Consider the following 119,361-nt stretch of genomic DNA (forward strand, 5'->3'; position numbering starts at 1 on the left):
CTGAGTCTCTATTTCTGATGTAATCTTATAAATCTCCGCAATGGAAGATAATAAAAGTATATATTTCATTTTCATAAGAAACATATATATTTTTAGTATATGAAATAAGAAACCCAGTTACTATTTACGTCAGTATATTGAACAAATGATGGGTAGCACACATATATGGACGTAACAAGATCTCTATGTGCAAACACGGACTTCCACGTGACGATACAACGAAACTCGTCCCCATGAAGAGTAAATATATGTAGACTTACTTCCGTTCTTCTGGCTCGCTAACAGTATTTGTTAGGGGGCACCTCACTGTGCTTGCACTATTGTCCAGTGTTCTATCTGGGCAGTTATGGTAACAACAGGCTGGCAGCAGAGGGTTAAATCCGTTTGCTGTTGGCTAGCTGTATCTGTCAAGTCCACTCACTATGGGTTGTACTACAGCGATCAACCAATAACCAACGATAAACTGAACCTATTAACAGTCTATAATAAAATCACATGCCTTCATATCACGCTAAGAGGCCACGGATGTAACACAGTGTCTGAATCTAACAGCTAAATGGTAAGTAATTGTTTCATCGGCATTCTAGAAGTTGGTGAGTCAATAACTAAGACTGTGGTGTAGTAAGCAGCAGGTTAACATTAACATATTGTTGTTAATGTTAATCTACTGCTTGCTACAACATGCAATGCATACACCTCTCATCACCTGGTTGTAATCACTTTTAACTTGATCGAAACATCGATCAGTGCAATATACATGAAGTTGATATCCATAAAGACACATATTTCGTTATTTTAAGTAAAGTATTGTTTAAAAACGTCAAACAAATTCGTTACTGGGTCTGTGTTTCTGCTGGTGGACTCAAGCCCCTGAGTTTCATTGTAAGCTCTTTAGTACTTATATATCGCTTCAAGAGAAATGTTTGGACTTAGACATGTAAATGCAATACAAACATATTTTTTGTTTTACTTCTTTATCTATAAGGAACAGAATCTCTTCACTAATGCACAGCAGATTTAATTCACAATAAATCTACATGTATATGTTTAAGTGTCAAAAAATAAGTAAATGTGCAATCGTGTCACTGGATATTCTGATATATATATTTTTACACAGAGAAAACTCATTTTACAAAATTGTTAATATGCAAGCTCCTGATTACCTGATAGATTTACTTCATCCTTTTACTGAAACCATTTCCGGATACAACTTGCGTAACAAATCAGATTTGGCTGTACCTAAATTTCGCACCTCAATTCTCCAAAAGTCATTTATTTATGATTCTGCAAATTTATGGAATGCTCTCTCCTCTACAACAAAATATCTTTAGACATGTGCATAAATACATTGTACGAAGTAAGCGCTTCGATTAATGAATAATATGTCTTAATATTAGTATGTCCATTCATTACGTCAATTCATTATTGTTCATGTTTCTGTTAATTGGTTTACGGTCAAATGGACAGGACGTCGACCTTTTTACTTAACTGAACCGTGACATTTCACCCAAGGGTCGACGTCCTGTGCAGACACCGTTTCTGATGGGAGCGGGCGGTAATAAATTACATAACTTGTGCCCAATCCGTTTCAAAATTGAATAAAACATGTTAAAACAATATTTTTTATCATTTCTTTACGGGCGCCTTCGTACTTTGCACCAAACACACTCTCCCGTTTTCTATGCGAATTGTGTGAACAGCGAACAGCTGGTGGCATCCCTGAAAGAGTTGAACTTTACGGAGAAATATTTCTCTATTATTTTCTGTTTGGTTATATGGAAGACTGGTTATAGCTGTTTGAGATGTACATCAGATTGCTATTCCCTTAATGAATAGATATATATGTGCTAGACAAAATTAGGTATATTTAAATAACAATATATTATGGAGCTAGTGTTTACAAGTGTTTACGGTATTAACGGTATTAACTGAGTGAGAAGACAGTATAACTAGTGAAAGTGACCTCATCATAAATGGGAGGATTGCACATGTAAGTAGATATACTACAGATGTGACAAATATATGATATATTGCATTATTTGACTTGTTAAGACTGCACGTTTACCTGGTATCTTATCAGAATTTACAGGCACCGGAGAGACACAGACATGCACACACAGAGACACACACACAGACACACACACGCACGCACGCACACACCTAGAAAGTATGTACTCAGTAAGTACGATGGGAATACTGGGCTTACAGACTTCTGTCAGGCACGGTTAAGCAATCCAGGAACTGGCATCCAATAATATACTTTCATGTCACTCTGATTATCAGATGTTTCAGAGAACCTTGTTGTCAGCTGGCCGACTTCTGTCAGGGACGGTCAAGCAATCCCCGAGCCCCCGTGCCTTCTGCACCACCCCAAGGACAGCCGCCTTCAACCAACCCCTTTCCCCTGATGTTCTTCCCCGACCAGCTGGTGTCTGTACGATGATGAGACTCCCGTCACAAGAAACCACTAAGGGTAAAAAGCTGAGATGCATCAAACACTTTATTCACTTGGCTACCCCCACGATAATGAACACCAACAATGTAATTGTATTAGATATTCAGAAAGAGCAAATACATTATTCTTCTATGTTATTGTGATGATGCGTAGTAAAATACGATGACAAATATAACCAACATTATTTGGTAAGGTTTAACCACACAGTATAGTGAGTGAGTGAGTTTAGTTTTAGTTTAGCGCTATTCCAGCAATGCCACAGTGGGGGACACAAGAAATGGGTTCACATATTGTACCCATAATATGGGGAATCGAACTCGGGTCTTCGGCGTGACGAGCGAACGAATTAACCACTCGGCTACTCAATCGCCCCCACACAGTAGAACAAAATGCTTACATTACTTAGGTATACTAGGTCTCGGTGACCAGCTTAGTCATATTGATTGTAAAATATAATTTGTACACGATTCTTTACAGAAATACTTTTATTGCAAACCGTCGCAATAGTTTAGCTACGCAGTCATATCATATATTTTGGACCTGATTGTAAGGACAGACCAACCGCTCTTTACGAGGTATAACATGTGTCATCAACTTGTTCGTTGTTTTTTGTTGACAGGTTTAGATGTAGGTTTCATTGGTGTCCCCTTTGATCTCGGGGTTGGGTACCGGAATGGTGCCAGGATGGGGCCGAGGTTTGTGAGAGTTGAGTCGGCCTACCTTAAATCACTCAATGCAAGCACAGGTGAGAATAACGGTGTAACACTATCATTAGTCAGACACAGTTCAAAAGTTCCAGGTCGGATGATTTTAACACGTCTGCATGTTTTTTCATCAGACAAAATCAAAGATTTTAATGATGTTTGCCTTTGTTGTTTTTCGCAATTTTCGCTCAACATTTATTGTAGTTTCCACAAATGCACGATGTGGTAACCTCTTCACAACAGATAAATGTAAACACATGACGTTAAGCTAATATCAGTAATAATATACAGTTGAGATTTATACCCGTAAACGTCGATGAACCATGGGTTAAAAACGTTGCAAAAATAATTTTACCGTTGAATGACTCATTGCACCTGATTTCCGGCAAAATAACCTGTCAATCTAAACGTAATACGACACCGAGGTTTGATGGTATTGGAAACTGTTCCTTAGTATCCAAACGTTATTACTTCAATATTCCTACTGTCTCGTGGATACAGGGAATGTTCATCCTAGGTTCTGCAAAGGTCGAACCATACTTCTCCCAAAACCATTTTCCGTTCCTTTAGACAGTAATGTAACTGGCGAAAAGTCATGGAGAAACATGGCAAATATGGCTTGGCTGGCTTACGAAATGCCACGCTTGCATCCCATGTACCATATTGTCCGTATTCATATTGTTGTTGGTGTCTTATGATAATATACGAATGATATAAGGTGAACGACGATCATGATGGTGAAGGCGAGTGAGAGATTAAATAGCTGTATTCCACTGTTGTAGGTGCTGCCCCGTTCGAGTCTCTGCAAGTAGCAGATGTCGGTGACGTCAGACTGAACCAGTATAATGCGGTTACCGCTTGCGAAGACATCCGAAAATATTACTCCAACATAGAGTGTGTCCCGCTGACGATAGGGGGAGATCACACTATCACATACCCTATACTACAGGCTTTGAAGGTAAAGGTTGAGTGAGTGGGACAATGAGGCAGTTTTGTGAATGAGTGATTGAGACAGTGTGTGAGACAGGATTACTTAATAAGACAATTATACTTTGTGTGAGGCAGTGTGTGAGGCAGTGTGTGAGGCAGTGAATAAGACCATTACACATTGCGTGAGAGAGTGAGGCAGTGTGTGAGAAAGTGAATAAGACAATTACACATTGTGTGAGAGAGTGAGGCAGTGTGTGAGACCTTGAATAAGACACACATTGTGGCAGTGTGTGTGCAAGGGAGAATAAGCATATGTGAGAGTGTAAGACAGTGAGTGAGGCAGTGCGTTAGACCGTGAATAAGACAATTACACATGTGTGAGAGAGTGAGAGAGTTTGTGGACAGTGTGTGAGACACATTGTGTGAGTGAGTGGGACAATGAGGCAGTTTTGTGAATGAGTGATTGAGACAGTGTGTGAGACAGGATTACTTAATAAGACAATTATACTTTGTGTGAGAGTGAGGCAGTGTGTGAGGCAGTGAATAAGACCATTACACATTGTGTGAGAGGGTGAGGCAGTTTGTGAGAAAGTGAATAAGACAATTACACATTGTGTGAGAGAGTGGGACAGTGTGTGAGACAGTGAATAAGACACACATGTGTGTGAGAGAGTGGGGCAGTTTGTGAGACCGTGAATAGACAATTACACATTGTTTGAGAGAGTGGGGCAGTGTGTGAGACAGTGAATAAGACACACATTGTGTGACATAGTGAGGCAGTTTGTGAGACCGTGAATAGACAATTACACATTGTGTGAGAGAGTGAGGCAGTCTGTGAGACCGTGAATAAGTCAATTACACATTGTGTGACATAGTGAGGCAGTTTGTGAGACCGTGAATAAGTCAATTACACATTGTGTGAGAGAGTGGGACAGTGTGTGAGACAGTGAATAAGGGTGTCAATATTAAACATATTTTTTGTTATAAACAAAACACTGATTGTGTCTTAATGCGTGTACAGTACATTTGAAGAAGCATCAAAACAAAACATTTAATGTAATACTAAGGTATACTTAATATTACCAAATATTAAAACGATCCAAAGCATAATCGAATCGAAATGTTACCGATGAATTCTTTTGAACACAAAGGATCGATTATTTATCATATAATATCACGATTCGGAGGTCATACTGGTCATATGAGCCCAATCAGTGACTGGTGTGGTCCGATTGTGATATTGTTGCAGGCATCGTACCCTACATCGTTCACAATATCAATCACTAGGCTGTTGGTCTAGACCACTGTCTAAAGGCCGGTGGATTATTACTGCTGTCTACGTCTATTTAATCACTAGGCAACATAGTGTTTTGTGGCACGTAAGAATCGCATCGAATCTTAACAAAAGTTGTTCTTGTTTAGCGACCTCTTTTCCATATTTATCGGCTGATGATGGCAATGTATCTTTTTTGGTTTGTTGGTACGACATTTCGTTGAATTATGATAGCGTTTTTAAGGATATTACACAAAATTAGTTAGTTTCGATAATATAGAAGAAGAACATTTCTGAGAGAGTGAAACAGTGAAGAAACCACTGATGATGTGGGGAGGAGGTGGTGGAGGACATCGTGATGTTGATGATGATGCTTATCATTATTATTTTGATGATTCAGGAGAAGCATGGACCTATGGGCCTGATACAGCTTGACGCCCACACAGATACAGTGGACAATATAGCCGGGGACACTATCTGCCACTCCACCCCCTTCAGACGCGCCGTGGAGGATGGTTGTATCTTACCAGAGAAGACGGTGCAGATTGGCATTCGTGGAGGCGGGTACTCAATGGACTATGTACAGTGGGGCATTGATCAGGTAAACCGACAATAGACACTGAATGGTATAGGAAGATGATGAAGTTGAAATGAGACTGTACTTTAAGTTTCAGGAACAGGAATTGTGTTTTTTAAGCATTGCCAAATTGTGCAACTTAGTGCCAGATAAACGGATGCTAAAAGGTACTTGTCAAACGCAGGACAATGGATGCTGAACAGAGGCTATAAAGCCAACCAATCGCAAGCTAAGCTCAATTAAATCACAAAGGAACTGATTGCACCAATATCATTTAACTCTACATTAAATACTGCAATATTGTTTCTAAAGGGTTTCCGTGTGGTCCGCGCTGAGGAATGCTGGCACAAGTCACTTAAACCTCTCATGGAAGAAGTAAGAGACATGATGGGAGATGTACCGGTATATGTGACCTTTGACATCGACGCCCTTGACCCTGCGTACGCTCCGGGGACAGGTAATACTTTGATGATTGGATTTTGATGTGAAACGAGAACCAATTAGACAAGGAAATAACTGTGACGCCCCACGTATGAAAACTGGTAAATGAAGCCATGCAAGATGTAAGGTGATAGGTTGGTTAACTCAAGCGTCTTTTGGCCTCATTTGGCGATCATAAAACCAAATCCTTTGTCACAAAATAAAGAAACCAGTGTCCCGTTCCTCAAAGCGATCGTAGAGCAAAGTTGATCGTAACTCCCATACTTTAACATAGACTTACGACTGTTGTAGCGCTACGATCGCTTTGAGGAACGGGGCCCTGAACCTTTCCTAGCAAGAAGAGGTTGGAGCAAGCCCTTGCCCAGGGACCGATTGGCAATGAACGCACGCATGCACGCACGCACGCACGCACGCACGCACGCACGCACGCACGCACACAATGTAAACCGATCTACTCAATTGAATCGGGTGGTCAAACTTGATGAGTTGGCTAATTGCAAAGTTCTCATAATATCAACCGCTGGTTAACCTTAACTAGATTATTACCTTAACCTCGATTATGTTTACTCGGCATCTTGATCAATATCTTGATTGGTTGCATATTTACGCATTGTTGGAATGGTGCTGAGTGGGACGTTATATATAAATTTATGTTCCGATTCACGTGGGGTCCTTGTTGGTAAAACATAATTAAACTTTAAGGCAGCAACGAAGATATAATAAACACGCAGTAAACACCAACGTCAGCCACAGTTCATTCTCACAGAACAAACTTAAATATGTAAATGTTCGGAGCTGTATGGACTCTCACAAGTCTCTAAGATAAAAATCTATAGTTTAAGTGATAATTTCTAAAAATTGCACTGTCTGCCTATCTAGGCTTGCCTCTTCGAAGGATAGAATTACTACACATCCATGTGCTCAGCATTCAGTACAGCCTTGGACCAAGGCTAGGAGATGTATTTGAAGAAACGAAAACCTCCCGTCAGCTAATGACCCTATCATTTTGGTTCGCACAAATGTTCCACCTTGATGGTATCGGCTTACGTCTTAAAACTCATTTAGCCCAAGATACAGATCCAGCGATATTCTAATGACCTGCCCTATATCCTCTGTATAAACTGTACATAAGACCCTTGTTGACCATTAAGCATCAATGACCTAGCTACATACCTAGCTGTGTGTGTGTGTTTGTGTGTGTTAGAGAGAGAGAGAGAGAGAGAGAGAGAGAGAGAGAGAGAGAGAGAGAGAGAGAGAGAGAGAGAGAGAGAGAGAGAGAGAGAGAGAGAGGAGAGAGAGAGAGAGAGAGATGAGTGGAGAGAGAGGGATGACGATTTGTTTGTGGCTGGAGGAAGACGACAGATGATGTTGTTTTAAAGAACTGTTTAGCTGTTGGTGGGTTTTCATGAAACACCCCTCACAGTTTTAACTACAGTAGTGACATTCAGCAAGTATATGTATCTTGTGTCATATATATTATACCCTTTTTGGGACAAAACACACAATAGTTAAGTTGAAAAGTTAAAACGCGTTCGCATTGATTAAACAGAACAAAAGCTACAACAGAGCTTCATAAGACTGTGAGGGGTGGAAATAACCCATTGCCCGACGTCCGAGTCCAGTGTTGTTTTCTGTCGGGCAAGCTAATTTGTATATCACGTTGTACCGTTGTCCAGTTGACTTTCCAATGTTAATTATGTTGTTTATTTAAAAGATCAACAAGAAAAGTCTGTCCTCTTGTCCTCAGTAATTAATTTTCCGTAATGATGTGTTTTTTTGCTAGAGGTATGAAAAGTGACGTTTCTGAAATACATTCTTGTTCTGATATGAAAATAATACTTAGGCACATAACATCAACTCGTCCATTCACCAAGTCAATCACTCACTCATTCGTCAGATATCATGAGCAACGTGATCCTTTCATGTATAGATTTGTTCAACATTCCAGTATTTTAGTCTTTAAATCATTCAGCGGTGGTGGGGTAGGCTAGTGGCTAGAGCGTTCGCTTGTCACGCCAAAAACACTGGTTCGATTCCTCACGTTCCTCACGTGGGTACAAGCCCATTTCTTGTGCATTCCGCCGCTATTGCTATATGCGGCGTAAAACCCCACTCACTCACTCACTTCCCTTAGTTATTCAATTTGTCTATTGTAACGAATTAAAAACACCACGCGGTTTCATTGCGTCTTTGTTCACTGTTAGTCACTCACATGAGATTTGGACAGTCCCGCAAGTCAAGTCGGTATGAATAGATTTGGACAGTCCCGGAAGTCAAGTCAGTATGAATACTATGATAGTCCAAACCCATCTAATTAGAATGAAATAAATGAGATTCTGTCCAAAATGTAGTTTATTTGGTGTGCCCTTGATATTGTGAATACCAGAGCCATATCGCCAAAACATTGAGGGACATTGGGTCCCATTCATTATCGTCGATCTTGATGACGCTTCGTGGATCAAGGTGCGAAATATAATATCCAAGTCTCATCACGCTATCCTACGGCCTTGTGACGAATTTGGTGGCGGGGTCATCTCGCAAGAATGCTGAGTCAGCATTTTGAGCATTTTGCCCCGCTCGTTGCTTGCAATAAATGAATCATTTACTGAATATATAATTGTTAGGAGTTAGGAATTTGTACGTGTGCTCGTTAGGTACGGCATAATGGTGAATATTACGACATTACACTATCGAACAGAACTACTGTCCATAACCTGGCTGTGGATGTCAGGTGTTTACTAAAATGGACATTCACAGAGCCTATGTTACCACCATGTATTATTGACGTGGAGAACAGTGACTTCAATCACAGCATAGCCGGCGATATAAACACTGGGGAGACAGCGCACAGATCACCCTTTTCCCTATTTTAACAATCATTACTATTGCTCTTATTATGTCATTATACTCATTTTAATATTGTTACCACTTCGCCTTAATAATAGTTGCAGTTACCTATCTTTATATGTAGCTTATGTTAAATCATTGCCCAATTGTTTTTTGTAATAACAGTTACCTGCATATATAGCCATTGTTAAATAATTGCCCACTTTTTTGTAATATCAGTTGCAGATGCCTACCTGTACATAAATCTCCCGTTAAACTAGTAATCTTTAACACAGCAATACAGACTCGTGTCCTTTCTAAAGCTAACAAATTGAATGTACAATGGAACAATTTCCTATAATTAACACGGGCATGTTTAAAACCATATGAACAACACTGGTTTTCAGTTCATTCCCTGTTTTATACCAACACCGGTTTTTACCACTAAACTATAACATCCTGTACATGTTGAAGTTGATTAACATGGTATCTACACAGTAAATGAGCGTACACGCCTATTCAGGCCACATGTTACCTACTGTACATTTACTCCGTTGCAACTCCGTGACGTTAGCGCGGTAGATTATGCGGGTCTGTCATTTCATTATTGCAATAGATTTTCCAACACATTTCATGAATTTAGCGGTTTCGTTAAAATAGAACTGAGCAACTAAAAACATAGCGATAATGTGAAAAACACCAAAACTAGGCAGAGGCAATTGTAAGAAGAAAAAATTCAATACATGAATGGTTTTTTTTGGTATAATTACCCATAAAACCTTATGTGCCCACCGACGTTTTCTGAACTTTACAAACATACAATTACACAAATTCTTAAAGAACAGTTGGTATTACTTTACTGTATGTACAACTTACACTGCCAGCACATTATCACCTTCATCATAGAGACATTACTCTGTCGCCCCTACACCAGAACAACGTATCTGTTACCAGTAATAGCAAAACCATCAGAAGCAAGTACACATCGATGCAAGGCACCTCTTGTGAAATGTGATCATGGCTCTGACAGAGGATCACAATATCTGTGTTAACTTTTCCTAATCACCAGTGAATGAACTATAACAGCAATTTAACCACCAACATACAGAGTAATGTAACACCAGAGTAATGTAACACCAGAGTGATGTAACACCAGAGTAATGTAACACCTGAGAAATTACAATCGACCTGTTGTATTATTCTAACCGTTCCAGGACAGTCAATGCCACTGGAACTGTAAAGAGGCTAGCTATTCTCGAAACGTTCGTAACCCTACGAACTTCTTAAGCCCATTCTTAACACATTGGCTACGATCAAAGTTAACAATTCTTAGGGCTACGAACGTTTCGAGAATAAGGGCCCAGAATCTTAAGTTAATCCATGGTCATTTACCACAACCTCCGTTGACAGTCCTTTGAACGGAATTGCAGTAACATAATACAGCGAGTGTGTGATTGAGTTTAGTTTTACGCCGCACTCAGCAATATCCCAGCTATATGACGTCGGTCTGTAAATAATCGTGATCAATAGCATGAGCATCGATCTACGCAGTCGGGATACAATGACATGTGTCAATCAAGTCAGCGAGCCTGACCAATCCTAACCCGGATCTTCACGAGTCACGTAATACAGCGTCTTATCTAAATGTGATAAGAACGTTAAAAGTGACCCAAGTAGTAGACATCCACGTGGTGAAACCCACGAACAATGGTATCGTCTTTTAGGAAAACAATGCATGCCTAGTTACCAGAGGATCCTGACATACAGGAGGTACACAACTCCGAACAGCATACCGCCTCGTCTATTATAAGATCGAGTTACTTTCTATATTTCAAAATTGTATGCTACTCGAATCACTTGCAATAAACATACTACTGCTATCCTATTTACTGGTGTCATTTAACTGGTTATACATTCTCACAGGTGCGTTGGAGATCGGTGGACTGACGCCAATACAAGCGTTGGAGGTGATCCGGGGCTGTAGAGGCCTCAACGTCATCGGCGGCGATGTTGTGGAGGTAACGTTTAAACCACAACTTATTGTCCAATACAACACAGAATGCTTGACCCGTCACTGACATCCGGGTATTACACCTGGTTTCCATCAGCGATTTATAAGTTTAACTGAGTGGCAAATTGTCGTTCTGTTTCGACAGAACTGCCCATGAGTGGACAGAACTACAGATTTGTTCACTTTCGCCGTCAGTTTTGTAAATGCTTTAATGCTTAGCTTAGTCCTGACATACTAATATTTTTTTTAAATGCTGTTAAAAGTTCTGTCTTTAAGATACATTTGCCATTCCGTAAAATGAGCCCAAATGATTCTAAAGCAATCAAGAATTATATTTTCAACAATTACATAAAAGTGACATTGATTCGTTTTATGGCCAGTATAATGTGATATTATTTGCGGGTAAGGTAAATTCCTAAAATTTTAATTATTTTTTTTTAAAATGGGTTCTTAATGTAGTGGTAAATCCGATAGATTTAGGGGTTAGGGTTAGTCTTATGCGTCAGATGTTGAGATGTCAGACTTTATTCAAATCTATTTGAAGCTGAATTAATCTTATATGACTTAAGTTTGTTCCATATTAACGCCTCGGAATATGTATCGCTTTTGTCCTTGTGCTACCTGTGTTGACAGTTTAAGTGAATAGTGTCTTGTTTCCACTTCAGGTGTCGCCGCCCTACGACAACAATAGTATGACGTCAATGGCCGCAGCTCATTTCTTGTTTGAGATGCTATGTATTCTTCCCGGTGTCAAATATTATCCGCTGTGATCTCATAAATGAAACCTCTCAAAGTGTTGCTCAGGAAGTCAGCCTTCACCGACTGACATCTCAAGAAAGAGCTACTGGGGCCGTGTTTCACATCTCGTTTGTTATGTTCTGGTTTGTTAAAATCGATTGAAATACTTACATCACACCACGCCGTGTCGTCCTCGCCATCTTCTTTGTCGCATCGCACGAAAACGCGGTCCTCATATGAACCTGACATAAGCAGCAACCGATTGCAGTTGGTAACGATAGTATAATATGTAAATGAGAAAAAGGACATGCGTCGAAATACCTTTGACAGCTGATCTTATATCTGTATAAACAGGGTATGTATTAATTATAAAGGACACTTTGTGATCTGATGGTTTAATCACGGCCAAACGGCCATGTTAATTCCACTGGTTTACATACTGATCTACAAATAAAACACCTCACGGAAACCGCTTCATTTGTTTCATCTGTAGACTCAGGGTCACAAGAAAAGTCTCCACAAGACTGTCTTTTCATCGCCTCATTTCTTTCGTCTGTAGATTCTGAGTAACAAAAAAGACTCTTCACAAAACTGTCTGAGAAGAGGGATGGCTTCAACTTCTTTGTTTGTCGTCCAACAGCTCCAGGTTTATGTGTGTACAAGTTTACAACATTTTTAATTGCGCATGCTCCACCTTCTGAGGTTTCAAAACGTATCACATGACTCTTTCTTAGAAGTTGTTTGATCAAACTTAAGTTTACAACATTCAACAAAGCTTAAGTAAGGTTTTATCGTTTGACGTTTTTATTGTAAACTACATCTGATATACACAAACATACCTGATGTACTTGGTTGCGAGGATGATGACAAGGTATTTTATGGAAATTTCTAAACGACCAATGTTTCTTTGCTACTACCTATTATCGTCCATGTGCTTTGATCACTTAAGTGCATACGATATTAACTGTGTCAGGTAACTCAACATGGCGGCTCCTGACCTCGCTCGCCTTGACCTTAGCCCCATAAGCTTACATGTGGGCCTTTCTCGTTTAATCCGCTCCTTACATAAAACGAACGATTCACTGTTTAGAAATTATATATCTTATATCTACTGGTGTGAAAGGTTTCTGGGTTTGTCGATTCAGGTCAACCCCGACTTTCCCAGGTGTGTTAGTTGTACATGGTAATCAAGAAGTGTGTAATAGAGAATAACTATGGTAATCTGTGTGAGCCTCTGGAATCGAGTGAGTTAGACCTAACGCCAGGTCGAACGTATTTCAGTCATCTTACGTCGTGTCTGTTTAATGTGGTAGGAACACTCCAAGTAAACCAGATAGCTAGGTCGTAAATGATTCAACAGTATAAGACCATCACTGAGATATACGACCATCTATCTATACTGTTGATGATTCAGACACGGGAACAGCGGATCCTGTCAGATAAGGGACACTACTCTACTCATCAAAATCCGCCAATTAAGATCACTGCCTTGACACAGAAACATAAGATGTTAAAGAGACATCGGACATACTTGTGTCCCATGTGATGACTCAGTCAAAACAGTAGGAGTTCACTAATGGAGGTGACCAGACAAAAAAGCGGAATTGTCTTCCGACAGTAAACTCAAATAAGTGACAGTTAATTAGCATTATCGTGTAACTGGTTCTCGAACAATTTTAGTTATGTAAGCTGTGAATAGATATCCTTGATGCACACGAGCATTTATATCTTTAGTTGATAAAGCACCGTTTTAAAGGTGTGTTGTTGAGACAGGTTATATGTGGTTTCCGTATTTTCATGTTCCATAAAACGTATTTTAGTTGTCTTTGTTTCTACACAATGGGAACGTTACACCACCTTGACAAACTGAGGTGCCTTACCGCCCAATAAAGATTCTCAGATTTCAAGACTGTACGAGCAATGTTACGATGGTTGACGACTTCGTATGTAGGTTCCACTACACTAAATCAGATCACATGTTCCCTGAGCGAACACCTGAAGAGACAGAGACATGTGACAGCTGTGATTGGATGAAATAGTATAAGATGTTTATGTTTTTTAAAAGCACATCCAACCAGTAATTAAAACTGACCACAATTTTTAAGCATCAAGTGACTTATGCTTATTGTGTGTACATATATTTCCAGTAGGTGACATTTGGTGCGGAACTGGGGTTGATACGTTCCGCTTCCTGTGCTCGCAAAATAAGCCGGACAAGTTGGCCAGATATTGTGTAACAAACAGTTTTATTGTAGTTTAAAGGCAAGAGTGTACTCATGTGTACATGGAATGGCTGTTGATAGCCTGGATAATTTAAAAATATATATATATGGTTACTATAGAAGTCTATGGGAAAACATTTGGTGTTGTGTAACCTGTACCTGATGGCTGCGCAGGCATCTTGAGAGCTCAGATAGGCAGAAATGGGTAACACGATATTGTATACTGTGTAGGTAGTTCTGTGTGTTCTGAGCAGGACAGGAGTGACTAACGTTGTCTATGGGTCCTTTGGGCAACCCAGAAAACAATAATCGTGGGTTCGATTCCCGATCGGCCCACTTATGTTTCCAGGTTTCCCAGAACCAAACAGGTGCATGTGGGTTTCTCCAAAGCTGAGAACGTCATCATTTCGTGCTTAGTTTCTTCCCAAATTAGGAAATGTCCCCATATGTCATCCACTGTTACATGCCATCTACAGTCAAGGCATGACATCTACTGTAACGACATGTCATCTACTGTAACGATATGGCGTCTACTGTAGAGCATCTACGGTAACAATTGACATCCACTATCATGATATGCTGAGACATCTTCGGTAACAGCATGGCATGCACTGTAACGACATATAATGATTGAACATCTACTGTCCGATAAGGCATCTACGTTAACGTCATGGCATCTTCTGCAACGACATGACATCTACTGTCATGATACACCATCTACTGTCACCATATTATATCTATTGTCATGTGGGTAAGTTACGTTACATGAAGTTGCATTAGGTATTACACCACGAGGGGTGCGTACAGCCACATATACCCGAATGATGCTCCTGCAACAAATGTATTTGTAAGTTTCAGTCTGCTATTGTGAAGGATTTCAAGCAAACCGAAAGATGTTCGATCGAGATTAACTTGTGCTATGTCATGGTACTTCCACTGACTCACGTCGCACGTCGCTTACAACCAATCAGATACTGGGTCTACGACAAAATGGCGTCGGCATTTGAAGGAAGGGACATGGAATCGAGTATGGAGTAAATCAGCCTGTATTTTGAAAATTATGTTACCCACGTCGCCTTTACACGACACAGACTGTTTTTGTAAAATTTTGTTGTTCGCTTACAACCAGCCATATACAATATATATTACTTTGCAGGTGATTTCTGCTTACAAATGGTGTCGGCATTTGAAAATACTTTTCCCCGAGTCAATCACGCTTCAAAATAGAGTCTGAAAACACCTGGTCAAAATATCGGTGAGACTGCAGACCAATATTTCGCCAACAGTTTGTCAGACTAGCAAACTAGTTTGTAAATGTTCTCAATGAAGGCCTAATCGGGCTCATGGTATGTCATAATGGTAAAATCACTGGAGTATGAAGTACTATCACAGAACCAGAGAAACTTTGGAAGAAACACCACACATTATGCCATGATATTATTGTAATACACATTACATGTTATAAACACCAGTAGGGGAGATACAACAACTGAGGAAGAATTGTTTTCAAACTGGCACAACCATTCTCGCCTACGATAGTGAATCCGGCCATTTTCAGGATAAACTATAGCAACCAGAGTAGGTTTATTGAAAATATTCTCAAATATTGGAATGTTTATTCCGCCATGAAGTCATATAAATTCTTCAAAGAAAACCTGAAGTCTTCAAAAGTCTTGGAACAAAACATAAAATCTATAACGGCCTTGTAAAAACCCTGAAGTCCTGTAAAATCGTGTAAGAAAACCTGAAGTCTTGAAAAGTCTTTACGAAAATATGAAGTCCTGTAAAGTCTTGTAAATAAACATGAAGCCTCTGGGGTTAGATACATATTGCATAATAAACATATACTTACAAACGAGTCTCCAGGAGATCTCCAAAATCAGCCAAGCTCTCTGTTGCCATCATGGCCTGGAGAAGAGAAGATCTTCAATGACTGAACTGGCTCGTTTTTTGAAAACGATGGAAATGAAGATGCTGCAAGTTAGCCCTCCTCATCATCAATACTATAGGTTTTCAGGCCACAGTCTAACATGAGTTTCACATCTTTGTGCTACTGTAATGCCTTCCTGCCATGAAGGCTGGATCTGTCTTGTTTCTCCTTTGATGACATTTGGCAGATCTGGTCACAAGTACTTGCGTGTATTTGAATCAATACGCGAATTTCGACGACAAGTGTCCACTTGATAAGGCCTGAAGTTACATATATTCGTTACATATTTTCTTGCTACTGTTTTGGGACAGTATGACGTAGTGGCTACCATTATATTACACACAAAAAACGAGGCGTATTTTCAAAACGACATCGTGTATACGATTGATTTAAATTTGAATAAAATGACAAATTGTTGCCTCAATGAAAGAGAGCAGAAAGAACAATTTGATCTTTTTAAAATGAGGTGATTGCAGAGCTCATGCTTTGGAACCTACATTGTGGATTTCTGTCCTTATATCTATATAACAGAAGAAACCAATGGCAATGCCCATGCAACCACAACCCAATATCTCATTCAACATGAGTCTACATTTTTTCTCTGACTTTATGAAATTTTCCCGTGTGATATGAAGAAAATGCTTCCGACATTATCTTGTAGTGAAGTGATCTCTGGTTCAAGAAATGACTTGGCGTGTTGTGAACCGTGAAGACCTTGAAATTGTTCGTATCACATACTCCATGTTTTACACCATGTTTTACAGCCAGTCTGAGCACAGGAATGTTGAAGATTATCATGTCAGGACGTGAGTTTTATTGACGTCACTAATGACGTACACGTAACGGATACCTGACCTTGACCTCCTATCTGCGGTTGACAGATGAGGACCATGCCAAGACAAAGCTTACAGAAAGATGAATAGAGTTGGCAGCCATTAACTTTCATGACTGTTTTACTGGAGCTGGAATGAAGCTGGTGAAACACGATGCAGCTTCACACGTACGTCAGTAGCTGCCGTACACGCCAGACGAATAACACCTAAAATCTCCCTCAACCTAACCCATCTTTGGGGAACAATATATGGGCAGTGTGAAACAATGATGCCTTACAAGTTTGGTAAATGTTACACAGCTACATAGACCATATGTATAGCGTTGGTAGGAAAATACCATGCCATACAAGAGATGCATGCAAAGATAAATGAATCGTTCACCTCACAACACACTGGAACACATGTTACAAGTCAAATAGAAGCCTTGATAGAACATCACTTTGTCACTTCGTCCATGGAAAGAATAGTTGCCAACCGCTTAACTTATTATCTTGATAAAAAGCAAGGTTTGGTCCAGAATTTAAGCAGGGTTTTGAAAAGGTCGCTCATGCGCTGATTAGCGTGGCTGATTACACAGAAGCTCAGAAAGCAATTGGCAATTAGGCGTGTATGTTGTGCGAATTTCGTGATTTTGAAAAGGCATGTGATGTGATTTGGCGTCAGATTGTGCCGTTTAAATGCAAAAGCTTGTAATACAAGCTAATATGTTTAGATTGATTCAATCATTTCTCTCTGAAAGGATCATTCAGGTGGGGCAGAACTGTCTGGTATGCACATCATAGATGGAACTCCACAAGAAGTGGAATTCGACAAGTTTGGTTTAATATCATGTTCAACGCTGCTCAGTTTGCTGGTAATGGTCCGTTCTGGAAACGATTGGTAACTGTAAGTTTGTTACATAAATTAAAAATATGTTTAGAGTTAGTGAACATTTGTTGTTCAAAACGCCCTAAAATTAACCACAAGCACAAACACGATCAAAGGTAGACAACTCTTTCTACTTGGTTAAAACCTACTTAACATAATATAGTATCTTTTTGCAATGGGATATTCGACAAATCAATAAAAGGTGAACAATGCAAATACTACAATAGTGTTGCTTCTGTGGTATATCCAACCAAATACAAACATTAAATACCATTTCTTTGAGTGACATTTTTAGAAGTTGGAGAGTCAGATAAGGACAAGCTTTATGGATGAACAATGCCTTTATTCAGATGATGCGACATGTGACCTGCTGACAACGTACAAGAATCTATCGAAATGTCACATCACCTGACTAAAGAAGTTGTTCATCCATAAAGTTTGTCCTTATTAAATACCATTTAGATCAATTTGGATATTCTGTTATATCCTGATAGCTACAATATTATCGAGAAAATATTCTCAAATATTGGAATGTTTATTCCGTCATGAAGTCATATAAATTCTTCAAAGAAAACCTGAAGTCTTCAAAAAGTCTTGGAACAAAACATAAAATCTATAACGGCCTTGTAAAAAACCTCAAGTCCTGTAAATCGTGTAAGAAAACCTGAAGTCTTGAAAAGTCTTTACGAAAATATGAAGTCCTGTAAAGTCTTGTAAATAAACATGAGGTCTCTGTGGTTAGATACATATTGCATAATAAACATATACTTACAAATGAGTCTCCAGGAGATCTCCGAAATCAGCCAAGCTCTCTCTGTTGCCATCATGGCCTGAGAAGAGGAGATCTTCAATGACTGAACTGGCTCGTTTTTGAAAACGATGGAAATGAAGATGCTGCAAGTTAGCCCTCCCTCATCACCAATACTATAGGTTTTCAGGCCACAGTCTAACATGAGTTTCACATCTTTTTGTGCTACTGTAATGCCTTCCTGCCATGAAGGCTGGATCTGTCTTGTTTCTCCTTTGATGACATTTGGCAGATCTGGTCACAAGTACTGCGTGTATTTGAATCAATACGCGAATTTCGACGCCAAGTGTCCACTTGATAAGGCCTGAAATTACATATATTCGTTACATACATGTATTTTCTTGCTACTGTTTTGGGACAGTATGACGTAGTGGCTACCATTATATTACACACAAAAAACGAGGGGTATTTTCAAAACGACATCGTGTATACGATTGATTTAAATTTGAATAAAATGACAAATTGTTGCCTCAATGAAAGAGAGCAGAAAGAACAATTTGATCTTTTTAAAATGAGGTGATTGCAGAGCTCATGCTTTGGAACCTAAATTGTGGATTTTTGTCCTTATTGCTATATAACAGAAGAAACCAATGACAATGCCCATGCAACCACAACCCAATATCTCATTCAACATGACTATACATTTGTTTCTCTGACTTTATGAAATTTTCCCGTGTGATATGAAGAAAATGCTTCCGACATTATCTTGTGTGAAGTGATCTCTGGTTCAAGAAATGACTTGGCGTGTTGTGAACCGTGAAGACCTTTGAAATTGTTCGTATCACATACTCCATGTTTTACACCATGTTTTACAGCCAGTCTGAGCACAGGAATGTTGAAGATTATCATGTCAGGACGTGAGTTTTATTGACGTCACTAATGACGTACACGTAACGGATACCTGACTTTGACCTCCTATTTACGGTTGACAGATGAGGACCATGCCAAGATTAAAGCTTACAGAAAGATGAATAGCGTTGGCAGCCATTAACTTTCATGACTGTTTTACTGGAGCTGGAATGAAGATGGTGAAACACGATGCAACTTCCAACGTACGTCAGTCGCTGCCGTACACCTAAATGACTTCATAGTTTACAATGTTCTGTGTAGATGATTATAGTATCACGCCAGACCAATAACACCTTAAATCTCCCTCAACCTAACCCATCTTTGGGGAACAATATATGGGCAGTGTGAAACAATGATGCCTTACAAGTTTGGTAAATGTTACACAGTTACATAGACCATATGTATAGCGTTGGTAGGAAAGCACCATGCCATACAAGAGATGCATGCAAAGATAAATCAATCGTTCACCTCACAACACACTGGAACACATGTTACAAGTCAAATAGAAGCCTTGATAGAACATCACTTTGTCACTTCGTCCATGGAAAGAATAGTTACCAACCGCTTAACTTATTATCTTGAGGAAGCAAGGTTTGGTCCAGAATTTAAGCAGGGTTTCGAACAGGTCGCTCATGCACTGATTAGCGTGGCTGATTACACAGAAGCTCAGAAAGCAATTGGCAATTAGGCGTGTAAGTTGTGCGTATTTCGTGATATTGAAAAGGCATGTGATGTGATTTGGCGTCAGATTTTGCCGTTTAAATGCAAAAGCTTGTAATACAAGCTAATATGTTTAGATTGATTCAATCATTTCTCTCTGAAAGGATCATTCAGGTGGGGCAGACCTTTCTGGTATGCACATCATAGATGGAATTCCACAAGAAGTGTCATTCGACAAGTTTGGTTTAAAATCATGTTCAACGCTGCTCGGTTTGCTGATAATGGTTCGTTCTGGAGACGATTGGTAACTTTAAGTTTGTTACATAAATTATAAATATGTTTAGAGTTAGTGAACATTTGTTGTTCAAAACGCCCTAAAATTAACCACAAGCACAAACACGATCAAAGGTAGACAACTCTTTCTACTTGGTTAAAACCTACTTAACATAACATAATAACTTTTTGCAAGGGGATATTCGACAAATCAATAAAAGGTGAACAATGCAAATACTACAATAGTGTTGCTTCTGTGGTATATCCAACCAAATACAAACATTAAATATGATTTCTTTGAGTGGCATTTTTAGAAGTTGGAGAGTCAGATAAGGACAAGCTTTATGGATGAACAATTCCTTTATTCAGATGATGCGACATGTGACCTGCTGACAACGTACAAGAATCATGTGACCTGCTGACAACGTACAAGAATCTATCGAAATGTCACATCACCTGACTAAAGAAGTTGTTCATCCATAAAGTTTGTCCTTATTAAATACCATTTAGATCAATTTGGATATTCTGCTTATATCCTGATAGTTACAATATTATCGAGAAAATATAACCATTATTCTTCTATATATGCTAACAATATAACTGTGTTCCCTATAAAGTCATATAAATGTCATTGTTGTTGAGAAAAACAGCAGAATATCTGGTCATAGGACTTATCCATGTTTTTTTCATAACAAATTCTCTAACAAAACCCATACGAGGTAACAAGAGCAGAGAGGCAGGTCCTAGCAACTCAATTTACAATGTCAACATCGGACGTGACCTAAATTTGCGTTGACGCATGCGGTTTATTAAAGACACCAGTTGATTGAACACAGTCTGGGAGATGTTATTCCCCATGTCAGACAGCGTTTACAAATGGTAGGATATGATTTGGAACAATGTCGTCCCGTTAGCGTATGCCATTCCAAATTGCCATTAAGAATGATGAGATTTGTTCTCCAGGGAAGTGATGCCACTCCGAACCATTACACTTCTCCAAACTGACGGCGTTGCATAACGTAAGCGTCGTTGAAACGTTTTCCTTGAAGGGCGTAGATCATTGAACGACATTCTACACCCCACGTTGTGTACGGTTCTGACGCTATTTGGTCTCAACCCAGGAACTGTCCGTGCTGTCTATGTGGCGGTTTGGCCTCGACTTCGTATATGGTTGTCTTGTTGATGTGACCTCAGACGCAGACGTCCGGCTGTAGATAGCGTTTCAATAAACACAAAAATGTCGGCCATTTACGTTTTCCTGCTTAAACGTCGCGTAGACGTTGATTATCAACAAATCGTAGCATTGCGTAAGCGCTACTTAAAAGTGTGGAGGGTTTTTTTCTGAACGAAACAATCATCAATTGCTCACACATTATAACCACACGTGTTGGGCCCTCAACAAACGTAAGCATCCAAATTGTGTGCAGTGCAAAACACGCAAGTGCAAACTGTGAATCACGACCTTAATGTCTTCATCACTATGTTTTGAAAGATGCATTATTATATTATCCATAGAGGCATATTTTTATGGAACTTAACAAAGAGCACAGTTACTATGTTTCGTTAGTATGTGTAGCATATGTTGTGTAGCTTACATACTGGCCAGGCCAGAAACTGAGCTATTGTCTATGTGCAAACACGAACTCCCACTTGACGACACAAGGTAACTCGTCTGCATGAAAAAATGTAGACTTGCTTCCCGTCTACTAGTTGGCCAAGAGGATTTTAAAGAGACACCTCGCTGTGCCTGCACTATTGTCTAGGTAGTACCTCATACTGAATTATAACAAAGGAGAGGGTTATATGGATATACAACGTCTTTGTTACAATATAGGTGACGTTTCTGTGTGGATGATAACACCGTTATTAAGCCAGGGATATATCAAGCCATAAGCAAGTTATCATTGATAGCGGTGTTATCGACCTATTAACAGTCTATAAAGAAATAACACGGTGACATACATCACAGGTCACACGAAGACCCGGCTGTAACATAGTACAATAGAACATGTACAACCGCATGTCACATTGAACCTGACAGGAAAGTGGTAAGTAATTGTTTGACTGTTTCTAGAAGTTGATGAGTCAATAACGAAGCATACGACTTGGTAGATACAAATATAGAGAGGGCGTATGTATGCAGAGTATGTTGTGGCAAGTTGCAGATTAAAACAGCAGGTTCACGTTACCTGCTGCTTTTTTACAGCACACTATGTACATATACTTCTCAACATGTGTTTGTAGTCACTTTTACCTTGATAACGGTGTAAGAATCTACATCGAAACGTGGCTCTGTGCAATATGCATGGAGTTGATATACTTAAAGTTACATACCTTGTTTTTTTAAGTATAGTATTGTTAAATTCTAATTCGGTCCTGGGTGTGAGTTTCTGTCGGTGGACTTAAGTCCCGAGTTTCATTGTAAGTTCTAACAATAGGGCTGAACTTGCTTAAAGCTTTCGCTGGTGTGATCCCTGAAAGATACTGAACTTTACTGAGCAGTCTGTCTGTATTCTTTACAAGGTGAGGTGAGGTGAAATTGGGTTTAATGTCGTGCTTGAGAATATTTCGATTATATTACGACGTGCATGCGTGTGTATGTGTATGTGTGGCTGCTTGTACTAGCCCAGACTGAAGCTGGTTTTATAGTGCTAGCTCACTGAGGTACCATGCCGCAGTGAAGCATGAATACCCAACTCAGACACATTATACTGACTCCGAGCCGACCAGTCCTTGTTGTACCCATTTATGCCGAGCGCCAGGTAGGGACCAACAAGTACCATATTTTAACATCTTTTTTGGTATGACGCGGTCGGGGATCGAACCCGCGACCTTCCACTCTCCGGGCGGACGCTCTAACCACTACACCACGGAGTATTCTTTACAAGTGTTATGCTGTTAACGCAAACGCTTTAACCACTAGGCTCCCCGCATCCCCGGAAATAACTTTGTCCACTGGTCATAGTGGCTGCCCTTAATTATGGTGTTTGGTACCCCCGTATTTGTTGTTACCAACACTATATTAATGAAATACCCACAGTACTGGTGTCTTGTCGATTTTGGTATTGTATATTTCAAATTACAAAAGGTTACTCACTAATTGCCATTTAAATACTTGGCTATTTTATTTCACATACTTACTTGCCTCCAGTAATATATTTTATGCTCCACCCCGATGATCAGATGTCTCAGAGCACGGTCAAGCAATCGGGAACTCCCGGGTACCCGCCTTCAACCAGCCCCAGTCCCCAGATGTACTTCCCCGAGCAGCAGGATTCTGTACCATGATGAGACTCCCGTCACAAGAAACAACTAAAGGTAAAACTTATCGGCAGATAGAGCAGGTATACTACGACGCTTTAGCACGAAATACGTTGTATTAGAAATTCGTTTGGAGGATGTTTTGTGTGTTGACCACTGCTATGCTCAACAAATCATCTAATTCAGCATTGACTTGTCATCATCCTCGGGTGATGTGGTAGCCTAGTGGCACAAAGTGATGAAGGTCCGGGTTCGAGTCCCCACATGGGTACAATGTGTGAAGCCCATTTCTGGTGTTCTCTATCGTGATATTGGTGGAATATTGCTAAATCTTTAAGGTTGACGTACTCGAGTGTGTGAGTACATACTAGTATATGGCGTTTTGCTGCCTTTTTAAATATCTCAGCAATAATAAGTCCTTTGGTTTTAAAACCATTTGAGCATCATCCCAGTTATACCATAGCTTAATGTGGGAGAAAAGGCTGGGCTGATGCAGGTCTCAGTCGTTTACCAGTTCGGTAAAACCCACGAGCAGGCGCCAACAAACCTGGAACGTAATCTGGCATTGTACAACCTGGGGCCACAAGAAACGGTTCTACAGATTGGGAATTGAAACCAGGCCTCCGGCTTCAAGAGCGAACGCTGGATCAACTAGGCTGCCCCACCGATAATAAACACCATGGAATATTTAGTGGTGATAAACATTCCGAAAGAGTAAACCATTCTACTAAGACATGTTACTATGATACGTATAGAACTACATACATGTACGTATACGTAAGTTTCCCAAAGCTGTGCTACGATTTACAACAGAGTTTAACTGTCCAGTCATCTTATATATACATCTGTGCATAGAATAAGCACCACCTTGTATTTGTACCAATTAATTTTGTCTTAAATGAAATTTTAAACTCTTTCCCAAAAATAACCTTTATAATTTGATAGAGCAAACATTTAACATTTCAAAAACGAAAAACATCATTGAAATTACCATGTATTTTAGGATAATTGCCTATATTTAACTCAGGTGTTTTTCTGTCCTAAATCATGTTACCTTATTTTGAAAAGTGAAAGTAATAATTGATTGTTGTGTGGCCTATAAATTCGTTATTTATTGTGAATGGATGCAAGTTTGTAAACTAAGATTTAGGAAAAGTTACAGTCAAACTAAAAAAAAGGAAAATTTTAAAATGCAGTAACATTTGCTTTACAAACAAAACAAACAGATTTTAGCTGTAATTATCAGTATCCAGCAAGGAGAAGTGTTTATTCATTACAATAAACTCAAAATAATACAAAAATTATTCCAAAATCTTATGAATGTGGCCTTTTTCAGTTTTTGTCAATTAGCGATCTGAATTGTTGGAAAAAGGTCTGAATCTTTGACATTGGGTTCTTCCTGATTATGCATAATTAAAGCTTACTTCATGTGTAAATGTCTTCTTGGTATATAACAGAATTGTTATTTTTAGTCAAAACTTAATTTAATTGTGTAGTTTGAGCAGGAGAGGAATAGTTATTTTGGGTAAAGATTCAGTCCCATCACATTTTCATCAACATATTCTTTCACAAAGAATAGAAAAGGTTATGGTATTTGTAAAACTGTCAGTGGGTAAAGCTTTTTTAACTAAATTGATGGCTATTCTGTAGCATCACATCTTATTTTCAAAATAGGGTGGTGCTTAATTAATGCACGGGTGTAGTTTGGATCTGTGTATTTGGACAATCGCTTCTATACCAAGTATAGCATGTGTTATTGACATAGTCGTTGTTTTGTTGACAGGTTTAGATGTAGGTTTCATTGGTGTCCCCTTTGACCTCGGGTGTGGGTTCAAGAACGGTCCCAGGATGGGCCCAAGGGCAGTACGAGTTCAGTCGGCCGCCTTAAAAGCTCTCAATGCAAGCACAGGTGAGAATAACGGTGTAACACTATCACCAGCAGCAGACACTGTTCAAATGTTTCATCAGGTAAGTGGTTTATTTTATAATATTGAGTGTCTTAGTATGTAAATTATTTGTTTATGCACTTTTCCCTCCGCACGTTAAAAGTTTGGTGGCTCGCTTGCATCCCATGTACACTATCGTCAGGCTCCTCGGTGTTTGGTTTGGTACCTCCCGATCTCTTGGGGTGTGCCCGGGTTCTTCACCGGGAGCACCGTTCTTCTCACACTCTACTTAATGCAGGAGGCTGCATTGTTGGAGAGGACCATGAAGATCCGGGTTAGAATTGGTCTTCAGGAACCCAGGCTTGTCGTAGGAGGCGATCGGGTGGTGAGGCTCGCTGACTTGGTTCACACATGTCATTGTTTCCCAGTTGCGTAGATCGATGCTCATGCTGTTGATCACTGGATTGTCAGGTCCAGACTCGATTATTTACAGACCGCCGCCATATAGCTGGAATATTGCTGAGTGCGGCGTTAAACAACAAACAGAACATGGAGTTGGTGTTCATTACCGCTGAGACAGCCTAGTGGATAAAACATTGTCTCGTCGACCTGGATTCAATTACCCATAGGGGTGCAACAGGTGCAGCCTTTTTCTGCTGCCCCAGGTTGTACAATGACCGATTATGTTTGTAGGTCTGTCACCCGGACCCTCTTTGCTGTATATATTATTTATCTTAATCTATAAATATTAATGGTAATATAAGATGGACGACAATGGTGATGGTGAGATTAGATAGCTGTATTTCACTGTTACAGGTGCTGCCCCGTTCGAGTCTCTGCAAGTAGCAGACGTCGGTGACGTCAGACTGAACCAGTATAATGCGGTTACCGCGTGCGAAGACATCCGAAGATATTACTCCAACATAGAGTGTGTCCCGCTGACGATAGGGGGAGATCACACTATCACATACCCTATACTACAGGCTTTGAAGGTAAAGGTTGAGTAAATGAATGAGTGAGTGAGTGTGTCCCGCTGACGATAGGGGGAGATCACACTATCACATACCCTATACTACAGGCTTTGAAGGTAAAGGTCGAGTGAGTGGGACAATGAGGCAGTGTTGTGAATGAGTGAGTGAGTGAGTCCCGTTGACGATAGGGGGATATCACACTATCACATACCCTATACAACAGGCTTTGAAGGTAAAGGTTGAGTAAATGAGTGAGTGAGTGAGTGAGTCCCGCTGACGATAGGGGGATATCACACTATCACATACCCTATACTACAGGCTTTGAAGGTAAAGGTTGAGTAAATGAATGAGTGAGTGAGTGAGTCCCGCTGACGATAGGGGATATCACACTATCACATACCCTATACTACAGGCTTTGAAGGTAAAGGTTGAGTAAATGAGTGAGTGAGTGAGTGAGTCCCGGTGACGATAGGGGGATATCACACTATCACATACCCTATACTACAGGCTTTGAAGGTAAAGGTTGAGTAAATGAGTGAGTGAGTGAGTCCCGCTGACGATAGGGATATCACACTATCACATACCCTATACTACAGGCTTTGAAGGTAAAGGTTGAGTAAATGAGTGAGTGAGTGAGTCCCGCTGACGATAGGGGATATCACACTATCACACACCCTATACTACAGCTTTGAAGGAAAGGTTGATAAATGAGTGAGTGGAGGAGTCCTGCTGGCGATAGGGGAGATACACACTATCACATACCCTATACTACAGTGAAGGTAAAGGTTGAGTAAATGAGTGAGTGAGTGAGTCCCGTTGGCGATAGGGGGATATCACACTATCACATACCCTATACTACAGGCTTTGAAGGTAAAGGTTGAGTAAATGAGTGAATGAGTGAGTGAGTCCCGTTGGCGATAGGGGGATATCACACTATCACATACCCTATACTACAGGCTTTGAAGGTAAAGGTTGAGTAAATGAGTGAGTGAGTGAGTGAGTCCCGGTGACGATAGGGGGATATCACACTATCACATACCCTATACTACAGGCTTTGAAGGTAAAGGTTGAGTAAATGAATGAGTGAGTGAGTGAGTCCCGTTGGCGATAGGGGGCGATCACACTATCACATATACTATACTACAGGCTTTGAAGGTAAAGAGTGAGTGAGTGACTGACAGAGTGAGACAGCGTATGAGACAAGAATTAGACAATTAGACTTGTATAAGTGAGTGAGTGAGACAGTATTTAAGTGAGACTACGTGAGCTAGTGAGACAATATGAGTGCGTGAAACAGTATGAGTGAGTGAGCGGTGGGAGAATGAGTTAGTGAGTGATTGTTTAAGTGAGACGGCGGGTGAAACACTGAATTAGACAATTAGCTTTGTCTAAATGAGTGAGGCAGTGTTTAAGTGAGTGGGACAATGTTTAAGTGAGTGAGACAGCGTTTAACTGAGTGAGACAGTGTGAGTGAGTGAGACAGTGTGAGTGAGTGAGGCAGTGTTTAACTGAGAGTGAGACAGTGTTTGAGAGTGAGACAATGTGTACGTGAGTGACACAGTGTTTAAGTGAGTGAGACAGTGTTTAAGTGAGTGAGACAGTGTTTAAGTGAGTGAGACAGTGTTTAAGTGAGTGAGACAGTGTTTAAGTGAGTGAGACAGTGTTTAAGTGAGTGAGACAGTGTTTAAGTGAGTGAGACAGTATTTAAGTTAATTAAGTGAGTGAGACAGTGTTTAAGTGAGTGAGACAGTGTTTAAGTGAGTGAGACAGTGTTTAAGTGAGTGAGACAGTGTTTAAGTGAGTGAGACAGTGTTTAAGAGAGGGAGGCAGAAATTAAGTGTGACAGTATTTAAGTGAATGAGACAGTGTTTAAGGGAGGGAGGCCGAGTTTAAGTGAGTGAGACAGTGTTTAAGTGTGACAGTATTTAAGTGAATGAAACAGTGTTTAAGCAGGTGAGGGTGTTTTAAGTGTGAGACAGTATTTAAGTGAGTGAGACAGTGTTTAAGTGAGTCAGTGTTTAAGTGAGTGAGACAGTGTTTAAGTGACTGAGACAGTGTGATACAGTCAATGATACCATTAGTCGGGAGACAGTGACTGAGTCATCTGTATTGTACTGCTGTGGACGAGAGTACATTGTAAGACGTCGTGTGGTGAACACAATACACGGGTGTTCAATGTTTCTTCAGCTAGGTGAACTATATACTTGTTTACACTGTATATACATGGATTGTGTACAAACAAAATACACACTGAATGTGTTCTCCAGCCTGACTGTTAAATATACATACAATTTACACTGATTGTGTCTTAATGCGTGTACATTTCATTTTAAGAAGCATCAAAACAATGTAAGTGTAATACTAGTGTTCTATTTGATGCCAGATAATAAATTTTGTCAATAAAATATCACCAAATATTAAGTCGATACAAAATATAATAGAATCGAAATGATTTCCATCATTTCTGTTGAATACAAAAGATCTACTCAAAGACACATGCTATCACTAGGTCCTATATCTCGATTTTACTCGCTCCACTTGAAGTCACATGGTGACACTAATGCTGGGTCAGTGCTAGCAATGGTATGATGTAGCGAGAAGTTTACTTAATTTACGACACGGAAACAAACGAGGGTAATAATGTAATCTTTATCATGCAATCCCGGGATAGAACAGGTTCTCAGAGGCCATACTGGTCTTGTGAGGCCACTCGGTGAGTCGGGTGTCAGACTGGGATTTGGTTGGGTGGCAGCATTGATCGTTGTTCGCAATGTCAATCACTGGATTGTCTGGACTATTGTCTACAGGCCGCTGGATTATCACTGCTGTGCACTTCTATTTCATCGAAAGGCGACGTTGTTCTTTTGTGTTTCAGCATGTAAGCGTCACATCGATGTACAAAGTAGTTCCTCTTTAGTGTCATTTACATACTAGTATTTGTCGGATCGTAATGCCAAGTTATCGTTTTGACTGTTTTTTATTGTGATCATTACGATTCTTCTGATCAAACACATATTCATTGTTATTTTCGATAATAAAGACTGACTGACTGAGTTTGGTTTTACGTCGCTTTTAGCAATATTCCAGCTACATCAGAAATGGGCTGTACACATTGTACCCATATTCGAACCCGGGTCTTCGGCGTGACGAGCCAACGCTTTAACCACTAGGCTACTCCACCGCCCCCTCGATAATAAAGAACATCTCTAATAGAGTGAAACTATGAAGTAACCACTGATGATGATGATGATGTTGATGATGATGATGAAGACGAAGATGATTATCATTATTATTCAGGCGAAGCATGGACCTATGGGCCTGATACAGCTTGACGCCCACAGGGATACATCGGACAGTATAGCAGGGGACAGGATCAACCACTCCACCGCCATCAGACGTGCCTTTGACGAAGGTTGTATCGTACCCGAGAAGACGGTGCAGATTGGCATACGTGGAGCAGGATTCTCCATGGACAATATACAGTGGGGCATTGATCAGGTAAACCGACAATCCATACTCAATGTGAATGCTGTAGGTGGATGCTGAAGTTGAGATGAGACTGTGCTTTCTTTTACAGAGAAGGGGATTTTGATTTGTAAATTATTGCACAAAATATACCCCAGTAATTTGAGCAGCTTAACGCCAGATAAACAGATGCTGACCGATAGTCAAACTGAAAGGCTAAACAGGAATTGAAAGCCAACCAATCACAGACTAAACTCAATTAAATCACAAAGTATCTGTTTGCACCAATATCATTTAACTCTACATTAAATACTGCAATATTGTTTCTTAAGGGTTTCCGTGTGGTCCGCGCGGAGGAATGTTGGCACAAGTCCCTTAAACCTCTCATGGAAGAAGTAAGAGACATGATGGGCGATGTACCCGTATATGTGGACTTTGACATCGACGCCCTTGACCCTTCGTACGCTCCAGGGGCAGGTAATACTTTGATGATTGGTTTTGATGTGAAACGAGAACCAATTAGACAAGGTTATAACTGTGACGCCCCACGTATGAAAACTGGTAAATGAAGCCATGCAAGATGTAAGGTGATAGGTTGGTTAACTCAAGCGTCTTTTGACCTCATTTGGCGATAATAAAACCAAGTCCTTTGTCACAAAATAAGGAAACCTGAACCTTCTGTTTGATAATAATTGGAGTACACCATCCCTCAGAGAGCGGTTGTCATTAAACACGGACGCACGGTCTCACGCACGCACACATATTTACCCATTTGGATCGGATTGTCAGGCTGGATATGGCGATTATCATCGTACCTTGACGACATTGGAATGTGCTCACAATATCAACCACTGTTTTACCTGGGCTAGACTCGATTAAATTTATCCGGCTTCCTGATTAATATGTAATAATCACGACTGTAGAACGGCAGGCGAAATGATGACGTAATAAAGAGTAATGAACAAATCAACAGAGATGTCACTTGATTAGTTTGTTATTTACGTTTAGTTGGAATGGTTCTGAGATATGTACAAAACCTCAAAAGTTCAGGTATTTGAACAAAATACTTGATACAAACATTCCTGCTCACAGGAGACCAAATGACAACATTCGTTCGATTCGTAACACGTGTAACATACGAGACACGTCGGCTCCGTGTTGGGTAAATATTATTAAAGGAACACTGATCAAGAGCAATTGCCCGGGACTGGTTGTTGCTTTTGTTATTGTTTTCCCCCCGCGACTACCCGGATGATATCCCAGAATTCGTGACTGGGTTGCGATTTCTGCTGCGCCACCCGCAAGCGCAATTGTAGTTCATTAATATTTCCATCTTCATTATTATGATAACAAATGAACACAATTTATTTGAAGTTTAACTTCATCTGCCTGTGATACAAAATGAATCTTCTTCGTAGACAATGCAAAAAACAGCTTCGAACCTTGAACGGGCAGCAGCGAATAAACATGTAGTAAACACCAATGTCAGCCACATTACATTCTCGCAGAACAAACGTAAATATGTAAATGTTCGGAGCTGTATTCGAGGTAACGAAAACCTCCCGTCAGCTAATGACCCTATCATTTTGGTTCGTACAAATGTTCCACCTTGACGGTATCGGCTTACGTCTTAAAACTCATTTAGCCCAAGATACAGACCCAGCGATGTTCTTATGACCTGCCCTTATCCTCTGCGTTAACTGTACATAGGACCCTGTTAAGCATAAATTATCTAGCTACGCACGTTGGATGTGCGTGTGCGTGTACGCGTGCGTGCGTGTGCGCGTGGAGAGGAAGACAATATTGATGATGTTGGAGGAAGCTGAAGACGAGACGCGTGATGACGAGTGTGTTAGCTGTTGGTAAGGGGGCTCCATGAAACAGCCCTCACAACTTTCATCCAGGGACCCTGACATACAGTAATGAAATTCAGGAGGTATATGTATCTTTTGTCATATATAAGATACATGTATACCCTTTTGGATAAACACACTATAGTTGAGATGAAAATTTAAAACGCATTTCCATTGTTTACACAGAACCAAAACTACTACATATACTGAACGGAATAGGAAGCTTCACACTTGGAGAAATGATTTATATTGAAAATAGGTGGTAGAAGGAAGTTGATTTGGACGAATGCCATAATGACTAGATCTAGCCTGATGCATTCGCTCATTTCGACTGTGATGAACCACGCGGGGTGCATGCAGTACGCTCTTTTGTGAAAACGCAATCCTGCATGTGTGCACATGCATGTGTGAATTCATGGCCATTGACTCTGAAATGAACCTTTGTATGGTTTAAAACTGGTTTGAAGGGGAAATCCAGTAACATAAGACAGAGTCTCCGCTACATGTGAGAAGAAAGTTAAAAGTGAACAAGTAGAAAACACCCACGTGGTGAAACCCACGAGACAGACAAACGATGTGTGCCTAGTTACTAGCGGATCCTGGCATACAGGAGGGACACAACTCCGGACAATATACCGCCTCGTCTAAGATCATTTGCCTAAAGAGAATGTTGAATGAAATACTTGTAATAAACATACTGCTGCCCTTTATTTCCCGGTCAATGTGTCATTAAAGTGGTTATCCATTTACGCAGGGACATTGGAGATCGGTGGACTGACGACGATACAAGTGTTGGAGGTGATCCGGGGCTGCAGAGGCCTCAACGTCATCGGCGGCGGTATTGTTGAGGTAACGTTTACACCATAACAGATTGTTTCTAGTGTTTCACCAACATCCGGGTATTACAGCTGGTTTTGCATCAGCGATTTATAAGTGGCAACTTGTCTTTCTTTTCAACAAGCAGCTGCTCATGTTTCTACAGCCATGGAGATTGTTTGTTTTTTGTTATCACCATGAATTTTGTAAATGTTTATCACAAATACCTTTCTTAGAATTCATATATTAATAAGTTTTAAAAACAACTCTTACAAGCACTGCCACTAAACTCTGTGCACATGAAGTGCAGTGCATAGCTTGAAACCGTTCATTAAATGTGTCATTCCGTGAAATGAGCTAAAGTGACGTAGATGTTTAAACAATTAAGAATTCTATTTCCAAAAATTACATACAATGGACCAATTCATTGTGATATGATGTATAGGTGAAGTAAACACGGGCTCCTTTATTCCTATGTTACATCCGTCTATTCAGGGTAGTCTTGGGCTTCAGTAGGTAAGATGTCAAACTTTATTCACATCTACTGGAAACTCAATTAACTAAAATGACTTATCCATTATTAATATGCATTATTGTATCGCTGTTGTCCCTGTGATAATGTGCTACCTGTGTTGACAGTAGACAGTGTCTTGTTTCCACTGCAGGTGTCGCCGCCCTATGACAACCATGATATGACGTCAATGGTAGCAGCACATTTCTTGTTTGAGATGCTTTGTATTCTTCCCGGTGTCAAATATTATCCCGTGTGATGTCATAAATGGGACCTTAGAGGGTTGTTCAGAAAGACAACCGTCACATGCTGACAGCATGAGTAGCATTTTATCCTTGTATATATATACTACAGGAATTAAAGACAGCGTTAACTACCACGTACGTGTCACCACAACGTTAATATCCACAAATTTAGGCAGCTATTGAAATCAAACTCTAATGATGTATTAAATGATTTATTTAGATATATTTGAACAATATGTTTGAAATCTGTAGCATATCTAAAACCTATATTTTACATCCATGAATATTATATGTAATTCACGTTCGATGTAAACGTATTATACTATATGTATATATTGGCCGTCATACAAATTGAGGACCTAACTAAACTGACGTACAAAAGAAAGTATACACCTGATGCTTTGGTAAAATATTTTCTTAAAAACAGCGTTAAAATTAAAAAAGTGTTTTGATTGTAAATTTCAAGTCACAAATTTGTGTATGTGTTGCAATAACACCAAATATCGTACTCAATTACAATGTTGCTAGCAAAATATTTGTTTATCTGGGAATAGTCTCAATACACCAGATGTGTACTTTCTTTTGTACAACAGTGTACTTGACTTGACAGCTCAAGAATGTTCAGAATGAGCTCTTGGTGACGTGTTTCACATCTAGTTTGTTGAATTATTGTTTGTTTAAATTAGATGTACAATCAGCAGACATATAGTTACATCCCCCGCCATATAGAGTTATATAAGTGAGTTTAGCTGATGAAAGCATAATATGACATGTACATAAATCAAAATGACATGCTTCGAAATACATTTGATAGCTGATCTTAGTATAAACAGTATAAACATGTATAAATTATAAAAAATACTTTGTGACCCGATGGTTGAATCATGGTCAAAGGTTCATGTCCATCAACTGAATTAACCACCTGAACTACAAATAAAGGACTTCAGTGAAACCGTCTCATTTGTTCCATTTGTAGATTCTTAATAACAGGAAAACTCTCCACAAGACTGTCTGACAAGAGGGACTCCAACTTCTCCCTGTGTTGTTCAACAGCTTCAGATGTATGTGTAGACAATTCTACAGCATTTGGTTTCAAAATTTCAAACTTTGACACGTCAGTGAGAAAAAGTATGTCTCTCTTTTGACTTGTTCCATATGTTCCTGTGATATATCAGTTGAATAATTGACCTGCCTTTGCATGTATGTTTGCCGGATGTCACAAGTAGTCTGGGATAAGTTCCCCAATTCGCGAACACCTGGTGTCAACACTGTCGTCATCACATGCTCATGTTACTGTCGGATTGTACAATGGACTCCGCTTTCATCACAGATTTCTTGTGATCCTAGATTTTTTAATAAATAAGTTATGTACATGAATATACTTCAGTTAAAATGGTCTCTGTATACAGTGATGTACGGGAACATTGGCAGCATGATCTTGGTGTATCAAACTATATACAATACGTTACATGTATTAATGCATGATCTGTATTGAAGCATGATCTTAATATATGATACTATACGTGAAAACCCATTTGCTAGCATGATCTTAACATATGATACTATACGTGAAAACCCATTTGCTAGCATGATCTGAATATATGATACTATACGTGAAAACCCATTAGCAAGCATGATCTTAACATATGATACTATACGTGAAAACCCATTAGCTAGCATGATCCGAATATATGATACTATACGTGAAAACCCATTTGCTAGCATGATCTGAATATATGATACTATACGTGAAAACCCATTTGCTAGCATGATCTGAATATATGATACTATACGTGAAAACCCATTAGCTAGCATGATCTTAACATATGATACTATACGTGAAAACCCATTTGCTAGCATGATCTGAATATATGAATCTATACATGAAAACCGTTTTGCTAGCATGATCTTAATATATGATACTTTACGTGAAAACCCATTTGTTAGCATGATCTTAACATATGATACTATACGTGAAAACCCATTTGCTAGCATGATCTTAATATATGATACTATACGTGAAAACCCATTTGCTAGCTTGATCTGAATATATGATACTATACGTGAAAACCCATTTGCTAGCATGATCTTAACATATGATACTATACGTGAAAACACATTTGCTAGCATGATCTTAATATATGATACTATACGTGAAAACCCATAAGCTAGCATGATCTGAATATATGATACTATACGTGAAAACCCATTTGCTAGCATCATCTTAATATATGATACTATACGTGAAAACCCATTAGCTAGCATGATCTTAACATATGATACTATACAGTGAAAACCCATTAGCTAGCATGATCTGAATATATGATACTATACGTGAAAACCCATTTGCTAGCATCATCTTAATATATGATACTATACGTGAAAACCCATTAGCTAGCATGATCTTAACATATGATACTATACGTGAAAACCCATTTGCTAGTATGATCTTAATATATGATACTATACGTGAAAACCCATTTGCTAGCATGATCTGAATATATGATACTATACGTGAAAACCCATTAGCTAGCATGATCTTAATATATGATACTATACGTGAAAACCCATTTGCTAGTATGATCTTAATATATGATACTATACGTGAAAACCCATTTGCTAGCATGATCTTAATACATGATACTATACGTGAAAACCCATTTGCTAGCATGATCTGAACATATGATACTATACGTGAAAACCCATTTGCTAGCATCATCTTAATATATGAATCTATACGTGAAAACCCATTTGCTAGCATGATCTTAATATATGATACTATACGTGAAAACCCATTTGCTAGCATCATCTTAATATATGAATCTATACGTGAAAACCCATTTGCTAGCATGATCTTAATATATGAATCTATACGTGAAAACCAATTTGCTAGCATGATCTGAATATATGATACTATACATGAAAACCCATTTGCTAGCATGATCTTAATATATGATACTATACGTGAAAACCCATTTGCTAGCATGATCTGAATATATGATACTATACGTGAAAACCCATTTGTTAGCATGATCTTAACATATGATACTATACGTGAAAACCCATTTGCTAGCGTCATCTTAATATATGAATCTATACGTGAAAACCCATTTGCTAGCATGATCTTAATATATGAATCTATACGTGAAAACCCATTAGCAAGCATGATCTGAATATATGAATCTATACGTGAAAACCCATTTGCTAGCATGATCTTAATATATGAATCTATACGTGAAAACCCATTTGCTAGCATGATCTTAATATATGATACTATACGTGAAAACCCATTAGCTAGCATGATCTTAATATATGATACTATACGTGAAAACCCATTAGCTAGCATGATCTGAATATATGATACTATACGTGAAAACCCATTTGCTAGCATGATCTTAACATATGATACTATACGTGAAAACCCATTAGCTAGCATGATCTTAACATATGATACTATACGTGAAAACCCATTTGCTAGCATGATCTTAATATATGATACTATACGTGAAAACCCATTAGCTAGCATGATCTTAACATATGATACTATACGTGAAAACCCATTAGCTAGCATGATCTGAATATATGATACTATACGTGAAAACCCATTTGCTAGCATGATCTTAACATATGATACTATACGTGAAAACCCATTAGCTAGCATGATCTTAACATATGATACTATACGTAAAAACCCATTTGCTAGCACGATCTTAATATATGATACTATACGTGAAAACCCATTTGTTAGCATGATCTTAAAATATGATACTATACGTGAAAACCCATTTGCTAGCGTCATCTTAATATATGAATCTATACGTGAAAACCCATTTACTAGCATGATCTTAATATATGAATCTATACGTGAAAACCCATTTGCTAGCATGATCTGAATATATGAATCTATACGTGAAAACCCATTTGCTAGCATGATCTGAATATATGATACTATACGTGAAAACACATTTGCTAGCATGATCTTAATATATGATACTATACGTGAAAACCCATTAGCTAGCATGATCTTAACATATGATACTATACGTGAAAACCCATTAGCTAGCATGATCTGAATATATGATACTATACGTGAAAACCCATTTGCTAGTATGATCTTAATATATGATACTATACGTGAAAACCCATTAGCTAGCATGATCTTAATATATGATACTATACGTGAAAACCCATTTGCTAGCATGATCTTAATATATGATACTATACGTGAAAACCCATTAGCTAGCATGATCTTAATATATGATACTATACGTGAAAACCCATTTGCTAGCATGATCTGAATATATGATACTATACGTGAAAACCCATTCGCTAGCATGATCTTAACATATGATACTATACGTGAAAACCCATTTGCTAGTATGATCTTAATATATGATACTATACGTGAAAACCCATTAGCTAGCATGATCTTAATATATGATACTATACGTGAAAACCCATTTGCTAGCATGATCTTAATATATGATACTATACGTGAAAACCCATTTGCTAGCATGATCTTAATATATGATACTATACGTGAAAACCCATTAGCTAGCATGATCTGAATATATGATACTATACGTGAAAACCCATTTGCTAGCATGATCTGAATATATGATACTATACGTGAAAACCCATTTGCTAGCATGATCTTAATATATAATACTATACGTGAAAACCCATTTGCTAGTATGATCTTAATATATGATACTATACGTGAAAACCCATTTACTAGTATGATCTTAATATATGATACTATACGTGAAAACCCATTTGCTAGTATGATCTTAATATATGATACTATACGTGAAAACCCATTTGCTAGTATGATCTTAATATATGATACTATACGTGAAAACCCATTTGCTAGCATCATCTTAATATATGATACTACGGTATACGTGAAAACCCATTTGCTAGCTTGATCTGAATATATGATATTATACGTGAAAACCCATTTGCTAGTATGATCTTAATATATGATACTATACGTGAAAACCCATTTGCTAGTATGATCTTAATATATGATACTATACGTGAAAACCCATTTGCTAGTATGATCTTAATATATGATACTATACGTGAAAACCCATTTGCTAGCATCATCTTAATATATGATACTACGGTATACGTGAAAACCCATTTGCTAGCATGATCTGAATATATGATATTATACGTGAAAACCCATTTGCTAGTATGATCTTAACATATGATACTATACGTGAAAACCCATTTGCTAGTATGATCTTAGTACACAGAATTACACCTTGGCAAATGAAGTGCAAACGATACATGCAGCCACATCAAAACAATCTACATTCAGTTCTAGAAGTTCCACTTTGGTGGATTCGCATGTATTATGACTGATGTAATTGTCTAACTTGTGCCATTTGTTACCGTGTTTTCAGTTGAAAAATTGAGACTAGCCCTTGCGTATGTTTGTGACGGGTGCCACTGGTGGATGATGACTAGGTTTTTCGTGGTTTCTAAACTACCAGAATGTTTCATTGTTTGTATGTAGGCCTGTTACTTCCATGTGCTTTGTTTACGATGTTAACTATGTAAGGTCAATCCGGTAACTCGGGTAACTTTGTCCTGACCTCGCTCGCCTTGACCTTGGCCTATAAGGTGACCTTGGCCTATGAGGTTTTCTCGTTTAATCCGCGCTTTACATAATCGGTTACAAGGACGATATCCAGCCAAGACATTATGATATACCTACTGGTGTATTTGTTGAAGCAGGTCAACCCCGACTCTCCCAGGTAAAGATGTGTACGTTGTACAGGGTAAACAAAACCTGTGGAATATATAATAACTATGGTGCGTTGTGTGAGTCTCTGGACGAGTGAGTGAGTTAGGCTTAACTCAAGGCCGATTCGAACTTATTTCACTCATCTTACGTCGTGTGTTTAATGTTTAATTTCATGACCATGCCTTCACAGGAAAAGAAATATACTGTCTCCGTCGGAGAAATCTGTATTGCCTTACGACAAATACGTGTAGGTTAATTAGCTTATCTTGTCTCGAACAATTTTAGTTCTGTAAACTGTGACTAGATATACGAGATGCACACAGACATTTATATCTTTAGTTGATAAAGCACCGTTTTAAAGGTGTGTTGTTGAGACAGGTTACATGTGCTTTCCGTATTTTCATGTTCCATAAAACGTATTTTAGTTGTCTTTGTTTCTACACAATGGGAACGTTACACCACCTTGACAAACTGAGGTGCCTTACCGCCCAATAAAGATTCTCAGATTTCAAGACTGTACGAAATGTTACGATGATTTACGACTTCGTATGTACCTGATGGCTGCACAGGCATCTTGAGAACTCAGATAGACAGACATGGGGAACCCGTTCTTGTATACTGAATAGTTATGTGTGTTCTGAGTAGAAAAGGAGGCCAGGGCATCACTGTCATCAAAGGCATCGCAATGAACTGAGCAGAGTTGCGTCCCTTGAGCATGCCAGAAACGTATGACGTTGATTCGAATCCGGGTTCGGCCCGATTTTGTTTCTTGGGTTGTCAGCATCATACCGTGCTCGTGGGTTCCCCAGTGTTGTACATGTCTGAGGACTTCATCACATGAGGAGGTGCACCATTTGTGATCTGCCGTCACCTGCAGTTACCTACTCTGTCTATGTGGCATCTGCCGTCGTGCCGTCACATATATAGAGGATACTAAACGATCAGCCGTGTAATACCATTTTTATTAAACGAGTTAATGATTTGGTATCAAACGAGCGAAAGCGAGTTTGATACTAAATCTTTTTACGAGTTTAATAAAAATGGTATTTCATGGAAGCGAGTTTTAGTATTCTGGACCCGGTTGTATCAAACTTTAATGAAGCATTAACGTGCCATTAAACGTTCATTAACTAATGTATCATTAAATTCTGTTGTACTAACGTTTTAATGATGCTCTGTTGTCATTAGTGCGTCATTAACTTAATGAAGGTCCTGGGGTATCATTAGAGCATCATTAAACGTCCTGGAAAAGTGAACATTGCGCCAGAATTTTGTTTGCTCCGCACTGGATCTACCTACAGCTATAAAATTACACAGAAATGTAGAGTATTCAATGTACTATCTCATGGTATAAACTCAGTTTGAAAAGTAGACATTGCTAAATGTTACGCCTAATTTTGTTTTGCGTTAAAAACAGTAAATTTCTCTGCTGTTTATCGTGCACTGATAAAAGTACTGTGCTACTATATTTTCAATTTGGCATCTTTACGGAAAGTGTGAGCGAACAAAATTCTACCTGATACCTGAATGACATAGGTATGTATTAAATTAGTTTGTGTGCTTATGTATAACGTTATACGCTCAATCTTAAAAGTGACTCGCAATATGTGTTGAAAATGGATTTTCCCCTGACGTAAAATCGCTACATAAAGGTCACACGCTTATAAAGATAAGGGGGCCTCACTCCGGTATGCTTAATACTAAGTCATTGTAACTCAGATCACTTGGCGAGAATTTGCTGTGAATAAGGACACAATATTTTCGTGATGTTTTGTTCACAGAATTATCGAAAACAATGATACTCAAAACATTTGTGACAAAACGCGCACCTGGCCAATGATTATACGCCATTGTTTTGTCTATAACACAACATAAACAAATTCAATGAACAAGACATATCCTTTAAAAACGTGTGCATCTATATTTCATGAAATAAATAAATCATTTTAATTTATTATGTCAGTTTTACTTAGGTTTAAAATACTAAATGTTGATAATGAAATTAGTTTCATGAAACCATATGTGAACGATACGCAAAGTATACATTAATAATACAAGTGTAATCCGCAGGGCAGTGTGATTGTGTTTACTCTTATTCAACCGACCTTCACCTCAAAGAAATTGCCACATACGTCCAACAATGTTGATGTATGACATCGCTACCGATGACCGATTTCTCATGAAATGGCGGCTTCGTGGATATGGGTGCCCACGATTTTGCGAGGGAACCTTTGTCCATAAATGTATGATGTAAGTAATCGGAAACATTCTGACTATCTCCGTATGGTTGTTTGTTTTCATTGTTTTAATTGAAAACGTCAGAAATGCCGATAATTGCCTATGTCGTTCTCCATGATGTTGCGTCTCGCACAGAACTTTCGTGTGAATATAGGAAATTTCAGTATTGTATCTGTTTTAAGTTTTCTAGTTCTTGCTACGATACTCTTTCCGTGCATATTCTAAAAATATTGAGCTCATGCATGTTACGAATAGACGAACTGATGTCTAAAAAATTGAGAAAATGCTGCACAGTATTTATTTTTGCTTTGTTTATATTTCTAGCAAGCGCTATGTAATGAGCACAACGTCTCGTTTTCACACCCAATATGTTTCGTTTTTTCTTAGACACTTTGTTATAGTGACAAAGACCATTTGGAATTTGATTCTAAAATGTATGAGGAATTCAGCGATGCATTTGTCACAACTGAATATGAAATATACATGATGTAATAGGCGTCCTATGACTGGCCTTAGCGAAACTTGATTTTGTAAATACTATCCAATATGGCGGAAAGCTCACTTCGGCGTTCGTGTTCGTGTATATTCCAAAACATCCCAACCGATTCTAGGTTTATCGGCGACGTTTCAGAATTATTTAGACGTGTTTCTTCACAGCAGTCGAAATGTTTGTTATTGTTCCGAGGTTTAGCCCAAAGATGCCATTTTGACAGACGACGGAGAGTAACACTTACATGTTTACAGCGCGGAATTGTGGGAAAATATTAGGGGAATTCCCGGATTTAATGAAAATATTTACATTAGGACGTCATTAGATAATGATACACTAATAAGTGTTTGATACAACCGTTTTTAATGATGCCATTAACTAATGATGCATTAAGGATTTAATGTATCATTAGGGTTTAATGTTGACATTAGTTAATGAAGCAATGATACAACCGGATCCTGTTTATTACTCTCCAACATGAATTGATAGAAACAGCCTACAGTGTGATGACTCTCAGCTTTCTGTGAGTCAAGCAAGGTCTCATACCATTGTGACAGAGGTATTAGCATTGTGACGTCATGACTGTAAATCGTTATGACGTCATGCGTCTAGCGGTATTACACTAGTGTAATATTGCCGTAAAAATATTACACTGCAGTATCTTCCACGGGCGAGTTATAACAGGATTTATTACCTACGAGGGCGATCATATCAGGGTTCATATTTTTCAGACTTTGTCATGGTGACGTGACGTCATGAACAATGCTATGACGTCACGTTTCTTCTGTGACGTTGCGTTTTACATGCGGCGACGGCGGGTAGACAGCCTATGTTTGAAAGTAGATTTGGGATATTTTCCTCAATTTCACGACTTCGGTAATAAACAGAATATTATATTCGTGCCCATATCATGCTATGTTTACGACACTCGTGCCTAAATATCGGTATATCACTCGCTCTCGCTCGGGAAATACCAACATTTAGGCACTCGTGTCGTAAACATAGAATGACATGGTCACTCATATAATATCCTCTATATAATATCTACCGTAACAACGTTATCTATTATATCTACTGTAACGATATATTTTCAACTGTCACCAGCCGTATTTTCCAGTCTCGACATTAGGCATGTCGTCTAATATAACAACGATTCAGCATCTACGGTAATGATATGATATCCAGGGTTATGATATGTCATCTACGGTAACGGCATGACATGTAGCGTAACGACGTGATATCTACTTTTACGACAAGGGATCCTCTGCAACGGCATAACATCTACTGTTATGATACACCATCTGCTGTCACCATATTACATCTATAGACAGGATGCAAAGGGGACGTTGTAAGTTGTGGCAACATCACAAGGGGTTTATGAGGGTAAGTGCAGGTTTACGTGTTAGGTCTTACACCACGAGGGGTGCGTACTGACACATATATACCCCGAGTGGAACTGCTGTAACGAATGTGTCATGATCGCATGTTTCACTCTGCAATTATGAAGGATTTCAAACAAACTGAATGGTGTTCGATAGAATTTAGGTTAAATTTATGCTGCGTGACGTTACTTTCGGCGACAAATGTCGCTTACGACCAGGACACTGGGTCTACGTAGAAGTTTAAAATGGCGTCGGCATTTCAAAGAAGAGAAGAGGAGATAAGTATTGAATAAATCAATCTGTTTGGATCTAAATTTAATATAACTGGTCGGTTTGAAGCCACCTTGATATGACACAGATTGCTTTTGTCATGTAGTTCCTAACGTCCCTCACAACACCTAGATACTGCTATTATTAGATATCACATTAGTTTTTTGACTTTCATCTGCTACAAGATGGTCTCAGCAAGACCAGGAGTCTCCACAAGAGCTATTCACACATGAAAATAGACTTTGAAAACATCTGGTTAAAATATTGATGAGAATGCAGACCAAAATTTCGCCCACAGTTTGTAAAACTTGCAAATTCGTTTGCAAAATTTTTCAATGATAGTGAAATCGCGCCCGGTGATGTTATAATGGTACAGTCACTACAATAATACTTGCAGGCACAGAACCTGTAGAGACGTGGGAAGGGGAAATCACACATGACACCTCTAACGCCCTCTATGCTATCGTAATGCACATAAATACACTGGTTGAGGAGCCACACCAACTAACCAGAGTAAACTATAACTATCAGAGTTGATCGACTGAAAATATGGACAGAAATTGAAAAGTTGATTCCGTGATAAGGAAACCATGAAATCTTGTGGCCATCTTCGAACCTTTGTATCGCTGCCTAGGAAATTAAGATTTGTACCTTTGGGGGATAAAATATGTCTTTGGGGTTAGATACATATTGCATAATAAACATATACTTACAAATGAGTCTCCAGGAGATCTCCAAAATCAGCCAAGCTCCCTGTTGCCATCATGGCCTGGAGAAGAGAGGCTCTTTAATGACTAGCTTTTTAAAAAACGAGGGAAAAGAAGATGCTGCAAGTAAGCCCTCCTCATCATCAATTCTATTGGTTTTCAGGCCATGGGCAAACTTCAACATGAGTTCACATCTTTGTGTTACTGTGATGCGTTCCTGTCATGAAAGCTGGACCTATTTTGTTTCTCCTTTGATGATACTTGACAACTCTGTTCACAAGTATTTGTGTGTATTTGGATCAATATGTGAACTGTGACGCACGGTGTATACATATTAAGGCCTGACATTACGTATGTCTAATTACGTGCCGTTTATGTTGTGTTGCTTCTATTTTGAACTGTATGACTAAATGCGTATTAAACGTATTCTATTGCACACAAAAACAATTTCAAAACGTCATTGTTTATATGATTGATTTAAATCAAATAAATTGACAAAGGATTGCTTCAATGAAAGAAAACAGAAACAAAAGAGACGATATGAGGCCTTTGGAGAAATCATACGGTAAAACCTAAATTGTGGATTTTTGTCGGTTTTGCTAATTAACAGAATAACGAATGACATGTAACCACAACCCAATATCTCATTCAAAATGACTATATACTTCTCTATGACGTTTAAAAAAAATCTTCATCACAGAGTGATATGAAAAGACATGCTTCCAACATTATCTTGTAGTGTAGTAATAAGTGGTTCAAGAATTGTAACTATTTAGCGTGTTGTCACTCGTGAACACCTGGAAATTAGTTGGTTTCACATGCTCAATGTTTTACACCCAATCTGAGCACAGGAATGCTGAGGATTATCACGTCAGGACGTCGGTTATATTGACGTCACTAATGACAAGTATCGGATACCTGACCTTGACCCATGGTGATGACGGTTTACACATGAGGACAATGCCAAGCCAAAGTCTATGGAAGGATGAACAGCGATGGCAGACATAAACTTTCATGACTGTTTTACTGGAACTGGAATAACGCTGTTGAAACACGATACAACTTCAAACGTACGCCACCTTAATGACTTACTGTAGTGGACAGTGTTGTGTGTAGATGTTTATGGTCTTAAGACAGACGAATAACACGGCACTGAAATAGTTGTGACTTTAAACTCCCTCAAACTAACCCATCTTTGGTACATCAACACGTGGGCACTGAGAAACAAAGATGTTACACTGCAGTGCTGCTTCATATACCACATGGATAGCTTTGTTACGAATATACCATGTTATATACGGGAATAAGAGGAATATTCGTGCCCTGTCGCGTCAAAGAATATGGACATCAGTAGTATATGTCATGTTAAATCACAATGACTACAAATTTAATATATAGCTTAATATATCAATGAATCAGGACAAGTGTAGTATCTGCCACGCTGTATCAATGGATGAAGACAGATTTAGAATATGCCACGCTGTATCAATAGATGAAGACGGATTTAGAATATGCTATACCATGCTGTATGAATCAATGGATGCCACGCTGAAGACAGATTTAGAATATGCCACGCTGTATCAATGGATGAAGACAGATTTAGAATATGCCACGCTGTATCAATGGATGAAGACAGATTTAGAATATGCCACGCTGTATCAATGGATGAAGACAGATTTAGAATATGCCACGCTGTATCAATGGAGGAAGACAGATTTAGAATATGCCACGCTGTATCAATGGATGAAGACAGATTTAGAATATGCCACGCTGTATCAATGGATGAAGACAGATTTAGAATATGCCACGCTGTATCAATGGATGAAGACAGATTTAGAATATGCCACGCTGTATCAATGGATGAAGACAGATTTAGAATATGCCACGCTGTATCAATGGATGAAGACAGATTTAGAATATGCCACGCTGTATCAATGGATGAAGACAGATTTAGAATATGCCACGCTGTATCAATGGATGAAGACAGATTTAGAATATGCCACGCTGTATCAATGGATGAAGACGGATTTAGAATATGCCACACTGTATCAATAGATGAAGACGGATTTAGAATATGCCACGCTGTATCAATGGATGAAGACAGATTTAGAATATGCCACGCTGTATCAATGGATGAAGACAGATTTAGAATATGCCACGCTGTATCAATGGATGAAGACAGATTTAGAATATGCCACGCTGTATCAATGGATGAAGACAGATTTAGAATATGCCACGCTGTATCAATGGATGAAGACAGATTTAGAATATGCCACGCTGTATCAATGGATGAAGACAGATTTAGAATATGCCATGCTGTATCAATGGATGAAGGCAGATTTAGAATATGCCACGCTGTATCAATGGATGAAGACAGATTTAGAATATGCCACGCTGTATCAATGGACGAAGACAGATTTAGAATATGCCACGCTGTATCAAGAAGAAGGACAATTTTAGTATTTGTCATGCAGCATCAATGAATAAGAACCAATTTAGTACATGCCACTCTGTACCAATGATTAAGCACAAATATAGTATATGCCACGCTATATCATAATGACGAGACATACATGTATACATGTACACACGAATCTTTACAATAGCGGATGCCAGTAACACCAGGAGGACAGCAGAGGCATATATTTCTCTGTCAGTTACAATGTATTTATCTCAATGAATGATTCCTCTGTCAGTTCTTTAAGGATAGGTTTTTCTCTCGGAGTCTTTCCAAAGGAAATTTGTTTAACAGTCAACCAGACATTTAGGCCTAATGACAAAAAGTACAAATCACTTTACCTTCCAGTTGTAAATAGTACAATAGTAATTGAGTGAGTGATTGAGTGGGTTTAGTTTTACCCCGATTTTAGCAATATTTCAGGAGTATCATCGCGGGGGACACCAGAAATGGGGTTCACACAATGTACCCATCTGGGGAATCGAACCCGGGTCTTCGGCCTGACGAGCGAACGCTTTAACCACTAGGCTACCCAACCGCCCCTACAATAGTAAATGAATTAAACTCACTAAAACGGCAATGTGACCTGAAAACACGTGTTTTAAATAAACAAGGACACTGGGGAATTTACTTTTCTGCTTTGACTGTGAAATATTTACAAGGTCCTGTTTACATTGATAGTAAGAACGACAAAACCCTTTCCATATTCATGAGAAATACCGAGTCTATTGTGCAATTTCGACTATAATATGAGCATGCGTTTATGAAAAACTATCAAATAACGATTACAACAGGTACCCGTCACGAAAAAGTGGCACCCGTCACAAACACAATAGACAACCGTACACTTGAAAACACTTGAGAACATATGTCAAAAGTCAAAATAGTGTATTGGGACAGCATAGTGGCTCGTCGTCACGCCGAAAACGAAACCTTTGCTGGAATATTTCTCAGTGTCCCCGTCGTGAAACTTTTGCTGGAATATTACTAAAAGCGGTGTAAAACCATAATCACTCAATACAAGTCAAAACGGAATAGGACGTCACTTTTACCACAGATGCTTCTCATCTGGAACTATCTTCCATATATCTCATGTAAATATGACACATGTAAAACTCATGAGGCCATGAATGCTTTAACCTTGATCAAGCAGCATTTTAGCAGGAGTCATTTAACGGTCTCTGAAGTCTTGGTGGAAGCAGCTTGCTGTATCTGGTACATATTCGTTTGGTCACAATGCATGTTACATTCATTCTTAATTTCACATCAGTCGATGCCAGTGACACCATGGAATTAATATACTGTCTGGTGACGTCTGTTTGTCTCAATGAAAGACCTCTATCTCGCGTCACGAGCAGTTTCTCTCGGAGACATGCACCGCAACACAAATATTTTTCATATTATCAATACTAGTATGTTACCATTAAACACAGCAAAGGAACTTATCGCTGACGGCCCTTAACGTCATCAATTTGCTGACGTTTTCAGGCCAATCGGCTGATAGTCGATTGATGACAAACCAACATCTCTTGCAAGAGACCTCGATGACATCCCAGCATTCCGCATACCATTAACTTGCCATTATTTTGCAGTTGTCAGTTGAGAAGCAAGCCCCACATTTGCTTATCAACGACGAAATCAACTGATTTTCTATGTTATCGATCTGTGAGAACAGTTTACTGAAACTTGATATTGGCATAATGAAGGGTAGACTATTGCACGCGACGCTCGCCTTTGATCGTAGCATGTGCATATCTAAAAGCAATGTATGGTGCCCCCGAAGGGTCATAATAACCTAACAAACAAACATAATTATGACATGAAAATATGTGTCTATATGGGGTTTAAAAATTAGGGCTGTAACGATACATCGAACTATCGATGGATTGCAATTGTTGAGTCTCCGATAGCAATTAATCGATGGTAGACACGAAAACTATCGATGCATCGATAGTATGTGTGACTACCGATAGTTTAATAATTGACTTCCGTTGATGAATTCTCAATCCAAATGGGTATTTGGATGGTTATTTATTTTTATTAAATATTTATGTTGTTTCGTATTTTTTATTGTTTGGGTGCAGACTTGCATCTTCATTGAGTTTATGTTTTAACTGTTTACTTGATCTGGGTTTCAAGTTTCTTGTCAGTTATTAATAAAGACTGAAACTACTTCAACTTGTTTTTATTTCATATAAACTATACTATATAGGAAATGACTTTAAATGAGACAATTTTAGGAGAGAAAAAATATTGCAATGGTATAGGTATTGTAATGGTTGGTCACAACAGACTATCGATATCGCAATAGTATGTTGCAATAGACTATCGATATCGCAATAGTATGCATCCTCGATAACTCCAGGGTATACGTTCCGATAAGCCTCCACTATACACCCTAGCGAAAGATGATACAAAAGGGTGTGCCAAACATAAGCCTCTCACACACACATACATGTACGTAAATTTACTCACACAGCTCAGACATAAAAAAGGGTAAGGAGACTAAGAGAAGATCTTCCTAAGGAAGGGAGACGTTCTCATCAGTGCTTTTCTCAAGGGATGAATTTGTCCTCCACAAAACTGCCGTCATCCTCGTCCTCGTACACCCAGTAGTCACTTTCATCGTCGTCATTTGTGAGAGGGTAGTAGTCGACGTGGTTGATGGTGACGTGGGCGGGAAACGTTTCACCATAGACAGGGGCGGGAGCAGAACGGAGTGAAGACACTCAGGGGGTCGGGGGAACGAACAGAGGACACAGCATGGGAACGCTATACATCGAGAGGAGGCAGGGAGAGGTTTACGCGAGAGTGAGAGTGACATCAGGGGACTTTCACACTATACTGCAGACAAATCACACTATACTGCAGACAATGGACATACTTACTTACAAGGAAACAGCTTAAGGGGACTGAAGATGTTATGGAGTGCATGTAAAATACATACACAGTCGGACTCCTCATCTTGAGACGGCCACAAACTCAAAGCCGCAGGAGTACCACAATAGCGAATCATGTCCTCCCGAGTTGGAAAAGATAAGCAAAGTTTCCTTGAACGTATACGACGATGGCTGTTTTTAAACAAGTTACGTTTATTTTGAGTTCCGTCAAAACACATTTCACACAATATTTCATGAGTGTGGCATTTATTAGAGTCGATGATACAGATTTCTCAAGAACACATCAGAACAATCACACACATCAGACATACAGGAGTGTGTCAGTGAGTTTGGTTTTATACCGCTTTTAGCAATATTCCAGCCATATAACGGCGGGGGAAACCAGAAATGGGACTCACACATTGTACCAATGTGGGGAATCGAACCCGTGTCTTCGGCGTGACGAGCGAGCGCCTTAACCACTAGGCTACCCCACCGCCTCAGACTCAGGAGAAAGGTCTGGCAGAGAGTTCGGTGTATTACAATTTCTAGTATGGTCAGTGATACAAAGTAAACTGTCTCTGGTGATGCATGAACACACAGATTCCCCTTGCGTTATTCAGGAAGTAGTGTATATATGCGCGTCTGGACCTCTGGAAAGTCTGAACGGTTCAGTAAAATGTTAAAGCGGGAACTCTTTGGTGTGCGTGAAGTTTTGTGTCAGGTTTATCATGGCCTGATCGCTTGCTTTGTGGAAAGTCCAGGCTAGGTGGGTTGTTTTGTTTTTTGTTTCGTTTTTGTTAGTGTGGTTTTTTTTGGTACTACTGTGGTTTGCAGGATTACAAAATACCAATGAGGAAAATCTGGTATACTTTTAAGAAAACGAAACACATTGATCAACTGGTCTGTAGGTTCAGTTTGGGTTGAAAATTCCTGGCCCTCCAGAATATTCTACTGGACAACAGTGATATCTATTTAAAAATCAATATACCTTTCTATCACCATACCATATCCTTATATGTGAAATGGCAGATATGAATATCTATAAACTACTGCGACCCTACAAGGGTGTGAATATTGAATTCTGCTTGGCCGACCAGACCATTGCCTGCATACTACAGCAGGTCCCCGGAATAGAAGCAACGTGCGTTAATGTCTGTTCACAATGTGTCTTGGGGGAAATCTGAAATTGGCGTGATCGAGGGGAGGGCACTCTTGTCCCCATGTCCGTCACCCTCTTGTCAATGGAAACGAATAAAGCGCCCGTAATATATCACATACGGCAACACTTTTAGGTGTTCCTCCAAAGAAGAGTGACTTGAGTTTTACGCCGCACTCAGCAATATTCCAGCTATATGGCGGCAGTCTGTAAATAATCGGGTCAGGACCAGACAATCAACAGCATGAACATCGATTTACGCAATTGGGATGGCGCTTATAGTCACTGAATATATTATTTTGATAGAAACAAATAATTGTGTGTTAATTTTAAATAAGCTCTAATGAGAAGGCAGATTTAGAACCCAAACCTCAGGAAATCTGTTTCGTTTAGGGCTTTAGTATTGCAGAAAGGACTAGGTAGAAGGGGAAATAATGAGGTTCTGCGGCTGTGAGACAGAAACACAGACCCGTGGTTTATCTCACAGGCGAAGTAGTTTAAGGGGCGTATCCCATGCATCGATCGCCTGTGGTTTATCTAGGGTTTGAACGGTAAAACACTTCACCACAAGATTTTAGAAGGTCCCCGGCTGTAAAGTAGGGTCATGTCTGGACTGTCGGACCCAGCCACGGTTCTCGGTCAGTCGGTCCAGACTGAGCTACCTACTGGCCGCACTCCTTGAACAATAATATTTCTGAGTTTGGAGCCCAACAACACAAAAATCTTGCTTTGCTAAAAAACAACACAACCCTTTGGGGGCCTCTTACATGGACTTCCGGGTCCGGGGCATGCGTAGATCACAATTTGGCGCGAATGGCTGTGTACATGAAAACAAACTGATGCCTTGACAGTCATCATTCACATCAAATAATGGTACATTTACTAATTTGATTATAGAGCCAACAAGTTAGGTGTTGAATACTTTCACGGCTCACTGGTCAGACCGTGTCTCGTTAGGAAAGACGGCTTTATGCCTTGCTTAGATTGTCCGACGGTAATTGGTAATGTCTTACAGTTTTCGTTCATACTTTTGCTTCATGTCGAAGTGTTTATTCATGATCGACTGTGGTTAAAACAACGATCAAACTTAAAGGGAAGCTGCATATGATGAAACAGAACTATTTCGGCAGTGTGGTTGAATATACAGCAGCTTCGAGACTCCAGTCCGAGAAATGTTGTTTTGGTAATTTTGCCAGGCTTGTATTCTAGTAAAATATACTTTACCGAGATGTGTTCAGGAGTCTGTTGCAGGTGAATATATGAATGAGTTTTGATCTTTTAAAGCACAATGGTAACCATGATTAAATGCTTTCTAAAATCAGCAAAATACAATGTGTAATAGCAGGGAGACTATATGTTGTAGATTATCCCTGGTAATAGTCACTAGATTGTCTGGTCAAGACTTGATTGTTTACTGACTTCAATCATGTAACTGGATTATTGGTGTTTAACTGACAAAGACATTAGACAAAATCACTCGGGCTAATGCCAGATTCTGTACCTGATAATGAAGTTTTCTCCCTATCACGACAGTGTGTATTGAATGGTAGACCTAATGCCTGTGGTTATTAAAATTGTGATCACTCGACAATGTGAGATACTAACTGATTGTCAGTGATGATTAAAGATCAGATAGAGCTAGAATGAGGAAATATGATGGATAGTATATCATAGTAATACTTTTTCTTTCACATTGGAACATCTTCAGACTTCATTCACCTTGTTTATTTGAAACCATGAAATGTTTGAATAATATATTTAATTATTACGCAAAAATGATTGCCAGTGAGGTTAGTTTTACCCTGCACTCATCAATATTCCAGCTTTATGGCAGCGGTCTGTAAATAAAGTGTGGGCCAGACAATCCAGTGATCAAGAACATGAGCATCGATCTACACAATTGGGATAAGATGACATGTGTCAATCAAGTCAGTGAGTCTGACCACCCGATCCCAACTCTTACGACAAGCATGAGTTACTGAAGATCAATTCTAACCCCTCCAAAATTTAGGTGTAGTAAGGAATCATATTGCAGGATGACTGAAAGATGATATCTACTTGCCCTAGAGGACAAGTTGTCTAGTTGAGGAATTTTGAAGTATGCAAACTCAGGATATACCATGTGTACACAGGACTAGTGGCTACATGCTACAGAAGAGGATGATTGGACAAGTTGGTTTCTGGTAAAAACATGCTACCTGTATTTCTACTTTTGATGATATTTTCTGTTCAGGATATAAGGAATTTCTTTGGCCCAGTCGGGGTAAAGAAAGGCAAAGACACTGGTAATGATGAAAAGAAGAAACATTTGTCAGAGTCCAACAGGAAAGGCTCAAGGAAAACGTCTACAGAAAGAAACTCCAGAAAAGACAGTGGAGACTCCCATAAAACTGACACAAAAAACAAGAAAAGGAAAAAAGAGGTAACAAGTTTATCTTATAATATGATAGAATATATGATGATAATATATGATACAACATATTGTAACATCTTAACACCAGCCTGTAAGCTATGGCAAATAATCCCCCGGACTAGATTAACCAGTAGTCAGTAGTATCAACATGAAGATATCAGTGTTGTTTGATGTCACAAGATATTTCACAGCAGTCAGTGTCACACAATGTAACACAGGCGGCCTTGTTGAGTTTCCTGGCAGTTAACAATTCAGTACTTTGTCAGAGTTACTTTGGATGCCCAGATTAATGCCTGCTTCCTGAGATGGCACTTTCATGAGTTAGTAAAATGGTTATTCTTTTTGCACGATACAAGAACAACGTCATTGTGTATATTGTCATTGCAGAGCACGACTGAAGAGGAAGCTGATGCCGAGGATGTTGTACACAAGAAGGGAAAACCGAGATCCAAGAAAACACAAAGAATAGAATCAGGTGAGTGTGATCTGAATCTTTCGATGTTGTCGTGGTAACTCTATTTTCATGCCTTGATGCAGCATATGTGCTAACAGCATATGAAAATGACCACTGTAATTGAGAAGTCCTGAGATGTGTAATCCCAAATATAGTGTATGCTAGATACTACTAAACATCTGAGATAAATTCATTTTAGAATTGTCTCTCAACGGGGGCTATTTCAACTATATTCCGTCATGATGAAACTACTCCTTCGGTACCTATGGCCTTACTTCAGTTTGAAAAATGTTTTGAAATACAGTGGAAACCGCCTAAGTAAAGACCACTTAACTAAACAGACCCGATAAGTAAACACTTTTCTTTGGTCCCGGCAAATTTCTTCATTAATTATCACTATTAGAGTCCTGTTAACTAAACTCAGATAAGTAAACAATACCGCTTAACTAAACATCTTCTCACGGTCCCTGGAAGTAGATTACTTAACAAAAGAGACCGGATAACTAAATTAGTGATTACCACATAATCTGACATGAGAGGCACGTGTCAGTCTCCAGTTAAACAAACATCCTACTTACAGCTCGCTGGCGTCATGCAGTTGACAGTACACTGACAACTGGAGGCCAGCCCTGATAAGTTGTTCATTGTTACATATGCATACATATATACATGCATATGGTTGTCATTTGCTGGTTTTTATAAGTTTGAATAAGTAAAATACCTGATAAGTAAACAATTATGGCGAGTCCCTTGAAATTTGACTTATCAGGTTTCCACTGTACTCAGCATAGCAAGGGTACTGATCCTGAATACATGTCTGATCTGTTTCACTTTTTCAGATTCGGATGAGGAGCCAATTCCAAAGAAAAACAAAAAGAAGAAGGAAGCTGTTGTATTCATTGATGATTCTGGTAAGACCGATAACTTGAGATCTGAATATGGATTTGTCCAAGGACACAGTACTAACAGCTTTATTTCTGGTGTTATGCTATCATTTCCACAAATTATCCAGCAAGAAAGTCATTTAAAAATGGCAAAAAATACAGAACATTTCTGTATTTACAGATGAGGAAACTGATAGACCCAAGAAGAGATCATCATTAGATGGCTTTGTGACAGTAACACCACCCAAACCTAAGCAATCTAGTGCTAAAACTCCTGAGGCAAAGACACCAATCTCTGCCTCGGATTTCTTCGGAAGTAGTTCTGTGCAGAGGAGTGATCGCAAAATAGCAGCAGCAAAGAGGAAACAGGTGGGTTTTCATTATCAAAATATAATAATGATATTATATACAGACAGAAAGTGTGGCCCCTACAGCAACAAGAGAGTGATACTTACTGCAACATCCAAAGTGTTCACAAAACAAAACAGACCAATCACCATCAGTTTTACAAAACATTTCATTGTTTCTCAGTACTGCGATTTGTAGGCTTTGCACTGTCATTCGTACCACAAGTTGAAATTGATGTGCTGAGGAAGGTAGCACTATGTTTTTTAACAAAAACCTACTGAGTTTGGAGTGGTGCAAGAGTTGCTAAGCATAAACAATGAAGGAGTGAGTTTAGTTTTACACTGCACTCAGCAATATTCCAGCTACATGGTGGCCTAGTGGTTAAAGCGTTGGCTCTCTTGAACACCTCGGTTCAATCCCCACATGGGTACAATGTGTGAAGCCCATTTCTGGTGTCCCCCACCATTGATATTGCTGGAATATTGCTAAAAGTGGCGAAACCAAACTCAGTCAGTCAGTCAGTCCAGCTACATGGTGGCGGTCTCTAAATAATCGAGTCTGGACCAGACAGTCTAGTGATCAACAGTCTTTGTGACAGTCTAGTGAGTCCATCGATCTGCGCAATTAAGGTACAATGACCTGATCCCGCTTAGCCTGCACCTTCTCTAAATTACTATTAAACAAGCATTGGTTACTGAAGATCAACACACAGATTCCCCCTTGCGTTATGCAGGATGTAGTGTATATATGCGCGTCTGGACCTCTGGAAAGTCTGAACGGTTCAGTAAAATGTTAAAGTTTTGTGTCAGGTTTATCATGGCCTGATCGCTGGCTTTGTGGAAAGTCCAGGCTATGTGTATTTTGTTTATTTTTTTATTTTTTATTTTTGGTTGTTAGTGTGTGTTTTTTTGTGGTTTGCAGGATTACAACAGCAGGTCCGTGGAATAGAAGCAACGTGCGTTAATGTCTGTTCGCAATGTGTTTTGGAGACATCTGAAATTGGCGTGATCGAGGGGAGGGCACTCTTGTCCCCATGTCCGTCACCCTCTTGTCAATGGAAACGAATAAAGCGCCCGTAATATATCACATACGGCAACACTTTTAGGTGTTCCTCCAAGTAAAAGTGACTTGAGATTTACGCCGCACTCAGCAATATTCCAGCTATATGGCGGCAGTCTGTAAATATTCGGGTCAGGACCACAAAATCAGCAGCATGAACATCGATCGACGCAATTGGGATGGCGCTTAGTCACTGAATATATTATTTTGATAGAAACAAATAATTGTTTTTAAACTTTTTAAATAAGCTCTAGTGAGAAGGCAGATTTCGAACCCAAACCTTAGGAAATCTGCTTTGTTTAGGGCTTTAGTATTGCAGAAAGGACTAGGTAGAAGGGAAAATAATGAGGTTCTGCTACTGTGAGACAGAAAAACAGACCCGTGGTTAATTTTATATCTAGGGTTTAAACGGTAAAACATGTCACCACAAGATTTTAGAAGGTCCTCGGCTGTAAAGTAGGGTCGTGTCTGGACTGTTGGACCCAGCCACGGTTCTCAGTCAGTCGGTCAAGACTCAGCTACCTACTGGCCGCACTCCTAGAGCAATAATATTTCTGAGTTTGGAGCCCAACAACACAAAAATTTTGCTTTGCTCAAAAACAACACAACCCTTTTGGGGCCTCTTACATTGACTTCCGGGTCCGGAGCATGCGTAGATCACAATTTGGCGCGAATGGCTGTGTACATGAAAACAAACTGATGCCTTGACAGTCATCATTCACATCAAATAATGGTACATTAACTAATTTGATTATAGAGCCAACAAGTTAGGTGTTGAATACTTTCACGGTTCACTGGTCAGACCGTGTCTCGTTAGGAAAGACGGCTTTATGCCTTGCTTAGATTGTCAGACGGTAATTGATAATGTCATCAGTTTTCGTTCATACTTTTGCTTCACGTCGAAGTGTTTATTCAAGATCTGTAAACACGACTGTGGTTAAAACAACGATCAAACTTAAAAGAAAGCTGCATATGATGAAACAGAACTATTTCGGTAGTGTGGTTAAATATACAGCAGCTTCAAGACTCCAGAGTCCAGTCCGAAAAATGTTGTTTGGGTAATTTTGCCAGGCTTGTATTCTAGTAAAATATACTTTACCGAGATATGTTCAGGAGTCTGTTGCAGGTGAATATGAATGAGTTTTGATCTTTTAAAACACAATGGTAGCCATGATTAAATGCTTTCTAAAATCAGCAAAATACAATGTGTATCTTGACCAGACAATCCAGTGACTATTACACTGTAAGTCACTGGATTGTCTGGTCAAGACTCGATTGTTTACTGACTTCAATCATGTATCTGGATTATTGGTGTTTAACTGACAAAGACATTAGACAAAATCACTCGGGCTAATGCCAGATTCTGTACCTGATAATGAAGTTTTCTCCCTATCATGACAGTGTGTATTGAATGGTAGACCTAATGCCTGTGGTTATTAAAATTGTGATCACTCAACAATGTGAGATACTAACTGATTGTCAGTGATGATTAAAGATCAGATAGAGCTAGAACGAGGAAATATGATGGATAGTATATCATAGTAATACTTTTTCTTGCACATTGGAACATCTTCAGACTTCATTCACCTTGTTTATTTGAAACCATGTGTTCTGTTATCCAGCTTGAACTACAAGAAATGTTTGAATAATATATTTAATTATTACGCAAAAATGATAGCCAATGAGGTTAGTTTTACCCTGCACTCATCAATATTCCAGCTTTATGGCAGCGGTCTGTAAATAAAGTGTGGGCCAGACAATCCAGTGATCAAGAACATGAGCATCGATCTACACAATTGGGATACGATGACATGTGTCAATCAAGTCAGTGAGTCTGACCACCCGATCCGAACTCTTATGACAAGCATGAGTTACTGAAGATCAATTCTAACCCCTCCAAAATTTAGGTGTAGTAAGGAATCATATTGCAGGATGAGTGAAAGATGATATCTACTTGCCCTAGAGGACAAGTTGTCTAGTTGAGGAATTTTGAAGAATGCAAACTCAGGAAATACTATGTGTACAGGACTAGTGGCTACGTGCTACAGAATGATTGGACAAGTTGGTTTCTGGTAAAACATGCTACCTGTATTTCTACTTTTGATGATATTTTCTGTTCAGGATATAAGGAATTTCTTTGGCCCAGTCGGGGTAAAGAAAGGCAAAAACACTGGTAATGATGAAAAGAAGAAACATTTGTCAGAGTCCAACAGGAAAGGCTCAAGGAAAACGTCTACAGAAAGAAACTCCAGAAAAGACAGTGGAGACTCCCATAAAACTGACACAAAAAACAAGAAAAGGAAAAAAGAGGTACCAAGTTTATCTTATAATATGATAGAATATATGATGATAATATATGATACAACATATTGTAACATCTTAACACCAGCCTGTAAGCTATGGCAAATAATCCCCAGGACTAGATGAACCAGTGGTCAGTAGTATCAACATGAAGATATTGGTGTTGTTTGATGTCACAAGATATATCACAGCAGTCAGTGTCACACAATGTAACACAGGCGGCCTTGTTGAGTTTCCTGGCAGTTAACAATTTAGTACTTTGTCAGAGTTACTTTGGATGCCCAGATTAATGCCTGCTTCCCGAGATGGCACTCTCATGAGTTAGTAAAATGGTTATTCTTTTTGCACAATACAAGAACAACGTCATTGTGTATATTGTCATTGCAGAGCACGACTGAAGAGGAGGCTGATGCCGAGGATGTTGTACACAAGAAGGGAAAACCGAGATCCAAGAAAACACAAAGAATAGAATCAGGTGAGTGTGATCTGAATCTTTCGATGTTGTCGTGGTAACTTTATTTTCATGCCTTGATGCAGCATATGTGCCAACAGCATATGAAAATGACCACTGTAATTGAGAAGTCCTGAGATGTGTAATCCCAAATATAGTGTATGCTAGATACTACTAATAATCTGAGCTAAATTCATTTTAGAATTGTCCCTCGACGGAGGCTATTTCAACTATATTCCGTCATGATGAAACTACTCCTTCGGTACCTTAGGCCTTACTTCAGTTTGAAAAATGTTTTGAAATACTTAGCATAGCAAGGGTCCTGATCCTGAATACATGTCTGATCTGTTTCACTGTTTCAGACTCGGATGAGGAGCCAATTCCAAAGAAAAACAAAAAGAAGAAGGAAGCTGTTGTATTCATTGATGATTCTGGTAAGACCGATAACTTGAGATCTGAAAATGGATTTGTCCAAGGACACAGTACTAACAGCTTTATTTCTGGTTTTATGCTATCATTTCCACAATTATCCCGCAAGAAAGTCATTTAAAAATGGCAAAAAATACAGAACTTTTCTGTATTTACAGATGAGGAAACTGATAGACCCAAGAAGAGATCATCATTAGATGGCTTTGTGACAGTAACACCACCCAAACCTAAGCAATCTAGTGCTAAAACTCCTGAGGCAAAGACACCAATCACTGCCACGGATTTCTTCGGAAGTAGTTCTGTGCAGAGGAGTGATCGCAAAATAGCAGCAGCAAAGAGGAAACAGGTGGGTTTTCATTATCAAAATATAATAACGATATTATATACAGACAGAAAGTGTGGCCCCTACAGCAACAAGAGAGTGATACTTACTGCAACATCCAAAGTGTTCACAAAACAAAACAGACCAATCACCATCAATTTTACAAAACATTGCATTGTTTCTCAGTACTCCAATTTGTAGGCTTTGCACTGTCATTCATACCACAAGTTGAAATTGATGTGCTGAGGAAGGTAGCACTATGTATTTAACAAAACCTACTGAGTTTGGAGTGGTGCAAGAGTTGCTAAGCATAAACAATGAAGGAGTGACTTTAGTTTTACACCGCACTCAGCAATATTCCAGCTACATGGTGGCGGTCTCTAAATAATCGAGTCTGGACCAGACAGTCTAGTGACAGTCTAGTGAGTCCATCAATCTGCGCAACTAGGGTACAATGACATGTGTAAACCTAGTCAGCGAGCCTGACCACCTGATCCCGCTAGTTGCCTCTTACAAACAAGCATGGGTTACTGAAGATCAATTCTAAGCCAGATCTTCACGGGTCAAGCATAAACAAACTCGTAATACACTTCAGATCTATCCTTTTTGAAAGCATCAACATGACCCAGCATTGCAGTGCCATATATTCAATGTTGCTTTAGTTGTAAAATCTGGAGACGCGGTTCAGGAAATACGCTTTTGGTACATCTAATTCAAGGGAGGTAACTCTCATTTGTATTTATTACTAAATTCTGTATAAAGATAATTGCTTCCAGACAGCAACACCTTAGAAATAATGACTAAATGATGTCAAATACCTTTTTTTCATTTTCACAATGCTGATAAGTATTTTTGTTTTGGGATTTGCAGATGATATTGGGCATTTTAATGCCTAGAACTTTGAAAATTGGAAATGAAATGCCCTGGCATTGAACATTCCCCCTTCAACTGCAAACCTCTAAATACATGAAGTTTGTCTACTAAATGATGACAGATAAAACTGTTAAAACAAAACCTAATTAAAATAGTGTACAGTACACAACCCTGTGCACTTAAAAGAACCCACGAATCGGTTGGTATATGACCAGATGGTTGCCACATGAATATGTGCAAAGACCTACTGTAGTCATGGGTACAGCAATGTGCAGTGAAATTGGACAAAGTACTGTGACTGTGTCCCAGTCCACCAGGCTGTGAATGGGTACCTCATTAGGATGAGAAAGCCACAATAACTCGGTGCGCCTAGTGGCTGCAAGAGTTGTATACTCCCCAGGGAGTTGAGATTGATGAAACGATGTGACGTTGAGATTGACATCCAATGATCGAGGGAACAAATACCAGCGCCTTGAGCGTGCATTAGTTGCCTGGATATTTGCACTATATAATTATCCTATAATAAAGAACTTTGAAACAAAATAGTAAAAAACACTGTTGCAATCATGCCACTTATACATCCCTACATATTATGATGAGGTGGTATTGTTTGTAACTTCATAGTCGACTGAGAGAAGAAATTCCAGTGATGTAGAGATGCATGATGACGATGACTTTTCGAAGACTCTGTCCCAGCTTGATGACGAAGTGATACCCAAGAAAGTAAGATTTGCCATCTTTGTTAAAAGTGTAAACATATTTATTCAAGGTAATTGGGCCTGTAAGTCTTGCGAGGTGCTACTTCTGGTACTAAGATGGTTCCCGGCTCCCTTTGCATGCACCATCTTGCGATCTGCGTGACAGGGCCCTGCTTACTTCCAGTACCAGATTTCCAGTGACAACTTATATTCAAGAACCAGTTCTGGTTCCAAATTGCACGGCCGCCAAATATGATTTTACTGGACCGGACCAAGTGTACAGCCATGCTTGGCTGTCACCTCTGTTGACAGTCATAATAGTTGGCTAATTTGGGGATGGTTAGATCGGAAATTTGCTATTCCTGCAAGGATTATCGGTTCCTTGCTGTCAACTGACAACCATGAGACCATTTGTAAAGGTATGAAACATTTGTCAAAGGAAGTACTAAGGTCTCGCGAAGTGCTGTGACCTACTTACGGGCGCTATAATTATCTTGAAACTTGAGCTGGCAGGCATTAGGCTTTTTTTGACTTCACTCCCTCTCAATGGGACTCAATATGCCAGTGTTTTGTCTGCAGCTAATATATATATATATATACGGAACTGTACTTTCAAAGCCGCTAGTAAGCGCTTTGCGCTACCGTATAGGTCCGTACATTCGCTTCTCAGGTACACATTTTGAACAAATGTGTGGACTGAGTGCAATGTGGACGAAGTAAGTGCCTTGCCCAGGGACACAACACAGTATGAGATCCATATATATTTATTTATGTGTAGCACAGTGGTGTAGTGGTTACCATGCTGGCCTCTCACGTCAAAGGCCCGGGTTCGAATCACGGTGGAGACACCAAAATTTGTGACCTGAGCCTCATACTGTGTTGTGTCCCTGGGCAAGGCACTTCGTCCACATTGCACTAAGTCCACCCAGTTTAAAATGGGTACCTGAGAAGCGAATGTACGGCCGCGCAAAGCACTTACTAGCGGCTTTAAAAGTATAGTTCCGTCAGGGTAATAATGTAACGCCAGAGAGCAGCATTGTGTTGGATTCTAGTTGCAAAATTTATCATTATTATAATTATATTGGTGACTGCCAACTTTCCATGTTATATTGGTGACTGCCAACTTTCCATGTTTTTGTCTGTTTTTTTATATGTATTATATCAAAATGGAGTCTGCCTTTGTTAAAAATTGCTTCAAGATTGTGACTGTCAACTTTATATAATTGTTAATATTCAACAATTATATACATGTTTTTTTCTTATCCTGACTCATGATCTTTTGCTTATCTCCCTTTCCCTTGCAAATGGTAGTGGAACACTAGAATCCCTTGAAGTTCCCGAAGCGGACGTAAAAATACACTCACCCACGAGTTACCTCCCTTTCCCCGCGCAAACAGTCATGTGACCAGCCTTACTTGTCACTCTCTCCCTTTTCGCCCAAGTGGATGGTTGGGCGAGCACTGGAGTCCCGTATACCGAATTATATCCTTTTTATTTAGATCCTATTCTTCAAAATTACGCTGTGTATGGATTTGGCAATAACTACTATGTATTATATGTAAAAAAAATGTAAAAATTATTTGTATTTGTGTCATAATTTCATCGTTATGTAACTTTGTTTACATTTCATGAAATCATGCGTAATGACGACTCGATGACTATTCCTCCGATTGAACCTATATCCAAGGTACCTTCTAACCTACGCACAGCTTTGAGAAAGCTGCAGACATCTAAAAGGTTCGAGAAGTCTCAGATCTACAGGCAGATAACAGCAACGCAGACATCTACCGGGTTCACGAACCCTAGGGTTAACAAACTCTAACATGAACTAGCAGGATGTTGACGTCGACTCTATTACCATACTGAATAAAACGAAGCAATGATGAAAACGGATGGTTTTGTCAAAGTTTAAAACTCAACAAAAAGATCTACAACATGTGCAATCTCTACAGTTTACAGCCTGCACAACTCTACAACCTGCACAAATCTTACACCTGTTATAGGTTCAGTTTCGGACGACAACCTACTTGATGAAAGGAATCCCTTCATCTACACGGATGCTGAGGTCTTATACCTGGTAGCAGATGACCTGCGGATATTATCGTTCACTCACTCACTCCAACCCAACAGGGACGTACGGCATATACACTGATGACTTCGACTCCAATATGAGCGGCGTAGAATTATGCGCGCTTTAACTCAACAAACTTATTGCACCAGAATTTATGGAGGCCAACTTGCTACGACACCGGTGACCTCATGCTTGAAGCTGATTGGTCCATGTCAGACAATGCCTCCCATTGACAGAGCAGGCACCAGCAAGTTTACTGACAAACTCGTGATACTGGGGAATACTTCATCGGCAGCCTTGGAAACAGTATACAGCTACAGCCTGTTCTCATCATGGGAATCTTCACGCCAAAGACCCGGGTTCATATCCCCACATGGGTACAATGTGTGAAGCCCATTTCTGGTGTCCCCCGCCGTGATGTTGCTGGAATATTGCTAAAAGCAGCGTAAAACCAAACTCAGTCAGTCACTCAGTCATGGGAATCTAATAGATGTCTAGCCTTGCCAGCAGCATAAACAATGTTTATTTTGGAAGTTGTCGCTGATAAAAGTCAGTATGAGTACCTGTCCCCTGCGATGCTACACTGGAGCCAGCCTTGCTATAAATAGACAATGCTTCGATGTATGCTGATCAACACAGATCGCCTGAGTATATCGCCGGTTATCTGGACGACGGCATACAGGTTCTTCAAAGTGCCAATCAACTCACACAGCAGCTGAAATTCACAATTATGTTGCTCACGCAACTAGGATGGCTAGTGAACCTGATGAAGTTGGAGTTAGAATCAAACAAGATCTTCAATTTCTGGGAATAAGAATTATCACAACACAGAATCGAATTGTGGTCCAGAAGATCATTGGGGCAAGATACAAGCCATGATTTCACAAGCAGTCATCTCTCCATTAACACTACGAACATGGTAATGTCTACTCGGTCTACTAACCTCGGTGCAGGACTTGACTCGCACAGGAAGGTTACAACTAAGGCCGCTGCAACCATTCCTGACAAAACATCTAGACAGCGTCGACCCTATTTTGCTGCCAGACAATCTTAAAGAGGTACCTACTTTGGTGGACCCACAGGTCGAACGTCTGCGGAGGGACCTATTTACAAGAGCCGGCCTTTGACACACATCTCTACATAGGCGCATCGATACAAGGTTGGGGTGCACATCTCAACAATCAAGTTGCATCAAGGAAGTGGTCCAAACAGAGCATCATTTTCACATCAATCTGCTGGAGATGAAAGCTGTGATCAATGCCTTGCAACTATGGTCGAGCTCGCTGATCAACAGAAAGCTGATGGTCCACACGGACAACTCTACAGTGGCATTCTCCATAAATCGGCAAGGATCTACAAGATCACCAAGCCTGCTACAGCTCACATCCCAGTTGTTTGACATCACGGAGGAGTCAAACATCTGGATAAAGGCGTGTCACATACCCGGAGCCAAGAACGTGCTTGCAGACACTCTCTCCCGACCACTGCACCTGTCACCTACGGAATGGATGCTCCATCCAGAAGCATTTCGGCTCATCATAAGGGCAATAGGATCCCCTTGCATAGACCTGCTTGCCACGAGGTTCAACAAACAACTACAGACGTTTCTCTCACCAGTTCCAGATCCTCAAGCCTGGGCAACAGATGCACTGAACATATCTTGGGAAGGACTGAACGCTTATGCGTTTCCACCACTGATATTACTACCGAAAGTACTGTTGAAGAGCAAACAGACACAGGCGGTACAACTGACCTTAGTCGAGCCATACTGGCCAGCGAGAGTATGGTTCCTAGACCTAATAGAAGATCTCGGAAGTCCAACAATCAAGTTACCAGATTGGCCGAACTTACTCATACATCCGCACACCAAGCAAGTCCACGGAAACCCGACACTGTTCCAGCTACACATGTGGACTGTATCAAAACATGTTTGAAGAAAAGAGGATACTCCGCCAGGGCAGCCAAGGCAGTAAGGCTAGCGTTACGTAGATCTACTCGTAACTTGTATGATGACAAGTGGCTGAAGTTTGAGACTTATGCAAGGCTCTTCAACCATGTTTACTCAAGGGCATAAGTCCCTACTCTTCAACCATGTTTACTCAAATGCATAAATCCCTACTCTTAAACCATGTTTACTCAGGGGCATAAATCCCTACTCTTAAACCATGTTTACACAGGGGCATAAATCCCTACTCTTCAACCATGTTTACTCTAGGGCATAAGTCCCTATTCTTCAACCATGTTTACTCAAATGCATAAATCCCTACTCTTCAACCATGTTTAGTCAAGGACATAAATCCCTACTCTTAACCCATGTTTACTCTAGGGCATTAATCCCTACTCTTGAACAATGTTTACACAGGGGCATAAATCCCTACTCTTAAACCATGTTTACTCCAGGGAATTAATCCCTACTCTTCAACCATGTTTACTCTAGGGCATTAATCCCTACTCTTCAACCATGTTTACTCTAGGGCATTAATCCCTACTCTTAAACCATGTTTACTCTAGGGCATTAATCCCTACTCTTAAACCATGTTTACTCTAGGGCATTAATCCCTACCCTTCAACCATGTTTACTCTAGGGCATTAATCCCTACTCTTAAACCATGTTTACTCTAGGGCATTGATCCCTACTCTTAAACCATGTTTACTCTATGGCATTAATGCCTACTCTTAAACTATGTTTACTCTAGGGCATAAATCCCTACTCTTAAACCATGTTTACTGTAGGGCATAAATCTGTACTCTTCAACCATGTTTACTCAAGGGCATAAATCGCAGCTCTTCCACCATGTTTACTCAGGGACATAAATTCATGTGTTACAGTTAGTTAATACCAGCATTTATGTTACTTGGACACGGTTCAGTAGTTCATTAATGTATGTTCAGATATTTGTGTAGTATTCTTAGTATCCTATGACCACGGTACTCAGGATCATATAAGCGACTCTATAATAAGATATACAGTTGATTTTTACTAATTAAAATTGTTCATTCAGTTCACCCAGCTGTTAAATGGGTATTCAGTGACCATAGTCACATAAAGGCAAGTCATACTGTAGTATAGTAAGGGAACTTTGGTCAAACAGTGAAAGCTATTAATCCCCATGTTTGTATGTAGCTGATTTTGGCAAGCTGTTTCAAACAAAATAGAATGAGTCAGCTAATTTCAAGAATATGTAATCCTGAGGGTAAAAATGATCTTCTTTATAGTAGATGAACTTAAAAGTTATCAACTCAACCCAAAGTGTTTGAAAAAGGCTTGTTATTAGTCATTTGAACTATCTGATTTTTTTTATACCAATATTTTAACAGTAACTGCATGTTCCATGTTCTTAAGCCAACTTATCATTTAAAAAACAAATCGGGAAAAAATCTCAAAAATAAAAAGACATGTTCCACATCGTGAGACTTGAACCCAGGAACTGTTAATTAGAACAATACCCCACATAAAACTTTCTTTGAAAGTCCAATGACCATTAAAATCAGTGAAAGCATTGCACTTCCATAGTCACCTAGTCTGACCCAAAAAGACAGGACAGCGCCAGTGGGTTCTACACCTCCCCAAGGGGAAGTGGTTACAGTTTCAACGTGTTTGAAAGGTTCTAGCGGAACGAAGTACCCACACAGCTACGCCTGCCTCAAGCTAGCAGGGGCAATGTTAGCCTTATATACACACCACGCAAGAGAGCTCAATATAGACTGAAGCTAGGGCACTATAGTCTGTCTCAATTTCATGTCTTTATTCATTGATTTGTTGTGGCAGTGCTCGATTTAGCCATGTCAAGAATGCACCTGTGCAAGATAATATTGAAAAATACAACCTATTATAAGACACTTAAACAAAATGGAATTTTTGTCTTATTAACCCTTATTTGTCCACTCAACCTAGATCTATGAAGAAGATCAGTGCTTGGCTTTTACAATATAATAAATCTCTGTGTTGTGTATAATTCATGACACGAAAGAGTGTTCTGAGATTTTACCTATTAAGACTTGGTTATAAATCTATGTATCTATGTAGTTTTATAGATTAATTGGACCAGGGTTCAACTTTTGGGGCTGAAATAACCTCATATAATAATGCACCTGGTACAGGTAATATCAAGTTTCTGAAATGTAGACCTCTATTGATTTGACAATTAAGATGTCTTTGATATACATTGATAACATTGTTGGGTTGATTCATGTTGGTTTAGATTTTTTGTTTGTGTAATGTACTTGTGTCAATTTCCTTATTTTTTTGTTATGTTGTTCGGATCATGTTAAAAATATTGACTTTAGGTGACGCTCATTTTCACCATTTCAGTTTATTTTACAGATGCATCAAAATTAATAAATAAATACACAATAAATAGATAAAACACAAATAGTTCCAATTTTGTGGAACAGTGAAATAGGAAATGTAAAGAAAAATATCAAAAGAAACTAAGAGTTGTATTAAGGAATGGTTATCCTAGGGCTCCAGATAAGGGCCGTATCTGAGTATGTACGGATAAAAAATATGCACGATACGGTAGGAAATAATTTAGAAAACGTAGCAGATACGCACCACAGCAATGATGTACGGTCTTAGAATAATTTACAGACATATTTATCTGAAACATTATTGTTTTATTGTTTATTGACATGTTTACACAAGAGTAGCAATGTTGTGGTGCATATATGAATTGCTGATACCCCATTAAATTCTATTATGTACTCTAAATGTACTCCCTATATTGAGGAAATACGGAGTACATACACCTGTTGTTGAAAAATTATCTGGAGCCCTGGTTATCCTGTGCATTTTATATAACATTATAAAATGTTTTCCCTCACTAAAAAATGCAAAACTAGTTAATGCCAGACAGAATAAAAATGCTGAGTTCCTTGAAAGAATGTAAGTATATTTCTACCCACTGCAAAGTTATGGGTGCTTGATCATTAAAAGTGTTGCCTCAGGTTCTTAATACAAATTGAGCACAGATGGAAAGGGAAGGACAACATATGACTGGTAAACAAAGTTGTCAGAAATACTTTTGCTTTTACTGGACACATGGCTCCAGTAAATGATCAATTTGGAAGGAATGATGTAGCTGCGTCTCGATAATGCTTTTGAATGGACAATGCATTTTACAGAGTGGTCAAATGTAACATGTTGTATTTGGATAACTGTTTCTTTCTAAGTGAAGTACAGACACTCAGAGGCCCAGATAAGCTACGTATCCGGGTAAAATAAGCATACAAAATTTCCAATTACGCATTGAAAAATAATTGTTATTACGCATTTAAAATGTTAGATACACAAAAAGTACGGAATATATTTATAAAAATCGCTTGCGTAATGAAAAAGACATCGATTGCTACCAAGTTGTACTGTTAGTATAGGATAAGTGATGTTTTTATGAAATCATTTCCATTATATCTAAGTTGGTTTTGATGACTAGAGAAAAACACATTTACATCGTCAGCAAATAGTAACATCATTATATCATCAATGTCTTGAAATGTCTTTATTCATTGATAAAAATGATGAAATGAATTTGGCTTAAAATGCAGCCTTGACATACTCCAGAACTTGTTGAGAACATATCAGTTTTAAAATTACACACCTTTTCACAAGATTTTACAGATGAATACATTTTATGAAGAAGATTTAATTTACCATGGCAACATGACATGAGTAACGAACATAGAAGTTTGGCTCTCTCAACATAGTCGAAGGCCTTTTTTAAAATCTATAAAGGCACTGAAGAATCAACCTTTAGGCTTTGAAAGATATTTGGAACATAGAGTCTGGAGGGTAAATATATTGTTTGTAGTCGCATATCCGAGCCTGCTTGTGCTTCGGTTAAAATATCGTTCAAGTCTATCCACGAACGGAGGTGTTCATCCAGTATTGATGTAAATATGTTCCTTGAAACATTTAGGAGCGATATAGCCTTATAGTTGCTTGGAGGTCGGTTGCACAACCCTGACTTAAATAGACATTATGGTGAGAGCAGAGTTCCAGGAATCTGGAAAACCAATTCCATTAATTCATATTGAAGATGATTGTCACGCCCTTCTATGTACACTTAATGAAGATCCAAGGAGGCATTATATCCCATATAAATACATGCCCTGTCCATCAGTTAACAAATTCTGTATGCTAATGGCAGCAGAAAATGGCCGGTTTATGCTGAATTTGGCTATGTTAGTACACCATTTACCATCAAAACGAAAACGTTCATGTACCTCTCGCTCAAAATAATCATTTTACTCCAGGACTTGTGACTGCTCTTCAAAATTAACAGAGTAAAATCATTGGAATGTCATCGTTATTTATATATTTCGTTATCTCCTGACTTTGGCTGTTCAGATATCTCAAGGTCAAATCAACAAATGCCTTGAGCCGGTGACTGACCTCAATGAACAAGGAACCTTTTGTCAGACTACGATGTTTGCATGAGCTGGGACTATTTATAGCTGTTTTGAAAGCGTCATGAACACGCCCGTTTTGTAGCAGTTATATGTCATGTTCAGATATACCTTTGGCATTTCGCCATAGTTAGATACACATACAATATACAACAACACTTACTTAGAATACCACGTAACCACATCAATGGTGTTAGCTGAGGGTCAAAGACTTGATCAGGTGTAACAGAGTCTGATAACAGAAAAAAATCGAAAATGTGCCCATGTCGGCGTTAAAAAGACAAAAATATCCGACTAAAATACATAGTAATGCTGCAACATTCCACAGCATTAACTTATATGGATTTATGACATAATGTATGCACATTTGGCTTCTGTCCCCAGTCTCTGGATTCCTAATGTAGCAGTTTTATGTGTTCATCTTTGATAAAGTGACAACAGGGATGTGATTCGGTTTATTGATGACTGGGTATATTTAGTAGTATTATTGACACCCTGTTTATTCTTTGCTGATGCAAAATGATGATAAACTGACACCCTATAACAATAAATTAGATTATATGAATACATACAGTTTTCTATCTCATATACAATATACAAAAGCAACGAATTACATAATCAAAAGCGATACAGATATTAATAGTTTATATACAGCAAAAAACTGTCAGTATGAATTCAAAATTAGATAGGCACTGTAATCAAATCATTACAGAAATGGACATATTAAGCGGATCAAAAACATTTTTAGTGTACAATATCCTGTCACATCAATGAATAACTCAAGACACAATTTCAAGACATTACGTGAACGTTCCCAGTCCATTCAGACTCTTGACTAAAGCATCTAGTGTGACCACCACGAGCGGCAATAAGTGCAGCACAGCGTCTATGCACGGAGTGCACCAATCGATTAATGAAGGCCATTGGCACCTGGAACCACACTCTGAGAGGCCTGGCGCAATAAATGGACTGTGTTTGGCCTTCATTCAGTCTCCTCTGAATTTGATACAAAAGATATTCAACTGGGTTTAAATCAGGATTAAGGGCTGGTCACTGCATAACGTTGACACCGTTTTGCTGTAGGAAGTCCCTTGTAGCTCTGGCAGTATATGGACCCGGGTGTTATCATGCTGGAAAATGTTGTTCCGGTGACGTGCGAAATGTGGTATGATGTGAGGGCTTGGTCGCTGTAGCGCACCGCTGTGATGCCGCCTCCTCTCCCTGGACCGGTTCTGAAACACCACAGGACCCACTCTCTGGTTCAGGCCTATTCCACCCATACCATGATACTTGTACCACCCCATGAGTCTTTCCAAAACACATTGCTCTGAGTAACGCTGGACACGTCGTCGCCTAATTCTTGTTCTGCTATCTGCGGTTGATACGCAGTACCGACTCTCATCTGTGCAGAACAGTTCTCTGTAGTGAGCTGTTTCGGAAGCCTGCATGAAGGGATTCTATACATGGCGGTCTTGTCGCCTTGTGGTCACCCTTGGTCTGCCAGTACGGGGGTGGTCATTTGTGGTGTTAGTGGCTCGGAAACGTTGCTGAAGCCTGTAGATGGCCCGAACGTTGACCTGGAAGTGATTGGCAACGGCTTGTGCAGTGTGGTCTTCCTAACGTCTGGTTCCCCTGAGCTGTCATGAGTTGCGGCATCCTGCTGACGTTGTAATGTGAATGTTTCAACCAGGTTTAGGGGTGCATTTTATAGGGCTGGTCCATGTGAACAACACGTGCAGCATGAGTTGCATGAAAAACATGGAGAACACCGTACCATCTCCGAGACCAGGTTGCGTTTTTGAGACCAATTCCTGGGTTCCATTCCGAGTTTGGGACGGAATGTCTTTGCTGAGGTAAAGTTGGAGATGTTGTCAAAAATATACAATCAAAACATCAAATGAGTTTACAGATATCCATTTCTGAGGAGGAAACTGACGTTTGCTGCTTAGTATATAAGCCTGACAATGTTGCAGTTCCATATGCAATACATATATGGCATGATAATTTATGATAAGCATGGTATTACTCAGAATAATGTGTGTGCGTGCGTGCGTAATCATGTACCCAGTGCGGTTCACACAACTGACAATGTTGTATCAACCTGTTCATGATATAAAACATACCATGAGTACTAATGGATTTACACAACATTACATCTAAACTATCATCAATTCATTGATAAACATAACAGGTTACTACCGGGTCAACCAAACTACACATACAATCAAATATGGTATTTCTTACACACAAAGTATATGTGACATCAATCTGATATAGATAGTTTTACATGACTTATACATTATAATGGCATAAAAAGAACATAATATAAGTAACTAACCCCTACAGTTTCTGATCCTGTCTGTATCCAAGTGCAGTGTCCTTGAGAAAACAGCAGATGTGGAAACAAAGGGTTTAAAAGTTTGACACCCAGTTCAAAACTAGCCAGTCAGTCATTTACACATGTATACTTTGAAGTGGACTTACCCAATGAAATACACTTAACAAAAGAAAAGAGCTCTAATCGTATTACATGTACTTTACATCTCGTCACTATATGGCTGGAAGAATGTCGATATGACGTAAAACTCAACTCAACTTAACTTACAACTGCTTAAATATCTTATGCAGCCTGAAATGAGAGATTTGATTATTTGTATAAATCAGTGACTATACAAGATGACTAATCCATACATCTGAAATTAATCCAATAAATAGGTAACAGTTTCTGTTTTTCCTTGAAATAAACAAATAACATTATTTAAATATATTAAAGTAAAACAGGTCAATGATAAAACATGATCACTATTTACAGAACTTGAACTATGCCACTCCTTCACACCCATAATGAAAACTAATATCAAATGCTGACATTAATACTAATGCTAATACCAACACTAATACTTACTTAAATCTCCTTACTTACAGCTATACATCCTGAACATTGCAAGTATTGAGGTGTGTTAGTAGTAAGGTGATTATTAATTATTAAGGTAGGCATAATATTGCATTGCAGGTCTTCCCGTGTAAAACATTGGAGTTCCTGTGGGAATAGGTCCTGCGGGCATAGCTCCTGCGGGGAGAAGAAAAGTTCCTGCGGACATAGGTCCTGCGGGAAAAACAATTCCTGTGGGCATAGGTACTGCGGGGAAAAACGTTCCTGCGGGCATAGGTCCTGCGGGACAAAATGTTCCTGTGGGCATAGGTCCTGCTGGGAGAAATGTTCCTGCGGACATAGGTCCTGCGGGAAAAACAATTCCTGCGGGCATAGGTACTGCGGGGAAAAACGTTCCTGCGGGCATAGGTCCTGCGGGAAGAAAAGTTCCTGGGTGAAAAGTTTCTGCAAGAAGAAAATTTCCTGCGAGAAGACAAGTTCCTGCTGACATAGGTCCTGCGGGAAGAAAAGTTCCTGCGGGAAGAAAAGTTCCCGTTCCTGCGGGCAGCATAGATCCTTTTTTGCAACTAAAGTAAGTCTCAAGTGTTTTCTTCACTTCTCTGATGGTGATCCGTTGAGGGTAATCCTTCAACATGTTCAGTGTGAGATGTTGTAATTGTGTTGGTAAAGTTTGGAGCCTTTCCACTGCTTTCGTTATTTGGGCAAAATGTACCATACACATATAGTGACCATAGACGTATGGACATATTGGAACCCCAGTCGAATCCATGTTAAAAAAGAGCATAAAATATAACTCCGAGAGAAAACACATCACATGAATTGGTGTAATGGTTCTGTCGAACTTCTGGAGCCATATATGGCCATGTTCCATGGATTGATGCCATATAGCTGCCAAGATGATAAGGTGCCATTTGGAATGATTGACCAGCAAATGCATGCATTTTAGCTTCTCCGAAATCGGATATTTTGCATACAGGACGTCCATGACTCTCGGTGACTAACACGTTTGCAGGCTTCATATCCCTGTGAACAATATTGATCTTGTGCAAGAAGTCTAAGCCATTGGACATGTCATACATAAACAGCTCTTTTAAATCCACTGGTACATACGTTTTTGTCACAAAACGATTAAGGTCTCCAAGTTCACAAAATTCGAAGACTATAGAGAAACCATCAAATTCAAAAAATTCAATAAGTGATACAATATTGTCATGGTCTCCGCTTTTTTCCAGTAATTCTGTTTCTTTGTCAAACTTCTCACGTTGCGTCTGATCAATTTTTGACTCAGATTTGATTTTCTTCACCGCAAAAAATTCATTTGTCTTTCGATTGATTGCTTTATACACGACCCCGAAAGTTCCCTCACCAAGTGTTTCCTGTAGGTCGTATTTGGCGTGTACTTCTCCAGGAGAGAGCAACTGTCCCATGGCTGTCCTGTCCTGCCCTATGTCCTTACACCACGGTATTTGACTCAGATGTGCTGGACATATCTATAGCTATGGAGTCACACATGCGTATGATGTAATGCTCTGTTTTGTTTGGTTGTTGTTGTTTTTCGCCACACTGAGCATCGATCTGCACAATTGGGATACGATGACGTGTCAGCCAAGTAAGCGAGCCTGCCACCCGATCCCGTTAGTCGCCTTTTATTAGGACGAGCATGGTTGGTGAAAACCAAGTCTAACCCGGATCTTCACGGGTCTGTTCTGAATAGATGAGTTCTATATTCCGCTGGATCGATATGTGAACAACCATCGATTCATGCACTATTGCTCGTACAGGAGCACCTTTAGAATACAGCACCACAGCAACCGTGTTGCCATGCATGCGTCATAGGGCATTGTTTCGAGATCGTGCTGTTACTGTATAGACTACACTGTAATGTCAACTTACCGCTGATTCGAATCCATGTTGGCTGTTAATAACAGCCTGACTGCCTCTACTTTTAGTTTTTTGAGTGACATGAATTAAAAACTTTGGATTCTATCATTAGCGGAATTTATTTTTTTTATCATGTTATTTTTTCAACGTTACCAGAGGCTTGAATTTCTGTTTAATTCTCTATTATGGTCCCTTAAAAAATTCCACATAATTTATTTTTGGGGGGGGGGAGAGTTCCTACGCCTGTAATATAGATGGAATATTGCTTAAAGCGGCGTAAAATCATAACTCACTCACTCACCCATTACATTAAAATAACAGATTATAATAAAGACGATAACAAACTGTCAACATAACACATGTTCACACGTCAAAGTCCATATTTGGACGGATGCTTATGCATATCCCATGAATGTCTGGTAAGGTGGTGTCCGATTCCAAACACTTGTCACAAGATACGGCATGTTGATTCTTCCTGACAGTCTTATCGCATACAACACAGTGGTGAGGCATTGTGATGAATGATATGTAATGTGTACATTCTTGCGTTTTAAATACAGTTTCATTTTGACACTGAGTTTGGGCGATTTGAGTTGAGTAAATGTACTTAAAACATCAAAGGTTGTGATGTTTTCACGCTAAATTGACAGGCTTTTCCAATCACTGTCGGCACAGTAGATGTTTTGACTATCGAAACATTCTACAAGCCGATTATCGGCTACAGTCAGTCAGACTCATTCATTATCTAAACATACTGGAATCCGATTATCAGCTAACACAAACTTTCCAATCGCTGTCGGCAGAGTAGACGCATTCCAAAATTCTGGTTTTAGATTATCTAATGACAAATAAGATTTTCCCAATAATTAAGATTTTATTTGGTGCCGTTTTCACCATAAGATTTGTAGCCGTTTTCGCCAAGTCGAGGTTCCGTTATGTCCAAATGGTGCCGTTTTCGCCAGGTGCCGTTTTGCTGTGGTGACGTTTTAAGCCTGATCCCGTATGCATATTATCAGGGATACTCTACAACCCTTATAGAGTCTCCCTGATATTATATAGGGACTCTTTAAAATTTAACACCTATTTTCTTAATAATTACTGAATTTGTTATCGTTTGATCTTCTTCTTTGCTAGCGCTTTCATTAAATTTGTTTGTGTTTTTTTAAAAAGAAATTTAGCGTAGGTGACGCTTATTTAGAAGTGTAAAATAAGAGAAGGGACTCCGTACTACAAAAACAACAACACATCAACTAAACTCATTGAAGCTTTACTAGTTTTCAAAGTCCGCTGGGATTGACGTACTTGAGTCATAACGATGAGAGGTTACTATGTTCAAGAAAATAATCCGATTCGAAATGCCAGTTTTTCCTGACATTTTCGCTTGGCCTCTTTCCAAGAAATCACGAACCCTTACAAGACCCCTGTGAATCATTTCACGCGATGCATTGTGGGATTACACATCCGGTACAGCCACGCCCTCTACGCGGAAGAAGTTTTCTGTGTAGAAGGTAAATAGTGTAGTTAGACTTTCCTCGGAATATTTTTGCTTAGATTAATTTTGCCAACTATTAAATAGTTTTCTGTTGTCAGTGGCTGGTCTTGTTAAATTCGTCAGTGATTTGGCAATGGCATTTTAGGCCTGTTATTTTGACAGGTCAACTCCCATAGAGGGAAAACTTCAAAAGATATTTAAAGATTTATGCATGCACTCTCGTGTAAATGCCTGTTTGTAGTTGGAATGGACTTACTGAGGATTCACTCTGAGAAAGCCAAAGAATCATAATGATAAAGTGAGAAGTTGGAAGTGTACTTTGCAAATATATATTACCCAGATACACTGTTTATGGTGAATTTTGCATGACGTTTAGTTTAATAAGGTGAAGATTGCATCATAAGCACATGCCATTGTTCTCCTTAACCTTTTTTGTGAAATATTTGAAGGTTCATTTTGAGATATCATCTTGTACCTTCGGTTTTGGTGTGTAAGCAATCAAGCATAGGTCCGCACTGATTGATGGCATGAGCAACGGTGTTCCAGGAACACACTCAGACAGGTCACATGTTATCACCAGAGACCATATAATAAATTTTATGGCCTCTGTTATCACATAACCCATCCTCTTCATGAAGTTTTCTCTAATGGGTATAATAGTCTGTTTGCATTGTAAATGTATCGATGAATTAAACAAACAAGTAAATCGATTAAAGCGAAATTAAGATTGTTCCATCTACTGCGCTTATCCCCTTGTAATACAAACCAATAATAGTGATTTGAATGGTTCATTTTGAGATATCATCTTGTACCTTGGGTTTCGGTGTGTAAGCAATCAAGCATAGGTCCGCACTGATTGATAGCATGAGCAACGGTGTTCCAGGAACACACTCGGACAGGTCACATGTTATCACCAGAGACCATATAATAAATTTTATGGTCTCTGTTATCACATGACCTATCCTCTTCATGAAGTTTTCTCTAATGGGTATAATAGTCTGTTTGCATTGTAAATGTATCGATGAATTAAACAAACAAGTAAATCGATTAAAGCGAAATTAAGATTGTTCCATCTACTGCGCTTATCCCCTTGTAATACAAACCAATAATAGTGATTTGAATTTATGATTGTTGTTAAACAACTTTTATCTTAAGCTGAATAAAACTCTGAGATTTGAATGTTCAATTGGCAAGGTAAAATTATGAGGATTCGCAATCTTTATTTCACTTAATTTGATTTACTTTTTTGTTTAAAGTGAAATTCATCGGTACAGTTTCACTGCAAACAGACTATAGTATGTACTCTCCAATGTGAGAAATCCAGGGGGGGAAACAACAAAATGTCCCCAGCGACCTGTGCAGGTTGTAAGAAGTTATCAAATGGATATTATGGTCAGATTAAGCGACTTTGTAACTTCTTTTTTTATCAATGCTGTCATGTGATCTGCAGTAAACTTACACTGCAAATTATTCAGTGTTACTCATTTTGTGTCATTTTACTAATAGTAATAAATTGAGGCATAATGTAACATATGCAACTGAAAAAGATATTTAACACTGACTGTAAATGTACAGTCTCTAATTTATCATGGCATAAGAGAGGGAATAAACCTTGTCAACACCTGACCGTGAGATCACCTGACTAACTAGCAAGCACCGAGAGCATGGAAAATAGTGTTTTTGTTATTATCCACATTGCTTGATCCAATCTGGACTAACAATATGCAACATCTTTCACTGGTTGGAAGACCTTGTCTAGTAAATTCTGTCATGGTATAGCATAAGATCAGCTTTTAGTAGTCCATATATCAAGACCATTATTTACTCAAATTGATGTGAAACTAACAGTTCAGGCTAGGTATTTCTTGGTGCAAGTTGTAAAATAGAAACAATATTACCAGCAACTTCCTTAATATGACACTGTAGATGTGGTATAAATCTTTATACCATTGTCAAGCATGATTGATCATTGTACAGAACTATATATGGTAGGTGATTAACAGTAACATTTTATACACTAACAAGTTAAAAAAAATGAAATGTCTAAGAACCTCCATAGAACCATAGTAGATACAGTCAAGATGCATTGGTGTGCAGAGACTGGGGGTTTAAAGGTCAAAATAGGGTAAAAACAATCTATACTTGTGTATACAGAGCCAAATAAAACAAAGAGAATGCAGTCTGGTATATGTGTCATTGCAATCTGACAATATTTCATCATAGATCATGATATCAATCACTGGTTTGCTGACCCGTGAAGGTCCTGGCTAGAATTAATCTTCAGTAACTCATGCTTGTCGTAAGAGGCGACGAACAGGATCGAGTGGTCGGGTTTGCTGACTTGGTTGACACATGTCATCGGTTCCCAATTGCGCAGATCGATGCTCAGTGTGGCAACAAACAACAACCAAACAAAACAGAGCATTACATCACGTGACTCCATTAGTGTTGGGAATTGGTTTAAATCTCATAATTGATGATTGGTTCATTACAACCGATCAATCATCGGAAATAATTGGTTAGTGTCATTTATCACTTTTGTTTGTTACTGCACAAAAGATAAATAAAAAAACATGTAGTTTTTTCGTTTTCTTTGCAAATTGCACAAAATGCATTTGCAAATTTCACATCTTTAAAGGATGACTAGCATGTTAGGAACATGAATTTCATGGAGTCTTTAAAATAAATTCAATCATGAATTGGAAGAGCTTTTAGTGCTAATGAAATCTAACAGACAAAACCAACCTTGTGAAAAATATTGTTATTGCAAACAAGTGTTCCAAAATTGATTGTGTTCGATTATGAGAAAACATGATCGATTGCTTGATTGTTTTGTCATTGCAACCAATCTTCGATTATTTCAATTAATCGGACCACCACTAGACTCCATAGCTATAGATATATCCAGTGCGGCGTAAAACTAAACTCACTCACTCACTCACTGGTTTGCTTGGTCTTTCATGTGACTGAGGACCTGGGCACCGTACCACAGAGCAGTGGTAGCTGTGAGGTAACCACAGTTCCCATACCGTAACATGGACTTGCAACAATGGTAGCACTGCAATCGCTTTGTGGAACTACCTAGGTCATGTTGATATCTGGGGTTGATTACATAACAGATTGATGTATTTTTAAACAGTATTTTATTTCCAATAATGTTTACATTTTTCAGAGTACACAACTTAAGAAAATGGAAATAGGATCAGCAAACAGGCCATATGGCCTATGTCAATGCTTCTCCGCATATAATTCATTATTACCTTGACTTAATTCTATGGAGCAGACAATAGAACATTAATGAATGAATCAAAACAAAATAAAAATAAAGAAAAGAAAGAACAAGATACCAAGTGCATTTTATGTTTATAGGTTGTTACTTGAATTCAATTAAAGCGGTTAGTTTCAGTTATATAATTCTGTACTGGATTTTATTAGGTTTTCATTGTCTAGAGGAGATAAGTCGTCATTGCCGTGAAGTATGGTATATATGCTGAGGTGGTTAAGGACAAAGTATTTGTCGGGTCTAAACTGGGCATAGCGGGGACATGACAGAAAAAAAAATGGATAGCATCTTCTCTGTTATGGCCACATGGACAAGTGGGATCATCAATCAGGAATCTGTCAAATAAGTGTGCTTTTAAATCACTACAACCTAGCCTAATTCTGGATAGGATCACTTGGTATTGTCGCTGGCCATAACTAGCAATGTATATAAAATTTGAAGAAATCTGAATATCTGTGGAAATCAATTGTTTGAACCTAGATAGGGAATCTACATTTCTGATATTGATATCAAGTGCATTCCATGCTTTAACAACAGAAGGCAGGAAAGATCGGTTATACTGGGATAAGCCCAGCATTTGTCTGGAAGTCGTTGGATTTACGAAGGTTATATCCTGTTATGCTGGAGATACTAGGTGGGACCCATAATGATAGGTATTTAGGAGTCAGCCCATTGACCATTTTGTAATATATACATAATTTATGATAATGTAAGCCTGTCAGACGATGAGCAATAACCCGTTTCCCTGTAAAGCTTTTAAGTGACTAGTTCCTCGTACTGCTCCACATATTGTTCGAAGAGCATCCAAGTGTAGGTTTTCTAGCATTTTTACTTGTTCTTTGTTACAATTATCCCAAATGTTATCGCAGTAGTCAAATATGGGTAAGATAAATGATTTGTACATAATTTCAAGCGTTCTTCGATTTAACCTGTATTTTAGACTACGCAAGCAATTAATTAGTGGGCTCACTTTACGGACAAGATAATCAATATGTTTGTGCCACTTTCCATCTTCAAAAAGAATCCGATTGATGTATGCAGCAGAATGGTCTGTGTGATGAATGTGAGCAGGTGTGTGCTGGTAATAAATATGTGTATTTATTGATTATATTCTTGTTTGATGAAATATTTCTATTTTTGTGCATATTGCCAATTCAACTGTGTTTAAACACACCACCACGTACAAGGAAATGTTTTACACTGATACAACATGGTATGACCATGGTGATTAGACAGACCACCACTGTACTCAAGGGCGGCAATTAATCCACAAAGGGGCGAATACAATATGTTTCATGAATATAGGGTAAGAAACATGAACATTTGTTCAAGAATACTCTGTTTAATATCAAGGAGTAAAAAACACACAAGCATGTCTTGTAATTGGTTAGGCTGAAACATTTCATGCCCTTTAAAGCCTAATGACAGTTTCATAAAGGGCAATGGCAAAATGACACAAGTTATGCTATTATAAGTCTTGTATAGCAGCAGGTATATATCCCTTTTAGCTTATCTCACTTTCATAAATACTAGATGTGTACCAAGTGGAAAACACTCTTTTTAAAATGTTATTGTCATTTTTGTATTCTATATAACAAATAACAAAGTGAAATTCATGGGGGGTATGGTTTAATTCAGTGAATAAGTGCATAAATTATAACTGGACTAGTGTAAACACACAGTCATGGACTGGTATGATACAGCAGCAACACACGACGAGTGATGGAAATTCTCATCAAATGAGTTGCTTTGCGATATTTTTATGTCATGATGACATCTTGAGGCAGTCTATCAAGACAAAGTGCTCTTGAAGTTATATGGCACAATTTGCAGTGTCTTTAGGGTTTTTTCAGCTACAAATACATGTAAGGAATGTACAATATTTTGTATTGTCTGTGAGACAGATAAGCACCATGCTCCTGGGTTTCACCAAAGTGGGAAACATCTAATCCCAGCACCACTTCGGGTTTTCCCCCCACATTAAACAGACATGCCGTGGTATAGCTGGAATACTGTTCAAAGCTGCAGTATGCTTAAATCACTCACTTTTGTATCCCAGAGTACTTCATTATCTACTTAAAGGCACAATGTCACACATTTTTGAAAATATTTTGGCCTGTATTATATAAATTTGGGTATCTGCACTCATTTTAGCTTCCTATTGATGCAATAAAAGACTTATTATACCTTACGACTTGCCTGAAATCGATACTTGAAAGTTTGAGGAGGACAGCTTCCAAACAGAGAATACATGCCATATATGGAATGTAAACAATTGCTCCGTACATCGAAAACTGTCACACATGGTGTTTGCCGAACTGGTTTCAATCACAACTTGTTCGTAGGATATTTGTAAAGAGCGCTCCACAGGACATAACTCTATAGGGTTTGCTTTAAATAATGTTCGGCCGGTAGATGGCGCGAGAGTTGATTTAAAGCTGTGTTGCATTCATTCCTTCAAACCTTTTTAATTTAATATTGTAATCTAAATACAGTCGTGCCCCGTTTATCCGAACCTCAGATATCCGGAAAACTCGCCTTCCGAACGAAAATTCATTAAAACGAATTCATAACGTTGTAAAACTACTCACTTAACCGGAAATCTGGTTTCCGTAACCGGATGGTCATTTTCACAAACCAAATGCTAAATCATATGCATTTTGTTCTCGTATATCCGGATGGCTGAGCACCTGTCAATATGTTTACACACGCATTTTACCGAGTGGCCTTGCGTGCCCTAACATGAAACAAGGGTTACAAGCCGGCATTCTTTGAAGGGTGAGAGGATTAACTGCCATTAATTAGCAAGGTGACACTGAGTTAATCTTGAGGCGTGTCAATTGTTATTGGCAAGGCTAGACGTCCCCGTTGTTTTGGCAGTGATTTTAATCCGGAGGTTTATGTTGGGTACAGGAACAATGCAAAAGCGTGGATGACATCAGAACTGTTTCGTGATTGGTTGCTAGCATTTGACAGACAGATGAGATTGAGAAGTAGGCGTGTTATATTACTGATGGAGAATGCATCAAGCCACACCCCCAATGTGAAGTTGACACATGTCAGATTTCACTTCCTGCCGCCAAACACGACGGCACACATTCAGCCGATGGATGCAGGAATCATCCGTGCTTTCAAAGCAAATTACCGCAAGCTTGTTAGGTCTTCAGATGAGAGTCTGGAAGACCTACTGTTTTTACCCGGATTATTATTATTATTTATACGTTTTTTGTACCAGCTCTCCTGACCTAACCCCTGGGTCAATTTTCATGAAACTTTCAGGGATGATAGCCTGTATGCTGAAATTGATACAGAGTCGAAAAAATCCCGACTTCGGACTTCCGGTAAGGGCAGACAACCCAAAATGTCGAAATCTTTACACCTGAATAACTCCAAAACTATAAGAGATAAATTGACCAAATTTTCACTCAATGTAGACAACATCATAACCCAGCGACTCAACGCATAGCACAAGTTGGCCACCATGATAGATTTTCCGCAATTTTGGAAAACTGAATTTTTTGCCGATTACCGCGTTTTGACTGTGCCTGTCTTTAAAAATCATCTTCTCCAGAACGGCATATAGTACAATCATGTTCGAAAGACCATACTCTGGACTACTCAGTTTGCTCAAGGCATGTCGATATCTTGAATGGTTTTGGAGTTATCGCCCTTGGAAGTTGGTGAATTTTTTAAGCCGCATTTTCATAGGGTTAAGAAAAAGGTCACAACTCTGTGGAAAATCATTGGCTTCAAGTTTACTAAGTACCAACCTGTAGGTAATTGAATGGGAAACATTTTTGCTTCACATCATGGTTATGTAAAAATCAATAATTACGTCACCATTACGACACAAAGACAACCTTCGCGATTTTGCACATTTCCGCACCTTTTTGATGGTGCCTGTGTTTAACAATCTGCTTCTCCAGAACGGCAAATAGTACAATAGTGTTCTATATATCCTTTTAAAGCCCACACTCCGGACTACTTACTTTGCTCAGGGCATATCGATATCTTGAATAGTGTCTGAGTTATTGCCCTTGGAAGTTGGTCAATTTTTGGCAAAACGCATTTTTATAGGGTTCACAGCTCTTCGAAAACACAATGGATTTCCTTTTTGAAGATCCCAAACTGTAGATAATGAAATGTGGAACAATTTTGCTTCACATTATTATTATGTAAAAGTCAATAGTTATGCCACAATTACGCCACAAACAGGGAGGGACATTTGGATTTCGCATTTTTTCAGTTGTGAGAAAACTAACTGAAGGAAGCGGCGAGTGTTGCTTGGTTTTTACTGTCGCTTCCTTCAGTTAGTTCTCATCTCACTGGAAGCGCCAGTAAAATCTAGCCACAATCGCCACTTCCTGGTTTTCCAGTGCCCACAGAAATAGTTCCCTCTTTAACAGGCCGCAACCCCGTTGTTCTTAGGTCTACAGTCAAAACAATTAGTGTCCTGGAATTGCCAGGAATACACTTCAAACACCCGTAACTCCGAGAGTTAAAATCGACGGTCCAGCTGGCGTCCAAAGAAACGGTACAAGTAAAGGTAGCCACGGGGAGTGTATGGGGAGGTCTGAAGACCGCCAGTATTGCCCAGGAGGCAATCCTAGTTGTGTATGTATTTGTTATTTGTTGATGAATCAATTAAAAAAGAATACGTCTGAGGCTTATTATGTTCGTTTGTTTGTTTGTCTTTTTCCATATGGTCCTCGGTTCAGATATCCGAAAATTCGTTTATCCGAACAATTTCAAGAAAAACACAAGTGTTCGGATAATTATCGGATTATTTATTTCTAGAGAAGTGTGGTGTGATATAGTGCCTTTAAACACCAAGGGGTATGGTGTGATACTAGAGAATTGTACCAAGGACAATATCAGCTTATCAGTTAACATGAGGGATATATTCACTGACCTAGCTTTCACTCTACAGCATGACTGATAACAGTGTAAAAGTAGTTGTCCTTGTCTGGATAAGTTAAACTACCTATTAAGGAAGTAGGTGACCAGGAAGGAGGTATTGTCAAGATAAATGTCCAAATAAGGAAGTACAAACATGCTGGGGAAATATAGCTCATGACTATGTTAGACTCACAAAGCATGGTAAGTACAACATGACACTTTCTCATGAAACTGTTCAATTTAATGTCCATTGAGGAATGCCTGAAACGGTTGGCATTGTTAAACAAATGTTAAGGTAGACACTTTGTAAATGTATCTTTAACGGTCTGGCCTTACCTGTTGTGTGACACAGAGCAGGGCCTAGCCTTGCTCCAAGGCTGTACTGAAGGCTAAGCCCATGGATGCATAGTCATTCTATCCTTTAAAGAGGCAAGTCTAGATAAACAGACAGTACTAAGGATAACTGTTAGAGTTATAAATATTTTGTAGAAATTATCATTAAGCTATTAATTATTACCTAAGAGACTTAGCAAGTCTAAGCAGGACCCTGTTTACTCAACTGTTTGTTGTAGCGAGATGTTGTTCTGCTAGTGTGTGTAGAGAAGGTATTTCACTGCAACATATTTTGGCTATGTGTAGCTTAAGTTCTAGTCTAAAGCATGACTCAAAGACTATCTGAGATATTGTGTTTTTTTCAGATCTAGATTAGGTAATTAAACCAACCAAAAAGCTGAAGTTAGTGTGCACTCTGTTAACATACAATTTTAGGAGTTTACAATACAGTGTCATAGCTGACAGAAACCTTTGGTGCTACTTTCATTCTCTTTGCAATAAACAATGCAATGAAGTAATTAATGTTTTATGGTTATTATATAACCCCCCACATTTGTGTTAGACTGACTTCAAGTGTGTAACATCTCCTGAATTTGGGTTGCACAAATACATACCAGTGGAATTCCTTAAGATTACTCAAAACTAGTTTTGGGAATTGGTTGAAATCTCACAATTGATGATTGCTTCATTACCAACAAACAATCATCGTAAAAAAATTGGTAAAAGATTATTGAATACAGATAGTGCAGGCTCAAGTTGACAGCACCACATACTTCACTGTTAAAGTAGAACAAGACAATGTGATAGTAGGTAGCTCAGATTATTGAATACAGATAGTGCAGGCTCAAGTTGACAGCACCACATACTTCACTGTTAAAGTAGAACAAGACAATGTGATAGTAGGTAGCCCAGATTATTGAATACAGATAGTGCAGGCTCAAGTTGACAGCACCACATACTTCACTGTTAAAGTAGAACAAGACAATGTTTTTGTTACGAACAACACACATTATTTACCTGTATTCTTTCTGACATCACAATAATGGTCTGCAGTTGTATAATTTTCTGCCTGTATTTAAGGTCAAAACTTTCAGTAAATCACTTTGATGTTATAAACTGCCATCACAGTAATGCCGCCTTTTTTCATATATCTTTTTAGCCTTGAGAGTCTTTATCATTTGATGGTTTGTCATTTTAAATTTTTATTCCAGGAATAATATGTTTGTAATTTGGTGAAAATGGATTTTAAATTCTAATACATGACAAGCAAAGACTGGCACTTGTAGAATGTATTAACAAGATGCAGGGCTCCAGATAATTTTTCATGGTCAGGAGTACGTACTCCTTATTTTATCAATACAGGAGTACTGGAAAACAATAAGAGTACATTTAGAGTACTGAATGGAATTTAATGGAGTATCAGTAATCGTGTGTTTTGTTTCATATATGCACCACAACATTGCTACTCTTGTGTAACCAGGTCAGTAAACAATAAAACGATACTTTTTCAAATAAATCCGTCTGTAAATGATTCTAAGACCGTACAACATTGCTGTGGTGCGTATTTGCTACGTTTTCTAAATTATTTCTTACGGCATCGTACTTATTTTATATCCGTACATACGCCGATAAGGCCCTTATCTGGAGCCCTGAGATGTAAACATGAACATTGGAGGAAATGAAAGTCAGTTTCCTTCAGTTTTTTTCAGATTGTTTAGATGTTCGAGGCAAGTGAAAATTATGAACATGTTTATGGAATATTTCACTAACTGCTCATGATGCAGTCGGATTATAAGTTTTAAAGCCTTATAAACTACAAATAAATTGTGAACAATCATTTGTTTTGTCTCAGGTGAAGAAAGAGTCTCCCGATAAAGTAAATGGAGAAGGTAAGGCAGTTGTACCTTGTTTCCTACCTAACTTATATACCGCCTCCGTGGTGTAGTGGTTAGAGCGTCCGCCCGGAGAGCGGAAGGTCGAGGGTTCGATCCCCGACCGCGTCATACCAAAAGACGTTAAAATATGGTGCTTGTTGGTCCCTGCCTGGCGCTCGGCATTAATGGGTACATCAAGGACTGGTCAGCTCGGAGTCAGTATAATGTGTCTGAGTGGGGTATTCATGCTTCACTGCGGCATGGTATCTCAGTGGTCTAGCACTATGAAACCAGCTTCAGTCTGGGCTAGTACAAGCAGCCGCACCTACACATACACACGCATGCACGTCGTCATATGAGCGAAATATCCTCAAGCAACCGTTAAACCCAATTTCACCTCCCCTCACCTCACCTCACCTCACCTTACTTACATACCTTGTTCCGCCACATTTGCAGGCAGGTAAAGTTTCCATAGTTTATTTCAATGAATAGAGTATTCCCAGTGATCATTGCCTTTCAGGGAATCTGGGTAGAGCAGACTCAAGTGTTTCTCACCCTGTTAGCCTGTATGATGTTGTGGATAAAATTTGATCAGTGTGGTGCAGACTTTAGCTGAGTTGCTTCTACAGAGACATAGTAACTCCACTAATTCCCCTTTAGTCTATGGTCCCAATATTGTATTTCTTCTTCATGTGTTCAGGAGACAAGAGTCTGTCAAGCAAGCTGTCAAGTCGTATGAAGACCTTGGTGGAAGACACTCCAGAAAAACCCAGCAAGAAATCTACTGTCATTGTGCCTGACACACCTAAAAGTGGGAAGGTATGGCTGTTGCTAGATATTGCATTGAATTCACTTTGTTTGGAACCTGAACAGGTCGCTGGAAAAGTTTGGTTTTATGAGGGTTTTCTTATTATGCTTGAGGGGCGAGGGGGTAGCCTAGTGGTTGAAGCGTCCGCTCATCACACCGAGGACCCGAGTTCGATTCCCCACATGGGTACAATGTGTGAAGCCCATTTCCATTTCTGATATTGCTGGAATATTGCTAAAAGCTCACTCACTCAACCACTCACCACTCTCCTCACTCCTCACTCACTCACTCACTCACTCACTCACTCACTCATTATGCTGCTTGACCGAAACACAAGTCAGGTTGTCATGGCCTGCCCGTCCAGTATCTGAGTCCTGATCCACAAGTGTTTGCAGCTCTATGACTTTCGTAAGCCTATGATAAGCTATAGAGTTACGACAGGTCAGAATGTTACACACGCTTTGTTGATTGGGACCCAGGACAGTTGGACAAATTCAGTGTCCATCTTTGTTTTTCAAATTGTGGACTACATATCCTGGTGAGCTGTATACTGACATCACACTGAATTTTTTTATCCCAAATTCAGTCCAGAGCAGAACTCTAAAACCATTCAATATTTCTTCACCAAACTTGGCACATACATGGATCTGGTGGTGTACTGGTGCCTTTGGTAGTTTTGGAATTCTGAATTAAATATTTTTGGCGTTTCCATGGCAACAAGTTTGACTTAGACTGAAATCAGAACTCTAAAACCGTTCAATGTTTCTTGGGCACATAGATTGGTCTGGTGGTGTACTGGTGCCTTTTGGTAGTTCTGAAATTCTGAATAAAATATTTTTTGGCGTTTCCAACAAGTTTGACTTAGCCTGAAATTGATAATGCTGCTTTTTGGAGCAGAAGTTTTTCAATACTCTCCTTCCACTTTTCTATATACACACCTAAATATTTGACATAATCATAACTCGTAGACATAATCATGAAGAGTATTTTGCCATTATGGGGATATTGATGACTTTGTCTTCTTGTTTGTTTGGATTTGCAACATAATCCACAGCTTGTAGGATTGATAAGGAGTTAGTGTTGCATAAGCTGTTGGATTAACTGTGCATGACCGTGTTCATTTGTGTCATATGTTGACAACATGAATTGTTGTTCATGCTATCAATCACTGTTTTTTCCTGGTCAGGACTCTTATGATTTACAGACTGCTGTAATGTAGATGGAATATTTATAACAGTAGCATAAAACATCATTCACTCACTTGCACTCTATCTGTAGTTTGAAAGGTAACAGATGATAATTACTGGCATTGTAAATTGCTTCAACACGATCTCATTTCATCGACAGTTGACTCTGGTAATTGTGACCCCCTGATTGGTAGTCTTGCACTGACTTACGTTCAAATATTTATCCTCCCATGTAGACTTCTCCACTCAAGAAGCCGTCACCCAAGAAGTCACCAGTCAGAAGCAACATTGTCTTCACACCAAAGAAGTCCCCAGTGAAAACAGAAAGCAAGAAAACATCTCCCTCGTCACCTAGTCCTTCAAAGACTTCTCCCAAGTCTGCCACCAGTCCCAAGGTGAGCCTGATGATAATTGCCACACATTTAGTACAACTTCATAAAACCTAGCAGAATATTGCGTTACATAGGTATCAAAATGTTCATTATCATGTTTGCCTGTCTTTATTGATGTCCTGGAACTTCCAGGGTTATGATTGCAGTGGGTTATTTCATATAAAGGGGAACAATTATGGATGTCTACTTCTTTTATAAGAAACAAGATGTTTCAGAGTATGTTCTTACTCCTTCTTTGGGTTATTTCATGGGTCGATCAGTACCCAGCACAATGCCCAGGAAATGCCTATGAATGTCTGCAGGTACAAAAGTGCCTCCTGGAGAGTGTTTGTACAGACATTAACATGATCTCTGGTTTGGTTTCAGGAAGGAACTCCCAAGCTGGTGAACCGAGCAAGCTACCGGGCGTACCTCCACCGAGAAGGTCCATCAGCCCTCGGCTCCAAGGAAATCCCAGAGGTAAGGCATGAGTTGTACATAGCCAGGGATGGGTCACAGTTTGTATCACTGTATTCCTGAGATGGAGATTGCTATGGTGGGGCTGAAATTGGTTCCCGCCCTATTGCTGGGGTGGGGCTAAAATTGGTACCTGACCTATTGCTGGGGTGGGGCTAAAATTGGTACCCGACCTATTGCTGGTGTGGGGCTAAAATTGGAACCCAACCTATTGCTAGGTTGGGGCTAAAATTGGTACACGACATATTGCTGGGGTGGGGCTAAAATTGGTACCCATATTGGTGGGGTGAGGCTAAAATTGGAACCCAACCTATTGCTGGGGTGGAGATAAAATTCGTACCCGACATATTGCTGGGGTGGGGCTAAAATTGGTACCCAACATATTGCTGGGGTGAGGCTAAAATTGGTACATGACCTATTGCTAGGGTGGGGCTAAAATTGGTACCCGACATATTGCTGGGGTGGGGCTAAAATTGGTACACGACCTATTGCTAGGGTGGGGCTAAAATTGGTACACGACATATTGCTGGGGTGGGGCTAAAATTGGTACACGACCTATTGCTAGGGTGGGGCTAAAATTGGTATACGACCTATTGCTAAGGTGGGGCTAAAATTGGCAGGGTTGTTATCCACATCCAGGATGAGGAAGGATTAGTACAAGGTGTGTTGTGTGGAGGGTCAGGATTACATCAAAGTATATTTTGGCCCATGTTGGACTTATATCATGTAGGGTCTTGGGTGTGGCTCAACCATGATTGGGTAGGACATTAATGGTACCTTGTAGATTGTTTGTTAGTGGAGTATCCTGCATTACCCTGCAGGTTTAATGGAAGGGGCATGCTTAGTCCCATGATGGTAGATACAGTCGGCAAGTTTCATGCCAAGGAGAAGGTTGATGTACGTGGGGAAGGAATGAGCTGCTACAAAAGAATTGTGATACACATGCTAGGAATTTAAGATTGTTTCATCTAAGATGAATTTCAACTTTCGAAAACATTATCATTGTTGAGAAAAGAATTACCAGCCTTGTTTTCTCCAAAAGTTGTGAATCTGTTGAATATGAGAATCCTGTAGGGTATCTGTGATTTTCTCTATGAATGTTCCCCAGGGAGCTGATAACTGTCTGGAGGGCCTGACATTTGTCATTACCGGAGTACTGGAGTCACTGGAACGGGATGACGCCAAGAGTCTTGTAGAGAAGTATGGCGGCAAGGTCACTGGTTCTATAAGCAAGAAAACCAGCTACATTGTAGTTGGGAGGGATGCTGGAGAGAGCAAACTAAATAAGGTGATTTTACCACTGTTTTGTTTATTATTACTTTTAGTAGTACCCGTCTGTAAAGATCTGGAACTATGACAACTATATTTGTAAAAATGTGAAAGCCCAATCTAATTTGTCCATTTGTGATTTCCAGCCAATAGACAATGCTAAAAGTGAATTCATATGCATGAGGCAGCATAGGCGAATCCTCTCAAGAGAGTGCTTCCACTGCCTTTATCGGTCAGTACAGAAACCCATTCTGATGTTATGACCTTGACCTTTTCCTTTGATTGATGCAGGCGAATCAGTTCAAGACACATCAGCTTGACGAGGATGGTCTCCTGGATCTGGTTCGAAAGATGCCTGGAAAAAAGTCCAAGTACCTGGTGAAAGCAGAAGAAGATGCCAAGAAGGTGAGAGTTGTCTTCAAGTTGGTGACAAAGGTCATAACAACATGTATGATTTTGGTAACTTTTTCAGCATTTCAAATTTGAAGGAACCCTTTTGAACACTTTGGACAAAAGTAAGGGTGTATCCGAGAAACTGATGTGAAACACTGCTCACATGAGAGTATAGGTTTCTGCTCAAATTGTTTATGTCAATATGATACAGGTTCTATGAATTAGTGAGCAGAAGATACTCCCAATGGGTCTTCCAAACTGGTACTGGAATAGAATGGAGTGGTCATTGTGTGTATGTAGTTGTACCGTGTAGATGTAGCATGTTACTCATGCCTATACTCAGTGAGTCTCGGGCTGCTTTCAAATGATGGGAATATTGTTGTGGCCAAAAACAACATTCACTCAAACACCATGCACTCAAACATGATGCATATCTCAAGTATTTGACATTGTGTATCCTGTTTCCTAATATTGTCAACCATTGTTTACACTTATGTTCATTTGTCATTTAAGATGAATTTTAATGATATATCGTCTGCTCTTGTAGGAAAAACTAGAAAAACAAAAACTGGAGAAGAGAAAATCAGAAGAAAACAACAATGTTCCACATAAAAAAGAAAAACATTCTGAGGAATTAAGCAAAAAATCTTCAAAACCATCACCATCCAAATCTGACCAATCAGGAGAGTCGTTACTGTGGGTGGACAAATACAAACCAACCAGTATCAGGCAGGTCATTGGTCAACAAGGAGACAAGAGCAATGCCAAGAAGCTTCTCGGTTGGCTGCGGCAGTGGCATCATAACAGAGCCAGTGGAACCAAGCCGCAAGGTGATTACAGTCATTGATGTTGTCTTGGCAAACACTCCAGTAGTTACACGCTGCACTGATAAAGTTGAGCTGTTACTAACAGTGAAATAACTTGCACGTCTATCAATATTCATAAAGAAGTTCTTGTCGAAGAAAATCTTATGACAGTGAAGAAAAATAAGCCTGACAGTCAAAGGGTTCTGTGTCATCCACTCAGTGTTACAAGTTTAAGGGCCTAAATACTAAAACAACAAACTCACCCGATGAAACTCCTCCCCATACTTGTCTTCTTTCAGGTAAATTCTTTGGGAAAGATGATGGGTCTGGTTTCAGGGCAGCTCTTCTCTCTGGGCCCCCGGGTGTTGGGAAGACCACGACGGCAACACTTGTATGTCAGGTGAGGTCTGCAGCATCAGCATCAACTGCAGCATCAACAGAGCCATTACTTAGTCCTGTCTTGGCCTTTTCTCCATAACTTAATGAATCCTGCTGATAGGTACTAGTTTTTCTGACTCTAATGGAATTAATCTGCATATCAAAATAATTATTGATCCTTAGATTGATTGAAAATGTTTAAACATCTGCATGTCAGGAGCCTCTAGTTTAGGAAGCTGAAACTAAGTGCTTATGATCATGCTTAGAGTTTAGGATGAAGAGTGTTGGATTGTAACTATTTACATATACACAGGTCCTTGCATGACATTTTCTGCTTCAGGGAACTACTTTGTATGCCAATGTGTTACTGTGTCTGTGTGTACCAAAACATGGGTCATGTCAGCTAGTTGGCCACAAATGTTGGGACTGTTCCTTGCACAATTCATGTCTATGTTCATTCAATGTACAGCTGTATAACTCTTTCAGGAACTTAGGTTCTCCTATATTGAGCTGAATGCATCAGACACTGCGGTCAAAAAAAAGCTTGAAGGAATTTGTGGCAGAGGCACTGAACAACACAACACTGGTGGACTTCATGGGTGAGTGAAAGACAAGTACAAAAACATAGAATACGTCACAGCAGTTCCACATCCAGGCTTATAACGCATCCACATCCAGGTCATAACGCATCCACATTCAGGTCATAACACATCCACATCCAGGCTATAACAGTTCCACATCCAGGTCATAACAGTTCCACATCCAGGCCATAACAGTTCCACATTTAGGCCATAACACATCCACATCCAGGCCATAACACATCCACATTTAGGCCATAACACATTCACATCCAAGTCATAGCAAATCCACATCCAGGTTATAGCACATCCACATCCAGGTCAAAACACATCCACATCCACATCATAACAGTACCGCATCCAGGCCATAGCACATCCACATCCAGGTCATAACACATCCACATCCATTTCATAGCACATCCAGGCTATAGCACATCCAGGTCATAACACATCCACATCCAGGTCATAACTCATCCACATCCAGGTCATTACTTATCCACACCCAGGTCATAACATATCCACATCCAGGTCATGACACATCCACATACATGTCATAGCACATCCACATCCAGGTCATAGCACATCCACATCCAGGTCATGACACATCCAGGTCATAGCACATCCACATCCAGGTCATAGCACATCCACATCCAGGTCATGACACATCCACATCCAGGTCATAGCACATCCACATCCAGGTCATGACACATCCACATCCAGGTCATAGCACATCCAGGTCATAGCACATCCACATCCAGGTCATAGCACATCCACATCCAGGTCATGACACATCCACATCCAAGTCATAGCACATCCACATCCAGGTCATCCAGGCATAACATCCACATCCAAGTCATAGCACATCCACATCCAGGTCATAGCACATCCACATCCAGGCCATGACATATCCACATCCAGGTCATAGCACATCCACATCCAGGTCATGACACATCCACATCCAAGTCATAGCACATCCACATCCAGGTCATAGCACATCCACATTCTGGCCATGACACATCCAGGCCATAACTCATCCACATCCAGGCCATAACACATCCACATCCAGGTCATGACACTATACATCCAAGTCATAGCACATCCACATCCAAGTCATAGCACATTCACATCCAAGTCATAACACATCCACATCCAAGTCATAGCACATCCACATAGAAGTCATAACACATCCACATCCAAGTCATTGAACATCCACATCCAGGCCATAGCACATCCACATCCAGGCCATAACACATCCAGGCCATAACTCATCCACATCCAGGTCACACTTAGTCAAGTGAAGTGGACTAAGATTAAGGTGTTAAAATTCAGTATAAGACATGTCATGCAGGACACGATCTCTGAACATTTTCTAAGAAGTGTGTTTGGTGGTGTTCTACAATTACAATATCTTCCTGTTCAGGTCCGTCCAGGGCTGACACAGGAGGCCACAAGCACTGCATCATCATGGACGAGGTGGATGGCATGGCTGGTAACCAGGACCGGGGTGGCATCCAGGTCAGTCTGGTCAGAATGGCCACACAATTATAGCAGTAATAGATACAGCAGTAGTAGTCCCGTGGATGAAGGAGCAATGACCTGTTGTGGTCTGGCTTGTGTGTGTTGTAAGCTGTCATCACCAGTCACTGGGTGCTCCAGGGTCCAGCCAACAAACAGACCTTAGTGCTGCTACTATGTGACCGTACAGGTTATGATCAACTTTCCATTAAGACTGCTTTGTGGATTGGACCATCCTGATGTAAGTCACTGTGACAGAACTGGAGGCATAGATGGCCATGTCAGCCAAGACAGTCCTATTCGCTGTCCCTTAGGTTTGCTGTATTGATTTTCCGTTTTTTGCAGTGATACTTGATACATGTGAGCACCTGTGCTATGGGTCTTGCCAAAGTGTTAAGTCTAAGAAAGAAATATTTCCAACTTCCTGACCACATTATATAACTGGCACACAGTGATGTAACCGAAGTAGAGTGGAAGCCCACATGTCTCCATACCACCAGTCCAGTGGGATGCCTTTCATGAAAAATAGATATTACGATAAATGTTCCATTTTTCTTCTGCCAGATGGTTTCCCGAATCAGGAAGTGAAGTAGGTCCTCATTTGGCAGCCATGTCACAGAGGATTAAGACGTCCTTTGGAATATTAGATTGGCTATCAATCTGATTAAAATTAGTCAGTATGTAGTATTGGGAAAATCGAAGCCAAGTTGAAGTTTAACTTTTGTCCAGAAGTAACTAATGAGATTGAAAATATTCTTTGCAGGAAATATATGTAACATGTAACAATGATGAGGTATCTGTTGACAAGATAAGTGTTTTGTTGCAGGAAATGGTACAGCTGATCAAACAGACAAAGATTCCGGTCATCTGCATCTGTAACGACCGTAACCACCAGAAGATGCGCACACTGTCCAACTACTGCTTCGACTTCGCTTCTATAAACCCAGGGTGGAGCAGATCAAGGTCAGCTCCTTCCTTGGAGATCTGAAATAATGATTGACAATGTCTAGTACTTTATGAGAGGATTAGCTGGGGAAATATCAGGGTTTAGAAAAATGACAACTTCTTTGTTTCTGACGTATTTGATAGATTTTAATCAGTTTGTTAGTTTTACCCATTGAGTGTGTACTACAGATAATAAAGGTTGGCATGTCTATGTGTGTCTTGCAGTAACAAGGGTAACTGAAGTGGAGGTATACATGTTCTTGTATATTTCTCTGTAGCTATGGTAATGGATGTGAAGGTGAGGTAAAATTGGGTTTAACGTCATGCTTGAGAATATTGCGCTCATATGACGACTTGCATGCGTGTGTATGTGCGGCTGCTTGTACTAGCCCAGACTGAAGCTGGTTTTATAGTGCTAGCCCACTGTGATACCATGCCACAGTGAAGCATGAATACCCCACTCAGACACATTATACTGACTCCGAGCCGACCAGTCCTTGTTGTACCCATTAATGCCGAGCGCCAGGCAGACTTACATGTACATGTCACTGTAGCAATGGTAACGGAAGTGAAGGTCTGCATGATGTTCGTCAGTCTCACTGTGGTATTGGTTCACAGGGAGCCATGATGTCCATGATCTACAAAGAGGGGTTGAAGATCGCTCCACCTGTTCTTAACGAGATCATCTTGGGAGCCAATCAGGATGTCCGACAGGTGAGCCGCAGCATCAAGGGACAGACTCTTTTATTTAAGCTGGAGGGATTGTTTATTGTCTAAAAGCTGTGTTTTTAAAAAAACAAACCATTACCCAATAAATTTTGATGTGCTTGTGTGCAAATATTCAGGAAATATTTTATGAGACCAATGGTTTATTGTACAAACACTCAACGTGATTACACAAAGTAGCCTATAGAGATTGTGTACCTGTATTTCTTTATTTATTGATTGAATGCAAACATCACACAAACATGAACAGTGCTAAAATGAATATTGTCTAAAATGGGTGTAACATCTGTGTTGTTGTTGATTAAACATGTATATCCCTGTTGAGTTTATGAGACATGTTACACACTTTGGGCAGCACAGTTTCTCACACACTCACTCACTCTCACGGACTGACCTCACTCATTCTCACTCCCACACTCAATAACTTCATTCACATCACTTGTACACTTCATTCTCTCCAACACTCACTGATGACTTGCTGCTTCAGGTGATCCATAACCTGTGTATGTGGACGGCCACAGACAAGACACTCACCTATGAACAGGCCAAGAAAGACGCCAAGAATGCAGAGAAGGACTACAAGCTGGTCAGTACACATCATATTTCAAAGGGTATCAGTCTAGCCCACCATTGTAAGTAGGACTGTGCAATATAACCGGTTTACTGGTACTTACCGGTTCAGACATAAAAACAATACGTATTGCGATACGCTGATCGAAAACCGGTATTTTGACATGCATTCGGAAAACTTCGTACCAGGGTTTTCCGAAAGCAAGCCCAGGGCTTCTATGCAGAAAATAGGGGTTTTGACAAGTGAAATTTGACACCAGATAGAAGCCCGGGCTTATATTCGGAAACATGGGCTTTTATTCAGATTTTCAGTGTAATACATGCTTTCGCATTGCAATTTATCGCAATATGAAACTTCCCTGCAATACCCACCCCTAATTTTAAGTACAGGAAGATGAAATCTGATCCTGCATGTACATCTGTATTCTGTTGTTTTCAGAGTCCATTTGATGTGTGTCGGAAGGTGTTTGTTGGAGGAGAGGAGACGGCCAAGATGACGATCCACGACAAGTCTGACTTGTTCTTCAATGACTACTCCTTCACACCACTGTTTGTGCAGGAGAACTACACAAGTGTCATTCCATATTCTGCAAGGTAAACTTCAGGAAAATGGCTATTCATAGTAACTTGTTAAAGCCTGATTGTCATAATTTTTTCTTATCCTGACTCATGATCTTTTGCTTATCTCCTTTTCGAATGGTAGTGGAACACTTGAATCCCTTGAAGTTCCCGAAGCGGACGTAAAAATACCCTCACCCACGAGTTACCTCCCTTTTGTCCTTTTCCCGTGCAAACAGTCATATGACCAGCCTTACTTATCACTCTCTCCTGATTTTCTGCCCATGCATTTGGATCTGCTGTGAAATCCACATTGTCTTCAGCGGGGAGGTTGGGAGGGCTTCTCGTCATGAGTCAGGCTAAGTATAAAAATATCAATTTTACTTGAAAAATTACATATTTATTCTCTTATTTCTTGTCCGAATTCACTTAGTGATGACAGACTTGACAAACAATTTCCTGTGTTTGTAGAGGCAACACATCGCGGCACCTGTCGGCATTGGCTCGTGCAGCAGACAGTATCTGTGATGGAGATCTAGCCGACAGGAAGATCAGATCTTCTCAAAACTGGAACCTGCTCCCAGCACAGGTAGGCTGCTACTACATCCATTGACAATTGTACTTAAGGTATTGTCAGATTAGGAACTAGCACAAGTGCAATCAGACTGATTAAATGAAAAGTGACTTGTGTTTACTGTAAGTATAAATTACTACAGTAACCAATGTTTTGACTCCAGGTTAACAAGATGGTATATATTTCAGGCCATCTTCTCCAGTGTGATCCCCGGGGAAGTGATGCGGGGGCAGCTTACCCCATGGTGCACAGTTCCCAGTGGCTGGGCAAGAACTCCAGCGGAACAAGACCGATCGCATCATGCAGGGAGCTCCGCGACTCACATGAGACTCCAGTAGGTCACCTTCGACATCCAGCTTGTTTCAGTATTTACCTGACTGTCTCTGTTCTGTAGTGGATAGATAGTTTGCCCATGGAGTGGAATGTCATAGTTCTATCCCCTGGCCGCATCAAACCGTGAGATGTTAACATATGATGCATGTTGTTACCCTACCGGGCCCTGTTTCTGCCAAAGCTCTACGTGAAGCCTAAGATCTCATAACTTTTCGTAGCATTACGTACCTCCTATACTGTAACATAGGAGGGATGAAAGCTACTGAGAAAAGTTACGAAGAACTTAGGCTTCTGCCACGAGCTTTGTGAACGGGCCCAGGTATAGATGATGATAACACAAGGACTGGGGTCTGAGTGGGGTTCCCCATGTTAACCTGGGGGGGTCATGGTATCTCAGTGGACCCTACCTGGCATAGATGATGATGATAACACAAGGACTGGGGTCTGAGTGGGGTATCCATGTTAACCTGGGGTTAAGTGTGGTATCTCAGATGACCCTACCTGGCATAGATGATGATAACACAAGGACTGGGGTCTAAGTGGGTATCCATGTTAACCTGGGACGTAGTATCTCAGATGACCCTACCTGGCATAGATGATGATTACACAAGGACTGGGGTCTGAGTGGGGTATCCATGTTAACCTGGGGGCGTGGTATCTCAGATGACCCTACCTGGCATAGATGATGATAACACAAGGACTGGGGTCTAAGTGGGGTATCCATGTTAACCTGGGACGTAGTATCTCAGATGACCCTACCTGGCATAGATGATGATTACACAAGGACTGGGGTCTAAGTGGGGTATCCATGTTAACCTGGGGGCGTGGTATCTCAGATGATCCTAACTGGCATAGATGATGATAACACAAGGACTGGGGTCTGAGTGGGGTATCCATGTTAACCTGGGGCGTGGTATCTCAGTGGACCCTACCTGGCATAGATGATGATAACACAAGGACTGGGGTCTGAGTGGGGTATCCATGTTAACCTGGGACGTGGTATCTCAGTGGACTGGCACTATTGAACTAGTAATAGTCTGGGCCTAGATTTTCGAAGCTCTCTTAACGCTAAGATAGTCGTAAGTCCCATACATTAACATTAACTTATGACTGTCTTAGCGCTAAGAGAGCTTAGAAAATCTAGGCCCTGGACCAGAACAAGCTGCCAGACATTTGGCATACACATTGCAATAAACATGCAATAATATACTTGGAATGTTTCACTTTGCCTCGCCTTGCCTCACTTCACCTCACGTCGTGTCTCCATGTCTCACCCCACCGTAGCCAGCCCCGCCTTGCATCACTTCACCTCACGTCGCGTCTCCTTGTCTCACCTCACCGTACCCAGCCCAGCTTTGCCTCACTTCACCTCACTTCGCCTCACATCGCGTCTCCTTGTCTCATCCCACCGTACCCAGCCCCGCCTTGCCTCACTTCAATAATAACCCATATTTGTTTAATGGCTACAATGTGGTTGCACTTGTATTCATCATTACAATAAATCAGTCAATTATTAGATTTTTATAAATACTGCTAGTGTGTGTTGCTGGCAATGTCCTTGTACTTTCCTCGTCACAAAACTTTCCAGAGTTACTTTCACCTTATTCTAATAGTCCTATAGTATATTTATGTGCTCGGAGACTGTCCTGTCTTCACGTTATCACTTTACCTGTCCCAGAACCTCGAGGCGATGAAGGGTCTAAACATGGATTACCTGCCGTCTGTGATCCGACACGTGATGACCCACCCTCTGGTGCAGCATGGCGGAGATGGGGTCAGGGAGGTCATCGACTTCATGGATAACTACGACATTATCAAGGAAGACTTTGACAACATACTGGAAATAACGAAGTGGCCAAACAGTTCCGATCCCCTCAGTAAACTGGATACCAAGGTCAGTGTCACTCTGATGGTGTAGTTTCACTGTAGATGATGGTTAAAGCAGCCATCTTTGTGTGCACATTTGCCTGTGAGGCTTGTAAAGTTTCACTTGTTAAAGGGTGACACAAAGTATGTTATGTAGACCAACAGTTGTTTGGAAGCATCAGTGGCTGAGTGGTTAAGATCTCTGACTTTATGTGCTGGCAATTTGGTGCCTGGCTCTAAGGGTGTGGGTTCAACTTCCAGATGTTACTCAGCCCCCCAAAGTACAAGAATGTGTTCTTTTAAAAAGGAAGTGTGTACTCATTGTGTGTGATATTGTTTGTCATCAGACCTCAGGTATTGCTCATCCATGTTTAATTGGACAATGTTTGTTAAGATGAAAGCTGGCATAAAACACTATTTAATTCAACCCTACACCGTGATGTGTGGATCATTACACTTTTTTCATCCCAACTGTACACTTGCGTTGTCCACCAACTGTAAACCAACAGTCCACTTGTGTTGTAGACAAAGGCAGCTTTCACTAGGACCTACAACAAGGAGTCTCATGTGTGAATAGCCTTATGCCACGGGGGTCATGTCTAAAAAGAGGCGTGGTCGAGCCCCTATTGCGGAAGAGGATGACCTCATGGATGGTGAGGACAGGGCAGCGATGGCAGTCAGCTCCGATGAGGACAATGACGACTTGGAGGCTGACACCATGATCAAGGTGAGAGAGAGTGTGGATAAGTGAGGTTTTGTTTTTAACAAACTTTTGCAGACAATTGTGGAAGAAAGTGGTGTGAGTGCTTAGTGTGTGTTGCCCAGTGTTTCTAGTTGATCTGAAAGTATTCCCACACGTAGAGATGTTTAGAATAAATGCAGTTAATGTTACCTGGGAGACAAAAATGTATATCTATTGGAATATTAGAATCATAGTATGCAAATTTAATAGGTGTTTGTATTCTCATAAGAAACACATCCAAGTTCAGACTGACCACAGGCCCATGTCCAATTTTCTTAGTCTCAGATGCTCGTGAAGAGCAACATCCTGACATATGATCAGGGTCAAGTGTCTAGCTACAGACCATATACTGAGACATGAAAGGACATTTCAATACCAAGTTGGAATTCAAGTGGCGGTCGGTACCAAATACTGTTGGGATTCCTGGGCCTGTATGGGTACCAAGTGATATCCCTGTAACATTGCTTATACCTATAGTCTCTCGCTCACTTTGTTACCAACATGCTTCAATCAACTTATTTGCACTGCACCTACGTAAAGGGCTTCCTATTTAAATTACCCTTGTTTTCTGATTGTATTTATGTGTGTGTGTGTGTGTGTGTGTGTGTGGGTGTGGGTGTGGGTGTGGGTGGGTGGAGTGCGTCGCGATGCGTGCGTGCCTGAGACTGTTTTAGACCTTGTTGGAATTAAGCTTTTGCTTGTTACAACATTCTCCCATATAAAAGGATTTAGCATACATTAATACACTATCTGTTGACAGAAGGGGACGTCCAGCAAGACGGCAGGGAAGAAGGGAGGTGATGCTGCAGGGAAGAAGGGAGGTGATGCTGCAGGGAAGGGGAAGGCTGGGGGGAAGGGAAAGGCTGGCTCTGGGGGGAAGGGGAAAGGCAAGGGGAAGGGCAAGAGCTGAGGGGTGGACAGGGTATCCAACCCAAAGCCCTTTATCCACAAGGGGGAAAATACCTACATTTGCTACAAAAATTGTGAATGATTCATGTCATTATTGATAATTCAGTCATGGATTGGAATATGTTTGATACACTGATGGTGTTGGCCATTCTATGGAGCTTGATTAAGTACGGACAATCAGTGTGGGTAGAGGCTCCATGTTGTTTACTTAGGAGCAGTACCGTGTGAAGTACTGACAGTGTAACATGACTGGTTAGGACAGTACAGTATGTACACATTTGCTGTGGACTCCCATGCAGTTGTAGCAGGATTGTACTCCTCTAGTGCATGATGAAAGTATTCTGTTCTCTTACATCTACCTGAACCGATGATGAATACAATTACTGACAATTTATTGCACTTTGTTAGTGCTTATCGATGCAATCAAGTGCTAATCCTGCATGATCATGTTTGCTGCTTCATGGACAGGGGTGTTTCAGACCTGGATACTTTAGAAAACAATTCTGGGAGTTGTAGGAGACACATGGGGGGAATTGTCTGGAATGTGAGCTGTGAAAACATCTTGTGAGTTTTGAGGGCTTAGCATAAGCCTGATTTGTAAATATGTACACTAAGAAATAAAGCCAGCTTTATACATCCTATGTGGGGTTTTGTGCTAGTATCGGGAGGCTGAATGTTGCAGTTACTGTGTTAATGTTCTTCATTCAGAAATAGTTACTTTCGCAAACATGTACAGGATCTTGTCGAATGAGAAGCTGCCAGCTGATCACATGAACATTTCCTGATCAGTGGATAGAGGACATGACATTGTAAATAGACAAATTGTGATACTAAGCTGTGGTTTAAGTAAGATAAGGGATTTGTAAAATACTAGTAATCACCCGTGAAGATTCGGGTTAGAATTGGTCTTCAGTAGCCTATGCTTGTTGTAAGAGGCGACTAACAGGCTCACTGACTTGGTTACCACGTGTCATCGTATGCCAACATGTGTAGATTGCTTATGCTGTTGATCACTGGATTGTTTGGTCGAGACTCTACTGTTTACAGACCGCCGCCATATAGCTGGAATATTGCTGAGTGCGACGTTACACAACAAACAGTAACACAATCAGTACGTGTAGTTACTGCAACATGCAACAATGCTGGACTTCCATTATTTTCAGAGGTTATCATTTGTATTCCAGTAATGCCTTGTCACTTGCCTTGTCTGATGTGGCATCTCCTTTGATTGAATGAAAGCCACTCTCCAGCACTTTAACACCTCTGTAGTACAGGATATTTCAGTTACATCACCATATTTCAGCTTCAAGAAAGCAGAGACTGATAGTGGTCTAGCCGTGTTTGCCATGACACAGAAAACCTGCATAATTGATGCACGAATTATCTCAAATATGCAGTGAATTTAGAAGCTTGTGTCATTGTTGACGCAGTGTTATGGGGCCCTTAGTTTAGATAATCTAAACATCTAAAACTAAATGTTTGCCAGTTAACTGCTCAGAGCTGAGTAAATACCTGACCTGCCTACAATCACAGTTGATGTCTTGATGAAAGTTCCAAACTGAAATTGACTCCCAAAACATGCCCATGACTCCCTCTCATGACACCAAGGAGTCATGATGTCTCCTAAATTTTTATGCCAAGGGCAAATACTCGTCTAGGCGCTGATCACTTTGGTGTAACCCACTTGTGCAGGAATTAGGTTGGTGCTGACAAACTCAAAAGACAAATCTCAGATTTGAGAAAAAAACAATCATAGGATTATGAGAAGTCTGTGTAGCCAGTTTGTCATTTGCTGTTTGTTAACTGACCCTTGAAGATCCAGGGTAGAACTGGTCACATCTCCCTATGCTCACATCACTCCTGACATGATGGCTGTGTTTGGCGTTGATGGGCAAGGTATTGACACAAACTACTTGTGTGGTAGCAGAACATTATAAATATTCCTGTCTGGCACTGCACTGTTCTGGTGTCAGAATTGGTTGTCTTGCATAGATGTCATCAAACTGCGACCACTACAGGGAAGGTCTATAACTTGATTGTTTGTTGCCATAAGTGGCAATGGTGTTTCTATGGACAAGCAACAAGCTACGTCACACTGCGAGGTACCAGGCTGAAACATACATATAGCTTTCCATCTTCCCCCAGATATGTAGAGTATAACTTCCTCCAGGGCAATGTCTACAGGGAGTTTCTGACTTCTGCACTGAGGGGAAATGATAAGCATCGATCAGGTTGCCTGGCCTTTGTGAAGTGAACATTGCTGGCCATTTTTCTTGAATATTATGTCAGGTTTCTTGTAAATTTCATGTAATTGAAACATTTCGACCATATTAAAACACTCTCTTTCTGGTTCAAATCCCAAAATTCATTCACAAGATAACCAATTAAAAACTTGCATGTGACAACAATATTTGCCAGTGAGTATATATGTCACTTATCCAGTAGACTATTCTGGTTTGGTTCCCTAAATGTATGCCAGTGTTTCCAAATCGGTAAAACATGTAGACGACCACTGTGGTTAGTTGGTTGTTGTTTAAACACCACGCTCAGCAATATTCCAGTTATATGGAGGCAGTCTGTAAATAATCAAGTCTGGACCAGACAATCCAGTGATCAACATCATGAGCATCTACCATTGTGGATATAAGCAACAGAACTTGACAGATGGAATGAAATATTTTATTTGGCAGCACCAACTTACCGGACAGTGCTGACGTTGCCTTACATCACAGGTAAGATCAAGCAGGTTACTGTCACTGGAGACATTCAACACCAAGCAACTGTCATAACAATGTAACATCATAAGGCAATAGTGGTCAGGGGAATTCCTCGAGCAGGATCAGTTTATAAACATACACATGATAGAAAGGAAATAATTAAAGTATTATTTTGTCCTTGTAGACTAGATTTGTCATAAATATTGTTAAAGTAGAATCACCCAAACTAATCCTGGAGTTTGGTAATGGCAAAAGCATAATCAGTTTTTTCAGACAAGTGGTTCTTGGGGCTGTTGGTTGTTTTGAATCAGTGTTAGAGATTCTGAGATGTGTGAAGGATCCATCAGTCCAGATTTTTGAGAGAATGAGAAACTCAATCCTGATAAAGCATGCCCGCAATAAAGTATTCCTTAGATGAATAGCACTATCATTAATAATGCTGGCACTTGGATTTAAGAATAAGTACAATTAGAAATTATATTTAAAGAAAAATTAACATTGTATCATTAATAACAAAATGATTTGATAAACTAAATGACAACTCATCTTGAATACCTGTTAGCGTGTACAGGACACATTCTTCTAAAGATGCACTTGAACCTAGGTACAAACAGCACATCTCAAACTAAAATCCATTTCATATATAAAATATGATGATACTCAACTTAATACATTTACATAAACAGAATAATTATTGTTTAAGAGTGAATGATAGAGATGCATTAAGGTACTGTCTTCATAACAACTTTTCCACTTACTGGTTGCCTTGTTCAGCTTCACCAATATATTTACACATTATGCAGTCTCCTGAACATTCCAGTTAAGACAAGGTTTTTTAGACAAAGATCATTCCCTTGACCCGGTTTGAAAACTAGGCGTAAGACACTGCCTTACAACCAATATTTTTACCTGTCTAGTGTGCAGAGACAATCCACTGACCCTTTGTGTCTAGTGGAAGAGTCAAGTGCACAGAGGGACTAGGGTTGAGTGTCAAAGGTCATGAGATCCAACCAAAAGAATTATTTTTTCTTGATTTTTTTTCTTGGTGAGAACAACCCACTGATTGTGTTATTAGCGGAATAAGAATGTCTCATGGAATGATGATACATGTAAAAAGAAATCAATGAGAATAAAACCTTGTACATTGTGACATGTCTTCCATGATGGCACCAAACAAACAGGACATCCATCCAATAAAATCAGGTTCATCTGTGCACCTGAAAATTAAATCACCTTTCATACTATTCATATTTGTTTTGATCTTGGAATATGTCTTTATTAACTTTTAGAGTATGTGCTCATTCTTAATAAATTCAAAGCATTTGACCTTAGAGAGTCTTTGTTTCTTCATAATTCAAATCTTGACACTGTTCCAGCTGGCTCAAGTTTAATCACAAGTACCCATGGAAGGGATAATATGAACACTCTCCACCACAAGAACCCAACCTGGTTTTGCCAACCTTGCAGTCATATGCAGGTCAATGACTGCGGGTCCATGACTGCAAGTACTGCAGTCTCACTCTCGTATCACAGGAAGCGTTTGGCACAGTTACTATGTACAGTCCTTTCCCTATGATATGGTGTGCTTCTTGATGCACTGTGTAGGGAAATTTAAGCACACTGTCCATCATTTAAAGCTCCTCCACCAGACTCGAGACAAAGGTAACCAAACTGCAGCAAGAGTCTTGTAAACTTTAGATACTGCTGTCAGTAAGATATAACAGTGTCTTGTCATATAGTCTTCATAAGAATCCATGTCCTGCCGCTGATTGTCAAATCACGTTGTGTAAAATGGCTGAACTCAATATTACCAATTACAATCAATTTGTAATATCATATTTGGTCAGAGAGAATTAGTTCTAACAATCACTTGACAGACACACAATCCCAGTGCTCCTGATCTGATTTCTCCATTATGCACCACACATGAAATCACTAGTCCAGGGCTGTATTACCGCAGCGTCACCTTTGCCCTACAGGTCTTAGATCTGCCCACAGTGACAGACCTAATGCTGTGTGGGATCGAATAAACTTGAATACATGTATTGGATACAGTGTGACTATGTGAATGTTTTAAAACAATGTATTATTGAGGTTTACACACTGCTCATGCATACAGATTAATACATTGGCTATACTTCAACTACATTATGGATTCAATAGCATGGAATTCAAATACAATCATTACAAGAGTATGTGTTGCTGACAATCCACTCAGTCACACCAATAAGAAGTTCAATTACAATGGCAAAAATTGCTTAGAAAGGATTCCACACACAGACCTCAAAGCTTTCCATGCTATGCTCAAGCCATCCGTGAACTACCATTATCATGTTTGCAGATTGTACAGTTTCATCATGAGTCCAAACTCCGTGCAAAATTCATATCAATCAGCACTTCGTCGATGAGGACATCTTCCTGGTCACTGGACGTGTCCACCAGCTTCACAGACACCATGCCAGAGCTCTTGTTCTTGTCACACACCAAGCACACAAAGTCCCGTCCCTGGGCCATCTCCATGAACTTGTACTTGGCCGCCTCAGACCAGGGTTTGTTGATCCTCACAAAGTTGATACCTGGTAGGGAAAGGGCACAGTGAGAGACGTGTAGACAGCTACAGATATCCTACCTTGAAACTCCATTAATCGCCATGCCACAAGCATACAGTAAGTGAGTGAGTTTGGTTTTACGCCGCTTTTAGCAATATTCCAGCAACATCACAGCAGGGAACACCAGAAATGGGCTTCACACATTGTACCCATGTGAGAAATTGAACTCAGGTCTTCGGCGTGATAGGCGAATGCTTTAACCACTAGCCTACCCCACCGCCCCTACAGTAGGAAAGTTAGTTGGGTTTTAAGCCATTCATATTTGCAGTATATCATGGCATATCAACTGTCTGTGGCAGCAAAGCCCAAAGAGGTGCAGGCTAAATAACATTACAAAGACTGCTAGGCAAGGTAACAACAAATACCATCTTTTAGCATTTGAGGGATTGAACACGAACCTTTTGGCAGACAAAACTTACAATATAATATCAGAACTGGTGTTTGATAAATGAATGAAAAATAATGTGATTTAACAATAAGTCAATTCGTAAGTAAAAGGATATTAATATAAACAAACGAAATAGAACAAACACAAAAGGTTCTGCTTCCTGCAGTTGAGATACATGCAGTATTAACTAACCATTGTTAGACGGAGATACTCATCACCTTGTTTCTCAGGGTTTATTATACAAATATTTTCATTTATGGGTAGTTTGAGGAGCTGTCACAATGCCAGCATCAGAAAGACAATTGACACTGACAAATTCCCCCAGCCTTCATTACCCAGTTTATATGCAAGAACAGTGTGAGTGAGTGAGTTTAGTTTTACGCCGCTTTTAGCAATATTCCAGCAATATCATGGCGGGGGAACCACTAAGAGTTACAAGCATTGTCACTAAGGTGACATAATCCCCCGCCGCAAATTATCAAATCAAACTTATAAAGTAATGAAAGTTTAAGATGAAGTTAAATGTCAACAAAAACATTATCTTGCTCTTTAGTTGTTCAAACACACACATATTTTCAAGACTGACTTTGACCTTGACATGAATGTCATAGTGTATGAAATATGCAAAACTAGTACTAAAGGAATTGCTTATTGAAAAACATTCAAGGGAGGTCTTGAAAGTCTATGAAGAAAATCCAGTGAACCGTTCTTAAAATATCTTGCTGACAATTCAAGTTAATATGCTGAAATCTTCAAAGTGTCGCCATGACCTTGAAAATTAAGTGAAGGTCACCAAAATCGACTGGGCCCTGAGCCTTCCCAAGATAAAGCTTGGTATTGAATATGAAGAAAATCCAGTGAACGGTTCGTGAGATAGCTTAACATGCAGGTAAAACGTGAAAGTCCCCTTGTGACCTTGAAATGAAAGTCAAGTTCACCAAACCTGACTTGGACCTTTCTTATAGTGTGATGAACCCAGGTACCAAATATGAAAAGAATCTAGTGAACGGTTCTTAAGATATTCCAATTCGTACGGACGGACGGAGCCTAATACTATATCCCCCGCTCGTGCTAAACGCGCGGCGGGGGATAATGAATGTTAGACATGTGCCGTGATGTCTGAGAAAGGATGAAAACCCACTGTTTCAAACTTGGAAGGAAAGTCAGTGGTTTCTTTTGATACCCCAACTTGAGCTAAGAATGCAGGGGTTCCTAACTGTAGCAGCCTACTTCAAGGTTCCCAGGCCACAACATGGAGTAGCTAAATAAAACTCATCAAGAACATATTGTCTTTCATCCCCAAAAGTATGTTAGTGCAGATCAGCTAAGATCAGGACAATCCTAACTGTGAAACAAGCTTTGTCTGATCTTGTCAACAAAATGGTGAACAAAATGGCACCTTTGTGTGCTGATCTATCGTCTTGGCTGATATCTGAAATATGGAAATGGCACATAACATATCTACGTGTTTACATATCACAATATAATATGACAGTACGTTGTATACTCTCCTTGAATCACAGCTTGATGCTATTTCCTAGTGATCCCATGCTATTTCCTAGTGATCCCATGCTATTTCCTAGTGATCCAATGCTATTTCCTAGTGACCCATGCTATTTCCTAGTGATCCCATGCTATTTCCTAGTGATCCATGCTATTTCCTAGTGATCCAATGCTATTTCCTAGTGACCCATGCTATTTCCTAGTGATCCCATGCTATTTCCTAGTGACCCATGCTATTTCCTTTTCCTAGTGATCCATGCTATTTCCTAGTGACCCAATGCTATTTCCTAGTGATCCCATGCTATTTCCTAGTGATCCAATGCTATTTCCTAGTGACCCATGCTATTTCCTAGTGATCCCATGCTATTTCCTAGTGACCCATGCTATTTCCTAGTGATCCAATGCTATTTCCTAGTGACCCATGCTATTTCCTAGTGATCCATGCTATTTCCTAGTGACCCATGCTATTTCCTAGTGATCCCATGCTATTTCCTAGTGACCCATGCTATTTCCTAGTGACCCATGCTATTTCCTAGTGATCCCATGCTATTTCCTAGTGACCCATGCTATTTCCTAGTGATCCCATGCTATTTCCTAGTGATCCAATGCTATTTCCTAGTGATCCAATGCTATTTCCTAGTGACCCAATGCTATTTCCTAGTGATCCAATGCTATTTCCTAGTGACCCATGCTATTTCCTAGTGATCCCATGCTATTTCCCAGGTGTAAAACAACATTTGGGGACCAACAATTTCCAAATGAGCTTAATGACACAAACTGTTGAAGGACCAGGCTTAAATTTTACACTAAATTATCACATTATCATTTCACTTGGCATGTCCCAAAACTAGAAACGATTGCAGTTACCTACATGGTCGGTCTAGAGGTATTATATAGGGTAGACACTAGGCAGCTGCTGACACTGACTGACTGAGTTTGGTTTTACGCCGCTTTTAGCAATATTCCAGCAACATCACGGCGGGGGAAACCAGAAATGAGCTGCTGACAAATCACTGGCACCAGATGTAAACTTTCATCACAATGCAGGGTGAGATTCAAGGGGGTTTTCAGCACCTGCACCAAGTGCAACCTGGCTTATAGGTTTAGCTGTACCATCAAGTTTGGTTGCATCATAAAATAATGTCACTGGTTCTCAAAAGTAACATTTATACTTGTTTAGCAATTTTCACAACAAGTACTCAGTATCAGATACATTCATCAGAATGATGATAAATAATAAATGGTTCAATTTTGCATTACTGTTATTGATAAATTTCAATTACAAGATTACTGCTATGTAACTGATTTATGAGCACACAAATACTCATGCTGTAACAAGTCATGTGGAGAGATACGTATTACTTCCAGTCACATACTTCCCAATTAAAACACACAATAACAGCTTTAAGATGTTGGAGGATTTATTGGTACATGCATCGGGTGCAACCTGTCACTAAAGGCAACCTGCACCAGCCATCGCTAACAGGCACCAGAGCTTGCTGTAAATAGCGAAATCGCACCCTGCAATGACTCTCTCATCCTCACTACCAGTACATATGGTGTTTACAATTACATCTAGGATTGAAGGAGTAACTAGAATAACCTCACCGTGCAACTTGGCTTTGACTGCACATAGCGGCAGTGCATAAAACTGTTCTGGTAACGGTTGCAGATCCTCAATCCCCAGGATGTTGTACTGCCCATAGTCAGGGAAGTACACGGACATCTAAACACAACCAGGTTCAAAGTGTTACCATCAACAACTCACAACAAACACACTAACTAGATCTGCAGCAAGCTGGTATATTTGTAATACTACAAGTCAGACTTAAAATTAACAGGGAAGAACATACCTGTAACTCTAGCGAGATATTATAATCAACAACATGTGTCAGAATGAACTAAGCACTTTAAAATAACAGTGGTTGATTGATCCATGCACTCAAATTACTGCCACAGCAATCCTAGGAGGCGACAGTGCATGTGAGGGCTGGCTAAAATGACTGATAATCAGAAATATCGTCGATAGGAAATGTTTTTAATGATTCTACCATGACTTCAGTAAATACGAATTGTGATTGGTTAATCAAAGTCATTCAGAGGTATATAATCAGGTTATATACTTCTGATCTTCCAACACAGTATGTATTTTTACTAAATCTTAATAACACGGTTGCGTGTTTGGTTTTAAATCAAAGTTAGAGCTATTAAAATTTCGTTATATACCTCTGATTTTCCAACACAGTATGTTTATCTCCTAATTAACTATTGTGATAAAAAAAGTTTTAATCCTCTCAAAACGATATGTAAATTTAGGACTTTATACATGGTCTGTTTCTAAATTATGTTCAGAGCATTGTTTTGTTAAAAATCTATGCAAAAACAAGTCACCACTCACCAGTTCATTTCTTTCTGACATCTTTGCTCAAAGTAACGTCTTAGATATTTATCGTTAATCGATTGATATTTAGTTAACGATTATCGATCACTATGATCTATATCGATAGCCTGCCCTAGTGCAAGCTGAATGTTAGGTTCTCCTAGGTTTTGTATTATCATCTCATCACAGAAGTTATACAGGGTGTTATTCTCAGTGATGACCTACCTGATGCTCTATGATATTCTTTATGATGACCCGGTACCATGCTCCCTCCAGGCAGCCAGCCATCAGCATCCCTGCAGTCAAATCCTTCTCTTCCAGCACAACACGCTGCAGCACAACACACATTGAGTAGTGATCACAGGCAGGGTACAGGACAACATTCCACAAAAGTCAGAAACAAAGGCACCACAACACACAACATTCTATAGCCAGAAGAGAATCACACAACTTTCAACAGGTGATTCTACATATAGCCAGAAGAGAATCACACGACTTTCAACAGGTGATTCTACATACAGCCAGAAGAGAATCACACAACTTTCAACAGGTGATTCTACATATAGCCAGAAGAGAATCACACAACTTTCAACAGGTGATTCTACATATAGCCAGAAGAGAATCACACAACTTTCAACAGGTGATTCTCATTACCCTGTTTCATTCTGTTTACATTCCACGACTAATCACAATATCACAACATATATCTTTCTCGTCTGCAAAACTGAACTGCCACAGAATAATGATCTACCTCAAGGCATAAATTTTTACAAAGATTTACAAGTCTTTCCTGAATTTTTCCAGTACTTGGATAGCAGATTTGTGTTGTGTGTGAATCCTGCTTTATCATGTTTATGACATGCTACTGTCCTTACCTTAGTGTGAGAGTTGAAGTGTGTATTGAGATCCTTCATCATATTCTCGAGACATAACACCATCTTGTACGGCGTACACTGCAAAGATATACACATGGTCAGCTGCCTGATATTGCTGAATGTACACCATTGGGGAAGTTGTAGTAAACACGCTTACCAGACATTTCAGTGTTAGCAGGTTCGTCACGATTCAGCAATATATTTATGGAACGTGGCTCTTCACTCGACTACAGCCACACAAGAAACCTGTCTCGAATCATAATTTACTTATCCACTGATCTTCAATAAGGAATATAGACTTTTTTATAGACTAAGTTTTGCAATAGCCTGGTCTGATCTTCACACAGGCTATAAACCCTCAAAATGACAGCATGATCTACTTACCCAGAAATTAGTTGGATCGGACACCCACAAAACATGGACATCAAAGAACTCTCCAACACCAGGAATATCCACCAACTCGGGCTGAGGCATTTTTCTCCTGACAAACGCCTTGTTTAACCCCCCATGACTAGATGGAAGTGTGGGCTCAGACTTCACTGTGCCATTACTGTTCCTAGACTGTTCACTGTTAACCACAGCAGTGGGAGAACTACTACTCGTCTTGGTCCTCTCCCCTAGTGTCAGACCACCCAGTCTCTGTACAACGGCAGTGTCCCCAGCCTTGCCCTGAGTTGTGGCTGCAGGAGTGTCAGGGCTGGCCATATCACTGCTCTCCCAGCTGGAGCTGGTGTGTGAGCCCATGTAGCTTGCAGCCAGAGCCTCAGCTTCCTCTTCTGTTCCCCATGAATCTGCACTTGTTGTGCTCAACGTCCGGTTGAAATCTGGTTCTCTGTTTGTCTGTATTGTGTTTGTGTCCCTGAGGGCAGCCATGTTGGTTATGGGTCTTGAACTGGAGCTGTCACTCTTTGGGAACACAGAGTTGGAGTGTGTGGAAGGAGGCTGTGGCAAGGATGCTGCTGCTGCTGCTCCTTCTGTTACGGTTAAGTTTTGGGGATCCTTGGCAAGGATTGCTTTGATGACAGCTTTGTTGATGTCCAAATCATTGTCATCGTTTGTGTCATACAGGATCACAGACAGTCTCTCATCTCTGTACCAATTAAGGAGACAGGATGCACATTATAATGATGGCATGGTAGTTACATATTTCAATGATCCATGGTATCTCATTTTATGTTGTTTTCAGTGTAAAATATATATGCTATTGAATGCATTCTTACCTTAATGTAATTTCACAAAGTCTACCTTCCTGATTTGATACAATCACCAAATATTGCTATCCTGACTTCAATCAAAATGGTCCAACATGGATATCCAGAGTAAATTTTAAACAATACACAGAATAGATCCACCTGAATTTTAAATATTGGATATTTGGGGATTTGCAGGCTGTTGACACCACAGTTCTAGTCCTGAATATACCTGTCAACTATTTCCGTTACAGTCCAGATCTAGTCATGAACATACCAGTCAATTATTTATGCTAGTCTAGCTCTAGTCATGAACGTACCTGTCAACTATTTCCGTTACAGTCCAGATCTAGTCATGAACATACCAGTCAATTATTTATGCTACAGTCTAGCTCTAGTCATGAACATACCAGTCAATTATTTATGCTACAGTCTAGCTCTAGCCATGAACGTACCTGTCAACTATTTCTGCCACACAAGTCTTGCCCAGGGCCATGTCCAGCAGGCTCTCCAGAGCGGTCACTGTATCTGTCACTTTCTCAAGCCCATTCAGGTAACAGCGCACAGCCTTCAACAACACAACAGTACACTGCTGATCACAGCTGGTGAGTGGGGTGGTTTAACATTAGCACTGGAATCATGGCTGGACAAACCAGTTATTGGCTTTACACATCATATCCTTTTGGGGTATTGTCCATATATATGTAGGCAGCAACTATTCGGTTCGATTCATCTGAAATCGAATCTGACACCTTAGTTTCGATTTCTGATAACCACTATCACTATTTCGATTCGATATTTGAATACCTATTCAAATTATTTCCAAACAGCCAGAACGTAATTTTGACTCAAACTCGAGCAGTTTTGAGCACTGAAATAAGGAGAAACATGATTGGTTGACGCCGGGCTAATTATCCAATGAGAATTGTTGTTCATAGACATCGTCAAGATAACGATGGATTTCATGCTAAAAAGTGACTCTGATGTTAAATGAAATCATGTAATTTTTAGAGTAAAATTGATATTTTATACTTATCCTGACTCATGCTCTTTTTGCTTGTCTTCTTCTTCTTGCGAACATAGTGGAACACTTGTATCTCCCTAATTGAAGCTCCCTTCAATGTAAAATCACTAATTAGTACTCAGCACGAGTTACCTCCCTTCCACAAGCGCGGGAACGAGGGCGCCACCTCCACCCATGTGCCTCACTCTCTCCTCATATACTGAGCCCAACATTTGAATTTACAGGGAAATCCAAAGTGTTATGCGGGGAGGATGGGAGGGCTTACCTCATGAGTCAGGATAAGTATAAAATATCAATTTTACTCTAAAAATTACATATTTTCCTTATCCTGACTCATGCTCTTTTGCTTGTAGAATCCGTGAATGGAAGGAGGGTGGGAATATATAATACTTTGGATTTTAATAATTAGTGATTTGAACTGTGATGATTGTAATAACCCTATGGAACTTCATAAAGGTACTGAACTGATGAATTCCTGCTGCTAACTTATCAGCTGCCATATAAAGGTTATTACAATGTACTTATTATGATAAAGTATATATAACATTAATACAATGCTTAAGACTAATAGACTTAAGCTTGTTAATATGCTAGTATAAACTCCTTAGAGTTTGTTAGCTAAAATACTTTAAGATATAAACATAGTACTAAGCTTAAGATATGATTAAACTTAAGCTAATTATATAATAGCAAAACTCTTTAGAGTTTGTTAGTTAATATACTTATATGATATAGATATAATGCTGAGCTTTAGATATGAATAAGCTTTAGCTACATATATAATAGCAAAACTCTGTAGAGTTTGTTAGCTAATATATTTTTACAATATGAGTATAGTACTGTGCTTAAGATATAATTAACTTAAGCTACATATACAATAGCCAAAAAAAAAACTCTGTAGAGTTTATTAGCTAATAAATCTATAATGTAACCATAGTACTAAGCTTAAGATATGATTAGGCTTAAGCTAAATGTATATAGCAAAAAACTCCTTAGAGTTTATTAACTAATATACTTTTATGTTATAAACATAGTACTGAGCTTAAGATATGATTAAACTTAAGCTATATATATAATAGCAAAACTCTGTAGAGTTTTGTTAGCTAATACATTTTATAATGTAACCATACTGCTTAAGATATGATGAAACTTAAGCTAATTATATAATAGCAAAAAACCCTTTAGAGTTTGTTAGCTAAAATACTTATATGATATAAACCTAGTATTGAGCTTAAGATATGAAGGAAAACCTTAAGCTAAATATATAATAGCAAAAAACCTTTTAGAGTTTTGTTAGCTAATATACTGATATGATATAAATATAGTATTGAGCTTAAGATATGAAGGAAACCTTAAGCTACATATATAATAGCAAAAACTCCGTAGAGTTTGTTAGCTAATACAAGTTATAATGTAACCATAAAGCTTAAATTATGATGAAACTTAAGCCAAATATATAATAGCAAAAAACTCTTTTAGAGTTTTGATAGCTAATATACCTATATGATATAAACATAGTACTGCGCTTAAGATATGAATAAGCTTAAGTTACATATATAATAGCAAAAACTCTGTAGAGTTTGTTAGCTAATACATGTTATAATGTAACCATATTGCTTAAGATATGATGAAACTTAAGCCAAATAGCAAAAACTCTTTAGAGTTTGTTAGCTAATATACTTATATGATATAAACATAGTACTGAGCTTAAGATATGAATAAGCTTAAGCTACCTATATAATAGCCCAAACTCTGTAGAGTTTGTTAGCTTATATATTTTTACAATATACTACTCTTAAGATATGATTAACTTAAGGTAAATATATAATAACCAACTCTGTAGAGTTGTTAACTTATATATTGTATGATGTAATAATCATAGTACTGTGATGATAAAAAGAACTTAAGCAAATTATATATAGCATGTAGCTATTTAGTACTGTTATAAGATAAGTAGAAATCTGTAAGATTGACTTATCTTCTCCGAGGAACTGTCAACTGTTGTGCGAGGACCATGGGATCGAATTGGTGGATACCTGAGACGTCCTCGGTGGTGATATCTCTCAGATAATGGTTGGCAACCACCATATCGGATCTCCAGAAATAAACCCTCCATTATTTCAAATAACATTTGTGTAGATCAATTATAGAAGTTAGCTCTAATATCATGAGTATTAAAAGCTCATGGAGGGTCGGATTGGGTCCATCCGTCTTGTATGCACGCGTAGTATGACAGTTCTGATCCAAACGGAGATATAGTCACGTGAGACTTCATTCTGCGTAAAGTTGATGATAGAGAAAATAATCTGTTGCATTTTTCCCTCCTGTTTGGTTCGGTGGAGATAAATTTACAGTGCTCTTGCTGGCCATCGTGATAGAATCGTCGTATCATGGAGTCCAAGTATGTCATCCAGGCGTGTTCATAAACCTCACTTGTGAGGTGTTGGAGCACTATATTCAGATCCCCAAGTTGGAGGGTGAAACTTCCGTTTAATTCTCCAATCAGAAAGCTTAAGTAGGTTTACTAACCATCTAGTTGTGTTAGTAGCTTGATGATGAAATTCAGCTGTAGTCTGAGACGCTGTGGATTTAGATCCACTTGTATCCCGTCGTCTAGGTTATTAGCTCGCCATAAGTCCTTGGCGATGTAGGTGCACAACCAGGTGTGTCTGTCCTCGTTGAACTTTATGTAAAATCGCCTGACTGCCGTGCCCTCGTCCTAACTTGACAGGGGCGGTCTCTAACCTGAAGAAAACAGCTCAATCATGAAGGTTCAGATTAACTGGACTGTAAGGAGGCTTGCTCGTTCACTGATATATAGTTGTCACTTGTAACATAAGTCTTGAACTGTGAACTAAGATCGACCTTTGCGTAGGTCGTTGTCCAACGCGGTCCAATCAGAACAAGGCATTTTGATTCTGTAGAATACCCGCGCTGTGATGTCACCGGTGTAGCAGGAAAAAAACCTTGTATAAAATCTTGCCGTCGTTGATATTAGCATAATGCGTCGGTCTTCACCGTATCTTCGAAGTTACCCGGTGACCACGCGTGTTTCGAGGTTAAAGGTAAACTTGTGAAACCTCCGTGAAATACCTCGCTCTGTAATATTAATGCTGGGAAGGTTATTTTCCTGGCTGTCGTGAAAGTAACTTCAGTTTAGAATATAATTCCGACTTCCTTATATAAAGGTACAATAAACTTGCAAGTTGTCAACTTGTAGACTGTATACATGAATGTATCGTCATAATTGTAGAATTAAAGCTGAACTTGTTGTACATATTTCTTCTCAGAAACTTTGGCGATTATGAGTTATACTAAGCTGTAACAAGGCTGCTGTTCAATTTCGATATTGAATTGTCTGCAGATCTCATGTAATGGTCGCATATGTAGATAATCGTGTATCGTAGTCGGGTTGCATATTCTAGCAATCTATCTGGAAAGGTTGATTCCTGTGAAGATCTATGAAGCGTCGTTGACTAATTAATACAGCGACGTTCTGTGTTGTAAATAGCCTGTGCAATTGTCTTGGCGAGGCTTATAGGCGACATATGGCATACAGTTGATAGACAACTTATGCGATGTCTTGAGCGGACTGACGAGTAGCTATATATGATGAGTGGCTAATATATGGAGACCTTGGAGGAGATTTCTCGGTGGGCCTTGCCGAGACTTCGTGAAGCTCTCGAAAGTATCCATTCTAGATTTTCTGTGTGAAGTAGACTTGGAGCCACTTAGCCTTCGCGAACCTTCGAAGGTATCGAGTCAGAGCCCGATCAGTATATATATGTATGGCTTTGCTTCAGCGAAGCGACCTCTGTGTTCAACAGGAGTTGAGTGAATCGTGAAGTTTAGTTTTCCGCCCGCACTCAGCAATATGTGGGGTCGGTGAAGCTTCTCATCCTCCGCGGCGTCCCTTGTAACTGGTGAGCTCTAGCTCCTTCGCGGAGGTGGCCTGGGACTTCCTTAGCGAAGTGTCTAGAGTCCGATCAATATATGGCGTTAGCTTCATACAGGGTGTGGTTCTTGCTGGTTCTGCATAAGTAGAGCCGAGTAGATCATCCTATCATCTTCAAAAAATGCGTGTCATGAAATCAGGTGATAAGAATCATTGATGGATTTCTAGATCTATTAAGGCCAGAACATACGCCTCTAAACTGAACTTTATGGCTTTATGGTAGGCTGTGTCCACATTCTGTGGCACCGCGTAATCGAGTCGATGTCGGAGGTAAGGTGATGGCGTCTGCATCGTCTTTCTTTATCAGGTATGTCTGGCGCCCGTTGCCACTCTTGGAAGGTGAAGAGAGATCTAGGTTGTTTACCATCCAATATCGTATCTCAGCGTCTGAGAAAATGATGCCTCCATCATCTTCTATCCCAGCATCGCTGATGAGATGTTGATGCTCTTCTGATGGTGGACTGTGTATTTCTATCTCTATGTCGGGTGACGCTCTGGGAGACCTGACTGTAGACTTGTATGTGCAGACTTGTGTGGTGACCTGTGAAGCTGCGTCGACGTGGTGATGTCTGAGGAGATCGGCGCGGTGAACGGCGAGGAGATCGTCTTGGTGATCTGCGTCTATGGGTTGACCTTCTCGGAGACCTGTGAGGAGAATGTTGATAGCTTCGCGAAGCTCTTGTGTAGTCAGGTGTCCTTCGCGAAGGCCTTCGCAGAGCTTCCTCTGCGTCCGGTCCTGGAGAACGGCGACTTGACCTTCGCGAAGGCTTCCGTGAGGTCTGGTGGTCTGAGTCCGCATCTAAGGATGAAGCCGAGGAAGGTGATGATCTATCCCGCCGTCGCGAAGGCCTTCGCGAAGGCTGTACATCTGGGTCCTTCGTCGAGGTGGTCTGCGACTTCCTTCGCGAAGGTGGCTTCGTCGTGGCTGCTACGCTGACGGGGGTGCCTCTGGGGTGTCGTCTGCGTTGGAACCTTCGCGAAGGCTCAGGCCTTGGGCTGGCTGCTTCTCCAGTCTGTAGTGGCCCTCCATCATGATCATGATTTGCCGCAACAGTTCATCTGGGATGGTCTGCGACGAAGTAGTCGGTGCCCTCTCTGCGATGTTAGCGCGGGCCCTCAGGGAAGTCGTCTGACGTCAGTGTAGAACATCAGGCTGCATGGCGATCTCTGCTGATGTCACTGTAGCTGTCTCCGGTCGCTTCTTGTGGCGTCGTCGGGGATGATGATCAGCTGATCATCGTAGAGCCCAGTTCAGCGGCTGGAACAATCTCGGTTGAAAAGTCCTAGTAGACTTCGTTGATTTCCCCTCAGAATTCGACACTGCCCTGGGGGTGCAGCGAAGTCTGCGTTGAGTGTTAGTAGCGACGGGACCCTCAGGAAGATCATAGAATATCAGCGTTGGTACATCAGGCTGCATGTTGATCTGCGCTGACATCACTGTTGCCGACATCGGTCATTCTTTGATGTACATCAGGTATGATGATCGGCTGATCATCATACAGGCTAAATCTCGGCGACGGGAACAATCTCGGCTGAGAAAGTTCAAGTAGACTTCGTTGATTTCCCCTCAGAAGTTCGCGTTGAGATGCAGTAGAAACCTCTAGTCTTC

At 39.7% G+C, this 119,361-nt stretch overlaps 5 protein-coding genes and 3 long non-coding RNA genes across 8 annotated transcripts; 6 read left to right on the plus strand and 2 right to left on the minus strand.

Moving 5' to 3' along the window:
- Positions 1–380: 380 nt before the first annotated feature.
- LOC124259003 (agmatinase, mitochondrial-like) lies at positions 381–12,419 on the plus strand. Its single transcript, XM_046693063.1, has 8 exons — positions 381–559; positions 2,284–2,473; positions 3,075–3,200; positions 3,942–4,117; positions 5,763–5,963; positions 6,252–6,396; positions 11,130–11,224; positions 11,883–12,419. The coding sequence occupies exons 1-8, from the start codon at positions 557–559 to the stop codon at positions 11,985–11,987; spliced, it is 1,041 nt and encodes a 346-aa protein (XP_046549019.1). The 5' UTR covers positions 381–556; the 3' UTR covers positions 11,988–12,419.
- A 7,958-nt stretch (positions 12,420–20,377) lies between these two features.
- On the plus strand, positions 20,378–34,357 carry LOC124258984 (guanidinobutyrase-like). The gene is made up of 9 exons (XM_046693045.1): positions 20,378–20,428; positions 22,439–22,445; positions 23,581–23,715; positions 25,442–25,567; positions 26,361–26,536; positions 29,813–30,013; positions 30,313–30,457; positions 32,588–32,682; positions 33,315–34,357. Exons 1-9 carry the CDS (start codon positions 20,378–20,380, stop codon positions 33,417–33,419), a joined length of 1,041 nt encoding a protein of 346 aa, XP_046549001.1. The 3' UTR covers positions 33,420–34,357.
- Positions 34,358–51,533: 17,176 nt separating this feature from the next.
- Positions 51,534–55,790, plus strand: LOC124258985 (replication factor C subunit 1-like). The gene is made up of 6 exons (XM_046693046.1): positions 51,534–51,616; positions 52,977–53,165; positions 53,544–53,631; positions 54,450–54,521; positions 54,676–54,863; positions 55,764–55,790. The coding sequence occupies exons 1-6, from the start codon at positions 51,614–51,616 to the stop codon at positions 55,788–55,790; spliced, it is 567 nt and encodes a 188-aa protein (XP_046549002.1). The 5' UTR covers positions 51,534–51,613.
- Positions 55,791–56,548: 758 nt separating this feature from the next.
- Positions 56,549–101,442, plus strand: LOC124258986 (replication factor C subunit 1-like). The gene is given in 28 exon segments (XM_046693047.1): positions 56,549–56,634; positions 58,023–58,211; positions 58,590–58,677; positions 59,016–59,087; positions 59,241–59,428; positions 60,902–61,000; positions 86,085–86,121; positions 86,807–86,925; positions 88,338–88,496; positions 88,860–88,952; positions 90,058–90,237; positions 90,510–90,623; positions 91,159–91,441; positions 91,717–91,817; positions 92,282–92,323; positions 92,325–92,394; positions 93,794–93,888; positions 94,715–94,814; positions 94,817–94,851; positions 95,452–95,547; positions 96,047–96,145; positions 96,569–96,723; positions 97,159–97,276; positions 97,450–97,527; positions 99,273–99,488; positions 99,986–100,030; positions 100,032–100,187; positions 100,963–101,442. Coding segments are annotated over 28 exon segments (3,180 nt in total). The 5' UTR covers positions 56,549–56,631; the 3' UTR covers positions 101,113–101,442.
- Positions 71,203–85,896, plus strand: LOC124258981. The gene is made up of 4 exons (XR_006893726.1): positions 71,203–71,503; positions 80,072–80,081; positions 81,832–81,835; positions 85,887–85,896. It is a non-coding gene; the product is annotated as an uncharacterized LOC124258981 (long non-coding RNA).
- LOC124258980 lies at positions 72,451–72,866 on the plus strand. Its single transcript, XR_006893725.1, has 2 exons — positions 72,451–72,620; positions 72,753–72,866. It is a non-coding gene; the product is annotated as an uncharacterized LOC124258980 (long non-coding RNA).
- On the minus strand, positions 73,247–84,808 carry LOC124258979. The gene is made up of 3 exons (XR_006893724.1): positions 84,797–84,808; positions 82,912–82,914; positions 73,247–73,331 (listed from the first exon to the last, which is right to left on the minus strand). It is a non-coding gene; the product is annotated as an uncharacterized LOC124258979 (long non-coding RNA).
- A 4,380-nt stretch (positions 101,443–105,822) lies between the features above and the next one.
- LOC124258987 lies at positions 105,823–113,341 on the minus strand (the record flags this gene model as incomplete). Its single annotated transcript, XM_046693048.1, has 7 exons — positions 105,823–106,404; positions 108,225–108,257; positions 109,937–110,054; positions 110,934–111,038; positions 111,584–111,661; positions 111,968–112,673; positions 113,229–113,341. Coding segments are annotated over 7 exons (1,374 nt in total), but the record flags the coding sequence as incomplete, so codon positions are not given.
- Positions 113,342–119,361: the final 6,020 nt, after the last annotated feature.

The sequence above is a fragment of the Haliotis rubra genome, unplaced genomic scaffold (assembly GCF_003918875.1).
Source record: "Haliotis rubra isolate DU_JTF1 unplaced genomic scaffold, ASM391887v1 Scf705, whole genome shotgun sequence".
In the NCBI taxonomy this organism is placed as follows: Eukaryota; Metazoa; Mollusca; class Gastropoda; order Lepetellida; family Haliotidae; genus Haliotis; species Haliotis rubra.

Bases quoted from the DNA above. Each gene is read 5' to 3' on its own strand.
- LOC124259003 (XM_046693063.1), top strand. The intron at 3,201-3,941 runs GTGAGAATAACG...CCACTGTTGTAG, and splicing joins ATCACTCAATGCAAGCACAG to GTGCTGCCCCGTTCGAGTCT. The intron at 6,397-11,129 runs GTAATACTTTGA...ACATTCTCACAG, and splicing joins TGCGTACGCTCCGGGGACAG to GTGCGTTGGAGATCGGTGGA.
- LOC124258984 (XM_046693045.1), top strand. From the start codon at position 20,378: ATGTTCAACGCTGCTCGGTTTGCTGATAATGGTTCGTTCTGGAGACGA. The intron at 26,537-29,812 runs GTAAAGGTTGAG...ATTATTATTCAG, and splicing joins CTATACTACAGGCTTTGAAG to GCGAAGCATGGACCTATGGG. The intron at 30,014-30,312 runs GTAAACCGACAA...TTGTTTCTTAAG, and splicing joins TACAGTGGGGCATTGATCAG to GGTTTCCGTGTGGTCCGCGC.
- LOC124258985 (XM_046693046.1), top strand. The intron at 53,166-53,543 runs GTAACAAGTTTA...TTGTCATTGCAG, and splicing joins ACAAGAAAAGGAAAAAAGAG to AGCACGACTGAAGAGGAAGC. The intron at 53,632-54,449 runs GTGAGTGTGATC...TCACTTTTTCAG, and splicing joins AACACAAAGAATAGAATCAG to ATTCGGATGAGGAGCCAATT.